This window comes from Triticum aestivum, chromosome 5D, assembly GCF_018294505.1.
Source record: "Triticum aestivum cultivar Chinese Spring chromosome 5D, IWGSC CS RefSeq v2.1, whole genome shotgun sequence".
NCBI classification, from domain to species: Eukaryota; Viridiplantae; Streptophyta; class Magnoliopsida; order Poales; family Poaceae; genus Triticum; species Triticum aestivum.
The window spans coordinates 282,964,889-283,109,067 of NC_057808.1; the positions used below are offsets into that span (position 1 = coordinate 282,964,889).

A 144,179-nucleotide genomic window follows, 5' to 3' on the forward strand; every position below is an offset into this window, starting at 1 on the left:
GTGTGGTCGCCTCCACATGTCGCGCCGATCTTCTTCTTTTTGCCGGGGAAACCGATGTTCTAGAGGGTGCAGGCTTGGACGAACCCATGGCCAAATTGTGGACTGTGTTGCCGTGGCCGTATGTCGGCGGAGGGGAAGCAGATCCGAGGCGGCGAAGGACGGCGTAGCAGGAACAGCTCCGGTGAGGTGGAGGGTGGTGAAGTTGGAGCGGCAGCGGTGAGGCGCAAGACGGCGTGGTTGAACTGGCTCGGGTACGGACGGCTCGGCCTCGGCTTCAACTACTAGCCGTGGAGGGCGTTGCGGTTGAGGTTGCGGTGGACGACGACGTCAGGTATCGGCTCCGGCGTGATGGAGGAGGGCGGCGGTTGATGGGTGGAATGGGGTGGCGGACGGAGGACGCCGGGGTTTCGCGACTGGTGGAGAGGTAGTTTTTGCGCCCACGGAGTACGAATGGGGAATCGGACGGGTGGGCGGGGGGGAGGGGGAGAACCATGTTTCGGTCTGGGACGTGCTTGTTTTTGGCTTTTTTGAACAGAAGATGGGACGCGCTTGTTTGAAATTTGGGGAAAGTACAAACATTGCCCCCGTCTTAAATTTCGGACCTACTGCGGGTCGGGGGTAGGACGGTAATCCCATGTGTCCCAAATAGTGGGCGGGAGCGATTTCGGCCGCGCGCATGTGTGCTTAGGCGGCCATTGTGTATGAATGTTTTTCGGAGGCGGTTGCGTGGCGTCTAGATGAAGCTACAAAGCTACCCCGATTTAGACCTTTGGACGTCGGGCCGGTCGGTTTCACGGGTCAGAGTTATTAGAAAAGTAATTTCCTTGTACTACCAAACATTGGTCTCACGCAGTTTCGGGCAACTAGAGGCTCTTTTGGTGCTTCGTTCGAAATTTTGAAACACAAGCATTCACGTTTAGAGTACTCTTGAACTTTGAGGATTGACCTAAATAGACAACGTTAAATTTGACCTTGTATGTTTGAAAACCTCATTAAATTATCCGCTTCTATTTGAAATTTTGACACTTGAAAATCCTATAACTACGATTATTTTGGAATGGAGGAGCTAAATTAGAATCTATTTTGTACACGACTACATATGCTATTATGTACAAAATCAGAGCAAAGATTGGTGTCCCCGTAATTTAGGTATGATTTACAAATGCCATGATATCAAATTCAAATAATTGAATGGACTTCATGTTGAATTTGATTTTTTAAAACCACCTTAAGTTGAATTCAAATGTATGCTAGTTCATAGGTAGCTATTTATAATGTTCATTGTGTAACTTTCGTATGTATAATGTGCTTTACACACACAACATGAACTTACTCATGTTTATATTCGATTGCTAAAGCGATGCATTGTCTGGAGTTCAAAATACTAACTATGTGGATCAATTGTGTCGAATAATAACATAGACATGCTCAAATTCGATAGAATCTAGATGTCTGATGGATCAATGACCGTTCCTTACGCGAATTGCAAATATCATGATCCCATCCTAATATTTGGATACAATTTATATCTTTAATCAATGTGTACTGCAGTCTTGTACGTGTAGTTTCACTCTCCATCGGTGATCTCTCACACATGCTCACACACTCTCTCCCGAGGTGTCTTTCTCGCACACATGCTCTCGATATAACCCTCCCTCCCTCTCGTAACCATTTACGACTGTTTTCACTAACCTTTATCACAAGCACTCTTCCTCTCACAAGCATACACACGCACAATCCCCATCGACCCTTTCTATATACATAGACCTGCTTACGTGTCTCCTGTACGCACATTATCTTTAGGCTTGTATCTCACGCATTGTCTCACACCTCTCTTCCTAATCGACGAGTATGATTCTAGCAGAGCATTCTATAGGATGCCCCTTAAAGTTAGGTTGGATGAATAGTAATATCAGAGATAAAGGGGTTACCTTAGTCCGAGAACCTAGGGTTACAAATCCTAGCCGGCTTTGTCTGTGGACATGGAGTCCTTCACAATTATGCTATCTTTGTCTTGTACGACTAGTCATCCATGGGTCTCCCTAAATGCGTCACGGGCCGACCAATGTGGCGCAGGACGAAACTGAACGAAGGGCCTCACCTCGACCCACCGGACCTCACGCGGTATCACACCCTCTGCCCCCACGTCTCGTTATCTTCTCAAACCCACACATACCAACACAGACACCACACACAAAAAATATATTCTCCTGGTGCCTCTGTCCACTCCCCCCTTGCATATACACACTTAAGGGAATCTCTCGCCGTGACGTCATATTCGCCTCTCTCTCTCTAGACCACTCTCATTTCTCGTGCTATCTCTCCCACGCCCCCCCTGTCGGCCCCTCTATCCATGCCTCTCTTGAATACGTAATACACACACATACCTCTCTAGGCCCTGCCAAATGCATCAACTACACATTCACACATGTTACATCATGTACCCCATTGATCTAAAAAGCCCTCTCTTCACGTTTATTTCGCATACAACATTCCTTTTGAATAAAGTGTGGCCAAAAAATATTTTAGAATTTCTACATATATACAACATTACAAAGTTATATGGAGGAGTATGAACGCTTGCATTGCATGCTGCCCACAATGATATTTATTCTGCACTGTGAATTTGTATATTTTTATACTATATATAAAGTTAGTCATAATAAAGGGAAACGAAGAGCATCTCTCTCTCCATCGCATACCCCCCCCCCTCTACACCCCTTTCACGTACGCACACAAACTATCTCCGGGTCCTCTAAAAGTAAGCCCCCAGCACATTCACGCATGTTTCATCTTTCTCTCGTGATATATACAGTGACGATCATTGTATTTGAAGCAAAAGCACGATAAACACATTGGACTTCAGAATCCACTCATTACGGTCACCATTTACGTTTTGTGGTTATTATATAGTCACGGCCGGCTCACCGTACAACTCTATATTCGCTCAAGACACGACTAGTTGACCAGTTAAACGATCCACGTGGCACCTCTAGTGTTGCATCACATTATCTCACTACCATCGGGCCCACCTGTCGGCTTGTATCTACTCTACATCTACACTCTTATAAAATACTAGCAAGATGCCCATGCGTTGCACGGAACATCAAGATGCATTTGTATGAGTAGTTTATCATGTGGGAGAAAAGGATGAACAAGGGAAGGCCTTATTTGCAAGTGTGGAGAGGGGTGTGGGTATCTTTTTGCAAAATTGCCATAGTTTCCTTCCTATCCGTCAGATATAGATCGGACGGCCTATATTGCAGGATGGCAGGCACACAATCATCACTGACTATGCTTTTTATCAGAGTAGGGATAAAATACACTCTTACTAGCAAGCTGCCTGTGCATTGCACGGAACACCAAGATGCATTTATTTTTTACAAAACACCTGTTGTGATTGACCCATAAGGGAGTAATCTCATGTGTAAAAACTAATAATATCTTGCGAAAGAGGAGAGATAAGGTGAGGATGAGTGGGGCGTGGTGGTGATTGGTGGTCGGACTGAGCGGAAGCATGGGATGGACGACACTGGCAGCAGCCATCATGCCAGATTGCTCGAGAGGCTTTCTTTTTTAATTGCTCAATAATGAGGTTGTGGGTGATAAGGATGAACGAGGGAAGACCTTATCTGCAAATGTGAAGAGAGGTGCGAGTATCTTTTTGCAAAATTATCATAGTTTGCTTTCTATCCGTCAAATATAGATCGGACGGTCTATATTGCAAGACGGCAGGCACACCATCATCACCAACTCCGGTTTTTATAAGAGTTATAGAGATAAAAAAACAAAGTTGGTGATGATGGTGTGCCTGCCATCCTAGAATATAGGCCGTACGATTTATATCTGACGGATAGGAAAGAAACTATGACAATTTTGCAAAAAGGTGCCCACACACCTCTCCACATTTGCAAATAAGGCCTTCCCTCATTCATCCTTTTCTCTCACAAGATAAACTAGTCATACAAATGCATCTTGATGTTACGTGCAACGCACGGGCATCTTGCTAGTAAGAATGAAAACAAACGACAAAAAAATATTGGACGGTGGTTCCAAGTCATGACCACGGGCACAGCGGACAAGGTGGCCTTGTATTGGTATGCTGAGCCGTCTGTTTTAACACACAGTAGCTGGTGTGGTGATTATACACACACACGCACGCATGCACACGAACTGCATGCACGCAACACTCACACAAACACATGCACCCACGCACGCACGCAACAATCACACGTACACATGCAGCCACGCACGCACGCAACACTCACACGCACACATGCACGCATGCATGCACACACCAGTACACCACACGACCAACACACACTCTCACGCTCAAGTGCTCAACCTACACGTGCATGCGCACACATCAGGCCCTGACAGACACATACACAACCAGGTGATTCCCGCGCACGGGGTGGAGTCTTGTCGCGCTTGCGTAAATTTGTGTTTATCTGACCTTTTCCCTATGCGAACTGACAGGTGGGACCCACAAGGAACGTGGTCAATTTAACTAGTCAACATGGTGCCACGCAGACTATTTGGCCGGTCAACAGAGTGCAATCCGACGCTGAACCGTGAGCAAGTGACCGTATAATCACCGCAAAACGTATATAGTGACCGTAATCAGCTTATTATGAAGTTCGGTGAATGTATTACGCTTTTCTCTCTATAGGCCCTCCAAAACTACATTCTCTACACGTTCTCGCATGTTACATCTAACAACTATGTAATAGAGCACTACTACTACACTCTAACACAATAAATCATATGTGTTTTTAGTTTTACTAGATATCATATTGTTACTTAATTATTCAGTTTGCATACATTAAAATTGCTTTTGAAATGTATGGCCAGTATCATATACCGCGCGGGAAAAATCCCGCCCTTTCCTATTTAATCGGGTTTGAATCGATGGATCGTGCGAAATAGCAAAACTATAGTACTATATACAGTACAAGTGACAGTTCACTGGGCCGTCGTGTCGTGTACTCCTCCGTCATAAGAGTGGAGCGCTCGCTTTCATAAATCTTCTAGTCCTTTCCGCCGACATGTGGGGCATCAAGCTACCGGGTCCACGTGCCATACCGGAATACAGTGCAGAGCAGCCGGGGTGAAGCACCCAGTCATGGCGCCGGCATAGTAATGAGCAATGAGGCGTCAAATCACAAAGCTGCACCTTTCCCGTAGTTAAGTTGGAGGGACGAAGTAATAATGCTAAAAAAAGAAGTTGGAGCGAAGAAGTAACCATCATTTCACTCATTGCTGAATCCGCTTCTCCCTCATCTTCTTCAAGTTAACCACGTGTTGCTTCTGTCGTTGTTCTGCCTCATGTGGGAAGTGGATCGGCTTGGTAAAGCACTGACACGTGGGACTGCATGTTAGCAAACCGCCAGGACAACGTCCTCTAAAAATAAGAAACCTCCCCCGCCATCCGCGCGGCAAAATCACCTCCTTTTTACTAATCTTGATTCTATATTTTTTTAGATCAATATAATTGACATTTGTATAGATAGCACAAAGGAGCAAAACCAAGTGGTACGGTTAAGGGCATCCACAATGTGTAGCCAAATGTGAAAATAGCTTTTGGCATCGTGGGAACCATTGTGGACGGTGTTGCCAAAGCCAATAGGATGGCACCGAAGCTCCCTGATTGATTGCTTGATTGAATGAATAGAAAAAATGCAACGTCTCTCCTCTTTCTCCCGTCCTTGGACACATGTACAGTATAGAGAACAGAGTCTACTCCCCTGTACCTTCTATCACAAATCACAAAGCAGTGAGGCGTCAAATCACAAAGCACGGACGAAGCAACCATCATTTCACTCTTCGCTGACTCCACTTCTCCATCGTCTTCTTCGAGAAACCATCTCACCGCACTAAGCTGGACGGACGACGCTATTGTGTACGAGTAGTACTAGTACATTTACGCGTCCTTTGGTTCAACGGACTTCCTGGATGCAAATAAGGCGGTTATCTCGGCTTGTAGGCGGCACTTGCGAACGACTTACCGTGGTCTCCCTCAATGGTGTTCTCCGTCGAACGCACTTCGCCAAACCACAACATTCGAGATATCGTCGACGTCACCGCAATGGGGAAGGAAGTCAAATATAGTTACTACCTCCATTTTTTTGTACACAAGGCCAGTATATCAAAATTACAATTTGCAAAAGGCCACTAACACTAATCGAGGCAAAGTTGATGGGGTTTGCCTGGTACTAGCAACCAAGGACATTAATATCCCCTGCATGCATGCGGAAGTGAGAAGGTTGGTTTGCATGGCGCTGCATTAATCAAGCGATGAGGAGTGAGATGGTTAGCTCTTTGGGCTTTGGAAAAAAATACACATTAATTGACACGTGAAACGAGGATTTGTATCGACTAATCCCGTGAAGGAAAACCCCGCCTTTCTTTTTTAACACTACTCCTCCTAGTACGTAGTACTATGTACTTATCCTGTTTGGGTCTAGGCCTTGCATTGCCATACTTCACCACATATTTTTGCCAAGCTTGCCTAAAGTTTTCAAAATGAAAAGGAGGTACACTTGCGCACGGCTGTCGCGGTCGCACCGCACCCTCACACGGTCGCTCCTGCACGCCGCGGTCGCACCGCACCCTCACATGCACAGTCGCTCCTGCACGCCGCAAACCCAACCAAGGGAACGCACCCTCACTGACACGTGCTGTCGCATGTGAACAAACCAAACTCATCCATCCTACCGCTAACACATAATTTTCGTTCATAGAGTATGTTTATCCAACCGCATGTTGGGGAGTATCCATACGGCCCGTGCGGTGGTCTGTTGGGGAAGAAGAAGAGGTGAGGAAGAAGGGTTAGGAGATGTAGGATATTCATCCAACCGCCTGAAATGGTATACTGACCCAAGTCAGGCGATTTGCATAACAATATATGTTTTTATACCGCAAAAGATCCATAAAAACAACAACATAAAGAAAAACGAAAAACTATCACTGCTCATGGAACGAGACGGCATCGTCGTCTTTGGCTACCGGCGCGAACCAGCCATACCTGCCGACGTGTGTCTCCGCACCGTGGTTGTCCTCGGCCTCCAGCTACTCGTTCACGCGGAGCGTGTGGGTCCTCTACACGGACGAGAGCACCGCCCGGTTCAAGTCGAGGACGTCTGGTTCCGCCTGCAGGAGGGCCTCGATGGCAGCGGCATCCATGCGCTCCGCGTCGAGTCGAGCCTCCGCCGCCCGGTTCAAGTCCAGGACGTCCGGTTCTGCGTGCAGGAGGGCCTCGATGAGAGCAGCATCCGCGCGCTCCGCGTTGAGTTGAGCCTCTGCCGCCCGGTTCAAGTCCAGGACATCCGGTTCCGCCTGCAGGAGGGTCTTGATGGCAGCGGCATCCCCGCGCTCCGCCTCAAGTTGAGCCTCCACCACCTGGTTCACATCCACGACATCTAGTTCCGCCTGCAGGAGAGCCTCGATGGCAGCGGCATGCGCGTGCTCCGCGTTGAGTTGAGCCTTTGTCTCCCGGTCCTCCTTTAGTATCGCCAGGTTGAACCGCTGGTCTGCCTGCACCATGGGGGACTCGGATGCCGGCACAAAGTCGACGTCCATCATCTCATACCCATCAGGGGCCTTCTGTGTCGCGACCTCCGCCATGAACATTGGATCGGCTTCCTCCTCCTCGTAGCTTGGCTCCAGAGAACTCAGGGATTGGCCCGCCGCAAAGCGAGCTTGGGAACAGAGGTCTCTGGCGCCGACCGCCGCCGTGATTTCTGCGCGGCACTCCGGCATCAGCATCTTGTAGTACGTGATCTTGCGGCGCACCATGGCTTTCCGGCAAACTAGGGGACGCTTGATGCGGGCTAGGTGATCGAAAGGTGGGGGAAGGGGCTAGAGATTAGGTGTGGTTTTAGGGCAGTGGCTGGCGTAGGCCGAGCTGCGAAGGTTCTGGTGTGAATAGTGGTTCCGGTGATGACCAGTCAATCCGTTTTGACTGTACATTGCTCTTGTCGCGTTCGCGTTGCAGCCCGGCACGCTGGACTCTCCACGTCGCTCACTGAATGGAACACGCTTCGTCTTGCGTTTTCGCTCGCTTGTGGGACCGCAGTTGAGAGCAAACCGACGTCCCTCCCCCTCCCCCGCCCGCGTCATTTTATGCGGAGTAAATAAAAATAGAGGGAGTATACTACGGATGAGGATCCCCTGACGTGGCCGAACCCATTGAGTAACGGACATGCGGGGCCTTAGGTATCACACATGCCCCCACTCGTTCTCTCTTGATTTCATCTCGGGGTCCGGAGATCGATTGAAAGAGGACTAGGGTGGGTACAATACGTTCGTTTCACTTATGAACGTACAATATACTCCCTCTGATCCCCACAGACCCCTCCCCCCCCCCCCGCGGGTCATTTCTATCATAGAAATAGACCAAACCTTTATCTCCTTGCACAACACGCAATTGATCTCTGAACATCAATCGATCTCGTCAACATGTGTCGGGGCATGAACCGAATGGGATGTCAAAACTAAGACGCGAAGCGACACGTAGTGGAGGCAAAGTGAAACTTCAAACGAACCGTTTGTTTGTATGCATGTCGGAGAAATTACAAATAAACATTGGAAATACAAGCATGGTCTAGGCCCACATGCGAATGATACTCGGCGGAATGTTCAAATGAGGCACGCAGAAGGATGGACTCGGCCGGAGGGCGACATGATCGATGGAGAAGAGGGTTGGAGAGGAATGAGAAATAAGCAAACGCCACATGATTATACTTGAACGGCTCAAATAAACAATAAGTTGTCTCGCTTGGCCTACATAGTGAAAGGCCTAATGGGCAACGCGGAGCACTGACGCTCGAATATGGCTGGGAAAACAGGGAAACTGACATGTGGGGCACACCTGCCGGGTCGACATAGCGCAAACTAGTCCAATGGAGGAGCTGGCCCACGACCACCTCGCCACCGGCAACCATTCATGTGGGTCGTGGGGGCCAACAACGTGGCGCAGATCCAACACCGCCTCTGGACATGGCGACCGCGGTGAGCGACACGCTCATCGTCGCTAGACACGGTTGGTTTCAGTGTGCCGAGGGTGGCGTTAGTGCTGTGGCACGACCAACCGTATGTTTGGTTTGTGCCCAAGGTTGCCCCATCAAAGCATTGGGTAGCCAAAATTTTGATTGAGATTTTGGTTGCCCATGATTTGGCCGACATCGGCAAGAAAAATGAACTAGAGTTGGCTAGAGTTCATTGGCATTGCAAAAAAATGGCAACCATCCATTTTTGGGTCATGACCAAAACCTCAAAAAAAATGGCAACCATCCAAACAAAGACCAATCTTTGGGTCATGACCAAAATTTTGGTAAGGTGCACTTTGGACACAATCCAAACACACCCCAACACCCGGCTCGTCGAGGATGCACGGGGCGCCGGGACGCGTCTGCAGAGTGGTGTAGCGCGGCCAACTGCATCCTTAGGACCTGAGACCATGCCGGGTCGTCTTGCTTTTTCAATGACATGCGTCGATTGCATGTGAGCAAAGGGCATCTCCAACGTTGCCACGACCGCAGCTGACTACCCTGGCACACCAAAAACTCTCGTCCCTCGCGCCATCGTGTGGTGCGTTCCCAGCCGGCGCCAGCTGCCTGCATTCATGCCGTCCGTCCGTATGTCATCCTTAAGAGGCTTGGTGCCCGTGGAACCAACTCTAGCGACTTAATGACGCACCAGGACACTTCGCCTCACCGGAATGCGCTACTTAAAGCGGCAACGCCCAGCTAACCTCCACACCATAGCGCATCGTCCTCCTACCTGGCACCACATCCGCCATGACGGCAAGCGCGAACGCTCTGTGGGAGAGCTTGTCTTTGGGGATGGAGCTCGAGGTCGCCGCCCTCGCTCAAGTCGCCGCACACGCGGTGGCCACGCTGGCGGCCGACGACGGGAGCACTGTCAGCCACGCGTCCTACTTGCCGCCGTCCAACGTCCGACACCGCCGAGGTCGGGGACTCCTCCGAGGATGAGTAGGGCATGGGAGGCGGCAGGGCATGGTGTGCCAACTGGCCGGTCCATCTCCCGTGTTCTACTTTTCCTCGCCGGAGACTGCACCTTCACTTCACGGGTCTTGAACCCCGCCCCCGTACATGGAGATCACAGATGGAGGACGTCGGTCGCCGCCGTAGAATAGGTTTAGGGTCGGGTTTCTTTTAGTTTTTATCCTATAAAAGTTCGAAATGTAATGAAAATCTGTCGTGTTTGCATTAATCTCGGCCGGTGTATATGAACTTTCACAATAATATAGTATATTGTAGGAGTACTAGCAAGATACCCGTGCGTTGCACGGAAGATCAAGATCTTGTGGGAGAAAAGGATGAACGAGGGAAGGCCTTATTTGCAAATGCACATTCACACATTTCACATTTTTCTACATCTACGGGAACCTACGAAAGGGTTAACATAAATAGCCTCTCTCTCTCTCTCCTCCCCTGATTTTCATGGTGGTGGGCCCCTCCCTCCCCCCAATCTACAATCAATAGCTCACACGTTTCACATTATGTTAATTACGTAACTGGGACTACGTAGGTGTAGCATTACTCGTCCTAAAAAACCCAACTAAGCCAACCTCCCAGCATATCGCGCGGGAAAAGACCCGGCCGCGCCGTTTTAGTCGGGATTACCGGATTACTAGTAGTAGTATCGATGGATCGCGCGAAGCAACAAGTTTTTTTTTTTTGAGGGGAAGAAGCACCTAGTTTAATAGGAAAAAGGCGGTACACTCACAGCACCCCTGTCAAGGTCGCATTGCACCCCACACACGTTCGGTCCTGCACACGACTCACACAAACGGAACGCGCTTCGGCTTGCCTCTTCACTGACACGTGGGACTGCACTTGGAGAAACCGACCATGCGCCAAACTCCCCCCGTCCACCGCGCAAAAATCCTCCCCCCCACCCAAAAATCCCCCCCCCAAATCCTAGATTCAACCGCCCTTCGGCTAACTAGCCAATAATATTCCCCAAACCCCCCTCCCCCCCGTCCCCCTCCACTCCATTCGCTCCGCCAAAGCCGCCCTCCCCGCCACACCGATACGTCGGCGCCGCGGTTCATCGAGGGGACGCACGGCGATCCTCTCGCTCCCACAGTACGCACTCGTACTGCCGTCCTCTAGCCGCGCCGCCACCGCTGGCGACGTTCTTGTGGAGGCGCACGGAGGTTAGCGCCGCCACAGCTGGTGACGCTCGTGTGGAGACGCACGGCGGTGAGCTTCTCCCAAGGTACGCGCATTCTAGACTGAGGCCCCGTGCATGTCGGTGTAGCGCTGAATTTTAGCTGATAGACGTTGTTAGTCTCACTGTTTGGCGAAGTAGTTTACAGTCAATATGCTCTGCTTAAGAAGCTTCCTTGCCCTGTCCTGCACTCAATCTGCTTAGCTGAGATGGCATGCCAAGGCCGATTAGTTGCTAAAATATCCTGCCATATATTTACTGTGACGTAGATTGCCATGGTGTAGTAGCCAATCTGTTAGGTGAAATTGCTCTACACCATTTTATACTCGATCTTTGTTGCTGCGATGGCCTTCGATGGTTGTGTGCTCGGCCTCATTGACTGCTGAAACAGCCTGCCATAATTTAGCACTCAAATCTGTTTGCTGAATTAGCTTTACATATATTTCGTTACTTAGATCTGCTCGTCCAAATATTTTGCCATAGCTTTAGACATCGACCTAGGTATTTTTTCTGGACTTCATAAAAAAGCATATATGTTTTCCTGTAATATCTATTAGAAGAACTAATTTGTATGTCTAACAGATGGACAGGACTTGGATAACTTCTGCTCGAAGATTCTCCGCTGCATATGTCGAGGGGGTTGAAAATTTCATGAACTTTATCAGAGCTGAGTACGGTGGTCCGAAATCAGATGTGCTCTGCCCATGTAGCAGTTGTATGAATTCAGTTACAAGACCCCAGTCAACTATGCAAAATCATCTACACTTGTATGGGATGTCGGTCACATATACTAGGTGGGTTCATCATGGTGAAGCTGTGAACGTCAATGTTATTGACTACATGGAAGCAGCAGATCACCATCTTGAGCTGCCTGATGCTCAGGTGGAAGAGGAGGAGGAGCAGGAGGAGGTGGTGGCGGAGCCAGTGAGTTTGACCAACATTGAAACAATGCTACAAAATGCTCATGCATTCCGTGAACTTTCACCTGCAGAAGAAAAACGGTGGGCCCGCATGTTGGAACAATGCAATGTGGCTGTCACCCCAGGAAATACGTTGTCAGTATTCTCAGCTATGGTCACCTTTCTTCAGGTGAAGACATCTGAGCAAATGACCAACAAATCATTCGATGCGATGTTGGTTGCTTTCCGCAAAGCTTTTCCAGGTGCGTCTGAGCTGCCACACACCTATAGTAAAATGAAGAATTTCCTTCGTGCAGTTGGAATTGGATATGATATGATCCATGTTTGTAAGAATAATTGTGTTCTGTTCCGGAAGGATTATGCCAACTTAAGAGAATGCCCGAGATGCAAATCATAAAGATGGAAATATGGCGATGTGATGACCCACAAGTATAGGGGATCTATCGTATTCCTTTCGATAAGTAAGAGTGTCGAACCCAACGAGGAGCAGAAGGAAATGATAAGTGGTTTTCAACAAGGTATTCTCTGCAAGCACTGAAATAATAGGTAACAAATAGTTTTGTGATAAGATAATTTGTAACGAGCAACAAGTAACAAAAGAAAATAAAGTGCAACAAGGTGGCCCAGTCCTTTTTGTATCAAAGGACAAGCCTGGACAAACTCTTATATAAAGGAAAGCGCTCCCGAGGACACATGGGAATTATCGTCAAGCTAGTTTTCATCACGTTCATATGATTCGCGTTCGGTACTTTGATAATTTGATATGTGGGTGGACCGGTGCTTGGTTGTTGTCCTTACTTGGACAAGCATCCCACTTATGATTAACCCCTATTGCAAGCATCCGCAACTACAAAAGAAGTATTAAGGTAAACCTAACCATAGCATGAAACATATGGATCCAAATCAGCCCCTTACGAAGCAACGCATAAACTAGGGTTTAAGCTTCTGTCACTCTAGCAACCCATCATCTACTTATTACTTCCCAATGCCTTCATCTAGGCCCAAATAATGGTGAAGTGTCATGTAGTTGACGTTCACATAACACCACTAGAGGAGAGACAACATACATCTCATCAAAATATCGAACGGATACCAAATTCACATGACTACTAATAGCAAGACTTCTCCCATGTCCTCAGGAACAAACGTAACTACTCACAGAGCATATTCATGTTCATAATCAGAGGAGTATTAATATGCATATAGGATCTGAACATATGATCTTCCACCAAATAAACCAACTAGCATCAACTACAAGGAGTAATCAACACTACTAGCAACCTACAGGTACCAATCCCAGACTTGGAGACAAGAATTGGATACAAGAGATGAACTAGGGTTTGAGAGGAGATGGTGCTGGTGAAGATGTTGATGGAGATTGGCCCCCTCCCGATGAGAGGAGCGTTGGTGATGACGATGGTGATGATTTCCCCCTCCCGGAGGGAAGTGTCCCCGGCAGAACAGCTCTGCCTGAGCCCTAGATTGGTTTCGCCAAGGTTCCGCCTCGTGGCGGCGGAGTCTCGTCCCGAAAGCTTTGTTATGATTTTTCTTCAGACGAAAGACTTCATATAGCAGAAGATGGGCACCAGAGGGCCAACAGGGGGCCCACGAGGCAGGGGCGCGCCCCCACCCTCGTGTCCAGGGTGTGGGCCCCCTCTGGTATTTCTTCCGCTCAGTAATTTTCGTTATTTCCAAAAATAACTTCCGTGGAGTTTCAGGACTTTTGGAGTTGTGCAGAATAGGTCTCTAATATTTGCTCCTTTTCCAGCCTAGAATTCCATCTGCCGGCATTCTCCCTCCTTATGTAAACCTTGTAAAATAAGAGAGAATAGGCATAAGTATTGTGACATAATGTGTAATAACAGCCCATAATGCAATAAATATCGATATAAAAGCATGATGCAAAATGGACATATCAACTCCCCCAAGCTTAGACCTCGCTTGTCCTCAAGCGGAAGCCGATAACGATAAATATGTCCACATGTTTAGAGGTAGAGGTGTCGATAAAATAAAATTCGGACATGAGAGCATCATGATCATTCTTATAACAGCAACATATATGGATATTGTCATATGATTTCTTATGCTCAAGTAATAATCTATTCACAATGCAAAGTATGAATCAGAAACTTTATTGAGAACCAACAAACTATAATCTCAGTCATTAAAGCAATTGAAATTTATCATAACATCACAAAGAGTCTATGTCAGAGTTTTTTAGCAAGCCCACATACTCAACTATCATTTAGTCTTTCACAATTGCTAACACTCACGCAGTACTTGTGGTTACGGAGTTTTAATCGGACACAGAGAAAGATAGGGGCTTATAGTTTCGCCTCCCAACCTTTTACCTCTAGGGTAATGTCAACAATAATAGCTCATGCTAACTTACATCCAATTAGATATATATATATATATATATATATATATATATATATATATATATATATATATATATATATATCAGGATCTTTCCAACACACTGAGCTTGCCAAAGGATAAAAATGTAAAAAGGAAAGGTGAAGATCACCATGACTCTTGCTTTCAGGGTTGGATGCACAAAATCTCAATGCGAAAGAACGGCACTTTATATTTCCACTTGTGATATGGACCTTTATTATGTAGTCCATCGCTTTTATTTCTTCCACATCACAAGATCGTATAAAGCTTATTTCCTCCACACCAATCAATCATACATATTTAGAGAGCAATTTTTATTGCTTGCACCGATGACAACTTACTTGAAGGATCTTACTCAATCCATCGGTAGATATGGTGGACTCTCATGGCAAAACTGGGTTTAAGGGTATTTGGAAGCACAAGTAGTATATCTACTTGGTGCAAAGAATTTGGCTAGCATGAGGGGGAAAAGCAAGATCAACATGTTGGATGATCCATGACAATATACTTTATTTTAGATATAAGAAAACATAACCCATTACGTTGTCTTCCTTGTCCAACATCAACTCTTTAGCATGTCATATTTTAATGAGTGCTCACAATCATAAAAGATGTCCAAGATAGTATATTTATATGTGAAACCTCTCTTTCTTTATTACTTCCTGTTAATTGCAACGATGACCGAAGCTATGTTTGTCAACTCTCAACAATTTTTAATCATCATACTCTTTCTATGTGAAGTCATTACTCTCCATAAGATCAATATGATCTCTTTGTTTCTTTTTATTCTTTTCTCTTTTCTTTTATTCCCTCAAGATCATAGCAAAACAATCAAGCCCTTGACTCAACACTAATCTTTATTATATAACTCACGGACTCGATTACATAGAGGGACCATAAAGCAAAACTCAAAACTAGATCATACTAAAGCTTTATTCTACTAGATCAAAATACTACTAAAAGGATTGAACTAAGAAAAATGGTAAAGATAGGAGTGTGATGGTGATACGATACTGGGGCACCTCCCCCAAGCTTGGCAGTTGCCAATGGGAGTGCCCATACCCATATGATTATGTCTCCTTTTTCGGGGATGGTGATGTGATATTCTTGGCGATGATGCCCCTCAGGATACGATTCTCCTCCTCGAGCTTATTGACTTGCTGCTTGAGGTCCATTATTTCCTTACGAAGCTTTCCTGTAACGGCTAAAGCTCCTTGCACCCAAGGGTGTTGCATAGCTGCGGGAGAACAAGTGACACTCTTCTTCATATTTTCATAAGAAAGAAATCTAACATTGGAAGGGATAACCGAGTTTGGAATAGTCGAGCTCTGTAGTTCCCCCATCGTGAATCCAGCTCGGAAGCGAGACGTGACTTCTTGATCCTCCTCCATGGCATCTATCCTCTTCAAATCAGCCTCCATCTCTTCCTTCGTTGCTGGCCCAAAGTGGTTAGCATCGCTGTTTGTCCTTGATCTCGATGCCGGATGAGACACCCGGCTCTCCCCGACAGACTCTTGAGAAGACATCTTGCTCTAATCTGCAGCAGCAACAGCTCGAAACACAAACAGAGGATATTTGCATGATACAGAAGTCAAAACCTTCGGGAGATTATATAATGAATTTTTATCGACCAAAATACGTAACGTGCAAGAAAACGGAGTCCGGAGAGCGCACGAGGTACCCACGAGGTAGGGGGGCGCGCCCTCCACCCTCGTGGAGGCCTTGTGTACTTCCCGGACTGCTTCTTATTTTCTTATTTTTCTAAATATTCCAAAACGGAGAAAAATTGCCATTAGAACTGTTTTGGAGTCTGAAACGTTCCGGAAAGTGTCCCTTATGTATTCCTCCGGGGTTACGGTTTCAATAACATTGGTTTCAACATTTATAGGATTACCTGAGATATAATGTTTGATTCTTTGACCGTTCACCACCTTCGGATTTGTGCCTTCGAAGTTGTTGATTTTTATGGCACCGGAACGATAGGCCTCCTCGATAACGTAAGGACCTTCCCATTTAGAGAGGAGTTTTCCTGCAAAAAATCTTAAACGAGAGTTGTATAGCAATACATAATCACCTATATTAAACTCACGCTTTTGTATCCTTTTGCCATGCCATCTTTTAACTTTTTCTTTAAACAATTTGGCATTCTCATAGGCTTGGGTTCTCCATTCATCAAGTGAGCTAATGTCAAATAACCTCTTCTCAGCGGCAAGTTTGAAATCATAATTGAGCTCTTTAATAGCCCAATAAGCCTTATGTTCTAGTTCGAGAGGTAAGTGACATGCTTTTGCATAAACCATTTTGTACGGAGACATGCCCATAGGATTTTTGTATGCAGTTCTATAGGCCCATAATGCATCATCAAGTTTCTTGGACCAATTCTTTCTAGATCTATTAACAGTCTTTTGCAAAATTAATTTGAGTTCTCTATTACTCAATTCTACTTGACCACTAGACTGTGGGTGATATGGAGATGCAATTCTATGATTAACATCATACTTGGCAAGCATTTTACGGAAAGCACCATGAATAAAATGTGAACCACCATCAGTCATTAAATATCTAGGGACTCCAAACCTCGGAAAAATAACTTCTTTAAGCATCTTAATAGAGGTGTTATGATCAGCACTACTAGTTGGAATAGCTTCTACCCGCTTAGTAACGTAATCAACAGCAACTAAAATATGTGTATATCCATTAGAGGCAGGAAACGGTCCCATATAATCAAAGACCCAAACATCAAATGGTTCGGTAACAAGTGAATAATTCATAGGCATTTCTTGACGTCTACTAATATTACCAATTCTTTGACATTCATCACAAGATAAGACAAACTTATGGGCATCCTTGAAGAGAGTAGGCCAATAAAAACCGGATTGCAATACCTTATGTGCAGTTCTATCTCCAGCGTGGTGTCCTCCATAAGCTTCGGAGTGACACTTGCGTAGGATCTGTTCCTGTTCATGCTCAGGTACACAACGTCTAATAACACCATCTACTCCTTCTTTATAAAGATGTGGGTCATCCCAAAAGTAATGCCTTAAATCATAGAAAAACCTTTTCTTTTGCTGGTATGTGAAACTAGGTGGTATAAATTTAGCAACAATGTAATTAGCATAATCAGCATACCATGGAGCAGTATGAGAAGCATTTATGACATTTAATTGTTCATCAGGAAAGCTATCATCAATAGGTAGTGGGTCATCAAGAACATTTTCTAACCTAGACAAGTTATCTGCAACGGGGTTCTCGGCCCCCTTTCTACCAATAATATGCAAATCAAATTCTTGTAGCAAGAGAACCCATCTAATAAGTCTAGGTTTAGCATCTTTCTATTCCATAAGATATTTAATAGCAGCATGATCAGTGTGAATAGTTACTTTAGAATCAACAATATAAGGTCTGAACTTATCACAAGCAAATACAACTGCTAAGAATTCTTTTTCAGTGGTAGCATAATTTCTCTGGGCATTGTCTAGAGTTTTATTAGAATATTGAATAACATTTAATTTCTTATCAACTCTTTGCCCTAGAACAGCACCTACAACATAATCACTAGCATCACACATAATTTCAAAGGGTAAATTCCAATCAGGTGGCTGAACAATAGGTGCAGAAATCAATGCTTTCTTAAGTATTTCAAATGCTTCTACACAGTCATCATCGAAAACGAAAGGTATATCTTTTTGTAATAAATTAGTCCGAGGCCGAGAAATTTTTGAGAAGTCCTTAATGAACCTCCTATAAAAGCCGGCATGACCAAGGAAATTTCTTATACCTTTGATGTCCTTGGGACACGGCATCTTTTCAATAGCATCAACTTTAGCTTTATCAACTTCAATGCCCCTTTCAGAAATTTTATGCCCCAAGACAATACCTTCATTAACCATAAAGTGGCACTTCTCCCAATTCAAGACAAGGTTAGTTTCTTCACATCTCTACAAAACTCGATCAAGGTTGCTCAAGCAATCATCAAAAGAGGATCCATAAACGGAGAAATCGTCCATGAAAACCTCACAAATCTTTTCACAAAAGTCAGAGAATATAGCCATCATGCATCTTTGAAAGGTAGCAGGTGCATTACATAAACCAAAAGGCATACGTCTATAAGCAAAAGTACCGAAAGGGCAAGTAAAAGTGGTCTTAGCTTGATCATCAGCTGACATAGGTATTTGAGAAAAACCAGAATAACCATCTAGAAAGCAAAAATGTGTATGTTTGGATAATCTTTCTAGCATTTGATCAATAAAAGGTAAGGGGTGATGATCTTTTTTAGTAGCCTTATTTAATTTGCGGAAATCAATTACCATCCTATAACCTGTAATAATTCTTTGCGGAATCAATTCATCTTTATCATTAGGAACGACAGTAATAGCTCCCTTCTTAGGGACACAATGGACAGGACTTACCCACTGACTATCAACAATGGGATAGATTATACCTGCCTCAAGGAGCTTTAGTATTTCTTTTCTTACCACTTCTTCATCTTAGGATTCAGCCGTCGTTGATGATCAATAACTGGTTTGGCATCTTTCTCCAAATTTATTTTGTGTTGGCATAGAGTGGGACTAATGCCCTTAAGATCATCAAGAGTATATCCAATAGCAGCACGATGCTTCTTCAGAGTCTTCAATAATTTTTCTTCCTCCTTCTCTGAAAGGTTAGCACTAATAATAACAGGATATATCTTCTTTTCATCAAGATAAGCATATTTAAGAGTATCAGGTAATGGTTTAAGTTCAAACACGGGATCACCCTTGGGTGGAGGAGGATCCCCTAAGATTTCAACAGGCAAGTTGTGTTTCAAAATAGGTCCCTGTTTAAACAACACTTCATCTATTTCCCTTCTTTCATTCATAAACGTATCATTTTTGTGGTCTAGCAAATATTGTTCTAAAGGATCACTAGGAGGTACGGCAATAGAAGCAAGACCAATAATTTCATCTTTACTAGGTAATTCCTCTTCACGGTGTTGTCTACGAAATTTAGAGAAGTTGAACTCATGAGACATATCACCTAGACCAATAGTAACAACATCCTTTTCACAGTCTATCCTAGCATTAACAGTGTTTAAGAAGGGTCTACCAAATATAATGGGACAAAAGCTATCTTGTGGGGAACCAAGAACGAGAAAATCAGCAGGGTATTTAGTTTTCCCACATAAGACTTCAACATCTCTAACAATCCCAATTGGTGAAATAGTATCTCTATTGGCAAGCTTAATTGTGACATCAATATCTTCTAACTCAGCAGGTGCAATATCATGCATAATTTCTTTGTATAAATCAGTAGGTATTGCACTAGCACTAGCACCCATGTCACATAAGCCATGATAACAATGATCTCCTATTTTAACAGAAATAACAGGCATGCCTACCACAGGTCTATGTTTATCTTTAGCACAAGGTTTAGCAATTCTAGCAGTTTCATCACAGAAATAAATAACATGCCCATAAATATTATCAGCCAAGAGATCTTTAACAATAGCAATACTAGGTTTAACTTTGACTTGCTCAGAAGGTGTATAAGTTCTAATATTGCTTTTATGAACAACAGTTTAAGCTTTAGCATGATCCTTTATTCTAACAGGGAAAGGTGGTTTTTCAACATACGCAGTAGGAACAATAGGATCATTATAAGTGATAGTCTTTTCTTCAACTTTAATAGGTGCAGCTACTTTTACTTCTATGGGAGGATGATATTTAAACCACTTCTCCTTAGGGAGATCAACATGAGTAGTAAAAGATTCACAGAAAGAAGCTACTATCTCAGAGTCAAGTCCATATTTAGTGCTAAATTTACGGAAAACATCGGTATCCATAAAAGATTTAACACAATCAAACTTAGGTGTCATACCTGACTCCTTACCTTCGTCGAGATCCCAATCTTTAGAGTTGCGTTTAATTCTTTCCAATAAATCCCATTTGAATTCAATAGTCTTCATCATAAAAGAGCCAGCACAAGAAGTATCGAGCATGGTGCGATTGTTGTCAGAAAGCCGAGCATAAAAATTTTGAATAATCATTTCTCTTGAGAGCTCATGATTGGGCATGAATATAACATTGATTTAAGCCTCCCCCAAGCTTGAGCGATGCTTTCTCCTTCGGGAGGCCAAAAATTATATATATAATTACGATCACGATGAACAAGATGCATATGATAAAACTTCTCATGAAATTCCAATTTCAATCGTTTGTAGTTCCATGATCCCATATCATCACATAGCCTATACCATGTCAATGCATCTTCCTTCAAAGATAAAGGGAAGACCTTCTTCTTGATAACATCATCGGGCATACCTGCAAGCTTAAATAATCCACAAACTTCATCCACATATATTAGGTGCTCATCAGGATGTAATGTTCCATCTCCTGCAAAAGGATTAGCTAGCAGTTTTTCTACCATACCCGATGGAATTTCAAAGTAGACATTTTCCTTTTCAGTAGGTTCAGTAGGTTGAGGAGCAACTCTTTGCTCTACTGGTCGGGGTGAAGATACCCCAAACAAGCCCCTCAGAGGATTACTTTCCATAGTAACAAGTGACAGTAAATTTCAGCACACTATATAAATCTTTCCTTACCAAATTCCACCTACCAAAGGCGCTTCACTCCCCGGCAACGGTGCCAGAAAAGAGTGTTGATGACCCACAAGTATAGGGGATCTATCATAGTCCTTTCGATACGTAAGAGTGTCGAACCCAACGAGGAGCAGAAGGAAATGATAAGCGGTTTTCCAACGTATTCTCTGCAAGCACTGAAATAATAGGTAACAGATAGTTTTGTGATAAGATAATTTGTAACAAGCAACAAGTAACAAAAGTAAATAAAGTGCAGCAAGGTGGCCCAATCCTTTTTGTAGCAAAGGACAAGCCGGGACAAACTCTTATATAAAGGAAAGCGCTCCCGAGGACACATGGGAATTATCGTCAAGCTAGTTTTCATCACGTTCATATGATTCGCGTTCGGTACTTTGATAATTTGATATGTGGGTGGACCGGTGCTTGGGTGCTGTCCTTACTTGGACAAGCATCCCACTTATGATTAACCTCTATTGCAAGCATCTGCAACTACAAAAGAAGTATTAAGGTAAACCTAACCATAGCATGAAACATATGGATCCAAATCAACCCCTTACGAAGCAACGCATAAACTAGGGTTTAAGCTTCTGTCTCTCTAGCAACCCATCATCTACTTATTACTTCCCAATGCCTTCCTCTAGGCCCAAATAATGGTGAAGTATCATGTAGTCGATGTTCACATAACACCACTAGAGGAGAGACAACATACATCTCATCAAAATATCGAACGAATACCAAATTCACATGACTACTAATAGCAAGACTTCTCCCATGTCCTCAGGAACAAACGTAACTACTCACAAAGCATATTCATGTTCATAATTAGAGGAGTATTAATATGCATATAGGATCTGAACATATGATCTTCCACCAAATAAACCAACTAGCATCAACTACAAGGAGTAACCAACACTACTAGCAACCTACAGGTACCAATCCCAGACATGGAGACAAGAATTGGATACAAGAGATGAACTAGGGTTTGAGAGGAGATGGCGCTGGTGAAGATGTTGATGGAGATTGGCCCCCTCCCGATGAGAGGAGTATTGGTGATGACGATGGCGATGATTTTCCCCTCCCGGAGGGAAGTGTCCCCGGCAGAACAGCTCCGCCGGAGCCCTAGATTGGTCCGCCAAGGTTCTGCCTCGTGGCGGCGGAGTCTCGTACCGAAAGCTTTCTTATGATTTTTCTTCGAATGAAAGACTTCATATAGCAGAAAATGGGCACCGGAGGGCCAACAGGGGGCCCACGAGGCAGGTGGCGCGCCCAAGGGGTAGGGCGCGCCCCCACCCTCGTGGCCAGGGTGTGGGCCCCCTCTGGTATTTCTTCCGCTCAGTAATTTTCATTATTTCCAAAAAATAACTTCCGTGGAGTTTCAGGACTTTTGGAGTTGTGCCGAATAGGTCTCTAATATTTGCTCCTTTTCCAGCCCAGAATTCCAGCTGCCGGCATTCTCCCTCCTTATGTAAACCTGGTAAAATAAGAGAGAATAGGCATAAGTATTGTGACATAATATGTAATAACAGCCCATAATGCAATAAATATCAATATAAAAGGATGAAGCAAAATGGACGTATCACGATGCTATGAAGAGGATTCCTCATAATGTTCTGAGACATTTTCCAATTACACCAAGATTGCATAGGTTGTTTCATGATGCTGAAACAAGAGAGGATGTACTGTGGTATTCTAGGAACCAGGAATACAGAGATCAGAATGTAATGAGCCATCCATCACATGGTAGTGAGTGGAAAAGCTTCAATCAGAAGCACAAACAGTTTGCTGCTGACCCGAGAAACATTAGACTTGGCTTAGCTTCAGATGGATTTAACCCATTTGGCCACCAGAGCGCCACATATAGCATGTGGCCAGTGCTTGTTATCCCTTACAACATGCCTCCAAATGTCTGCACTAAAGAATCAAACTACATGATGGCCTTGCTCATCTCAGGTCCAAAAGTCCTGGAAAGGATTTTGATTTGTTCATGGAGCCTCTTGTGGAGGAACTTCAACAGCTATGGAGGGGTGTTCTCACTCGAGACCTATATAGCAGCCCACCAGCTGATTTCTTTCTGCGTGCTGTTATAATTTGGTGCATCCATGATTATCCGGCTTTGGGCACTATGTCAGGGTGAACGACACATGATTACAATGCATGTGTTCGCTGTGACAGGAATCCGCTGTCATACGCAATACTTAGCAAGATCTGTTACATTGGACACCACCGTTTCCTTGCCAAGGACAAGCCGCATCCTAGAAAATACCGAAGACATGTGTTCAATGCAAAGCATGAAAACCGTGATGCGCCAAAGAGGCTCACCGCCGATGAGTTGCAAGTGGAATTAGAGAAGGTCAGGCATATTACACCAGGAACCATCCTAATAATGGTAGCGGGAAAAGGAAGCGTGGCAGGGCAGAAGAGAGATTATTGTTTACCTGCAGGTCCACATTGTGGGACTTGGAGTATTGGAAAGATTTGGATCTGCGGCATAATCTTGATGTGATGCACATCGAGAAAAATATATGTGACAGCATTATCGGCACACTTCTTAATATTGAAGGCAAGACAAAAGATACCTTAAAATCTAGGATTGATTTGACACACCTAGGTATCAGACATGATTTGCAGGTGCAAGATGAAGGTAAACCACGAGATATGGCACCAGCTGTGTACGTCTTGGACAAGGTAAAAAGAAAAGAATTCTGCAAGGTCCTGTCACGTGTGAGATTCCCACATGGATTTGCTTCCAACCCTGAAAGGAGAGTCGGTGCAGATGGAAACAAGGTACAAGGGTTGAAAACTCATGACTGCCATGTCCTACTTCAAAGGGTTTTACCTGTTATCCTTAGAGGGTTGGGCCGCCCTGACTTATACAGAGCAGTTGCAGAGTTGGGACAATTCTTCAGGGAACTCTGCAGTAGAAATATCAGGATAGATGCTTTGGAGCGACTTAGAGACAAGATACCAACTATCCTATGCGACCTTGAGAAGATATATCCTCCAGCCTTCTTTGATGTGATGGTGCATTTGGCTATTCATCTACCTGATGAGGCACTACTTAGAGGTCCAGTATAGTATGGCTGGATGTACCCTATTGAAAGGCAGCTAGGTACTTTCAAGGGCTATGTTAGGAACAGAGCTAGACCCGAGGGTTCCATTGCAGAGGCCTACATTGCTACGGAAGCGTTGACATTCTGCTCAAAATACATTGAAACAGCTGATCAGCTTAGCAAAGACGTGGATGAAGACAATCCCAGGCTCAATGTTTTCGATTATTTTGTTCGAGTTACAGGGAAGAGTCGACAAGAGGACAAACCTAAAGATTTGGACAAAATGGTTTGGTATGTGTTGAATAACTGTCCTGAGATACTACCTTATATCAAGTAAGTGCTAAGTACTGCAGCTTATACATCGTAATCTACTAAACTTGCAACACATTCTTATATATTTAGATGTTTGATGCAATCACTATGTTGTGCAGCATCTACAAAAAGGAGTTACTGCCGCAAAATCCAAGAAACATTGACAAACTGGTTATGGCAGGATTTGCGAAATGGTTCAAGAGCCATGTAAGCTTTTGAATTGCACTGTCGGTTTTTTAATATATTGAGTACATAAGATGGTCAACTTGTCTATTTTCTAACATAGGTTAAGAAGATGCGGGAAGATGGGCAGGCAGTTGATGATGCCCTTTACTCACTAGCAATGGGTCCTGATACTCGGGTAAGACATTATGAATCTTGCGTTGTTGGAGATGTGCGCTACAACACCCTTGCACGAGACGAAGGCAGGAAGACACAAAACAGTGCCATCATGAGCACGGATACGTATGACAAAGAGACAACTGAAATGTATGCTAACATAACAGACATTGTTCAGTTGTAGTATATCTCCAGTTTCGAGGATCATCGGTGTGTGGTTCTGTTGTGCTATCGTTGGTATAACCTGTTTTCCAGGATCGCAAAACCCAGAGCTGATGATTATTTCAAATCCATCAATGTCAAGGCGGCGTACCAGACCAACGAGCCTTTTATTTTGGCAAATCAAGCAACACAGATATTTTTCTTGGAAGACACATTTGCACGTAGCGATGACTGGAGAGTAGTGCAAAGGTTTGAGCAGAGGAATTCGTTAAATGAAGTTGCACAACAAGATGATGCTTACACTGCTCCTGATGTACAAGATAACACAGATGTTCCTAATATCTTTGAGAACCATCACCTCAATGACGCCAGTGAAAAGATTGCCCGTCGTGTTGTGGACATACAAGAGTTGGTCAAGAAGAAGCCAACGTTCGAGGACGTTGAGGACGAAGAAGAAGATGACACCGTGGGGAATTACGATTCAGACTGATACACATGGCGAAGATGTTGACGCTGCTGCTGCGGATGATGATTACATTGCTTTTGTCGTATTTGCCTGTCAGAAGACGTTTTTTATCTACTATGTGAAATTGTGTTTGCTATGACAACTGAAACCTGATGAACATGTTGTTTAGTATTTTCCTGTGAGAACATCACTTGTTATGTATGCTGATTTGTGTTTGGTGATTGTATGACGACTAAAACATGATGACATTGTTGTTTAGTTGTACTCATATTTGGCTGTGAAACTTGAATTTGATGACATAGTTTGTTGTTGGACTGCAATTTGCTCGACGTCTTCGAATGAGAACAAAGCTGACCCGATAGGTCCTCTGCTAATTTATTTATTTATTACCAAAAGAGCCTCTGCTATTTATTTATTTATGAGCAAAAGGGGGTACTCCCTGATTTCCGTTAATAGAAATCATTAGATGTTCACAACACTACGCCCAGCCTGCTACACAGGTTTCATTCATTACTAGTTTCAGCAAAGTGCTCATGTCATAGCCACTGAATACATCACGAGTGCTACATACACTGCAAATAAAGAGACAATCATCCTACAGAGCACATCGATTTTGCCCATTATCTTCACAAGCTCTTTCATCTCCTCATTGCTGTCAAGGCCGTTTAGCAGCTGTTGCTTGGCCATGATCATAGGAACTGCATCTTTAACCTTCTGCTCTGCATCTTCCTCTTCTGACGTTCCTTCAGTTACTTGTCCAACACCCCAACCTGCTGGTATTGGGATTCCTCGGCTAACCAAATAATCAGCGTAGTTGCACTCCCCCACATCAGCAACTTCCCAGAAATACAAATCGCACGAATCTTCCCTTTTCTGCACGAATCAAATTGGAAGATCATCAACCAAACTATTAAAAAATCAGCAACTGAAAGCAGCAGAACAACACTTAAACATATTATTACCCCATGATTCGGGCATTTGTAGAAGACTCGGCCAGGGTTGAGGATTGTGGTTGAGACGCGATGGATGACTCTGCGTGATTTGCAGCAGTGGCACCACACCAACGGCAGCGGGTTGCGATGAGCAACCGGCTGTGGTGCGCGTGCCGGCAGGGGTGTGATGAGACCCACAGGCGATGGTACGGGTGGCGACTTGGCGCATATTTGGTTGTTGCCTGCTGAAGAGCAGGTGGACGAGCAGCCAGCGGACATGGTTGCTGCGGCCAGAGCTTCTGATGCTAGGCAGAGTAAGTAGAGAAGAGGAGAAGCGAACGTTGGATATGTCAGTTTCATTACTTGCAGAGTAGCATAGCACCATATATAGTCATAGTCTAGGTTTGTATTCGAACCAGCTACAGGAGCACGTCTCTCTTTTTTCTAAAACTCAGCAACGCCTCTTTACTGGTACACTAGCTTGTTCTGTACGCCTTCTCAAGTCTTTGATTCCTCCACCTGACATATGGGACCCACCGGAAGGGCCTCTGTATTTCGCGAAAAAACGTGCCCCCCCGCTGACAGGTCGGACCCACCAGTTATCTTCGCACGCAAGGAAGTGCCTCCTTATTACGCACAAAAAAATGAATACTCCCCCTGCCAGCTGGAACCCGGCATCGTGGGAGGCTGACTTGTGGGCTAACCAAGTTGACGGGGACGGAGGGCTTTGTCAACTTAGTCAACTTAGTCAATATGAACGATTCTAGCCCAGTTACCGTACGATGTTCATCCAACGTCAGTAGTGCTTCTTCAAACTCTGGTCTTCTTGCTCCAGCCGCCCAAACCAGCGCTGGTCGTGCCGCGTGCTCCTGCCTCCCGTGGTCAGCTGTGATGTCGCAGAGGCCTCACCGCCCCTACTACTCCCGCCGCTGGCCAGGCCATCCCTCTACTCACCCACACCCCCTGTTATTCTCCGGCGACGGCAGCCTCACACCGCAGCCGAACCAGTGAACCCTCATACTCCTCTCCGCGTGGGCATCCACTTCCGCGTCTTCCCCGGCTCCGCATCGTCCCCTTCCTAGGCCTCACCGTCGTCCACCGCCTTGGTGCTCTCGGCGCGGCGTGGTCAATGTGTTCAACGACCGACTTCCATCAGAAGAGTACTGTACGTGCAGAGGCTGACAGCTGGGTCCACGGCCGCAGCTGCGTCCACGGCCACAACCCAGTCTTTTTGTGATTTGCCTAGTAAGTCGCTTTGTCAGGCTTGTTGGGCTGCAAATCTTTCAAGACGAGGAGAGCTTCATTCGGCTGGCCGAGAAAATGGCCTATCAGTAATGAGAAATGGGCTGTACATTTTTAAAACACATCAAACCGGTAATTAGTTTCAGATTTCTTTTCTTCATTTCGAGATTTTAAATTGCATTGATTTTTATGCGTGGACAATTTCTTGGATTTTACATTGATATACATTTATTTTTAAAATCAGTTTGAATGTGACTCGTAATTTCGGGATTAAAAACAGTTCGGACCGCACCGAAATATGCAAAATTTCGTATAATTTTTTAACCGTGGCCACAATATGGGCTGTAATGCTAACAAAAAGAATATGGGCTCCAAAAAAACCTTAAGAATTAGCAAATGGGCTGTAAATTATTAGAAATAATGGCAGATGGGGTGTATGATGTTTTCCACAGATTTGAGGCTTTCCTAAAAAAAAGGTTGACGCACAAGCAGTGACTGTTGGATGTCCATCCAACGGCCGTCGTGCTTCTTCAATCTCTGCTCTTCCTGCTCCAGCCGCTCAAACAAGCGCCGGCGGGACTGCCTGCTCTCTCCTCCCCGCGGCCGGCTGTGCTGCCGCGCAGGCCTCACCGCCCCACCGTACTCCCATCGCTGGCCTAGCCATCCCTCTACTCACCCACACCTGCTGTTATTCTCCGGCGACGGCAGACGAACCAGTAAACCCTCGTACAGTCGTACTCCCCTCCGCGTGGGAAACAACTGCCGAGTCTTCCCTGCCTCCGTGTCGTTCCCTTCCTAGGCCTCGCCGTCGTCCACCGCCCTGGTGCTCTCGGCGCGGCCTGGTCAACGTGGTCAATGACCGACATGCATCTGAAGTGGACTGTACGTGGAGAGGCTGACAGCTGGGTCCACGGCCGCACGCAAGGAAATGCCTCCTTATTACGCGCAAAATAATGATTCCTCCACCTGACATCTGGGACCCACCGAAAGGGCCTCTGTATTTCGCGAAAAAAACGTTACCGCCGCTGACAGCTTGGACCCACCAGCTATATCTTCGCACGCAAGGAAGTGCCTCCTTATTACGCACAAAAAATGAATACTCCCCCTGCTAGCTGGGACCCAGTATAGTGGCAGGCTGACTTGTGGGCCTACTAAGTTGACGGGGACGGAGGGCTTTGTCAACTTAGTCAATATGCACGATTCTAGCTCCAGTGACCGTACGATGTCCATCCAACGGCCGTAGTGCTTCTTCAACCTCTGGTCTTCTTGCTCCAGCCGCCCAAACCAGCGCCGGTCGTGCCTCGTGCTCCTGCCTCCCGTGGCCGGCTGCGATGCGGCGGAGGCCTCACCGCCCCCTACTACTCCCACCACTGGCCAGGCCATCCCTCTACTCACCCACACCCCCTGTTATTCTGCGGCGACGGCACCTCACACCGCAGCGAACCAGTGAACCCTTGTACTCCTCTCCGCGTGGGCATCCACTGCCGCGTCTTCCCCGGCTCCGCGTCGTCCCCTTCCTAGGCCTCACCGTCGTCCACTACCCTGGTGATCTCGGCGCGGCGTGGTCAACGTGGTCAAGGAACGACTTCCATCGGAAGAGTACTGTACGTGGAGAGGCTGACAGCTGGGTCCACGGCAGCCGCAAGGAAGTGCCTCCTTATTACGCGGAAAATAATTATTCCTCCACCTGACAGCAGGGACCCACCGGACGGGCCACCGTATTTGGTGAAAAAAATGTTTCCCCCCTGACTGCTGGGACCCACCGGACGGGCCAACGTATTTCGCAAAAAAAACGTTCCCCACGCTGTCAGCTCGGACCCACCGGAGGTGCCTCCTTATTACGCACAAAAAAATGAATACTCCCCCTGCTAGTTGGGACCCACCTTGGTGGGAGGCTGACTTGTGGGCCTACTAAGTTGACGGGGACGGAGTGCTTTGTCAACTTAGTCAATATGAACGATTCTAGCTCCAGTGACCGTACGATGTCCATCCAACGGCCGTAGTGCTTCTTCAACCTCTGGTCTTCTTGCTCCAGCCGCCCAAAGCAGCACCGGTCGTGCTGCATGCTCCTGCCTCCCGTGGCCGGTTGTGCTGCCGCGGAGGCCTCACCGCCCCTACTATTCCCACCGCTGGCCAGGCCCTGCGGCGACGGCAGTCTCACACCGCAGTCGAACCAGTGAACCCTCGTACTGCTCTCCGCGCGGGCTTCCTCTGCCGCGTCTTCCCCGGCTCTGCGTCGTCCCCTTCCTAGGCCTCGCTGTCGTCCACCGCCCTGGTGCTTTCGGCGCGGCGTGGTCAACGTGGTTAAGGAACGACTTCCATCGGAAGAGTACTGTACATGGAGAGGCTGACAGCTGGGTACACGACCGCAGCAAGGAAGTGCCTCCTTATTACGCGCAAAATAATTATTCCTCCACCTGACAGTGGGGACCCACCGGATGGGCCACCGTATTTCACGAAAAAAAACGTTTCCCCCTGACTGCTGGGACCCACCAGCTACATCTTCGCACGCAAGGAAGTGCGTCCGCGTAAAAAACGATTCGCCCCCCTGAGTGCTCGGACCCACCAGCTACATCTTTGCACGCTAGGAAGTGCCTGACAGTCGGGACCCACCTGGTCGAAGCGTACGTAGCGTTGTCATTCTGGTCGCGAATGTGTACGTACATACTGGTCGATGTAGAGGCACGCACCTGTCGTAGTAGAGGCGCGCACGTAGCATGTACACGTACGTCCAGCGGCCAGTGTGCAAGAAAGAAAATACGGCCACGTACGTACATACACGCAGGGTCTCGAACGCCTACTCGTGCATACGTACGTCCAAGGCTCGTGTACATGGCTGGGTCGGAACAGAGAAAATGCGTCGTCGTCGTGTTCATGGGGAGGCAACAGAATGCGTCGTGTTCATCGGGAGGCAACGAAACGCGTGGGAGCCAACCGGCTTGGACGGAACAGCCGATCGAAACGAGGCATGGCGTACCGCAGAACGGAGGAAACGGCATTGTGTTCGACCGGCCACGGTCGAAACGGGATCCTGTTCATCGGGATTGGTCTGGCGTACCGCAAAACAGAGGAAACAGACCTCCTATGGTCGAAACGGGGGTCCTGTTGATCGGGAGGGGTGTGGCGTACCGCAAAACGGAGGAAACGGACTTGTGTTGGAGCGCTACGGTCGAAACGGGGGTCCTGTTCATCGGGAGGGGTGTGGCGTACCGCAAAACGGGACTCCACGGGATACTGTTCATCTCCACCGTCGACCCCCTCCAGCCTCCACGGGCTACTGTTCATCCACTTTTGACCTCCTCCAGCAGCCTCCACCCGCGACTGTTCATCCACGGGCTCCTGTTCATCCAGCCTCCACCGCGCGCTACTCCACCGGCTACTGTTCAACCAGCCCTCTCCACGGGCTCCTGTTCAACCACCCCTCCACGGGCTACTGTTCATCCAGCCCTCTACCGTCTACTGTTCATCCTGCCCTCCACGGGGTGGTCCTGTTCATCCAGCCCTCCACGGGGTCCTGTTCATCCAGCCCCAACCGGCTCGATCGATCGGGGTCCTGTTCATCCAGAGGCAACACCACGGGGTCCTATTCATCCACCCCCACCGGGAACTGTTAATCCAAACCCCCCCAGCAACGCTCATTGTTCATCCAGAGGCAGCATCGATCGGCTTCAGTTAGCAGCAGTACCAAAAGAATCGCTCGATCGGGTTCAGTTAACAGCCATCGATCGATCGGGTTCAGTAATGCGTAGCCTACAGTGCAATCGCTCGGGTTCAGTTAGAGCCCAACGCCTCGCACCCACGTGCGTGCGGGTACGAGAGAAACGCGCATCGCTCGGCCCCGACCACCCACCCTAACTGGGAACACCCCGATATTTTCCTCGCCCTCGCTTCTACCACGGTTTTTTTCGTCATGGACGGCCCAAAGAATGTCATGCAGCTGCGTCTCCAGCCCGCCCAGGACTAAAAACCCATTTTTTGTCATGATTTTTTGTCATGGAAGTAGGACCCCACCACATCTATGATGATACCGGGTTTTGTCACAATTATCGTCATAGAAGTGTCATAAGTATGACAGAAAAAAAAATTGTTCGGCCCAAAATTTCACGGATGTGTCTTTTTTTGTAGTGGCTGGAGCAGTACTCATCTCCCCCGCTCAAGACAAACTCTACTATGCCGTGCAGCTCTGCTTTTAGCAAGGCGAGAAGGTCTCCAACAACATCGCAGAATACGAAGGCCTCATAGCTGGCCTGAAGGCCGCGGCAGCTCTGGGGGTGAAGCGCCTCACCGTTAGGGGCGACTCGCAGCTCCTCGTCAACTTCTCCAACAAGGTATACGAGCTGAAGGACGAGCACATGGAGGCATACCTCGCGGAGGTGCGTAAGATGGAGAAGCAGTTCCTGGGCCTGGAGTTGCAGCATGTGCCCCGGGGCACCAACAAGGAAGCTGACGACATCGCCAAGAGGGCATCCAAGCGGCAGCCCCAAGAGCCCGGCGTCTTTTGAGGAACGGCTCTTCAAGCCATCAGCGACACCACCACTTTCAAGAACAGCTCAGCCTCGGGAGGAGCTCCCGCAGCCGCCTGCCACGGGAGCCCCAGCCTGTGGCCCGACCTCAGGAGTGCGCCTACTCTTGGCGCTCAAACCCCAAGAGGGATGCTGGACCAAGGAATTCAAGGAATACCGATGCAAGGGGCGCTGCTGGAGAAGGAGGAGGACGCAGAGCGTGTGGCCCAGCAAGCCACGGCATACTGCATCCGGGACGGTGAGTTGTACAGGAAGCAACCAAATGACGTTTCACTACGTTGCATCTCCAGGGACCAGGGGAAAGAGTTACTATCTGACATACACGGAGGGGACTGCGGGCACCACTCGTCATCACGGACCCTCGTCGACAAGGCATTCCACAGCGGATTCTACTGGCCCACGGTGCTCAACGACGCAGCCGAGCTGGTGAAGTCCTGTGAAGCCTACCAGTTTCATGCCAAGCAGATCCATCAACCGGCTCAGGGCCTCCAGACCATCCCACTCACATGGACGTTCGCGGTCTGGGGGTTGGATATCTTGGGCCCGTTCCCTCGAGCGCCTGGGGGCTACCACTACCTCTACGTTGCCATTGACAAGTTCACCAAGTGGGCGGAGGTGGAAGCCGTCCGCACCATCCCACCTGGTTCCACGGTCAAATTCATCAAGGGTCTCGTGAGCCGCTTCGGGGTCCCCAACCGCATCATCACTGATAACGGCTCGCAGTTCACCCGTAATTTCTTCAAAACATACTGTGCTAACCTTGGAACGCAGATCTGCTACGCTTTGGTGGCGCACCCCAGGAGCAATGGTCAGGCCGAACGTGCCAACGCGGAGGTCTTGAGGGGCCTCAAGACCAGCACTTTCAAGAAGAAGCTGGAGGCCTGCGGCAGGGGCTGGTACGACGAGCTCCAGTCCATGCTCTGGTCCATCCGCACCACCGCCACCAAGCCGACGGGCGAGACCCCGTTCTTCCTCGTCTACGGATCAGAAGCGGTCCTCCCTCACGAGGTCAAGCATTGCTCCGCAAGGGTCCTGGCGTTTGATGAAATGCAACAGGACGCCACGCGGGGGATGGACCTCGTGCTGGGGGAGGAACGCCGCCGCGAAGCCGCACTACAGGCGGCAAGGTATCAGCAGGCGCTGCGGTGATACCACTGCCGCAACATCCGCTCCAGGATGCTCAAGGCGGGCAACCTCGTCCTGAGGCGGGTCCTCTCCAGGGAGGGGCTGCACAAGCTCTCACCCATGTGGGAGGGCTCGTTCAGGGTCATCCATGTCTCCAGGCCTGGCGCCGCACGCCTGGAGACGCAGGACGGGGTGCCCATCCAGAACGCCTGGAACATCCAGCACCTCCGGAAGTTCTACCCATGAAGCAAGGCCCAGCGCCCGTGAAGAAAGGCCCAGTGCCTGCGAAGAAGGCCCAGTGCCTGTGAAGATCACCGCCCGTGACACTCTCACGTAATAATGAGTGGGGCTGTACACGCCCTGGAGTCTCAGGAGTGCTGCCCTCGGGCCTCGGGGGCTCCCTCCCACGTCTTAGTGGAAGCACTTAGCTCCGTGCTGGTGAGAAGACTTGAAGACTAGACTAGGTGCCGGACGCGGCTTTTCATTTGCTTTCCGTAGTTGGCTCACCTCTTTTAATTTAAGTTTGCTTCTGGTGTTCCTTGCTGATTTGGTTCCGTCGCCTTTCATCGCTATTTCTGACTCTAGTTAACTTGTTTTCTCTCTCTCGCTTACCTCGCGAGGGGCTAGGCAGGTGCCCTCGCGAGCATTTTTCCTTCTCCCTGCCTTCCGTCTGCTTTTTCCCTGCCTTCCGTCTGCTTTTTCGCGAGGAACCCTCGTTCGAGCCCACAGGCTGGTGCATCTCTCCTAATCCGTGCCCCTCGGGTACTACGACATGAAGCACTAGGTCAAGGCTTGGGTGAACGATAGGTCTCCTAGCGAGCTTCCTAACAAATTTTTTGCAGTTCCTGAGCGACCACTGAGTCAAGATGGGCACCAGGAAGCAAGTGCCTCGTAAAGAGGAGGCTACCCCGAACGCACAAAGCTAAGTTATTTCCACACAAAACAATGGCACAACACAGCATAATATAGTGATTAAGGAATCACGGTTCGATACACGCCCCTCCGGGGCCCATACCGGTTCCTCTTTGATATAGGAAGAAAAGGAAGAACAAAATAAAAGCGGCGCTCGCCCCCACAGTGGTTCCAGGGGGCGGGCTCTTGGCGACGTTCCGAGCTCAGCCGGACCCCTCCTCGCGCTTCACATAGGCGCGACGACGAGATGACCCGCCGCCACTTCCGAAGCGAGCACGGCGGCGTGGCGGCTGGTCGTAGCCACCACTACTGGAGCTGTCGCCAGAAGAAGAGCCACCGTAGCTGGACGAGACGTGGGACTTGTCAAGTCGGGCAGTTGCCGAGGCAGCATGGGGAAGTGGAGACGCCCACGTCCAATCAACCGCCACACGTCGACCAAGGCCGCATGCTTTTGGGGCCCGCGGCGCTCCACACTTGACCTTTGGCTTCGCCTCAAAGCCAAGCCCGAGCGCACCTTGGGCCCGGGGGCTACTGTCGGTGTTCTGGGAACGGGGGTCCCTAGACTTGCCTTCCTGCGGCCTACGGCGTGGCTCTGCGCGTGGGCCCGTACGGCCCATCTTCATCAACAAGGCGTTCAAGACCCTCGCGAGGGGCCAAGCCTCGCGAGGCGGATGACACAAGACCTCCTCAGGAGCGGCCTCACCAGGTTGGCTCGCGAGGAGCGGAGAGATCAAGGCAGGGCAAACCTCGCGAGGTTCTCGTGACGTGAGCCATGACGATCAAGATCAGGTGGGCGCCAGTGCGCGCAATGTCCTTGTTTCCCCTTTGGTGCTAAGGAAGCAAGCGCAGGCACGGAGTACCGAGGCGTCAAGCAAAGGTTTCCATATCGGTGCAATGAGACCACGACCAGCCGGACGGCAAGACGGAGGTCACCATGGAGCCCAAGGCGGCGTCACCACCAGAGCCTTTTGCAGGCAAATACCGCTTTTGTCAGGATAAGCTATACTAGTTGTCTCCTTTCAAATTGGCCGTTGTTGGCCCCCTTCCCGCTCAATATTTGGGGAGAGGACCAGGGCCTATATAAGTAGAACTAGCCACCACTGTAGGAGATAACTCATTGAGAGGCAGCTCGACCTGATCCAGAGCAAACCTCACCCACAGAGCACAAGAACACCTCAATCTCAGGAGGCTGTTCTTCCCCTTGTATTGTTCATCATCAGCCCGAGAGGCAATCCACCACCACCACCCTGGAGTAGGGTATTACACCACAACGGTGGCCCGAACCAGTATAAATCTTGCGTCTCTTGTGTTGTGAGTTCGTTAAGTTCGTCCACGAGATCTTAGCAAGCTAGGGCGGGGATCGGTAGGGAAAGAACATCGTGTGCACCCCAGAGTTTGGACCTCAAGGGTTTTGCCAGAACCCGTGATCCGACAAGATTGCTACAGACTGTCCTGTTTAAGACAGATTATGTTTTTGATGCATTGTTTTGCTAGTTTTGATGAAACTATCGATTTTATCGGTGGTATAAGCCATAGAGAAGTTATAATACAGTAGCTACAATGCAAAAACAAAATATGAATGAGTTTGCAACAATACTTAAAGTGCTGATTTGCTTTATTATACTAACGGATCTCACGAGGGTTTTGTTAAGTTTTGTGTGATTGAAGTTTTCAAGTTTTGGGTGAGATCACGATGGATGAAGGAATAAGGAGTGGAAAGAGCCTAAGCTTGGGGATGCCCGAGGCACCCCAAGGTAATATTCAAGGACTACCAAGCAACTAAGCTTGGGGATGCCCCGGAAGGCATCCCCTCTTTCTTCTAATGATCATCGGTAATTTTACTTGGAGCTATATTTTTATTCGTCACATGATATGCGTAAACCTTGGAGCGTCGTGTGCTTTTTATTTTTATTTTAGTAATGCACCATGCTAGTATGAGATAGTCCTTGGTTGATTTATAGAATGCTCTTTGCACTTCACTTATATATTTTGAGTATGGCTTTATATAATGCTTCATGTGCTTCGCTTATATCATTTGAAGTTTGGATTGCATGTTTCTCTACACATAGAAGACCACCATTTATAGAACGCTCTTTTGCTTCACTTATATTTGTTAGAGCGTGGGCATATCTTTTGTAGAAATAATTAAACTCTCTTGCTTCACTTATATCTATTTAGATAGTTGACAGGAATTGGTCATTCACATGATTAGTCATAAAATCCTACATAAAACTTGTATATCACTGAATATGATATGTTTGATTCCTTGCAATAGTTTTACGATATAAAGTTGGTGATATTAGAGTCATGCTAGTGAGTAATGGTGGATGGGTAGATATACTTGTGTTAAGGTTTGTGATTCCTGTAGCATGCACGTATGGTGAACCGTTATGTAACGAAGTCAGAGCATGATTTATTTTTTATTGTCTTCCTTACGAGTGGCGGTCGGGGACGAGCAATGGTCTTTTCCTACCAATGTATCCCCCTAGGAGCATGCGTGTAGTACTTTGTTTTGATAGCTAATAGATTTTTGCAATAAGTATGTGAGTTCTATATGACTAATGTTGAGTCCACGGATTATACACACTCTCACCCTTCCATCATTGCTAGCCTCTTCGGTACCATGCATTGCCCTTTATCGACACGTCTCCATCGTATCTACTTTTCCAAACTCTTTTACCCTTGTGTCAGACTCTAATTTTCATGATTTGAACGGAACTAGCCTGGACTAATGATGTTTTCAGCAGAATTGCCAGGGTGTTATTTTTGTGCAGAAATAAAAGTTCTCGGAATGACATGAAACTTCACAGAGATTATTTTTGGAATAAATAAAAAATATTGGCGAAAGAATCAACCAGAGGGGACCCACCACCTGTCCACAAAGGTGGAGGGCGCGCCCTTCTGTCTTGTGGGTCCCACGAGGCTCCACCAACCTCAACCCCAACTCCATATATTCACGTTCGGGGAGAAAAAATCAGAGAGAAGGATTCATTGTGTTTTACAATACGGAGCCACCGCCACCTCCTGTTCTTCATCGGGAGGGCGGACCTGGAGTCCGTTTTGGGCTCCGGAGTGGGGAAATCGTCGCCATCGTCATCATCAACCATCCTCCATCATCAATTTCATGATGCTCACCGCTGTGCGTGAGTAATCCCATCGTAGGCTTGCTGGACGGTGAAGGGTTGGTTGAGATTTACCATGTAATCGAGTTAGTTTTGTTAGGGTTTGATCCCTAGTACCATTATGTTCTAAGATTGATGTTCTATGACTTTGCTATGCTTAATGCTTGTCACTAGGGCCCGAGTGCCATGATTTCAGATCTGGACCTATTATGTTTTCATGAATATATGTATTCTTGATCCTATCTTGCAAGTTATAGTCACCTACTACGTGTTATGATCCGGCAACCCCGGAGTGACAATAGTCGGGACACTTCCCGGTGATGACAGTAGTTGGAGGAGTTCATGTATTCACTAAGTGCTAATGCTTTGGTTCAGTACTCTATTAAAAGGAGGCCTTAATATCCCTTAGTTTCCAATAGGACCCTGCTGCCATGGGAGGGTAGGACAAAAGATGTCATGCAAGTTATTTTCCATAAGCACGTATGACTATATTCGGAATACATGCCTACATTATATTGTTGAGTTGGAGCTAGTTCTGTGTCACCCTATGTTATAACTATTGCGTGATGAATGCCATCCGACATAATTATCCATCATTCATCCATTGCCTACGAGTTTGTTTCATATTGATCTTTGCTAAGTTACTTTTCCATTGTCACTGTTACGATTGCTACAAAAATGCTACTATTACTTTTGCCACTTTTACCGTTACTTCCATACTACTTTGCTACTAAATATTTTGCTGCAGATATTAAGTCTTTCAGGTGTGGTTGAATTGACAACTTAGCTGCTAATACTTGAGAATATTCTGTGGCTCTCCTTATATCGAATCAATAAATTTGGGTTGAATACTCTACGCTCGAAAATTATTGCGATCCCCTATACTTGTGGGTTATCAAGACCTTTCTCTGGCGTCGTTGCCTGGGAGCATAGCTCTATTCTCTGAGTCACTTGGGATTTATATCTGTTGATCACTATGAGGAATTTGAAATATACTAGAACCAAGATCTATCCCTCAACTACGAGGGGAGGTAAGGAACTGCCATCTAGCTCTGCACTTGATTCACCTTCTGTTTTGAGTAAACTTGCGACACCTACACCTGCTATTGATTCTGATATGTCGCATGTTATTGATGATGCCAGTTCTGCTATGCATGATGCTTATGATGAAACTACTTCTCTGCTTGATAATATTGTGCTACTTGGTGAATTTCTTGATGAACAACTTGCTAGGGTTAGAGAGAATGAAATTACTGAAACTGATGATATTATTGAAACTGAAGATTATGATTCTCGCCTAGATATGAATTGACTGTTGTACCTGAGGGTTATATTATGGATGAGGAAACTACTAGAGACATTATTGCTTGTAATGATAGAGATGATCTTAAGAAATTGTTAGCTAAGCTGAAAGAAAAGTCTTTGAATGCTAGAATGCAATATGATCCTAAGTTAGCTACTTCACCTATCTTTGTTACTGATAAGGATTATGAATTCTCTGTCGATCCTGAGTTAATTACTTTGGTTGAATCTGATCCTTTCTATGGTTATGAATCTGAAACTGTTGTGGCCCATCTTACTAAATTGAATGATATAGCCACCCTATTTGCTCATGAGGAAAAAATTCGCAACTACTATATTTAAAATATTTCCTATCTCATTAAAGGGTGATGCTAAGCTATGGTTTAATTCTCTTGCTCTTGGTTGTGTGTGTAGTCCCTAGGATATGATTTACCTCTTCTCTGAAAAATATTTCCCTGCTCATAAGAAATAAGTTGCCTTAAAGGAAATATTTTACTTTATGCAAATTGAAGAAGAGAGTCTCCCACAAGCTTGGGGGAGGTTTCCCCAATTACCTAATACTTTGCTTGATCATCCTCTGAAGAAAAATGAAATACTTGATATCTTTTATAATGGACTAACCGATGCTTCCAAAGACCACCTGGATAGTTGTGATGGTTGTGTTTTCAGGGAAAGAACTGTTGAGCAAGCTGAATTGCTATTGAATAATATATTGAGTAATGATAATGATTGGACACTTCCTGAACCAACTCCTAAGACAACAATGAAGAAAAGAGGTATTCTATTTCTCAGTCCTGAAGATATGCAAGAGGCAAAGAAATCTATGAAAGAAAAAGGTAATAAAGCTGAAGATATTAAGAATCTACCACCTATTGAAGAAATATATGGTCTTGATAACCCGACACAGGTAGAAGAGGTAAACTCTCTCCATAGATTTGGTGAAGGTGATATTCATCATACTAAGTCTGCTAGTCAATGCTTGGATGAGTTTGGTAATTTTATTGTTCAACAAGAAAATTTCAATGCTTATGTTAGTAGACAATTGAAACGTAATGCTTACATGCTTGCCCACGTGGGTGATTATATGAGTAGAACTGTTAATGATCTTAAGTTTATTAGTAAACATGCTTCAATGGTTACAACTCAAGTAGAACAAGTACTTAAGGCACAGGATGATTTGCTTAATGAGTTGAATAGTAAGAATAATGATAATGTTGTTGGGCTTATGACTAGAGGTGGTAAAATGACTCAGGAACCTTTGTATCCTGAGGGCCATCCTAAGAGAGTTGAGCAAGATTCTCAGAGAACTAATACCGATGCACCTATTCCTAGTAATAAAAAGAAAAAGAAAATTGATAGGACTTTGCATGCTTCTAGTGAACCTACTATAGGCACACCTGAGAATCCCAATGATATTTCTATTTCTGATGCTGAGACACAATCTGGTGATGAACATGAACCTAGTGATAATGTTAATAATGATGCTCACGTTGATGCTCAACCTACTAATGATAATGATGTAGAGATTAAACCTACTGTTGATCTTGATAACCCACAATCAAGGAATCAACGTTATGATAAGAGAGATTTGGTTGCTAGGAAACATGGTAGAGAAAGAGAACCACGGGTTCAGAAACCCATGCCCTTTCCTCCTAAGCCATCCAAGAAAAAGGATGATGAGGATTTTGAGCGCTTTGCTGAATTGATTAGACCTATCTTTTGCGTATGCGTTTGATTGATACTCTTAAAATGCCTCCTTATGCTAAGTATATGAAAGATATTGTTACAAATAAAAGAAAGATACCTGAAGCTGGAATTTCCACCATGCTTTCTAATTATACTTTTAAGGGTGGAATACCAAAGAAGTAAGGAGATCCAGGAGTACCAACTATACCATGCTCCATTAAAAGAAACTATGTTAAAACTGTTTTATGTGATCTTGGAGCCGGTGTTAGTGTTATGCCTTTCTCTTTATATCATAGACTTGAATTGAATAAGTTGGCACCTACTGAATTTTTTTGCAAATGGCTAATAAATCAACTGCTGTACCCATCGGTATTTGCAAGGATGTGCCTGTTGTGGTTGCAAACATTACTATTTTAACGGACTTTGTTATTCTTAATATTCCCGAGGACGACAGTATGTCAATTATCCTTGGTAGACCTTTTTTGAATACTGCAGGGGCTGTTATTGTTTGCAACAAAGGCAATGTCACTTTTCATGTTAATGGGAATGAGCATACGGTACACTTCCCAAAGAAACAACCTCAAGTACATAGTATCAATTCTATTGGAAAATTTTCAAATATTACTATTGGAGGTTTTGAATTTCCTCTTAACCCTAAACCCTAAAATTTCAACAATTACTATTGCTCATTTTGCTACCATTTTCGATCTCCTTACTCAAAGCTCCATTCGCAAAACTGCTTTGGGGGATTGTTCTTCGGTATGTGACTCCTCCAATGGTCCAATTAGTTTTTGTTCTAGTGCTTTATTTATTGCAAATTTTTGCTACTGTGGTGACCTTTTTCTCGAGCTTGCATGTCAAAATTATATGGTCCAAAGTAGTTTTGATGCATGATATAGCCTCTAAACACTTGTAGGAGTAGTTTCTATCAATCTTGTTGAGTTTGATTCACTTTTATTTTGAGTCACTAAAAATTTCAGAAATTTTCAGAGGAAGAAAATGATGAGGAGATTGTTGAGATGCTCTTCGAGCCGGGGTTCGAAGGAAAAAGAAAATGAGGAGAAGGAGAAGCCCAAGTACAATCTTCCTCGCACCGCGGAGGTTCGGCCGTGTGAATGGCCATGTGATGCATTCTTGGAAGCGGTCGGAATTTATGAGGATTTATATTATTTGGCTGAGAATGCAGGCATCACCGACTTCCTCCACGACCAGTGTGATCAGTACCTCCTACTCACTAATACTTTCGTGCAAAATTTTCATTTTCATGCTAGGAGATCACCACCCATGGTAGATTTTTACTTATATGATGAGTATAAGGAATGGCGCTTTATGATTTTTGTGAGGTCTGCAAGTTACCTTTTGAGGGCAGCGTCGAGGAACCATGTCCTAGAGATGTGGAAGATTTTATTGATGCAGTTACCGTAGGGGAAAGGAGAAAGGTGTCGGAAGCGAGAGTGTCTAGTTTACATTTTCCTATTTTGCGCTATTACTCATTATCTGTGGGGAGATGTTTGATTGGTCGCGGGGATAGTGGAGGCCTTAGTGCTCTTGACCTTTCCATTTTGCGCCATGATTTACTTCATGATAGAACTTTCAGTTTAGGCGCTATGGTTGCTAGACGGTTGAGTTTAAACCGTACTAAGGGTCCTATCTTTGGAGGTACCTATGCTTCCCACCTTGCTAGACTCTTTGGTATACCTACTAGGCATGATGAGAAAGAGGAGATGGTGCTACCCACTATTTACCTAGACTATAACAGTATGGTAGCACATGATTTCATTCGCTATAATAAGGAAAAGGCACTCATTTATAACCTGGTATTTAGCGAAAAGACTTGTCAGATTATTACCTTGCCCGCACCTTCTTTGTTTAATATTCATTCACGCACATACCTCATCATGCCCGAGGACATTTATGCATACTAAGAGCGAACGCGATCCCGAGTTCACCAGCCAGAGCCATCACCTAATCCATAGCAGGAGCCTGTTTATCAGTGGGAGCCGGAGGAGCTCGCTAACCAGTGGAACCCCCAGGATCCTCCTCAGTACACCGGAGAGGGCTACTTTGATCCATGGGCTTAGACCAACTTAGGAAAAAAGCCTAATCTTGGGGGAGTACGTATTTCTCACCAACATTACGTTCATGTTCACACACTCACTTTGGTTGTCGGTGTTCATACTTTTTCATTGTATTATCCATGTTAGTTTATTTACTTTTCTTGCTTTCTTCTTGTGTGTTTGAAAAACCTTAAGAAAAACCAAAAAAAAGTTGTAGTTTATTTCCTTTCTATGCATGCTTAGTAGTAGTATTAAAAGAAAACCCAAAAAGATTTCTCATTCTTCTTTTGCTTGTCGGGAGCTTTCCCGTGTAAATAGTTTTTCTCGTTCCTGTTTTACCTTCTTCAGAAAAACAAAAACTCCAAAAACATTTCAGTGTGTTTCTTTGAAGTTATTTTCTTTTCTTTGGGGGTCGAGAGGAGAAGACCACAATGAAAATGTTGAGTGGCTCTCATATGCATTATTGTTGATCTAACAAAGAGCCATACTACCTTGTCTTCTCCTCTAAATAAATGTTTGAAGATTCCAGCTTAGTCCAATGCACGTGCACTATTATTATTATCCACACCGTTCGGTCGTGCAAGTGAAAGGCAATAATGATGATATATGATGAAATGATTGAGATGAGGAAAAGCTGGTATGAACTCGACCTATCTTGTTTTTGTAAATAGGATTAGGTCAGCGTTCTTGATCCAGCTCATTATGAATGAAACATGTTTGCAATGACAATTAGAGATTATAGTTACTCATGCCATGCTTAATTAGCTAAGAGCTTATAATAGTTTAACTTGTGTGCCAACATGCTTTTAAAATGGTTGTGATGTGGTATGATAGGATGGTATCCTCCTTTGAATGATTCAAGTGGCTTGACTTGGCACATGTTCACGCATGTAGTTGAAACAAAATCAACATAGCCTCCACGATATTTAAGTTCATGGTGATTTATATCCTACTCATGCTTGCACTCAATGTTGGTTAATCTTAATGCATGTTTATGAATGTCGTCGCTCTCTAGTTGGTCGCTTCCCAGTCTTTTTCTAGCATTCACTTGTACTAAGCGGGAATACTGCTTGTGCATCCACTTCCATAAACCCAAAGTTGTTCCATATGAGTCCACCATACCTTCCTATATGTGGTATTTTCCTGCCATTCCAAGTAAATTTGCATGTGCCAAACTCTAAACCTTCAAATGATAATCTATTTTGTATGCCCGAATCGCTCATGTGGCGATTGGGGGCTGTCAGTATCTTCCATGATAGGTGGGTTATTCTCACGATGAGTGGAATCCGCTCATCATTCACGAGAAAATGGCTGGTAACCAGGATGCCCAGTCCCATGCTCAAATCAAATCAAAATATAGTTGCAAACAAAACTCCCTCGGGATTGTTGTTAGTTGGACGGTACCCGTTGTTTCGGACCAGCCGTGGAGTGTGCTTGTTGGTGGTGGGGGAGCATAAACTTTACCATTCTATTTGGGAACCGACTATAATGTATCTAGTATGGAAGATACCGAGATCTCTTGGTTGTTATGTTGACAATGAAAGCATGCCGCCCAAAATATTATTCATCTCTATTTTAAAACTCGAGCTCTGGCACCTCTGCAAATCCCTGCTTCCCTTTGCGAAGGGCCTATCTATTTACTTTTATTGCTGAGTCATCATCCCCTTATAAAAAGCACCAGTTAGAGAGCACCACTGTCATTTGTATGCATTGTTATTAATTGATATTGAGTATGACTATGACTGGATCTCTTTTACCATGAATTACAATGTCTAGTCAGTCCTTGATCTTCAGGGTGCTCTGCATTTATGTTTTGCAGTCTCAGAAAGTGCTAGCGAGATTCCGTTTTGTTATATCATATCATGATTGCTTTGAAAAAGTGTTGTCATCCGAGATTTTTTATTATTGCTCGCTAGTTGATTATGCCATTGATATGAGTACATGTGAGACCTAAATGTTATTGTGAATATGATTAGTTCATAATCTTTGCTGAAAACTTGAATGCTGACTTTACATATTTGCAACAACAAGATCAAATAGAGTTTGTAAAAGTTTTTCGTTATCACTTTCAGTTTTTCAAATGAACTGCTTGAGGACAAGCAATGGGTTAAGCTTGGGGGAGTTGACTCGTCTCCATCGTATCTACTTTTCCAAACTCATTTGCCCTTGTTCTAGACTCTAATTTTCATGATTTGAATGGAACTAACCCGGACTGATGCTGTTTTCAGAAGAATTGCCATGGTGTTATTTTTGTGCTGAAATAAAAGTTCTCGGAATGACCTGAAACTGCACGGAGATTATTTTTGGAATAAATAAAAAGTATTGGCGAAAGAATCAACCAGAGGGGACCCACCACATGTCCAAAAGGGTGGAGGGTGCGCCCACCCCCTGGGGCGCGCCCTCCTGTATTGTGGGTCCCACGAGGCTCCACCGACCTCAACTCCAACTCCATATATTCACGTTCAGGGAGAAAAAATCAGAGAGAAGGATTCATCATGTTTTACTATACGGAGCTACCGCCACCTCCTATTCTTCCTCGGGAGGGCAGATCTGGATTCCGTTTTGGGCTCCGGAGAGGGGAAATCACCGCCATCATCATCATCAACCATCCTCCATCACCAATTTCATGATGCTCACTGTCGTGCGTGAGTAATCTCATCGTAGGCTTGCTGGATGGTGATGGGTTGGATGAGATTTACCATGTAATCGAGTTAGTTTTGTTAGGGTTTGATCCCTAGTATCCATTATGTTCTAAGATTGATGTTGCTATGAATTTGCTATGCTTAATGCTTGTCACTAGGGCCCGAGTGCCATAATTTCAGATCTGAACCTATTATGTTTTCAATAATATATTTGTATTCTTGATCCTATCTTGCAAGTTATAGTCACCTACTACGTGTTATGATCCGGCAACCCCGGAGTGACAATAGTCGGGACACTTCCCGGTGATGACCGTAGTTTGAGGAGTTCATGTATTCACTAATGCTAATGCTTTGGTCCAGTACTCTATTAAAAGGAGGCCTTAATATCCCTTAGTTTCCAATAGGACCCCGTTGCCACGGAAGGGTAGGACAAAAGATGGCATGCAAGTTCTTTTCCATAAGCATGTATGACTATATTCGGAATACATGCCTACATTATATTGATGAATTGGAGCTAGTTCTCTGTCACCCTATGTTATAACTGTTGCATGATGAATGCCATCCGACATAATTATCCATCATTGATCCATTGCCTAGGAATTCGTTTCATATTGATCTTTGCTAAGTTACTTTTCCGTTGTCACTGTTACGATTGCTACAAAACTACTACTGTTACTTTTGCCACTTTTTCCGTTACTTCCATACTACTTTGCTACTAAATATTTTGCTACAGATATTAAGTCTTTCAGGTGTGGTTGAATTGAAAACTCAGCTGCTAATACTTGAGAATATTTTGTGGCTCCCCTTTTATCGAATCAATAAATTTGGGTTGAATACTCTACCCTCGAAAACTGTTGTGATCCCCTATACTTGTGGGTTATCATTTCTCACCTCGAGAGTTGGTGCAAACTTCACCGGTGCATCCAAACCCTGTGATACGATACGCTCTATCACACATAAGCCTCCTTATATCTTTCTCAAAATAGCCACCATACCTACATATCATGGCATTTCCATAGCCATTCCAAGATATATTGCCACGCAACTTCCATCATCATCATATACATGACTTGAGCATTCATTGTCATATTGCTTTGCATGATCATAAGATAGCTAGCATGATCGTCAGATAGCTTGTCCATTTTTTGATGTCATTGCTACGCTAGATCATTGCACATCCCGGTACACCGCTGGAGGTATTCATATAGAGTCATATATTTGTTCTAGTGTCGAGTTGTAATATTGAGTTGTAAGTAAATAAAAGTGTGATGATCATCATTATTAGAGCATTGTCCCATTAAGGGAACACTACTGCGGGATGCTGCTAACGCGATACTACGATCAGAGACCCTTTGCCGAAATTATGTGCGATGCAATAATCGCAAACGATGGTGTAAAAAACCATCAAAAAAGGTGCAAACATTTGCGATGGCGGAGCCATCAAACACGGTTCAGATTTTAGTTGCATGTGTGATGCAGAGCAAACGGTTAATCCATTCAAACTATTTGCGATGAGGCAGAGCAACAGAAACAGGCAGCCATATCAATGTGTGTGCGATGCAGGACACATGGTTAATCCATTCGAACTGTTTGCGATGAGGTAGAACAACAGAAATGGGCAGCCATATCAATGTGTGTGCGATATACGCCATACGGTTAACTTGAATGAACTGTTTTTGATTAGGGAACACAATAGAAACAGTTCAACTTAACAATATGTGTGTGATATGCGGCATACAGTTCACATGGATGAACTGTTTGCGATCAGCCAAAAGAACACAAATGAGTCGTGTAAACAAGATGTGTGTGATACGTGGCAAACAGCCGACTCGGATGAACTGTTTGCGATGAGAAATTACAACACAGACGGTCAATATAGTTAGTTCGTGTGCGATTCTGTGTGTACAAAAAACTTTGAAAAATGCAAGCTAGTTGCTTGCGGTGGCTACGAGTATCGCACACGATGCATGTGCGAGTACTCGTGTGTGATGATTAGTATGTTACACATACGTTTCCTTATGTAAACATGTGTGTGAATTTGCAATATGGACAGTTAATATGCAAATGCCTTTTGGACATCGGGCACATGCTTAAACTCAATGAACTATGTACAATACTAATACTTTCCATGAAAATTTATGAACTTGGGTAACAGCATTTGAGTAACATATATATAGTGGTTACACTATTCGACAAAAGGAGGATCTTCGTAACACGGTTTTGACAACCATGTGGTCCATATCTACATACTTAACATAGTAACAACTATCACATTTTAAGAACCTAAGGGCCAACAACCATATGGTCCATATCTACATACTTAACATATATAGTAACAGCTAGCACATTTTAAGAGGCTGAGGGCCAACAACCACAACTATGCACTGGAAGTAGCTTGATCACGGCGACTCAGCATCTTGTCAATGAAAAGGAAGAGCCCTCTTGTGCCTTGGTAGAGCATGAGTAGAACAGTGTCTCCAATTTTCCAATATGGATGCATTGCCACGAGAAGCGAGAACTTTTTTAATTTGAATGGTTCCATTTCTGCGGGAAATGTAGTACCTTGCAATCACGTTGGCGTTATTAGCAGGCACAAGTGTAATTCGACCACGCCGGGAAATCGATCCAGGAACTGCTACAGGGGGCAATTTCTGTTGACATGTAGAACGAAAACCAATTGTAACATATCGTTGAAGATATATATAGTTTATGAGCATCAACATTAAAATAAGACTTTTTACCAGCGTTTTGTGCACACAATTGATCTTGTTCAGTGTGTACACCATAGGTCTAATTAATCCCATCCAAAATCCAGCGTTCATACGCTGCGCTATCTCTGCCAGATTATCAACAAAGTTGATGACATGCTTCATGTCCTTCCAGTGAAATTTGGTACGCTTAGTAACATACAAATCGTTCGCTATGCAACCAACATATCCTGCTTAAAAGGTGGAAAGATATTATTTGTTCAAAACATGGCAGAAGAATATATAGTGCACATAAATTGGTAAATAGAATTTCTTACTGCCTAGGAACGGAGTCAGAATATGAAATCACAATTGGTTGCTTAAATAGTGATCAATTAGTCAGAACAAATACCCCAATTTTGCTAAGTAATATGACAGCATGGAGAAAGTTGAAAGGACACTAACCTCGATCAGACTTTCACTACTGCAGGATGCTGCTAACGCGACACTAGGATCAGAGACCCTTTGACGAAACTGTGTGTGATGCCATAATCGCAAACGGTGGTGTAAAAAACCGTCAAAAAAGGTGCAAAATGTTTGCGATGGAGGATGCATCAAACATGGTTTAGATTTTAGTTGCGTGTGTGATGCAGGGCATACGGTTTAGCTCGATTAGCTGTTTGCGATGAGGAGGAACAAAAGAAACGGGCAGCCAGATGAAGGTGTGTGCGATATACAACATACGGTTCACTCGGATGAACTTTTTGTGATTAGGAAACACAAAAGAAACGGCCTGCCAGATCAAGGTGTGTGCGATATACAGCATGCGGTTCACTTGGATGAACTGTTTGCGTATAGACATGAGAACAGAAATGGTTCAACTTAACAAGATGTGTGTGATACGCGGCAAACAGGTCTGTAATCATAAACGTGTGTGAAGACCGATAACAAGACACACGATTACTGCTAACAAGTCGTGCGTGTTGTGAGCAAACGATTGCTGGTATACAATTGTGAGTGATTGATGAAAACATCACCGACGGGTTCCATTGTTTAGTCCGTGTGCGATGTGATTTTCTTTGTCCGCACAACATCTACGCTCTGTCTACAGAGCATCAACATATATACTTAAAAAGACATCATTGCATAACCAAATTAAGCATACAATTACACAAGTGACTACACACGTAACATTTGCACACACCAAATAGGCAATTACATGCATACTAAAGTAGGAGAAACGAGGATCTAATCATCTACTTATTGTTGCGACGACGCTTGCCATTGCTCTGCTTCCGGCTGGATCCCTGGCCGTTCTGGGAAGGAGGCACTTCCTCATGTCAACGATCCTCCTGTACATGCCGTAGCTCGTGTATGCCTCCTTGGTCGCGTACACGACATGAGCTTTGTCCAGTTTCTCCATCCAGGCCGAGTGCTAGGCACACTTGTCCTTGTTGCACGAATCCTTCATGTCTCTGTAGTAGGGGTCGATGATGGCCTCGGCGAGGTGAACCAATGAGTCCTTCTCATGCTCCTTGTTGCCCCAGATCTTGTATTGGCGCTGGATGTCGACAAGATTCTGGTAGGCGATGCCCGAATTCTCGAGCGGCTTTACATCGTTGGTGATGTCCACCGTAGCGAACATGTAGTGGGGGCTGTTGTCAAACCTGGCGAAACGCTCGCAAGGCCTTGTGGCCAGGCAGTAGTGGTAGACGAGGACGTGGTGGCGCATGCACATCTGGGCGACGGCGACCCTGGGACGAAACCCGGCACGAGCGCAGGTGTACTCGAGGTCGAACCCGACCACCTTGTACTTCTCCTCGGCAAGCAATAGCTCCATGATGTGGATGGAATGCTCCACCTAGACCGGGTCATTGGTGTACACCACCGAGAGGTCCATGAACCTTCTGTGGGTCTCCACCACGGCACGCATGGTGAACTGCTGCTCGTCGTCGGCAGCCGCTCGGAGCGCCATTGGAGCCGCGCAGGTACCCTCTAAGAATTTCTCGTGGTGGGTGTGCTTCTTGCAATGGTGGGGCGCGATCGAAAGGTTGAAGAGACACAAGAGTTAAATGGCCGCTGTAATAAATGGGGGCCGGCCGGCCTGTAATCGTCATGTCTTGTCACGGCGTTCATAGCGGTGGATTCCAATGCACGCTTGACAACACCGCACCACACGCGTGGGCTCGAAGAGGCGCCAAATGTATCATCGGTGAGCCTGTTCCCGCGCTTCCGCGCTGTTTACTGCGCAAGCTTCCCGCCCGGTTAGTTTGGCCACGCGTCGGCTAGAAGAGGGACAAATCGTGGGCGATTATTGGCAAAAAGCTTTGTAAAAACAAAGTGTGTGGAATGACTTCGGTCATAAGTTTAACCATGGGTGATGAGTTCAAAGTTGCACAGAAGGGTGATGATGGACACTCGAGTGCGATAATTAATTTTGCGCCCTATAGTGCACACGGTGGAAGAAACCAACTGTGTGCAATAATGTCGAAGATCACAGTCGAGTTAGCTATACAGATTGTGTGCTGTGAGATCGACAAGGTAAACAGATTTGAGAATGGTTAATAAAATCTAAGACCATTGCATATTAAGCTCAAAATAGTGCTAGCAATATACGAGTCTCATACGATGCCATTTCAACGATTGTACCACAAAAGCTCGAAATATTACAAGGTTCAAATTCCAGAGTTCTATGGCTCAAATTCAAAGATTACAAGGTTCAAACTGAGATTAGAAATGAAACTCAGCTCATCAGCTACAAACGCTCGTGCTGATCAGCTGAACATAGATATCAGAGAGGTTCAAACTAATATTACCACTTCTAAGTCTGGTTTCGAAACCTCACAATTTTTGCAAAGGGGTCAGCCACTGAGAAGTCATGTATGGGGTTGACACGATGACATCCGAGTACTCTGTCATCTGAAGTTCCAAAATGAAATTTGGCATTTCTGGAGCCTATTCCATTCTGCCGCAGGCGCCAGCACTGATCAACAAACCATTCATTTTTGTGAAATAAATTTAGGGAAAACCTCATTTCCTTCAGCACCCTTGCTCTGAGAACAAAGAACCTGGCGAATATAATATCTGGTAAGGTCCCTCGGTAGGAGTTCAAAGTAATTTCTGAGAGATGCGGATCTAGGCATTCGACATGCTTGATATTGTATCACGTTATCCACCACTGGGCCTAATCTTATCTACAAAAGAAGAAAACGTGTTAGTGCCTACATGCAGTTTTGAACATTACTATAGGCCTATTTGCTTTGCAGGATTTGTAAAATGCACTAGCATGCCATCTTCGATCTGACATGATTAACATGGGCATTTGATTACATTCTAGAAAAATGTAGCCTTCTTCACAAGAGGTTGGAGTGGATGAAAAGTTCCCTAAGAAAACTAGTACAGATGAATCCAAAGGAGAAATGCTTATTGATTGTCACCATATGGATCAAGTAACCAATATGGGGGGACATGTATGTACTGAAATCCTCCAAAAGAATCCTTCGGAAATCGTAGTACATTGTCATTGTAAACTTGGAAAAAGGTGTCACAAATTGAACTCCCTTATGGTTAACATTTAACAGGAAAGGAACATCACCTCGATATATAGCTTCTCCAGGCATGGAAAGCATCTCAGGAAACTGACAACTTGCTCCAGGCTGGGGCCGATAGATTCTAGTGCCAAGACCTTCAATGTACGCAGTTTCGGGGTCAAGCTTGTCGGAATCATTTTCTGAATGACAGACAAACAAACATCTTCAAAAATAGAAATAATGTTAATTTGTAGAAGGAGAGGTAGAAGGCGGCTGTTGTACCTGAACGGGTGTGGATCCAATAACAAGTTCGGAGTATTTGCCAGACGAGTAGCCCACCACTGTCAATTTCGGGGCAGAAATGACATTGATTCTTGTTGGACCTTCTTGATCAACTATAAGTAATCTCTCAAGTGCAGGTGTGTCCTTAATGACCATACCGTGGTACACATCTTGTGATGTCTTCCTGCCCCACCAGCAACACACATAAATAGTCCGGAGAGTCATGTACGTGATGTGGAAGGTACTCAACCCATTGATCGCCTGAAGATGAAGGTACTCGAGTATAGTACAGCCATGGAGCAGGCGCTCTATGTCACCGTTTGGGAGGCAGATGGTGACGAGCTCGAGGTGCTTCAGTCGTAGATACGCGTCATGAAGCTTGTGGTTGCAAAATGGGCATCAGCAGCCGTCGTTCCAGGTCGTAATACGCCTGTTATGCATTCCCGCATAAGGCTCCCTCAGGAGTTGCCTCTTGTACCTCCTTTGGCCATCTTCATCCTCGCTGTCCACATTGTGAGACAGCACCTATACAAATAGTAAAACAAATTTGGCATCAAATCAATGATTACATGCCGTGAAGTAGGATTAGGAATTTATGGCTATTTATTTATACATATCCAGATATTATGGTTCTATTTTTAAGCACAGTCGTCTATGTACAGACCAATCTTGAAGAAAATAATGGCACAAACATATGTAGGTCATTCAAAATCAATTGTCAAGTCCTGGTTAGGAATTATAAGCACGAACACTAACCCCAGTCGGATTGCTAGCAGAAATCATTTGCACAGATGAAACAACTAATCACTTATCACTTGTACCGTACAAACAATCCATACACTACACGGATCTAATGAAACTTACTCAGATTTCATGGATTGAGAGAACATAACCATAGGATTTCTATTCCAAAAGGGGGGAGGCAGGAGTAACTAGAGAAACCCTATGATCTATTTGACACATAAATGGGTATAGATGACCGTCGTCGTCCGAGTCGTCGTCGGGGTCGTCACCAGAGTCGGTGTGGAACTCCGCCTCCGGCTGTGGAAGCTCGACGCCGTTGACGATGTCAGGGTGCAGCGATAGCTCGCCAGCGGTGATGGCAACCTCTGTCTCCATCTCCACACCGTCCGGTGCTTTAGAAGCCCCGGCGTCGCCACTCCCTCCGATGGGGCGCTTCGGCGGCATCCTCATACACTGACGGCTTTGAGGACTGAGAGCGGCGTCGAGGATGCAAGTAGAGAGAGGATTGTGTGTGTGTGGCGAGGATGGGGTGCAGCCGCTCGGGCACAACATTAATATGGAGTAGTGGGAGTTGTGGGAGAGAGGCGGGCGGCGGTCAAACCGATGGCTCGCCTCCCGGTGAGCCTGCGCACCGGACTACTGGCATGCCTACCAAAATTTCACACAGGTACTCGCACGCCTCCTGATGACACTACGCAGCGAGCACGCCTCCGTCAATTCACACACCAGCACGCACGCCTCCCCATCTGCCTGTGCGGCGGACTGCTCGCATGTGTCCCGTCAACTCACGCCTGCTCGCGGCGGACTGCACGCACGCCTCCCCGCCTGCCTGCGCGGCGGACGGGTCGCGCGGCGGCACGTATATTGTTTTTCTATTTGGATGATTAATGCTGCCGCTTTATTGCTTAACAGAAGCATGGCACGTATCCATTGTTGGTCTAACGCTCACGGTTTGAATAAATAATCCGTTTGGGATATTGGTTCCCAATTATTAATAATATCCCGTTTGTAATTAGATAAAGATTACATCAAAACTGGTCTCAAATTTGACAAAAAAAAGTACAATGCCACTTTGTATTGGTGTCCATATGACAACATGATAACTTTCATGAACTTCAAATAAGTTTTGGATGTACTAGAATTTAAAAATCAAGATTCTCAATGTTTGAAATTTGTTGCACGGGGAGTAAACATGCACCCAGTGAGACACATGTGTTTTTGCAATCCATTTAGGTGCACCGTCACGTGTGCATGTAGCTCAATTTTGATTTTTGCACATTATACCTGTAGAAAATCAATCAATTAATGTACTAAAACGTCTTAATGATATATGTGGTTTTTTCGAAATTAAAACGTCCCTCCTTTGGTAACATATGTTCACCGCGGGATAATTAATTTAACATGCATCGTAGTTGCAGTGGATTCGCGGTGTGTGTGTGTGGGTGTGTGCGTCATGGGGTGGCGGGTGGCTTGCAGTACACTACGAGTTGTGAGCCACTGTGTGGGTTGGCCGTTTTGTTAGGCAGGCCGGTGCCACATCACAGTCGTGAAATCAATATTTAAAACATTACACAACCCTTTCATACATACATGTTTTGGCCACATGCAGTCGATGGTTGTCCTACACGACACTCGATACTCGCGTGTGATGCTTTCTGTGGGCCCGCGAGGTCATCGTCCATCACTTTAACGAACAGCCGGCGGTGAGGTCAATTTGACCAGCAAGGTAGAACCTTTTTTGTTTATGTTATGGTGGTATATAGTACGCGTCGAAGAGGTGGGAGGGGACTAGCATATATACTATACGTACATGTCCGCGAACAAGTAAACCTCACTCAGTGTTGGACGTTTTGGTTTCCGAGGCACGTGCCACATCAAAATTGTGAAATTGGCTATTCAAACATCACACAACACCTTTTTGGGCCACATGCATGCATGCGGTGGTTATCCTAGGTAGGACACTAACGTGTGACGCTTCCAGCTGTGGGCCCACGAGGCCATCGTCGATGCATGCATGCATCACTTTGACCTACATCGGGAGAGGTTAATTAATTTCACCATCGATGAGGATTCTTTTGGGTTGTACATATTACTGCAGGAGCATATAGTATGCGGTGAAGAGGGGGGAAGGGGACCATCATATGTAGTACGCTTCAGGAACCTCGCTCTATGTGGGTGCATGCTTTACAGTTTTTGAAGCATGTGGCACATCAAAGTTGTGCATTTTGGGTATTCAACATATATATGTTTGGCCCACATGCAAAGCGGTGGTGGTTGTCCTCTCGCACCCACTTAAGCGGTTATCAGCGATATCGATGCTTTCCATCTGTGGGCCTGCTTGGTCCATCACTACTTTTTGCCTGACAACAAGAGAGGTTAATTTGACTTAGGAGGGGATTATTATTTTTGCTTGTAATACGGTATACATATATAGGTCATGCTCTGGAATGACATGCATGATACAGTTTGAGCACACACACATGCATGTGTACGCATGAATCCCTCCCATCGAGTTGAAGTGGCTAGTACAACGACACGTCATGAACCGATGTCGCTCTGTGTGGGGAGCTAGTGTACAATTTTTGACGCACGTGCCACATCAATGTTGTGAAATGGTATTCAAACATGCATGCACGCATCACCTCCATATATATGCATGTAGTGGTTGCCTTCGAACGGTACACTCCCTCGCGTGGTTATCAGTGACAAGCCTATATATTCGTGGGCCCGCGCGGACATCCATGATCACCTTGACCAACAATAAGATAGGTTACCATGGCGGATTCTTCATTTGGTTCGTGTTATCGTAGTATAGGTCCTGGTGAGATTCGGACCTTAAGTTTGAGCGCATATAGTATGCACGCATGCATGCATGAATCCCCGTCGTTGGCTTGAAGTATGGTGTAACATACATATGCATCGTCAACCTAACCCTCACTCAGTGTGGCGATTTCTAGTTCGAAATCACGGTGCCACATCAAAGTTGTTCCATTGTTACTCAAAAACACACCTCTCCATACATATGTTTGGGCCACACGCATGCAGTGGTTGTCTTCGAGGACTAGCTACTTGCGTGATTATTGGCGAGCTAGCCATCTCCGGGGTCGCATGGACGGCCATCACTTTGACCAACAACAAGAGAGAGGTTGTACGACCAAGGTGGATTATTCTTGGTCCGTTTTACGATCCATCTTGGTGAGATATGCCTCTCTGGCCCACCGAGTGAAAGTGTGTATGTGTGTGGGGGGATTGCTACTTCGCACTTTGCTAGGTGAACCTCGGTTGGGGGGCATGCATTCATAGCTTAGGATTTCCTTCGTGGCGACACGGGGGAGGCTGCTAGCTACTTCGCACTTTGCTAGGTGAACCTCGGTTGGGGGGCATGCATTCATAGCTTAGGATTCCCTTCGTGCCGACACGAGGGAGGAGGCTGCTAGCTACCTCGCACTTTGCTAGGCGAACCTCGGTTGGGGGGAATGCATTCATAGCTTAGGATTCCCTTCGTGCCGACATGAGGGAGGGGGGCTGCTAGCTACTTCGCACTTTGCTAGGTGAACCTCGGTTGGGGGGCATGCATTCATATATTAGGATTCCCTTCGTGCCGACACGAGGGAGGGGGGCTGCTAGCTACTTCGCACTTTGCTAGGGTGAACCTCGGTTGGGGGGCATGCATTCATAGCTTAGGATTCCCTTCGTGCCGACACGAGGGAGGGAAGGGCTTCTAGCTACCTCGCACTTTGCTAGGTGAACCTCAGTTGGGGGGCATGCATTCATAGCTTAGGATTCCCTTCGCGCCGACACGAGAGAGGAGGGGGCTGCTAGCTACTTTGCACTTTGCTAGGTGAACCTCGGTTGGGGGGAGGGGGCATGCATTCATAGCTTAGGATTCCCTTCATGCCGACACGAGGGGGGTGGGGGCAAGCAATACCGTGCGCTTTGCGAGATAGGTGCCACATCGAAGTTGCATTTGGTATTTGAAAATCAAACCACCATTTTCATACATAAATTTGGTCCACATGCAAGTGTGTTCGTGTTCTGACCCTCTCCCGCGTCATATTTCGCCAAATTTATGAACATTAGACAAGTCGGATGACGCAACAGACACGGTTCACTCAAACTAACCGTGTGCCACGCCAGTGCCCCGGTCACGCACACATCCGCACAGTACATTGGGCTCCATGAGGATCCCCCTCTCAAAAATATTCGCCCGCCTTCTGTTTCATAATACACGGTTGTTATCTCCGGACCGTGTGCGATGTTTCTTGTTCCTAGTGCCGCCTGCATCCCTATAAAATATCTACCCGCCTCGAGGGTTTTTCTGTTTCATAACACACGGTTGTTATCTCCGGACTGTGTGCGATGTTTCTTGTTCCCAATCCCGCCTGCATCCCTAGAAAATATATGCCCACCTCGAGGGTTTTTCTGATTCATAACACACGGTTGTTATCTCCAGACCGTGTGCGATGCACTATCATCAAAATTTTCAATAGCCCCGGCATTTCACTCCTGCGTAGTAAAATTTTCAGTACCCGCGTCATTTCCTCAAACACCCCTCGCCCCCCCCCCTCCACACACACACACACACACACACCAAAACCTCCTCGGGCATGCGCACACACACACACACCCTCCCTCGCTCGAAACCCTAGCAAGGTCCCCGCCGCCGCTGCCGCCGCCGCAAGGCCTCCATTGTCAACATCTGCCGGTTTGCCCATGCAGCTTACCCACCGATCTCCATACCCAGGCCGCCCTGAGTTTCTTAGATGACGCCTGCCCAACACCCCCTTTCCCACAGACCCCCATCCCCATCCCCCACTCCAGAGCGTCGCAGCCTAAGCCCGGCTACGCTTCCCGTGGAGCTCGAGGAGCGACTAGCCCAAAAGAGGTGTATCGCGGTCTCTTCGCCCGACGTCGCCGAGGAAGCCGGCGACCATTACTGCCGGCAGGCACTCAAGCATCGGTCTAGAGTACGCGGGAATGTCTCGGCCGCCAGCTACGACATCAGGGTCATCGACAGCGACGGCCTGAGGCCCCCTGGGCGCGCCCCCTGCTTCATGGGCCCCACGTGGCTCCCCTCCACTTATTCCAGCACCCACACACTTCGTCTTCCTCCCGAAAAAATCACCACACAGCTCAAACTCGTGTTCTAGCTTGTTTTCCTGTGATTTTCGATCTCCTTGCTCAAAGCTCCACTCACAAAACTGCTTTGGGGGATTGTTCTTTGGTATGTGACTCCTCCAGTGGTCCAATTAGTTTTTGTTATAGTGCTTTATATATTGCAAATTTTTGCTGCTGTGGTGACCGTGTTCTTGAGCTTGCATGTCAAATTTATATGGTCAAAAGTAGTTCTAATGCATGATATAGTCTCTAGGCACTTGTGGGAGTAGTTGCTATCAATTTTGTTGAGTTTGGTTCACTTATATTTTGAGTTACTAAAAATTTCAGAAATTTTTCAGAGGAAGAAATATGTTTAGGAAAATGTACCAAGGTGGTTCTTCAAGGAAGCAAGGACCCAGGCCCGCAATACATGAGCCGGACCATGAACTACCAAGAGAAGCTCAAGTGTGGCATTGTGAATGGCCGTCAGAGGAGTTTATGGTCGGAGCAGGTATTAAGGAGGAATTTGACGCGTATGTGCATAATGTTGAACTCGAGGGCTTCGTGTCAGATAAGTGCCCCAAAATTACTACCTAACTGACTCCTTTGTGAGAAGGTTTAAATTTACATCATCACGCAATTCTCACATGGTCCTGTTTGATCTTTATGATAAATCTTATATCATGGATTTAGAGGATTTTAATACTGCTTGTAAACTCCCGCAGTGGGGTAATGCTAGTGAACCTCGCAAATCTGAATTTAAAGACTTTCTTGCTAGTATCACTGTGGGGGAATCTAGAGAAATAACACAAGCTACCATAGGGATCATTCACTTTCCTACTCTCTTTATAGGTAGATGCATTAACGGCAAGGACGAGGCATGTCACATGTGTGTTCTCGATCTTAGTGTTCTCAAGACTGTTGTATTAGGAGATAAACAATACAACTTGGGGGCTATTGTTGCATGAAGGTTGCATCATAACAGTGTTAGTGGAGATTTGTTTGGTGGAATTTATGCAACCCGTGTAGCTAATTATCTTGAGATACCCATACATGAAATTGATATGGAATTGCCTCCTGCTTATTTAGATTATAATGCTATCGTTCGTCATCAGTTTGTTGAGAGGAATGAATCGCATTGTCCATGTTGCTCTCCCTACTCCTGCTTTCTTTGACTTTCAGGCAAAAGGGAGATATGTTATAACCCTAGAGGAGGCGAACGAGTATGAGAGGAGGACGGAGGCAGCTCGCCTCCAAGCTGCAGCTCTTGAGGCAGTAGCTGTTGCATCTCAGTACGACCCCAGTTACAACTTCGGATATCCGCCAGGCCATCCATGGGCATAGACCAACTTAGGCCAAAAGCCTAAGTTTGGGGGAGTACGTATTTCTCACTGACATTACATTCATGTTCACACACTCATTCTAGTTGTCGGTGCTCATACTTTTTCATTGTACTATCCATGCTAGTTTAATTTCTGTTTTTAGTCTTCTTCTTGTGTGCTTGAAAACCTTAAGAAAAACAAAAAAATTAGTTGTAGCTTTTAGTTAGTTTACTTTCCATGCCTGCAGTAGTAATAATTAAAAGAAAACACAAAAATATTTTTCGTTCTTCTTTTGCTTGTTGGGAGCTTTCCCATGTAAATAGTTTTATTTCTTTTCTTTTCTTTGGTGGTTGAGATGAGAAGACCATAATTAAAATGTTGAAGTGGTTCTTATATGCGTTATTGTTGATTTAACAAAGAGCCATATTACCTTGTCTTCTCCTGTGTATTAAAATACGTGCAGATTCCAGCTTAGTCCAATTGCACGTGCACTATTATTACTGCCAACACCATTCGGTCGTGCGAGTGAAAGGCAATAATTACGAGATATGATGGACTGATTGAGATGAGAGAAGCTGGTATGAACTCGACCTCTCTTGTTTTTGTAAATATGATTAGTTCATCGTTCCTGATTCAGCCTATTATGAATGAAACATGCTTGCAATGACAATTAGAGACTATAGTTGCTTATGCCATGCTTAATTAGCTAGGAGTTTATAATGGTTTACCTTGCGTGCCAACATGCTATTAAAATGGTTGTGATGTGGTATGATAGGGTGGTATCCTCCTTTGAATGATTCAAGTGGCTTGACTTGGCACATGTTCACACATGTAGTTGAAACAAAATCAACATAGCCTCCACGATATTTATGTTCATGGTGAATTATATCCTACTCATGCTTGCACTCAGTGTTGATGAATTTTAATGCATGTTCATGATTGTTGTCGCTCTCTAGTTGGTCGCTTCCCAGTCTCTTTCTAGCCTTCACTTGTACTAAGTGGGAATACTGCTTGTGCATCCACTTCCATAAACCCCAAAGTTATTCCATAAGAGTCCACTATACCTTCCTATATGCGGTATCTACCTGCCGTTCCAAGTAAATTTGTATGTGCCAAACTATAAACCTTCAAATGAAATTCTTTTTTGTATGCTCAAATATCTCATGTATCAACTAGGGTTGTCTGTATCTTCCATGCTAGGCGGGATATTCTCAAGAGGAGTGGACTCCGCTCCCCACTCACGAGAAAATGGCTGGTCACCGGGATGCCCAGTCCCATGCTTTAATCAAATCAAAATAATTGCAAACAAAACTCCCCCAGGACTGTTGTTAGTTGGAGGCACCCGTTGTTTCGGGCAAGCCATGGATTGATGCTTGTTGGTGGTGGGGGAGTATAAACTTTACCGTTCTGCTTCGGAAACGCCTATAATGTGTGTAGCATGGAAGATATCGAGATCTCTCGGTTGTTATGTTGACAATGAAAGTATGCCGCTCAAAATATTATTTATTCTATTTCAAAATCGAGCTCTGGCACCTCTACAAATCCCTGCTTCCCTCTGCGAAGGGCCTATCTATTTACTTTTATGCTGAGTCATCATCCTCTTATTAAAAAGCACCAGTTGGAGAGCACCGCTGTCATTTGCATCCATTACTATTAATTTACATTGAGTATGACTGGATCTCTTTTACCATGAATTACAATGTTTAGTCAGTCCTTGATCTTCAAAGGTGCTCTGCATTTATGTTTTGCGGTCTCAGAAAGGGCTAGCGAGATACCATCTTGTTATATCATATTATGATAGTTTTGAGAAAGTGCTATAATCCGAGATTTATTATTATTACTCGCTAGTTGATTATGTCGTTGATATGAGTAAACATGAGACCTAAGTGTTATTGTGAATACGGTTAGTTCATAATCTTTGCTGAAAACTTGAATGCTGGCTTTACATATTTACAACAACAAGAGCAAACAGATTTTGTTAAAGTTTTTCTTTATCACTTTCAGTTTGTCAACTGAATTGCTTGGGGACAAGCAAATGTTTAAGCTTGGGGGAGTTGATACGTCTCCATCGTATCTACTTTTCCAAACACTTTTGCCCTTGTTTTGGACTCTAACTTGCATGATTTGAATGGAACTAACCCGGACTGACGCTGTTTTCAGCAGAATTGCCATGGTGTTATTTTTGTGCAGAAATAAAAGTTCTCGGAATGACCTGAAACTTCACGGAGAATATTTTGAAATTTATAAAAAAATACTGGCGAAAGAATCAAGACCAGGGGGCCCACACCCTGTCCACGAGGGTGGGGGCGCGCCCCCTGCCTCGTGGGCCCCTGGTGCTCCACCGACCTCAACTCCAACTCTATATATTCACGTTCAGGGAGAAAAAAATCAGAGAGAAGAATTCATCGCGTTTTACGATACGGAGCCGCCGCCAAGCCCTAATCTCTCTCGGGAGGGCTGATCTGGAGTCCGTTCGGGGCTCCGGAGAGGGGAATCCGTAGCCGTCATCATCATCAACCTTCCTCCATCACCAATTTCATGATGCTCATCGCCGTGCATGAGTAATTCCATCGTAGGCTTGCTGGACGGTGATGGGTTGGATGAGATTTATCATGTAATCCAGTTAGTTTTGTTAGGGTTTGATCCCTAGTATCCATTATGTTCTAAGATTGATGTTGTTATGACTTTGCTATGCTTAATGCTTGTCACTAGGGCCCGAGTGCCATGATTTCAGATCTGAACCTATTATGTTTTCATGAATATATGTGAGTTCTCGATCCTATCTTGCAAGTCATTAGTCACCTACTATGTGTTATGATCCAGTAACCCCGAAGTGACAATAATTGGGACCACTCCCGGTGATGACCGTAGTTTGAGGAGTTCGTGTATTCACTAAGCGTTAATGCTTTGGTCCGCTACTCTATTAAAAGGAGCCCTTAATATCCCTTAGTTTCCAATAGGACCTCGCTGCCACGGGAGGGTAGGACAAAAGATGTCATGCAAGTTCTTTTCCATAAGCACGTATGACTATATTCGGAATACATGCCTACATTACATTGATGAACTGGAGCTAGTTCTGTGTCACCCTATGTTATAACTGTTGCATGAGGAATCGCATCCGACATAATTATCCATCACTGATCCAATGCCTACGAGCTTTTCACACATTGATCTTTGCTTAGTTACTTTTCCGCTGCCACTGTTCCAATTACAACAAAACTGCTACTGTTACTTTTGCCACTGTTACCGTTACTTCCATACTACTTTGCTACTAAATACTTTGCTGCAGATATTAAGTTATCCAGGTGTGGTTGAATTGACAACTCAACTACTAATACTTGAGAATATTCTTTGGCTCCCCTTGTGTCGAATCAATAAATTTGGGTTGAATACTCTATCCTCAAAAACTATTGCGATCCCCTATACTTGTGGGTTATCATGCATTTTCTAGGCATTAATTATGCACATAATTCAAATTCGAACAATCGGTGCATGAAAAGGTGCACAAGAACGGTTTGGAAAACCATGCTCGTGCTATTTAGTACATTCTCATGCCTTTTACAAGGAATGTGCAGATATTTCAAGGAAATGTGTGGCAATAGTCAACCATAAACGCGTCGTTTACTGGGTTAACAACTATACAAAAATGAAATACATGCTTGGAAAACATGACGTCTGGTGTGGTGCCATGGTATGGCCTCACCGTGCCCTGGTAAAAATGTCGGCATGCACGCCTTTCATAAATCGAACCATCACCGAGGAAGTTTCATGGTTTCGAGGGTGAAATCACCAAGATTGAAGGGGGGTCCAAATTTCCTTTGTCCTTTGTCCACGAGTTTTTTCTATGATGAACATACTACCTGCAAATCACCGTGTTCAAATTTGGCACTTTTTCGGGTTCATTTGCCATATTTAGGGGATTATGTGCATTTCCTAGGCATTAATGCACATAATTCAAGTTCAAACAATCGGTGCATGAAAGGGTGCACAAGAACGGCCTGGTAAATCATGCTCGTGCCATTTAGTAAATTCTCATGCCATTTACAAGGAATGGACAGATATTTCGATGAAATGTGTGGCAATAGTTAACCACAAATGTTTGTTTGTTGGGTTTTCAACTATAGAAAAAATGAAATAAATGCTCAAAAACATGACGCCTGGCATGGTGCCATGGTATGACCTCACCATGCCCTGGTAAAAATTTGAGAAGGTTTGTCTTATGTCGTCATGCACGCCCTTCATAAATCGAACCATCACCGAGGAAGTTCCATGCTTTCGAGAGGGAAATCCCGAAGATTGAAGGGGGGTCCAAATTTCCGTCCTAGTTTGTCATTCAATTTTTTTCCAACGATCAACATACCGCCTTAAAAGGAAAGTGTTCAAATTTGACTTTTTTCTGGGCTCGTTTACCATATTTATGGGATTATGTGCATTTTCTAGGCATTAATGTGCATAATTCAAATTCGAACAATCGGTGCATGAAAAGGTGCACAAGAATGGTCTGGAAAACCATGCTCGTGTTATTTAGTACATTATCATGCCTTTTACAAGGAATGGACAGATATTTCAAGGAAATGTGTGGCAATAGTCAACCATAAACGCGTCGTTTAGTGGGTTAACAACTATACAAAAAATGAAACACATGGTTGGAAAACATGACGCTTGGCGTGGTGCCATGGTATGGCCTCACCATGCCCTAGTAAAAATTGGAGAATGTTTTCCTTATGTCGTGATGCACGCCTTTCATAAATCAAACCATCACCGAGCAAGTTTCATGGTTTCGAGGGGGAAATCACCAAGATTGAAGGGGGATCCAAATTTTCTTTGTCCTTTGTCCACGAGTTTTTTCTACGATAAGCATACAACCTGCAAATCACCGTGTTCAAATTTGGCACTTTTCCGGGCTTATTTGCCATATTTAGGGGATTGTGTGCATTTCCTAGGCATTAATGCACATAATTCAAGTTCAAACAATCGGTGCATGAAAGGGTGCACAAGAACGGCCTGGAAAATCATGCTCGTGCCAGTTAGTAAATTCTCATGCCTTTTACAAGGAATGGACAGATATTTCAATGAAATGTGTGGCAATAGTTAACCACAAATGTTTGTTTGTTGGGTTTTCAACTATAGAAAAAATGAAATAAATGCTTAAAAACATGACGCCTGGCATGGTGCCATGGTATGACCTCACCATGCCCTGGTAAAAATTTGAGAAGGTTTGTCTTATGTCGTCATGCACGCCCTTCATAAATCGAACCATCACCGAGGAAGTTCCATGCTTTCGAGAGGGAAATACCGAAGATTGAAGGGGGGTCCAGATTTCCATCCTAGTTTGTCATTCAATTTTTTTCCAACGATCAACATACCGCCTTAAAAGGAAAGTGTTCAAATTTGACCTTTTTCTAGGCTCGTTTACCATATTTATGGGATTATGTGAATTTTCTAGGCATTAATGTACATAATTCAAATTCGAACAATCGGTGCATGAAAAGGTGCACAAGAATGGTCTGGAAAACCGTGCTCGTGTTATTTAGTACATTATCATGCCATTTACAAGGAATGGACAGATATTTCAAGGAAATGTGTGGCAATAGTCAACCATAAACGCGTCGTTTAGTGGGTTAACAACTATACAAAAAATGAAACACATGGTTGGAAAACATGACGCTTGGCGTGGTGCCATGGTATGGCCTCACCATGCCCTGGTAAAAATTGGAGAATGTTTTCCTTATGTCGTGATGCACGCCTTTCATAAATCAAACCAGCACCGAGGAAGTTTCATGGTTTCGAGGGGGAAATCACCAAGATTGAAGGGGGATCCAAATTTTCTTTGTCCTTTGTCCACGAGTTTTTTCTACGATAAGCATACAACCTGCAAATCACCGTGTTCAAATTTGGCACTTTTCCGGGCTCATTTGCCATATTTAGGGGATTATGTGCATTTCCTAGGCATTAATGCACATAATTCAAGTTCAAACAATCGGTGCATGAAAGGGTGCACAAGAACGGCCTGGAAAATCATGCTCGTGCCATTTAGTAAATTCTCATGCCTTTTACAAGGAATGGACAGATATTTCGATGAAATGTGTGGCAATAGTTAACCACAAATGTTTGTTTGTTGGGTTTTCAACTATAGAAAAAATGAAATAAATGCTTAAAAAATGACGCCTGGCATGGTGCCATGGTATGACCTCACCATGCCCTGGTAAAAATTTGAGAAGGTTTGTCTTATGTCGTCATGCACGCCCTTCATAAATCGAACCATCACCGAGGAAGTTCCATGCTTTCGAGAGGGAAATCCCGAAGATTGAAGGGGGGTCCAGATTTCCGTCCTAGTTTGTCATTCAATTTTTTTCCAACGATCAACATACCGCCTTAAAAGGAAAGTGTTCAAATTTGACCTTTTTCTGGGCTCGTTTACCATATTTATGGGATTATGTGCATTTTCTAGGCATTAATGTACATAATTCAAATTCGAACAATCGGTGCATGAAAAGGTGCACAAGAACGGTCTAGAAAACCATGCTCGTGTTATTAAGTACATTATCATGCCCTTTATAAGGAATGGGCAGATATTTCATGGAAATGTGTGGCAATAGTCAACCATAAACGCGTCATTTAGTGGGTTAACAACTATACAAAAAATGAAACACATGGTTGGAAAACATGACGCTTGGCGTGGTGCCATGGTATGGCCTCACCATGCCCTGGTAAAAATTGGAGAATGTTTTCCTTATGTCGTGATGCACGCCTTTCATAAATCAAACCAGCACCGAGGAAGTTTCATGGTTTCGAGGGGGAAATCACCAAGATTGAAGGGGGATCCAAATTTTCTTTGTCCTTTGTCCACGAGTTTTTTTCTACGATAAGCATACAACCTGCAAATCACCGTGTTCAAATTTGGCACTTTTCCTGGCTCATTTGCCATATTTAGGGGATTATGTGCATTTCCTAGGCATTAATGCACATAATTCAAGTTCAAACAATCGGTGCATGAAAGGGTGCACAAGAACGGCCTGGAAAATCATGCTCGTGCCATTTAGTAAATTCTCATGCCTTTTACAAGGAATGGACAGATATATCAATGAAATGTGTGGCAATAGTTAACCACAAATGTTTGTTTGTTGGGTTTTCAACTATAGAGAAAATGAAATAAATGCTTAAAAACATGACGCCTGGCATGGTGCCATGGTATGACCTCACCATGCTCTGGTAAAAATTTGAGAAGGTTTGGCTTATGTCGTCATGCACGCCCTTCATAAATCGAACCATCACCGAGGAAGTTCCATGCTTTCGAGAGGGAAATCCCGAAGATTGAAGGGGGGTCCAAATTTCCGTCCTAGTTTGTCATTCAATTTTTTTCCAACGATCAACATACCGCCAAATTTGACATTTTTCTGGGCTCGTTTACCATATTTATGGGATTATGTGCATTTTCTCGGCATTAATGTACATAATTCAAATTCGAACAATCGGTGCATGAAAAGGTGCACAAGAACGGTCTGGAAAACCATTCTCGTGTTATTTAGTACATTCTCATGCCTTTTACAAGGAATGGACAGATATTTCAAGGAAATGTGTGGCAATAGTCAACCATAAACGCGTCGTTTAGTGGGTTAACAACTATACAAAAAATGAAACACATGGTTGGAAAACATGACGCTTGGCGTGGTGCCATGGTATGGCCTCACCATGCCCTGGTAAAAATTGGAGAATGTTTTCCTTATGTCGTGATGCACGCCTTTCATAAATCAAACCAGCACCGAGGAAATTTCATGGTTTCGAGGGAGAAATCACCAGGATTGAAGGGGGATCCAAATTTTCTTTGTCCTTTGTCCACGAGTTTTTTTTCTACGATAAGCATACAACCTGCAAATATTCGTGTTCAAATTTGGCACTTTTCCGGGCTCATTTGCCATATTTAGGGGATTATGTGCATTTCCTAGGCATTAATGCACATAATTAAAGTTCAAACAATCGGTGCATAAAAGGGTGCACAAGAACGGCCTGGAAAACCATGCTCGTGCCATTTAGTAAATTCTCATGCCTTTTACAAGGAAGGGACAGATATTTCAATGAAATGTGTAGCAATAGTCAACCACAAAACGTTTGTTTATTGGGTTTTCAACTATAGAAAAATGAAATAAATGCTTGAAAAACATGACGCCTGGCATAGTGTGCCATGGTATGACCTCACCATGCCCTGGTAAAAATTTGAGAAGGTTTGGCTTATGTCGTCATGCACACCCTTCATAAATCGAACCATCACCAAAGAAGTTCCATGCTTTCGAGAGGGAAATCACCAAGATTGAAGGGGAATCCAAATTTTCTTTGGTCTTTGCCCTGGAGTTTTTTTCTATGACTAACATACACCCTGCAAATCACCATATTCAAATTTGGCATTTTTCCGGGCTCATTTACCTTATTTAGGGGATTATGTGCATTTTCTAGGCATTTAGCGCATATAAATCCAATCCAGCTACAAGTGACGGGTGTGATGTGAGGGACGTGGATTGCCGTTCGATCGCGGTGCATCCTACGGTGCACATGCGCGATCTGCGTGGCTAGGGTTCCGGGCAATCATAACGCAACACACAATAGGCTCAGCGCACACTGTTTCCGGAAGCGACGGAGATGAACCGTGTGCGATAATGAACGAGCAAAATTGTAAGGGAAGCCGAATTTCTGTTGTCATTTGTCGTGAGCTCTTGAATACCACCGCACTGTACGGCTGCCCAGCCTCTCCGTCCTAGAGCTCTCTCCAGGCATCGTCCATGGCACCGCGGCGCATAGTAACTCGTAAGGAAGCGATGGCATCCCGCCGCGCCGCGTTCCTCGCCGCCCGCGACCGCACACATGATAAGGAAGCGATGGCATCTTGCCGCGCCGAGTTCATCGCCGCCGGTGGCCAGACAGTTACATGGGCGGACTTTGAGGCTGCCATGGCTGAATGGGTGGTGGATCTAGAGGCGGCCAAAGCCGCACAGAAGGAGCGGAAAAGGCATAAAGCAGTCAAGAAAAGAGAGTCCCACCGCCGCAAGAAAAAAGAGGCCGCAGGCCGTGGTGAGGAGAGCTTGCGGAGACCAAAGCATGGTGGGCTGCCACCTACAAGGCCGGGAAGGAGAACGCCGGCGTCTGGCCAGCATGCTTCGATGACAGCATGTGAGAAGTAGTTTAAGTTTGTAGTATTAGAGCAAATTACCAGTAGTACTTTAAGTTTGTACTATTAACGTACAATGTCGGTAAGAGCATACTTTGAGGGCTTTGAGCGTTGATTAGCATGTGTGCCCGTGTGCTTTTTTTGCATTAATCATTAGAAGATCACAAAACACACGGTTTCTATGCCGTACCCGTCTGCGTTTTTTGCGTTAATGATCCATAAGTCAGTTACCTGTGCGATGTTTCCTAATAAACCAGGCGTACCATTGACCAAAAAAATCAACTACACGTGTACATTTTTTTGGAGACGGGATCTGCCAACTTTCTTTTTTCTTGCACACGAGTATTTTACGCGCTTCGTCTGTGTTATGTGTTTCCCCCGCCCAAGTTTCAACTTTCGCAACGAAATTTTCATTAGGCGCACGATTTCAGAACTTATTCCTCCAACCACATCCCCACCCTTAGTACCCCCCCCCTCGCGCCTCCCCCTACTGGCATCTCAAACTGCCGCCGCCGCAACCACAGCTTCAACCAAATCTAGGTTCTTCTCGGATCCAGTAAGGTAGCCCACCGATATCTATCAGGGCCCCGGCTTGATTGCTTAAATGGCGCCTGCGAAACATCCTCATGCCTCCAAATCCCCACCGCCAGGAGCTGATGGCGGTCCATGGCGCGATGGTTGTTGTGCTTGTTGACCCGGAGGAACACCTCGCCTCCGCCTCCGCCGCTGACATGGTGCAGGCTCTGGCCTAGATGAAATGCCCCAGCGATTACCCCCCAGGACTTAACAGGTAAGATCTGACCAGCTAAATCCTACCAATACCACGTGCAACGGCTGTGATTTGTACGGTTGATGTATTAAGCATGTTCGTGCCTTGTTTATTTCAGTATTGCACACTGTGTGATGTTCAAATATTACCGTGTCCAGCTCAATTTCACCAATACCAGCAACAAACTTACAATACATGACTCAGGACATCACTAGAGATGATGCCCATTTGCTATTTTTAGTGGATGCTAACCATGTTGTACTTAACATGCATGTCCATGTACTTACGCAGGGTCATAACGGCCGATGATGTTGTTTGTCGTCGAGGTTAGTTGCATCCCATGTCTTACAGTATTTCACATCATTTGTGCAATTGCAGTTTAACTTCTACCATTTACTGGTTGCATGTAGGTACACATGTCAGTGGCATGATGTCTACTATGCAACTTTATTCTTGTAGACATGTGTTGGGCCTCCAAGCGCAGATTTTTATAGGACAGTAGCAATTTTCCCTCAACTGGATGACCTAAGGTTTATCAATCTGTGGGAGGCGTAGGATGAAGATAGTCTCTCTCAAATGACCCTGCAACCAAATACAAGAAATCTCTTGTGTCCCCAACACACCCAATACAATGGCAAATTGTATAGGTGCACTAGTTCGGCGAAGAGATGGTGGTAAAAGTATAATATGGATGGTAGAAATATATTTTTATAATCTTAATAAATAAAATCAGCAAGGTAACAAATAGTAAACGGGCATAAAAATGGTATTGCAATGCTTGAAAATGAGGCCTAGGGTCCGTACTTTCGCTAGTGCAATCTCTCAATAATGCTAATATAATTGGATCATACAACCACCCCTCAAAGTGCGATGAAGAATCACTCCAAAGTTGCTATCTAGCGGAGAACATAAGAATGAATTGTTTGTAGGGTACGAAACCACCTCAAAGCTATTCTTTCCGTTCGATCTATTCAAGATTTCATACTAAAATAACACAAAGCTATTCTTTCCGTTCGATCTATCCTAGAGTTCGTACTAAATTAACACCAAAGCAAATTCATATTCATAATACTCAATCCAACACAAAGAACTTCAAGGAGTGCCCCAAGATTTCTACCGGAGAAACAAAGACAAGAACGTCCATCGACCCCTATGCATAGATTACCCTAATGTCACCTCGGGAATCCGCGAGTTGAGTGCCAAAACATATATCAAGTGAATCAATACGATACCCCATTGTCACCACGAGTATACAATTGCAAGACATATATCAAGTGTTCTCAAATCCATAAAAGTATTCAATCCGATAACAATGAAATCTCAAAGGGAAAAACTCAATTCATCACAACAAGATAGAGAGGGGAAAACACCATATGATCCGACTATATTAACAAAGCCCGCGATACATCAAGATCGTGACATCTCAAGAACACGAGAGAGAGAGAGAGAGAGAGAGAGTGAGAGAGAGAGAGAGAGAGATTAAACACATAGCTACTGGTTCAAACCCTCAGCTCCGAGGGTGGACTACTCCCTCCTCATCGTGGCGGCCATCGGCATGATGAAGATGGCCACCCGTGATGATTCCCCCCTCCAGCAGGGTGCCGGAACGGGGTCTAGATTGGCTTTCGATGGCTAAAGAGCCCTGTGGCGGTGGAACTTCTGATCTAGGTTAACCCCGAAGGGTTTTGGAATATTTGTGAATTTATAGGGCAAAGAGGGGGTGCGGTAGGCCACCGAGGTGGGCACAACCCACCTGGGCGCGCATGGGCCCCCAGGCGCGCCCTGGTGGGTTGTTCCCCCCTCGGGGCACCCCCCTGGTGCTGCTCTCACCCATCCTGAGTGTTCTGGTCCATAAAAAATCTTCAAAAAGTTTCGCGGTGTTTGGACTCCGTTTGATATTGATTTCCTGCGATGTAAAAAACAAGAAAAAAACAACAACTGGCACTGGGCACTGGGTCAATAGGTTAGTCCCAAAAAATGATATAAAGTTGCTATAAAATGATTGTAAAACATCCAAGAATGATAATAAAACAGCATGAATACTTCATAAATTATAGATACGTAGGAGACGTATCAGCATCCACAAGCTTAATTCCTACTCGTCCTCGAGTAGGTAAATGATAAAAGAAATAATTTATGAAGTGTGAATGCTAGCAAAGTGCATAAGTTTGATCAATGATAATTTCAATCACTTTTCCTAACATCATAACAGCAACTCTTTCTTATATGTTAAAGTAGCAACCAATTCACATGATAAGGTTCAAACAATGAATTCTCTTGAAACTCAACAACCTATGTTCTCAGTCACCAAGCAATTGTAATTCAACTTATTCAATAGAGTTTAAGTAAGAGCTCCACATACTCAACCATCATATAGTCTTCTATGATTGCTAACGCTCGCCGCATACACATGAGCAAAACGTTTCAACCGGAAACATAGAAAGATAGGGGCTTATTGTTTTGCCTCCCAACATATTCACCTCAAGGGTGATGTCAACAATAATAACTCATGCTACCCATATCCAACTGGATATATGTGCCTAGATCTTTCCTCACCACATGATGCTAGCCAAAAGAGAAAAATAGAAAGGAACAGAGAGAAAAACTTTGACTCTTTGCATAAAAGTAAATACATAAAAGTAAAAGATAGGCCCTTCACAGAGGGAAGCAGAGGTTGCCATGCGCTTATTTGTTTGTATGCTCAACCCGTTAGTGCAAGAGAACGTCATGTTATATTGCCCCTTATGATAGCAACCTTTATTATGTAGTCTGTCGCTTTTATTCTTTGCCATCACAAGTTCGTACAACGCCCAATTTTCTCTTACACTAAATGATCTAACACTTTTAGATGCAATTTTTATTCGCTTTTTGCACCGATGACAACTTACTTGAAGGATCTTGCTCAACCCTTAGGTAGGTATGGTGGACTCTTGAAAATAAGATTTGGGTTTAAGGGTTTTTGGATGCACAAGTAGTATCTCTACTTGGTGCGGAATTTTTGGCTAGCAAAGATGGGGGGCAAGCACCACATGTTGAAGGATCTATGACAATATAACTTCTATGTGAATATGAACAAACATAAACCATTACGTTGTCTTCCTTGTCCAACGTCAACAATTTTGGCATATAATATTTTGATGGGGGCTCATAATCACAAAAGATTTCCAAGATAGTGTATTTGTATGTGAAGGTTCTCTTCCTTATACTAATTATTCGTGAATTGCTTGTATGACCAATATTGTGATTGTCAAGCCTCGAAAGATTTCAGTTTCTAAACCCAATATGAAGCTACCACTAGGCATGATATGATTTCAACTTCATGACATTCAGTTTATTCAACAATTTACTCATAGGACATAAGTGAAGCACAAGAGCAAATGACAAGCTACTCCAAAAAGATATAAGTGAAGATCGTGAGCATAATATTTCTTTCTCTCAAATTAATTTAAGTGAAGCAAGAGAGAATTTCTTCAAAAATAATAAATCACACCGTGCCCAAAAAGATATAAGTGAAGCACTAAAGCAATTCCACAGAAAAGAGCTTCGTTGACGGGATGTGCGTGCTGCTTACTTAGCCTCCCTGGTAACTATTTGAGGACTCTATTTTATTTAAAAACTTTGAGTTCTAAGTATTTTATTAAAACAACAAGCAAAAAAAATTACATTCCAAGAATAGCACAACTCATGTGAAGAAGCAAAAACTTAGGTTCAACCGATACTAACCAATAATTGTTGAAGAAGAAAGGTGGGATGCCTACCGGGGCATCCCCAAGCTTAGATGCTTGAGACTTCTTCAAATATTATCTTGGGGTGACTTGGGCATCCCCAAGCTTGAGCTTTTGTGTCTCCTTAATTCCTCTTATATCACAGTTTTCCTAAATCTCAAAAGCTTCATCCACACAAAACTCAACAAGAACTAGTGAGATAAGTTAGTATAAACCAATGCAAAAACCTTATCATTCTATACTGTAGCAAATCACTAAAATTATTATTCAAGATTGCATACTAAATTCCTCTGCATATTTAATACTCCTATCCTCAAATAGAATCATTAAACAAGCAACATATGCAAACAATGCAACCATAACAGCAATCTGCCAAAACAGTACAGTCTGTAAAGAATGCAAGATTCATCATACTTCCCTAACTCCAAAAATTATGAAAATTTTACCACACTGTAGAGACTTTATCAGAGCTTATTATGCAAAAAAAATTCAACATTTTATCACATTCTGACTTTTCTAGGGAAGTTTTGCAACAGCGGTAAACTTTCTGTTTTGAAACAGCAACAAGTATACTTGCAAAATAAGTAGGGTGAGAGCTATCCTTGACATTTTTATTGAAAAGAAAGATTCAAAAAATTATTATAAATAGCAGCAAGAAAATCCTAACACAATAAAATGACGCTCCAAGAAAAACTCATATCATGTGACGAATAAAAATGTAGCTCCAAGTGAGGTTACCGATAATGTTGGAGACGAAAGAGGGGATGCCTTCCGGGGCATCGCCAAGCTTAGTTGCTTGGATCTTCCTTGGATATTAAATTGGGGTGCCTTGGGCATCCCCAATCTTAGGGTCTTGTCACTCCTTATTCTCCTCATATCGACATTTCACCCAAAACTTGAAAACTTCAATCACACAAAACTTAATGGAACTTCGTGAGATAGGTTAGTATGATAAAGAGCAAACCATTTCACTTTGGTACTGTCAAAGACAAGATTAATAATTGTTTCCAAAAAATTACTACTGTAGCATATCATTTCCATAATTTATATTGAGAAATATAAGCCATAGAAACTAGGAAACAAGCAAACTATGCATTGATAACAGAATCTGTCAAAAACAGAACAGTCTGTAGTGATCTGCGGAATAACCATACTTCTGCTACTACAAAAATTAAGAAAAAATTAGGAACACATGAGAAATTTGTATATTAGTCTTATTAAAAAAGAATCAACTCAAAAGCACTCTTCTGTTAAAAGTGAGAATTATTTTCGTGAGTGCATAAGTTTCTATTTTTCAGCAAGATCAAATCAACTATCACCCAACATGATCCCAAAGGCTTTACTTGGCACTTTATTGAAACAAAAGCAATAAAAAATGATTACTACAGTAGCATGATCATGTGAACACACAAAAACAGTAGTTAAAAGTGTTGGGTTGTCTCCCAACAAGCGCTTTTCTTTAATGCCTTTTATCTAGGCATGATGAGTTCAATGATGCTCGCATAAAAGGTAAGGATTGAAACACAAAGAGAGCATCATGAAGCATGTGACTAGCACATTTAAGTCTAACCCACTTCCTATGCATAGGGATTTTGTGAGCAAACAACTTATGGGAACAAGAATCAACTAGCATAGGAAGGCAAAACAAGCATAACTTCAAAACTTTCAACACATAGAGAGGAAATTTTATATTATTGCAATTCCTACAAGCATAAGTTCCTTCATCATAATAATTGTCAGTAGCATCATGAATGAATTCAACAATATAGCCATCACATAAAAGCATTCTTTTCATGATGCATAAGCATAGAAATTTTGTTACTCTGCACATAAGAAAATGTATTCTCATCAATAGTAGTGGGAGCAAACTCAACAAAATAACTATCAAGAGAGTGAAAATTAAGAGTTAATTGCATGATAATACCACACTTCGGCATGTTGTAACGAATTAGTACCATTATTCATTTTTTTTCAAGTCAATACCACCTCTGAGGCTTATACAATATTGAAAAATGTTCATATAAAAGTGTATCATATATGAAACAAATGTTCATCGCATCATATATATATTGAACATTTTTCAATATACAATTATCTTATTTAAATATAAGATGAACATTTTGAAAAAATACGATGAACTTTTTCATATTATAAAAACGTTCATCTTATATATATTGAACATTTTTTAATATAAGATGTATCTATATGTATAATTTTTTCAGTATAAGATACACACACTGTGTACGGCCCAAAGAATATGCATTATATCTGAAAACAGATAAAAGAAGTCCGAAAGAAAAATATACACTGAAAAACGGAAGGCTGAAAGTATAAAGGTCTATGCATGCTAAGTGTATTAAATTATGCTTTGGTGCAGTGGCAGCGAGCGCCTCGGGCCTACGGATCAGCCACGGATCGAATCCCCACACGCGCGACATCAATTTTTTTTGTATTTTATAAAAAAACAGAAGAACACAAATACAAAAGAGCGTACGCGTCAGATTCGGCCAGTATGATGGGATAGCGCAAAGGTAGCCGGCACTTGCTGTGTCGGCCTGATCGCGAGTTCGCCTGTCGGCCGCGCTACACACCTTTTTTCGGCCAAACACTTTTCTGGCAAACAAGGGATGCATACGTGATTCAATAAAAACTAAGGGTCTTTTTTGTAAAAAAAACATGCCACATCAGCGCCTGGCAGAGGGCCTCGCCTGTCAGATACAACGTCAATACAGCGTCATACGGCGCTTAGACTGTTTTGCAACGGTTAGCCTCAGAGGTGGTACTGACTTGCAAAAAAACGAATAGTGGTACTGATTCGTTACGATGTGCCGAAGTGTGGTAGTTCCATGCAATTAAATTGAAAATTAAAATCATGACGACAAATTTCATGGTTATCATTATTCTTTATAGCATACATGTCATCACCATAATCATCATATATAGGAACTTTGTTGTCATAATCAATTGCAACCTCATCCAAAATAGTGGATTCATCACTAAATAAAGTCATCGCCTCTCCAAATCCACTTTCATAAATATAATCATCATAAATAGGAGGCATGCAATCATCATAACAAATTTCCACATCAAATCTTGGGGGACTAAAAATATCATCTTCATCAAACATAGCATCCCCAAGCTTATGGCTTTGCATATCATTAGCATCATGGATATTCAAAGAATTCATACTAACAACAATGCAATCATGCTCATAATTCAAATATTTTGTGCCAAACATTTTATTGACTTCTTCTTCTAACAATTGAGCACAATTTTCCGATCCATCATTTTCAAGAAAGATATTATAAAGATGATCAATAATATGATGCTACCTCAATTCCATTTTTTATTTAGTTTTCTTTTATAAACCAAACTAGTGATAAACAAGAAACTAAAAGATTCGATTGCAAGACCTAAAGGTATGCCTTCAAGCACTCACCTCCCCGGCAACGGCGCAGAAAAGAGCTTGATGTATACTACACAACCTTATTCTTGTAGACACGTGTTGGGCCTCCAAGCGCACAGTTTTGTAGGACAGTAGCAATTTTTCCTCAAGTGGATGACCTAAGGTTTATCAATCCTCGGGAGGCATAGGATGAAGATAGTCTTTGTCAAACGACCCTGCAACCAAATACAAGAAATCTCTTGTGTCCCCAACACACCCAATACAATGGCAAATTGTATAGGTGCACTAGTTTAGCGAAGAGATGGTGGTAAAAGTGTAATATGGATGGTAGAAATATATTTTTATAATCTGAATAAATAAAAACAGCAAGGTAGCAAATAGTAAATGGGCACAAAAACGGTATTGCAATGCTTGAAAATGAGGCCTAGGGTCCGTACTTTCGCTAGTGCAATATCTCAACAATGCTAATATAATTGGATCATATAACCACCCCTCAAAGTGCGATGAAGAATCACTCCAAAGTTCCTATCTAGCGGAGAACATAAGTATGAATTGTTTATATGGTATGAAACCACCTCAAAGCTATTCTTTCCGTTCGATCTATTCAAGAGTTCGTACTAAAATAACACAAAGCTATTCTTTCCGTTCGATCTATCCTAGAGTTCGTACTAAAATAACACCAAAGCAAATTCATATTCATAATACTCAATCCAACACAAAGAACTTCAAGGAGTTCCCCAAGATTTCTACCAGAGAAACAATGACAAGAACGTGCATCAACCCTTATGCATAGACTACCCCAATGTCACCTCGGGAATCCGCGAGTTGAGTGCCAAAACATATATCAAGTGAATCAATACGATACCCCATTTTCGCCACGAGTATTCAATTGCAAGACATATATCAAGTGTTCTCAAATCCATAAAAGTATTCAATCTGATAACAACAAAATCTCAAAGGGAAAAACTCAATTCATCACAACAAGATACGGAGGGGAAAACACCATATGATCTGAGTATATTAACAAAGCCTGCGATACATCAAGATCATGACATCTCAAGAACACGAGAGAGAGAGAGAGAGATTAAACACATAGCTACTAGTACAAACCCTCAGCACCGAGGGTGGACTACTCCCTCCTCATCGTGGTGGCAGCCGGGATGATGAAGATGGCCACCGGTGATGATTCCCCCCTCCGGCAGGGTGCCAGAACAGGGTCTAGATTGGTTTTCGGTGGCTACAGAGCCCTGCGGGGCGGAACTTCAAATCTAGGTTAACCCCGAAGGGTTTTGGAATATTTGTGAATTTATAGGGCAAAGAGGGGTGCGGGAGGCCACCGAGGTGGGCACAACCCACATGGGCGCGCCTGGGCCCCTAGGCGTGCCCTGGTGGGTTGTGCCCCCCTCGGGTAACCCCCCATGCTGCTCTGGCCCATCCTGAGTGTTCTAGTCCATAAAAAATCTCCAAAAAGTTTCGCGGTGTTTGGACTCCGTTTGATATTGATTTTCTGCGATGTAAAAAACAAGCAAAAACAGCAACTGGCACTGGGCACTGGGTTAATAGGTTAGTCCCAAAAAATTATATGAACTTGCTATAAAATGATTGTAAAACATCCAAGAATGATAAAATAACAGCATGAATGCTTCATAAATTATAGATAAATTGGAGACGTATCATGGCACTGATCCACGCTTCGACCCGGAGGAACAGCTCGCCTCCGCCGTCGCTCACTTTGGGCGGGCTCTGGCCAAGATGAAGTGCCCCAACAACTACCTCTCAGGACTTACCAAGTATGTACTCACCAGTTCAATCTTATCAATACCAGTTACAATTAATGGCTATGTTCTATACGGTCGATGTATTAAGCATGTTCTAGTAAACATGCCTAACACGTTTTAGCTACTTTCCCTACCTTTTTATAGACATCTGGGCCATTCTCTGCTCTAGCAGCACCTGCCTTGTGATGTTTAACTATGCCAATTGCATTTTTATCAGTACCGGTTTCCATGTCAATTAAGCATGTTGCAATTAACAATTGAATCCATTTTTAAACAGTTGTATTTCAATGGCTACAAACTTACAAAACATGACTTAGGATGTTGTTAAGCCTGTTGCAATTAATAGTTGTATTCATTTTTTAATCTATCCATTTGCTACCATGCTACTCTTCACAATAAAGAGATACTAGAGATGCTGCCCAGCATGCCCCGATGGCAGCATGTGAGAAGTAGTTTAAGTTTGTAGTATTAGAGCAAATTACTAGTAGTACTTTAAGTTTGTAGTATTAACGTACAATGTCGGTAAGAGCATACTTTGAGGGCTTTGAGCGTTGATTAGCATGTGTGCCAGTGTGCGTTTTTTGCGTTAATCATTAGAAGATCACAAAACACACGGTTTCTATGTTGTACCCGTCGGCGTATTTTTGCGTTAATGATCCATAAGTCAGTTACATGTGCGATGTTTACTACTAAACCAGGCGTACCACTGACCGAAAAAATTAACTACACGTGTACATTTTTTTGGAGACGGGAACTACCAACTTTCTTTTCTCTCGCACACGAGTATTTTACGCGCTTCGTCTGTGTTGTGTGTTTCCTCGCCCAAGTTTCAACTTTCGCAGCGAAATTTTCATTAGGCACATGATTTCAGAATTTATTCCTCGAACCACATCCCCACCCTCAATATCATCCCCCTCGTGCCTCCCCCTACCGACATCTCAAACTGTCGCCGCTGCAACCGCAGCTTCAACGACATCTACGCTCTGCTTGGATCCAGTAAGGTAACCCACCGATCTCTATCACGGCCCCGGCCTGATTGCTTAAATGGCGCCTGCAAAATATCCTCATGCCTCCAAATCCCCACTGCCAGGAGCTGATGGCGGTCCATGGCGTGATGGCCGTTGTGCATGTTGACCCGGAGGAACACCTCGCCTCCGCCGTTGCTGTTGGAGAACGCGGTAATTTCAAAAAAATCCCTACGCACACGCAAGATCTATCATGGTGATGCATAGCAACGAGAGGGGAGAGTGTTGTCCACGTACCCTCGTAGACCAAAAGCGGAAGCGTTATGACAACGCGATTGATGTAGTCGTACGTCTTCACGATCCAACCGATCCTAGTACCGAAAGTACGGCACCTCCGCGATCTGCACACGTTCAGCTCGCTGACGTCCCATGAAATCTTGATCCAGCTGAGTGTCGAGGGAGAGCTTCGTCAACACGACGGCGTGATGACGGTGATGATGAAGCTACCGGTGCAGGGCTTCGCCGAAGCACTGCAACGATATGACCGAGGTGGATTATGGTGGAGGGGGGCACCGCACATGGCTAAGACAATGTCTGTTGTTGTGTTCTAGGGTGCCCCCCTGCCTCCGTATATAAGGGAGTAAGGGGGGAGGCCGGCCGGCCCTAGGGCGGGGCAAGGAGGGGAGGAGTCCTCTTCCTAGTAGTAGGACTCCCCCTTTCCTAGTCCAACTAGGAGGGGGAAGGGGGAAGGAAGGAGAGTGGGGGGAGAGGGAAAGAGGAGCCGCGCCCCCCTCCCCTAGTCCAATTCGGACTCCCTTGGGGGGAGCCACCTCCTGGCTGCTGCCCTCTCTCCCCCCTAAAGCCCACTAAGGGCCCAATAACTTCTCGGGGGGGTTCTGATAACCCTCCGGCACTCTGGTTTTATCCGAAACCTCCCGGAACACTTCTGGTGTCCGAATATAGCCGTCCAATATATCAATCTTTATGTCTCGACCATTTCGAGACTCCTCGTCATGTCCGTGATCATATCCGGGACTCCGAACTTCCTTCAGTACATCAAAACACATAAACTCATAATACCGATCGTCACCAAACGTTAAGCGTGCGGACCCTACGGGTTCGAGAACTATGTAGACATGACCGAGACACGTCTCCGGTCAATAACCAATAGCGGAACCTGGATGCTCATATTGACTCCCACATATTCTACGAAGATCTTTATCAGTCAAACCGCATAACAACATACGTTGTTCCCTTTGTCATCAGTATGTTACTTGCCCGAGATTCGATCGTCGGTATCTCAATACCTAGTTCAATCTTGTTACCAGCAAGTCTCTTTACTCGTTCCGTAATGCATCATCCCGTAACTAACTCATTAGTCACATTGCTTGCAAGGCTTGTAATGATGTGCATTACCGAGAGGGCCCAGAGATACCTCTCCGACAATCGGAGTGACAAATCCTAATATCGATCTATGCCAACTCAACAAACACCATCGGGGACACCTGTAGAGCACCTTTATAATCACCCAGTTACGTTGTGACGTTTGGTAGCACACAAAGTGTTCCTCCGGTATTCGGGAGTTGCATAATCTCATAGTCATAGGGACATGTATAACTCGTGAAGAAAGCAATAGTAACATACTAAACGATCAAGTGCTAAGCTAACGGAATGGGTCAAGTCAATCACATCATTCTCTAATGATGTGATCTCGTTAATCAAATGACAACTCATGTCTATGGCTAGGAAACTTAACCATCTTTGATTCAACGAGCTAGTCAAGTAGAGGCATACTAGTGACACTCTATTTGTCTATGTATTCACACATGTACTAAGTTTCCGGTTAATACAATTCTAGCATGAATAATAAACATTTATCATGATATAAGGAAATATAAATAACATCTTTATTATTGCCTCTAGGGCATATTTCCTTCAGTCTCCCACTTGCACTAGAGTCAATAATCTAGATTACACTGTAATGATTCTAACACCCATGGAGTCTTGGTGCTGATCATGTTTTGCTCGTGAGAGAGGCTTAGTCAATGGGTCTGCAGGTCAGATCCGTATGTTTCTTGCAAATCTCTATGTCTCCCTCCTTGACTTGATCGCGGACGGAATTGAAGCTTCTATTGATGTGCTTGGTTCTCTTGTGAAATCTGGATTCCTTTGCCAAGGCAATTGCACCAGTATTGTCACAAAAGATTTTCATTGGACCCGATGCACTAGGTATGACACCTAGATCGGATATGAACTCCTTCATCCAGACTCATTCATTTGCTGCTTCCGAAGCAGCTATGTACTCCGCTTCACACGTAGATCCTGCCACGACGCTTTGCTTAGAACTGCACCAACTGACAGCCCCACCGTTCAATATAAATACGTATCCAGTTTGTAACTTAGAGTCATCCGGATCAGTGTCAAAGCTTGCATCGACGTAACCATTTACGACGAGCTCTTTGTCACCTCCATAAATGAGAAACATATCCTTAGTCCTTTTCAGGTATTTCAGGATGTTCTTGATCGCTGTCCAGTGATCCACTCCTGGATTACTTTGGTACCTCCCTACTAAACTAATAGCAAGGCACACATCAGGTCTGGTACACAGCACTGCATACATGATAGAGCCTATGGCTGAAGCATAGGGAACAAATTTCATTTTCTCTCTATCTTCTGCAGTGGTCGGGCATTGAGTCTGACTCAACTTCACACCTTGTAATACAGGCAAGAACCCTTTCTTGCTTGATCCATTTTGAACTTCTTAAAAACTTTATCAAGGTATGTGTTGCGTGAAAGTGCAATTAAGCGTCTTGATCAACTCTATAGATCTCGATGCCCAATATATAAGCAGCCTCACCGAGATCTTTCATTGAAAAACTCTTGTTCAAGTATCCTTTTATGCTATCCAGAAATTCTATATCATTTCCAATCAACAATATGTTATCCACATATAATATTAGAAATGCTACAGAGCTCCCACTCACTTTCTTGTAAATACAGGCTTCTCCAAAAGTCTGTATAAAACCATATGCTTTGATCACACTATCAAAGCGTTTATTCCAACTCCGAGATGCTTGCACCAGTCCACAAATGGATCGCTGGAGCTTGCACACTTTGTTAGCATCCTTTGGATCGATAAACCTTCGGGTTGGATCATATACAACTCCTCTTCCAGAAATCCATTCAGGTGCAGTCTTTACATCCATTTGCCAGATTTCATAATCATAAAATGCAGCAATTGCTAACATGATTCGGACAGACTTAAGCATCGCTACGGGTGAGAAGGTCTCATCGTAGTCAACTCCTTGAACTTGTCAAAAACCTTTCGCGACAAGTCGAGCTTTGTAGACAGTAACATTACCGTCAGTGTCAGTCTTCTTCTTGAAGATCCATTTATTCTCGATGGCTTGCCGATCATCGGGCAAGTCAACCAAAGTCCACACTTTGTTCTCACACATGGATCCCATCTCAGATTTCATGGCCTCAAGCCATTTTGCGGAATCTGGGCTCATCATCACTTCCTCATAGTTCGTAGGTTCGTCATGGTCAAGTAACATGACCTCCAGAATAGGATTACCGTACCACTCTGGTGCGGATCTTACTCTGGTTGACCTACGAGGTTCGGTAGTAACTTGATCTAAAGTTACATGATCATCATCATTAGCTTCCTCACTAATTGGTGTAGGAGTCACAGGAACAGATTTCTGTGACGAACTACTTTCCAATAAGGGAGCAGGTACAGTTATCTCATCAAGTTCTACTTTCCTCCCACTCACTTCTTTCGAGAGAAACTCCTTCTCTAGAAAGGATCCACTCTTAGCAACGAATGTCTTGCCTTCGGATCTGTGATAGAAGGTGTACCCAACAGTCTCCTTTGGGTATCCTATGAAGACACATTTCTCCGATTTGGGTTCGAGCTTATCAGGTTGAAGTTCTTCACATAAGCATCGCAGCCCCAAACTTTAAGAAACGACAACTTGGGTTTCTTGCCAAACCACAGTTCATAAGGTGTCGTCTCAACGGATTTAGATGGTGCCCTATTTAACGTGAATGCAGCCGTCTCTAAAGCATAACCCCAAAACGATAGCGGTAAATCAGTAAGTGACATCATAGATCGCACCATATCTAATAAAGTGCGGTTACGACATTCGGGCACACCATTACGCTCTGGTGTTCCGGGTGGCGTGAGTTGCGAAACGATTCCGCATTGTTTCAAATGAAGACCAAACTCGTAACTCAAATATTCTCCTCCACGATCAGATCGTAGAAACTTTATTTTCTTGTTACGATGATTTTCCACTTCACTCTGAAATTCTTTGAACTTTTCAAATGTTTCATACTTATGTTTCTTTAAGTAGATATAGCCATATCTGCTCAAATCATCTGTGAAGGTGAGAAAATAACGATACCCGCCGCGAGCCTCAATATTCATCAGACCACATACATCAGTATGTATGATTTCCAACAAATCTGTTGCTCACTCCATTGTTCCGGAGAACGGCGTTTTAGTTATCTTGCCCATGAGGCATGGTTCGCAAGTACCAAGTGATTCATAATCAAGTGATTCCAAAAGTCCATCAGAATGGAGTTTCTTCATGCGCTTTACACCAATATGACCCAAACGGCAGTGCCACAAATAAGTTGCACTATCATTATCAACTCTGCATCTTTTGGCTTCAATATTATGAATATGTGTGTCACTACTATCGAGATTCAACAAAAATAGACCACTCTTCAAGGGTGCATGACCATAAAAGATATTACTCATATAAATAGAACAACCATTATTCTCTGATTTAAATGAATAACCGTCTCGCATCAAACAAGATCCAGATATAATGTTCATGCTTAACGCTGGCACCAAATAACAATTATTCAGGTCTAAAACTAATCCCGAAGGTAGATGTAGAGGTAGCGTGCCGACTACGATCACATCGACTTTGGAACCATTTCCCACGAGCATCGTCACCTCGTCCTTAGCCAACCTTCGCTTAATCCGTAGTCCCTGTTTCGAGTTGCAAATATTAGCAACAGAACCAGTATCAAATACACAGGCACTACTGCGAGCATTAGTAAGGTACACATCAATAACATGTATATCAAATATACCTTTGTTCACCTTGCCATCCTTCTTATCCGCCAAATACTTGGGGCAGTTCCGCTTCCAGTGACCAGTCCCTTTGCAGTAGAAGCACTCAGTCTCAGGCTTAGGTCCAGACTTGGGCTTCCTCACTTGAGCAGCAACTTGCTTGCCGTTCTTTTTGAAGTTCCCCTTCTTCCCTTTACCCTTTTTCTTGAAACTGGTGGTCTTGTTGACCATCAACACTTGATGCTCTTTCTTGATTTCTACCTTCGCAACCTTTAGCATTGCGAAGAGCTCGGGAATTGTCTTATCCATCCCTTGCATATTATAGTTCATCACGAAGCTCTTGTAGCTTGGTGGCAGTGATTAAATAATTATGTCAATGACACTATCATCAGGAAGATTAACTCCCAGTTATATCAAGTGATTGTTATACCCAGACATTTTGAGTATATGCTCACTGACAGAACTATTCTCCTCCATTTTGCAGCTATAGAACTTATTGGAGACTTCATACCTCTCAATCCGGGCATTTGCTTGAAATATTAACTTCAACTCCTGGAACATCTCATATGCTCCATGACGTTCAAAACGTCGCTGAAGTCCCGGTTCTAAGCCGTAAACCATGGCACACTGAACTATCGAGTAGTCATCAGCTTTGCTCTGCCAGACGTTCATAACATCTGGTGTTGCTCCGGCAGCGGGTTTGGCACCTAGCGGTGCTTCCAGGACGTAATTCTTCTGTGCAGCAATGAGGATAATCCTGAAGTTACGGACCCAGTCCGTGTAGTTGCTACCATCATCTTTCAACTTAGCTTTCTCTAGGAACGCATTAAAATTCAACGGAACAACAGCACGGGCCATCTATCTACAACAACATAGACATGCAAAATACTATCAGGTACTAAGTTCATGATAAATTGAAGGTCAATTAATCAAATTACTTAAGAACTCCCACTTAGATAGACATCCCTCTAATCATCTAAGTGATCACGTGATCCAAATCAACTAAACCATGTCCGATCATCACGTGAGATGGAGTAGTTTTCAATGAAGAACATCACTATGTTGATCATATCTACCATATGATTCACGCTCGACCTTTCGGTCTCGGTGTTCCGAGGCCATATCTTCATATGCTAGGCTCGTCAAGTTTAACCCAAGTATTCTGCGTGTGCAAAACTGGCTTGCACCTGTTGTATGTGAACGTAGAGCTTATCACACCCGATCATCACGTGGTGTCTGGGCACGACAAACTTTCGCAACGGTGCATACTCAGGGAGAACAGTTGTACCTTGAAATTTAGTGAGAGATCATCTTATAATGCTACCACCGAACTAAGCAAAATAAGATGCATAAAGGATAAACATCACATGTAATCAATATAAGTGATATGATATGGCCATCATCATCTTGTGCCTTTGATCTCCATCTCCAAAGCACCGTCATGATCACCATCGTCATCGGCTTGACACCTTGATCTGCATCGAAGCATCGTTGTCCTCTCGCCAACTATTGCTTCTACGACTATCACTACCGCTTAGTGATAAAGTAAAGTAACTACATGGCGATTGCATTTCACATAATAAAGCGACAACCATATGGCTCCTGCCAGCTGCTGATAACTGTGTTACAAAACATGATCATCTCACACAATAAAATTTAGCATCATGTCTTGACCATATCACATCACAACATGCCCTGCAAAAACAAGCTAGACGTCCTCTACTTTGTTGTTGCAAGTTTTACGTGGCTGCTATGGGCTGAGCAAGAACCGTTCTCACCTACGCATCAAAACCACAACGATTTTTTGTCAAGTGTGTTGTTTTAACCTTCAACAAGGACCGGGCGTAGCCACACTCGACTCAACTAAAGTTGGAGAAACTGACACCTGCCAGCCACCTGTGTGCGGAGCACGTCGGTAGAACCAGTCTCGCGTAAGCGTACACGTAATGTCGGTCCGGGCCGCTTCATCCAACAATACCGCCGAATCAAAGTATGACATGCTGGAAGCAGTATGACTATTATCGCCCACAACTCATTTGTGTTCTACTCGTGCATATAACATCTACGCATAGACCTGGCTCGGATGCCACTGTTGGGGAACGCAGTAATTTCAAAAAAAAATCCTACGCACACGCAAGATCTATCATGGTGATGCATAGCAACGAGAGGGGAGAGTGTTGTCCATGTACCCTCGTAGACCGAAAGCGGAAGTGTTATGACAATGCGGTTGATGTAGTCATACATCTTCACGATCCAACCGAACCTAGTACCGAAAGTACAGCACCTCCGCGATCTGCACACGTTCAGCTCGGTGACGTCCCATGAACTCTTGATCAAGCTGAGTGTCAAGGGAGAGCTTCGTCAGCAGGACGGCATGATGACTGTGATGATGAAGCTACCGGCGCAGGGCTTCGCCTAAGCACGGCAACAATATGACCGAGGTGGATTATGGTGGAGGGGGGCACTGCACACGGCTAAGACAATGTCTGTTGTTGTGTTCTAGGGTGCCCCCTGCCCCTGTATATAAAGGAGCAAGGGAGGAGGCCGGCCGGCCCTAGGGCGCTGCAAGGAGGGGAGGAGTCCTCCTCCTAGTAGGAGTAGGACTCCCCCTTTCCTAGTCCAACTAAGAGGGGGAAGGGGGAAGGAAGGAGAGGGGGAGGGAGAGGCAAAGAGGGGTCGCGCCCCCCTCCCCTAATACAATTCGGACTCCCTTGGGGGCGCCACCTCCTGGCTGCTGCCCTCTCTCTCCCCTACAGCCCACTAAGGGCCCAATAACTTTCCGGGGGGGTTTCGATAACCCTCCGGCACTCCGGTTTTATCCGAAACCTCCCGAAACACTTCCGGTGTCCGAATATAGCCGTCCAATATATCAATCTTTATGTCTTGACCATTTCGAGACTCCTCATCATGTCCGTGGTCATATCCGGGACCCCGAACTTCCTTCGGTACATCAAAACACATAAACTCATAATACCGATCGTCACCAAACGTTAAGCGTGCGGACCCTACGGGTTCGAGAACTGTGTAGACATGACTGAGACACGTCTCCGGTCAATAACCAATAGCGGAACCTGGATGCTCATATTGGCTCCCACATATTCTACGCAGATCTTTATCGGTCAAACCGCATAACAACATACGTTGTTCCATTTGTCATCGGTATGTTACTTGCCCGAGATTCGATCGTCGGTATCTCAATACCTAGTTCAATCTCGTTACCGGCAAGTCTATTTACTCGTTTCGTAATGCATCATCCCGTAACTAACTCATTAGTCACATTGCTTGCAAGGCTTATAGTGATGTGCATTACCGAGAGGGCCCAGAGATACCTCTCCGACAATCGGAGTGACAAATCCTAATCTCGATCTATGCCAACCCAACAAACACCATCGGAGACACCTGTAGAGCACCTTTATAATCACCCAGTTATGTTGTGACGTTTGGTAGCATACAAAGTGTACCTTCGGTATTCGGGAGTTGCATAGTCTCATAGCCATAGGAACATGTATAAGTCATGAAGAAAGCAATAACAACATACTAAACGATCAAGTGCTAAGCTAACGGAATGGGTCAAGTCAATCACATCATTCTCTAATGATGTGATCCCGTTAATCAAATGACAACTCATGTCTATGATTAGGAAACTAAACCATCTTTGATTCAACGAGCTAGTCAAGTAGAGGCACACTGATAACCCCCAAGTGCAGGGAGTCATCGTAGCAATTCCCAATGGTGGAAGTGATAAGTATGGAGTGTCGAACCCACAAGGAGCTAAAGGTAAGATCAATATTCTCTCAAGTCCTATCTGCCACTGATACGACTCTACGTACACCAAATGTTTGCTTCCAACTAGAAACGAGAAATAAAACTACGTTGTGGGTATGAAGAGGATAACTTTGCATGATATCAGAGAGCTAAAATATAAAAGTAGGTGCTGTTATCATAAAGTTAGAATATATTACTAAATATTATAAATAGCGAGTGTGGAATAATGATGGGTCGGTGTGCGGAATTATCCTAGGCAATCGTTAACAAGACCGGTAGTCGTCATTGCAATTTCATATGAGGGAGAGGCATAAGCTAACATACTTTCTCTTCTTGGATCATATGCACTTATGATTGGAACTCTAGCAAGCATCCGCAACTACTAAAGATCATTAAGGTAAAACCCAACCATAGCATTAACATATCAAGTCCCCTTTATCCCATACGCCACAACCCCCTTACTCAGGTTTATGCTTCTGTCACTCAAGCAACCCACTATAAGCGAATCATGAATGTATTGCAACACCCTACAGCGGGAATCCCTCACGCTTGCATGACACGGAGGGCACAATAGGACAGCACCAAAATAAAACATACAACACATACCAATCTAGATCATCAATCAACCCAAAGACAAAGGATATCTACTCAAAACATCATAGGATGGCAACACATCATTGGATCATAATATGTGGCATAAAGCACCATGTTCAAGTAGGGATTACAGCGGGGTGCGGGAGAGTGGACCGCGTAAAAGAGATGAGGATGGTGATGATGATGGTGATGTTGATGAAGACGATCACCGCGGCGATGATTCCCCTCCCGATGGCACTCCGGCGCCACCGAGAGAGAGGAGGAGAGGTTATCGCCCTTGTGCTTCCTCCTCCATGGCCTCCCCCCTAAATGGGGAGAGGTTCTCCCTCTGGTCCTTGTCCTTCATGGCGATGATGGCCCCTCCGAGATCCTCCTCCATGGCCTCCGGTGATGATGGCCCCCTCCGGCAGGGTGCCAGAAAGGGCCTAGATTGATTTCTCGTGGCTACAGAGGCTTGCGGCGGCGGAACTTCCGATCTAGGTTTCTTTCTGGGGGTTTCTGTATTTATAGGAATTTTTGGCGTCGGTTTCACGTCAGGGGGGTCTCCGAGTTGTCCACGAGATAGCGACCCACGCCCAGGGGGTAGGGCGCGCCCTCCACCCTCGTGGACAGCTCGGGACTCTTCTGGCCCATCCCCGATGCTCCGTGGGCTTCTTCTGGTCCATAAAAATGATAAAAATTGGCACGTCAATTGGACTCCGTTTGGTATTCCTTTTCTGTAAAACTCAAAAACAAGGGAAAAAGCAGAAATTGGCACTGGGCTCTAGGTTAATAGGTTAGTCCCAAAAATCATATAAAATAGCATATAAATGCATATAAAACATCTAAGATGGATAATATAATAGCATGAATACTTCATAAATTATAGATATGTTGGAGATGTATCAGCATCCCCAAGCTTAATTCCTGCTCGTTCTCGAGTAGGTAAATGACAAAAGAAATAATTTATGAAGTGTGAATGCTAGTAGGTGCACAAGTTTGATCAATGATAATTTCAATCACCTTTTCTAGCATCATTATATATCATAACAGTAGCTTAACTCATAAAACTTCTTATGATCAAGTAACAAGCTATTCACATGTTAAAGTATAGATCATAAACTTTCTTGAAAACTAACAAACCATGCTCTTAGTCATCAAACAATTGCAATTCATCTTATTTTCAGGAAGGGTCCATGTAAGATCTTTGATTCAGCAAACTCCACATACTCAACTATCATTTAATCTTTGACAATTGCTAATACTCCTGTGATATTTATGGGTTCAAAGTTTCAATCGGACACAGAGAAAGATAGGGGCTTATAGTTTCGCCTCCCAACCTTTTACCTCAAGGGTAATGTCAACAATAATAATTTATGAAAACCTACATCCAAGTGGATATATATATATATATATATATATATATATATATCCGGATCGCTCCAACACAAAGTGCTTGCCAAAGGAAAAAGTGTAAAAAGGAAAGGTGATGATCACCATGACTCTTGTATAAGGGTAGAAGATAAAAGTAAAAGATAGGCCCTTCGCAGAGGGAAGTAGAGGTTGTCATGCGCTTTTATGGTTGGATGCACCAAATCTTAATGCAAAAGAACGTCACTTTATATTGCCGCTTGTGATAAAGACCTTTATTATGCAGTCCGTTGCTTTTATTTCTTCCCTATCACAAGTTCGTATAAAGCTTATTTTCTTCGCACTAATAGATCATACATATTTAGAGAGCAATTTTTATTGGATGCACCGATGACAACTTACTTGAAGGATCTTACTCAATCCATAGGTAGGTATGGTGGACTCTCATGGCAAAACTGGTTTAAGGGATGTTGGGAAGCACAATTAGTATTTCTACTTGGTGCAAAGAATTTGTCTAGCATGAGAGGGAAAGGCAAGCTCAACATGTTGGATGATCCAAGACAATATAACGTTTCGGATATAGGAAAACATAACCCATTAAGTTGTCTTCCTTGTCCAACATCAACCTTTTAGCATGTCATATTTTAATGAGTGCTCACAATTACAAAATATGTCCAAGATAGTATATTTATATGTGAAATCTCTCTTCCTTCAATATTCTTTCATGAATTGTTCAAGTGACCAATTCTGCGTTTGCTAACTTTCAATAAGTTTACTACCTATACTTATCATGTGTGAAGTCTTTACTCCCCATGTTATAAGCATATGAAACATATATAAATTCAGATTTATGATATTCAATTCATTCAACCATTTACTCATAGGATATACGTGAAGCACGTGGGTAAATGACAAACTACTCCAAAAGATATAAGTGAAGAACACTGAGTAGTCAAATAATTAACTAGCCATGGGAGGATTCTTTTTCATTCAATATTTCAGATCCAATGATTTTATTCAAACAGAAATTAAAATTGAAAATACGCTCCAAGCAAAACACATATCATGTGATGAATAAAAATATAGCTCCGAGTAAGGTATACCGATAGTTTTGAAGACGAAAGAGGGGATGCCTTCCGGGGCATCCCCAAGCTTAGGCGCTTGAGTCTTCCTTGAATATTACCTTGGGGTGCCTTGGGCATCCCCAATCTTAGGGTCTTTCCACTCATTCTCCTCATATCGATATCTCACCCAAAGCTTGAAAACTTCAATCACACAAAACTTAACGGAACTTCGTGAGATGGGTTAGTATGATAAAGAGTAAATCATTCACTTTGGTACTGTAAAAGAAAAAGTTCATAATTTTTCTCACACAATGCCTACTGTACCATATTATTTCTACAATTTATATTGAGAAATATAAGCCATAGAAACTAGAAAACAAGCAAACTATGCGATGAAAACAGAATCTGTCAGAAACAGAACAGTCTGTAATGATTTGAACAGCAACCATACTTATGCTACTCCAAAAATTATGAAATAAATTGGTGGACGTGAGGAATTTGTCTATTAATCTTATTAAAAAAGAATCAAATCAAAATCACTCTTCTGTAAAAAATGACAGCTAATCTCGTGAGCGCAAAGTTTCTGTTTTTTACAGCAAGATTACATTAACTTTCACCCAAGTCTTCCCAAAGGTCTTACTTAGCACTTTATTGAAACAAAAGCTATAAAACATGATTACTACAGTAGCTTAATCATGTAAACACACAAAAACATTAAGGGTAAATATTGGGTTGTCTCCCAACAAGCGCTTTTCTTTAATGCCTTTTAGCTAGGCATGATGATTTCAATGATGCTCACATAAAAGATAAGAACTGAAACATAAAGAGAGCATCATGAAGAATATGACTAGCACATTTAAATCTAACCCACTTCCTATGCCTAGGGATTTTGTGAACACATAATTTATAGGAACAAGAATCAACTAGCGTAGGAAGGAAAAACAAGTATAACTTTAAAACTTTAAGAACATAGAGAGGAAACTTGATATTATTGCAACTCCTACAAGCAGGTATTCCTCCCTCATAATAATTTTCAGCAGCCTCATGAATGAGTTCAACAATATAACCATCACATACAGCATTCTTTTCATGATCTACAAGCATAGAAATTTTACTACTCTCCACATAAGCAAAACTTCTTCTCATTCGGAATAGGGGGAGCAAACTCAACAAAATAACTGTCATGTGAGTCATAATCCAATTAAAAATTAAAATCATGATGACAATGTTCATGGTTAACATTATTCTTTATAGCATACATGTCATCACAATAATCATCATATATAGAAACTCTATTCTCATAATCAATTGGAACCTCTTCCGAAATAGTGGAATCATTGCTAACTAAAGTTGACACTCTTTCAAATCCACTTCATAAATATCACACTAAGATTCAACACCCTCCAAAATAGTGGGATCACTAATTCCTAAACTTGACACTCTTCCAAACCCACTTTAGATGATAGTATTATTCATACTCCAAAATATATAAGTGAAGTTCATGGAGCATTCTACAATTGATATAGACTAACCAATATCCAAGCTAAAAATATATAAGTGAAGCACACGAAGCATTCTATAAAACCATACTCAAAAGATTTAAGTGAAGCACAAAGAGCAATTCTATAAGATCATACTTAAAAGATATAAGTGAAGCACATGAAGTATTATATAAATCAATGAAGGGCTATCTCATACTAGCATGGTTCTTAAAGAAAAATAGAAACACAAAGGACACAAATCATGTGAACAAAACAAAAACCGAGGTATACCAATAATTGTTGAAGAAGAAAGATGGGATGCCAACCGGGGCATCCCCAAGCTTAGATGCTTGAGTATCCTTGAAATATTTATTTGGGGTGCCTTGGGCATCCCCAAGCTTGAACTCTTGCCTCTCTTTATTCTTCTCATATTGATAGCTCCTCGATCTTCGAGCACTTCATCTACACAAAACTTTAACAAAAACTTTGTGAGATCCGTTAGTATAATAAAGCAAATCACTACCTTTAGGTACTGTTGCAAACTTATTACAAATTCATAATAGAACTATATCTACTGTATTACAACTTCACCATGGTTCATACCCCCCGATACTACCCATAGATTCATCAAAATAAGCAAACAACACACGAAAAACAGAATCTGTCCAAAACAGGACAGTCTGTAGTAATCTGGAAGTTTAGTAAACTTCTGTAACTCCAAAAAATTCTAAAAAATATGAAAATTTAAAAAAAATTACAGAAGTAATGTGAAAAACGTTTCAGACCCATTTGACTTTCCAGTAAAAAAATGTAAATTCACGCGCTACAGCCAAAGTTTCTGTTTTGTACTGCACAATGTAAACAAGCAATCTAATCATCCTAAAACCAAAGCTTGGCACATTATTTTTATAATACAATGGATATATACAAGGGGATAATTATTTTCAGAGAAGCTTCCATGAAAAATTTTACATTGTTTCCATGAGCATGAACACAAGTGCTCAAGGTCGACCCTCACTTCTTCAATGCATAATCTTCCAATCACTTCTCTTATTGGAAAACTTTTTAGGCATGAGAGGCAAGTAATTTTTTTTGTATTTTCATTCTTTTAAAAAAATTGTATGTTTCACCCACAACTAAACAGAAACAAAAAGGTAAAACAAAATCTACTTAGTGAAGAAAGCAAACAAGCACACACGAGAATATCAACCCCACGCTATTGCTCCCCGGCAACGGCGCCAGAAAAGAGCTTGATAACCCCCAAGTGCAGGGAGTCATCGTAGCAATTCCCAATGGTGGAAGTGATAAGTATGGAGTGTCGAACCCACAAGGAGCTAAAGGTAAGATCAATATTCTCTCAAGTCCTATCTGCCACTGATACGACTCTACGTACACCAAATGTTTGCTTCCAACTAGAAACGAGAAATAAAACTACGTTGTGGGTATGAAGAGGATAACTTTGCATGATATCAGAGAGCTAAAATATAAAAGTAGGTGCTGTTATCATAAAGTTAGAATATATTACTAAATATTATAAATAGCGAGTGTGGAATAATGATGGGTCGGTGTGCGGAATTATCCTAGGCAATCGTTAACAAGACCGGTAGTCGTCATTGCAATTTCATATGAGGGAGAGGCATAAGCTAACATACTTTCTCTTCTTGGATCATATGCACTTATGATTGGAACTCTAGCAAGCATCCGCAACTACTAAAGATCATTAAGGTAAAACCCAACCATAGCATTAACATATCAAGTCCCCTTTATCCCATACGCCACAACCCCCTTACTCGGGTTTATGCTTCTGTCACTCAAGCAACCCACTATAAGCGAATCATGAACGTATTGCAACACCCTACAGCGGGAATCCCTCATGCTTGCGCGACACGGAGGGCACAATAGGACAGCACCAAAATAAAACATACAACTCATACCAATCTAGATCATCAATCAACCCAAAGACAAAAGATATCTACTCAAAACATCATAAGATGGCAACACATCATTGGATCATAATATGTGGCATAAAGCACCATGTTCAAGTAGGGATTACAGCGGGGTGCGGGAGAGTGGACCGCGTAAAAGAGATGAGGATGGTGATGATGATGGTGATGTTGATGAAGACGATCACCGCGGCGATGATTCCCCTCCCGATGGCACTCCGGCGCCACCGAGAGAGAGGAGGAGAGGTTATCGCCCTTGTGCTTCCTCCTCCATGGCCTCCCCCCTAAATGGGGAGAGGTTCTCCCTCTGGTCCTTGTCCTTCATGGCGATGATGGCCCCTCCGAGATCCTCCTCCATGGCCTCCGGTGATGATGGCCCCCTCCGGCAGGGTGCCAGAAAGGGCCTAGATTGATTTCTCGTGGCTACAGAGGCTTGCGGCGGCGGAACTTCCGATCTAGGTTTCTTTCTGGGGGTTTCTGTATTTATAGGAATTTTTGGCGTCGGTTTCACGTCAGGGGGGTCTCCGAGTTGTTCATGAGATAGGGGCCCACGCCCAGGGGGTAGGGCGTGCCCTCCACCCTCGTGGACAGCTCGGGACTCTTCTGGCCCATCTCCGATGCTCCGTGGTCTTCTTTTGGTCCATAAAAAATCATCAAAAATTGGCATGTCAATTGGACTCCGTTTGGTATTCCTTTTCTGCAAAACTCAAAAACAAGGAGAAAACAGAAACTGGCACTGGGCTCTAGGTTAATAGGTTAGTCCCAAAACTCATATAAAATAGCATATAAATTCATATAAAACATCTAAGATGGATAATATAATAGCATGAATACTTCATAAATTATAGATACGTTGGAGATGTATCAGCATCCCCAAGCTTAATTCCTGCTCGTCCTCGAGTAGGTAAATGATAAAAGAAATAAGTTATGAAGTGTGAATTCTAGCAGGTGCACAAGTTTGATCAATGATAATTTCAATCACCTTTTCTAGCATCATTATATATCATAACAGTAGCTTAACTCATAGAACTTCTTATGATCAAGTAACAAGCTATTCACATGTTAAAGTATAGATCATAAACTTTCTTGAAAACTAACAAACCATGCTCTTAGTCATCAAACAATTGCAATTCATCTTATTTTCAGGAAGGGTCCATGTAAGATCTTTGATTCAGCAAACTCCACATACTCACCAGTTCAATCTTACCAATACCAGTTGCAATTAATGGCTATGTTTTGTATGGTCGATGCATTAAGCATATTGTAGTAAACATGCCTAACACGTTTTAGTATTTTCCCTACCTTTTTATAGACAACTGGGCCATTATCTGCTCTGGCAGCACCTGTCCTGTGATGTTTAACTCTGCCAATTGCATTTTTATCAGTATCGGTTTCAATGGCCATTAAGCCTGTTGCAATTAATAGTTGTATCCATTTTTAAAGAGTTGTGTTTCAATGGCTACAAACTTACAAAACATGAATTAGGATGTTTGTTAAGCCTGTTGCAATTAAAAGTTGTATCCACTTTTTAATCCGTCCCTTTGCTACCATGCTACTCTTTCGCAATGAAGATATAACTACAGATGCTGTCGTTTTATTACCATTTGCTATTTTTGGTGGACGATGTTAACCCTGTTGTAGTTAACATTGGCTTTCCATGTACTTACACAGGGCTACAATGGGCGATGTTGTTGTTTTCCGTCGAGGTTAGCTGCATCCCATGTCTTATACACCATCTATTCCTAAATATAAGTATTTTTAGAGATTCCAATATAGACTACATAAGGAGCAAAATGAGTGAATCTAGATTCTAATCTAAACTATATCTATAATTCTATATACATTCGTATGTAGTTCATATTGAAATCTCAAAAAAAAATACTTGTACTTAGGAACATTGGTAGTTGTATTTTACATCATTTGTGCGATCTCAGTTTAGCTTCTAACATTTATTGGTTGCTTGTAGGTACATATATGAGCGGTACTGATCCACGCTTCGATCCCTTTTGCTTATGGGGCAATGAGATATTCATGAACAAGCGTCAAGTGAGGAAACTAAGAAAGATTGTTAGGCAAAAGAAACGGGTGATTGGAATTAAGCTCTTTATTTACACTTTGTCCAAGACAACAGTGAACTTTAGGATGGTAAGTAATGTGTTGCCTTTTCCCCTGCCCACAACAAGTTACTCTAATAGACCTCAGTATCTGATATTTTTCTCTTTTCAGTGGTTTCCGAAGCTATTTACTGATGATTACCTTGCAAACTACATGACCGGAGTGGAGGCAACTAAGGTTAAAGTATATAATTCATGCTACCATGATAATGCTCTAGAAGTCTTCCTGAAGGCGGTGAAGGATGGGCGGGCGATCGTCACAAGGGGTTGGACAAAAGTGGTTCGTGCCTATGGCATGCAGGAAGGCACATTATGGGCATTCCGCTTCTTCAACACCATCGGCGGTCAAAATGATTTACACTTATCTCTTCACCTTTATCGCCTTTAAATATTGTGGTTCATCATAGTTAATTGCTGCCTAATCCTGTAATTACTAAACATATTATACTGGCAATTTTATTTATGGATTCGTTGTTGAACCATTGTGCTGAGAATTTGAATTGCACGTTTCATATTTCAAAATTTCCAATTCGAATAATAAATTACAGACAAAAATAAAAATATACAGGGGCTAATAAAATAATGTGCACACGGTTAGAAAGAAAATAGCGTGTGCGATGTAAAAAGAGAACGATGGTCATGGAACTTTGCAAACGGTTCTGGCAGTAAAAGAGCTTGTGATGGATAGCCCAATGCCACACAGTTTTCTACATCAAATCGTGTGTGATGTAGTTCATAAAAGCAAACAGTTAACCAAGGCAGAGCGTGTGTGATAGTTACACCTTTCACACATGAGCGTATACATAAAATTGTGTGGGATATACATACGAACGGAAACATTTTCCCTGGATTGACTGTGTGGGATGTACATAAGAACGGAAATGTATTCCTTGGATTGACTGTGTGTGATATACATATGAACGGAAATGTTTTTCTGGGATTCACCATGTGGGATGTACATACGAACGGAAATGACTTGGCGCCGGTTCCAAATGCCGTCGCAGAAAGGGGTTAAAAACCGTTTGTATAACACCGACGCGTACCAGTGAAAGGATGATGGATACTATGATTCCCCCAGAAGTCGGGATGAGACTCTGGATGAAAGATAAAAAAAGAGAGAGCCAAAAAAAGAGAAAACTAAAAAATATGAGAGAGAAAGAGAGAAGGGGCAATGCTACTATCCTTTTACCACACTTGTGCCTCAAACTAGCACCATGTTCTTCATAGAGAGAGCCTCCTATGTTGTCACTTTCATATACTAGTGGGAATTTCTCATTATAGAACTTGGCATGTATATTCTGATGATGGGCTTCCTCAAATGACCGATGTCTTCATGATCAGGCAAGTTGGATGCACACCCACTTAGTTTCATTTATGAGCTTTCATACACTTATAGCTCTAGTGCATCTGTTGCATGGCAATCCCTACTCGCATTGACATCAATTGATGGGCATCTCCGTAGCCCATTGATTAGCCGCGTCGATGCGAGCCTTTCTTCCTTTTTGTCTTCTCCACACAACCTCCACCATCATATTTTATTCCACCTATAGTGCTATATCCATGGCTCACGCTCATGTATTGTGTGAAAGTTGAAAAGGCTTGAGAACATTAAAAGTATGAAACAATTGCTTAGCTTGTCATCGGGGTTGTGCATGATGAAATACTTTGTGTGATGAAGATGGAGCATAGCCAGACTATATGATTTCGTAGGGATAACTTTCTTTGGCCATGTTATTTTGAGAAAGACATGATTGCTTTATTAGTATGCTTGAAGTATTATTGTCTTAATATCAAATTATAGACTATTGCTTTGAATCACTCGTGTCTTAATATTCATGCCATGATTAGATTATATGATCAAGATTATGCTAGGTAGCATTCCACATCAAAAATTATCTTTTTTATCATTTACCTACTCGAGGACGAGCAGGAATTAAGATTGGGGATGCTGATATGTCTCAGTCGTATCTATAATTTTTTATTATTCCATGCTAATATTATACAACTTTCATATACTTTTGGCAACCTTTTATACTATTTCTTGGACTGACATATTAATCCAGTGCCAGTTCCTGTTTGTTGCATGTTTTTTGTTACGGAGAAAATCCATATCAAACAAAGTCCAAACGCGATAAAAACTTACGGAGATTTTTTTGGAATATATGTGATTTTTGGGAAAAATAATCAACGCGACACAATGCCCGAGGAGTCCACAAGGCAGGGAGGCATGCCCAGGGGTAGGGCGTGCCCTGTGCCCTTGTGGCCACTCTGTAAGGCAATTGGTGCCCTTATTTCGCCGCAAGAAAGCTAATATCCGGATAAAAATCGTGTTAAAATTTCAGCCCAATCGGAGTTACGGATCTCCGGGAATTTGAGAAACGGTGAAAGGACAGAATCTGGGAGCACAGAAACAGAAGGAAACAGAGAGAGAGAGAGAGAGAGAGAGAGAGAGAGAGAGAGAGAGAGAGAGAGAGAGAGAGAGAGATCCAATCTCAGAGGGGCTCCCGCCCCTCCGCCGCCATGGAGGCCAAGGACCAGAGGGGAAACCCTTCTCCCATCTAGGGGGAGGTCAAGGAAGAAGAAGAAGGAGGGGGGCTCTCTCCCCCTCTCTCCCGGTGGCACCGGAACGCCGCCAGGGCCATCATCGTGACGACGATCTACACCAACAACTTCGCCGCCATCATCACCAACTCTCTCCCCCTCTATGCAGCGGTGTAAGACCTCTTCTCCCCGCTGTAATCTCTACTTAAACATGGTTCTCAATGTTATATATTTATTTCTCAATGATGTATGGCTATCCTATAATGTTTGAGTAGATCCGTTTTGTCCTATGGGTTGATTGATGATCATGATTGGTGTGAGTTGCATGTTTTATTATTGGTGTTGTCCTATGGTGCTCTCCGTGTCGCGCAAGCGTGAGGGATCCCCGTTGTATGGTTTGCAATATGTTCATGGTTTTCTTATTGTCTGCGTTGCATGAGTGATAGAAACACAAACATGGATAAGTGGGTTATGGCGTATGGGAATAAAGAGGACTTGATACTTTAATGCTATGGTTGGGTTTTACCTTAATGATCTTTAGTAGTTACGGATGTTTGCTAGAGTTCCAATTATAAGTGCATATGATCCAAGAAGAGAAAGTATGTTAGCTTATGCCTCTCCCTCATATAAAATTGCAATAATAATTACCGGTCTAGTTATCGATTGCCTAGGGACAAATAACTTTCTTGTGACAAAAAGCTCTTTACTAAAACTAATTTAGTTTTTTCTTTATTTAAATATCCCCTAGCTTTTATTTACGTGCACTTTATTATCTTGCAAACCTATCCTATCACACCTACAAAGTACTTCTAGTTTCATACTTGTTCTAGGTAAAGCAAACGTTAAGTGCGCGCAGAGTTGTATCGGTGGTCGATAGAATTTGAAGGGAATACAAATCCTACCTTTAGCTCCTCATTGGGTTCGACACTCTTATTTATCGAGAAAGGCTACAACTGATCCCCTATACTTGTGGGTTATCAACCAACGCTAGTCGCCTCCTCCCGCCAGTTGACTCACTCCTCGAGACCGAAGGCCAGAACATTCCGGCCTTGCTTGAAACTAGGGCCAATGGCTAGGAGTACGCCAACAACGGCGCAAGATACCGCCGTCGCCATTGCCGTCGACGTCGCCATCGGTAAGTGGCCCGACGACACAGAGCACAGCAGAGGAGCCGCTTCCCACTGCAAGACGGCCCCGCCGCCGCCGCGTAATCTAAATTTGCCATGAAAAACGTTTGGATTGCCATGTTTAAAATCTGAACATTTGGGATTTATCATTTCCGTTTATTTTAGTCCGATCGTCGTATGAATGTAAAGTCGAGTCAGACTGAATGAAATATATGGTTTGATCAATTGAATGTTCTCTGGAGCCGTATCAAATTAAATATAAAACGTCATAAAGCCACATGTATTCCTTCTCATCGCAAACATTTCATATTAAATACCACGTCAATTCCAAATATTTTTTTAGGGAAGTCAATTCCAAATACTTGTAGGGTGTGATCAGTCCCCTTGTTCGAGCACTAGGCGATACATCTATTTATCCATGCATTAATTATTACGGAGTAGTAGATAAATAGTACTACAACTAGCCTAACTTGTCCATCACGGTCACTTTTGTTCCTAAACTTGTTACATGTATAATACTACTAGTACGTGAAACTGGTGCCATAACTTATGAACACGTCCAGATATGCTCAACGGCAACACGCCCGCGCGTTCTTCATGCTTGTCTGTGCGTCTAAAAGTAGAAGGGGAGGAGAGAGAGAGAGAGAGAGCAGACATGGAACCCACTAGTAAATCAAGGCGAATAGTACATGCTAACGAGCCGGTCCCACTAATGTACTAAAATTAATATTAAAACATGTTATCCATTAAATAGACTGTGTAATATAAAAACATTATATCAATAAAGGGGGGTACAACAAATGTTGCTACTATGTTGCCTATTGACGTGTGGCTTGAAGGCCCTGGTCGCATGTTCGATCCTCGTCCTTTTTCATATTTAATTTATATATGGGTCCAAAATTGTTCCATGATAGATGGGCCCCTCAGTGTGTTGTTTGTAGCACTTTAATTTCTGGGTCAAATTTTGTTCCATTACAGGTGGACTATCAGTGTGTAGTTTGTAGCTTATTTGTAATAATTAAAGAGAACAATAGAGTTTTTTGCAAAAATACCATGGTGCGATGTGGAAGGTGAGAAAGGACGTGCGAGAGAGCGGTGACCAAGCCAAAGGGAAATCAATTGGGGGAGGTGCGGGGGTTGCAACGGTGTTTGGAGTAGTTGTGGGTCGAATGCTATGAAAATATAATCTAAACCTACCGGAATAAATGCTTTCACTAATTGATCCAAGGTTGGAGTCCCCCTCGCGATGTAAATAGCTCTGGCTCTGCGAGGGATGGAGAGGTAGCTTCAATGTGTGGAAGATACGGCGTGAGAAAGAGGTCAATCAAGACATAGATAGATAGAGAGACAAAGTGAGTGTGGTTCGGCATTCGCTAAAAAGATATATGCTTTGGAGAGATATTGTCCGATTGAGCTTTTGGGAAGGATGAGGGTTGTACGATAGAGCTTGAGAGATGATCCTGTCACAGACATGTAGATATATTTTGTGCGTGGGAGGAAGCAAGGTTAATCGATACATAGATAAAGGTGAGAGATTGAGCGAGTGTGGGTCATCATGCGATCGAAAGAGTGAGGCGGGTTGGACAAAGTGACCTAGATAGACAATGTGCGTGAGAGAGTACAGAATATGAATATGTCGAATTGGGCCCAAACATGGAGATATATCGTTCATGTCTGAGAAAGAGCGAGGTCAATGGAGACATACATAGAGAGAGAGAGAGAGAGATTGAGCGAGCGTGGGCCGCATGAGGTCGAAAGAGTGGGGGCGGCTTGGATGGACTGACCTAGATAGACAATCTGTGTGAGAGAGTATAGAGTGTGTCGATCGAGGCCCGAACAGGAAGATATATCATTTGTGTGTGACAGAAAGCGAGGTTAATCAAGACTTAGATAGATAGAGAGAGAGAGAGAGAGAGAGAGAGAGATTGAGCGAGTGTGGGCCGCCGTGCGGAAGAAAGAGTGAGACAGTCTCGAGAGAGTGACCTAGATAGACAATGTGTGTGCGTGCGCATGAGAGGGGGGGTCTAGATAGGCAATGCATGTATCTAGTGAGAGAGGGTGGGAGGGAGAGGGAGAGATAGAGAGCTCGGCATGGAGTATAATTGCGGGTGTGTGAGAGAGATACATTTGTTAACAGAGTGGAAAAAGGGGGTTGTGTAGTTGAGAGGGTTAGAGATCGAAACATGGAGAGAAAGAATGAACATGTGTCAGAAACCAATAACTTTGTAAGGTGGTTAGGGGAGGAAGATTGATCGATACAAGAAGTATGTAGCATGTGTGACGAGGGGGTGGGGCTAAAAACAACAATGTAGATAGTACTAGACTTAATATTGATGTTTCAATTTAGTGTACATTGTAAGATTTGAATTGAGGACCATGCATATATGGCTTCCGTAATTATTTCAAATTCGTGCCATACTAGGTTTGGAAAAATTGAGATTCACTCGATTGTTGTGGTATTTTGTATGTGTGTGGTCGTATGTTCGAATCCATCCAAAGTTTTCTCACTGCTATGGTGTTCATCTTATACATATGAATTTGTATTAAAAAAGTAGTGTGGATACCGTGAAATGTGAAATCCACGTTAGAATTGGAGATCGCTATGTGACACACACTCTAATTCAAAACTCATCATTAATTAATTTGTAGTATCTCATTTCAAATGACTAATTATTTGCAAGGAAAACACGGGCATGGTAATACATACAGATTCGTTTGCAAATAAAAGAAGATTTGTTTACATTCTTAAATGTAGGCGCACCAGGCAGACTAGGGTCGTGTCGTGGTGGTTGCGTGTGTCGTACGGACGCTAGCACCCAGCCACCCACCCCCTCCCTCCCGCCCCCCCCCCCTCCAAAATAAGAACGACGACAAAAAAAGTTCGTGCTTCCACATTTCGGATTGAAATATCTGGCTACCCCAGTTCCAGCCCTGCAAAATCTCCCTTCTCCACCATCCCCTTCCACGCCGGAGCGCTCAAATCCTAATTCGCCGCCAACCCAAGCAAAGTTGGAATCGCCTCTCGTCTTGTCTCTTTCCCCACCTCTGTGCCGAACGACGTCGCGCTTCACCACCGCACCGGAGCTACCTCATCTACGCCCTCCTCCACCGCACCAAGTGGTCCACCGACAATGTCGGCCGCTGCAACCGACGTGCCTCACAAACACCGACTTCCACCGCATCAGGTGCGCTTCACCGACGTCGTCTCCCACCTCACTGGGGCTACTTCATCGAGCATATCGTCGCACCTCCACCCCCCGAGGCCGTTGGGGCTTCACCAACGGCCTCGTCCACTGCATCATAGCGCTCCGCTGCCGCTCAAGATCTGCATCCGTGCGCGGCCAGCCAACGCCCGTGCATCACCCGCACTCTAGCTAGGCGAGCATGCCCAAACACCGGCCCGAACTAGGTATCCACATATCACTCCCATGTGCACTGTTTCGACGATGTTTGGATATCCTTTTACTGCTCTCTTAGCTTACACGCCTATGCAACTCTCACTTTAACTCTTATTTCTTCTGGAGATATCATCTGAAACAAGAAAAAACATTTTTTAGCGAAGCATGACGGCGCTACGGGATCTGGTACACATCCTGCACACCGGTATAAACTTGTAAGTACCTGTCTTCCGGTACAACAGCAAAGTAGAATGCTCTCATTTGATCGACCATTCATCATGTCAAAAATGCAGAGGGGTATGCAAGGAGCACAAGGCTTGCACATCCAAGCAAGTGGTAACATGGACTTGTACATGGAACATCTCAAGCGCAAGCAAAGCTGCAGTGAGCCTGTACAACGAGCAGCGTAAGTCCCTGCATTTCATTTAATTTGTACTGGCCTGCGTGTATGATTTGTGTGCAGTGGCGGATCCACGAATTCAAGTTACCAGGGGCAAAAATTTAACTTAAAAAATACGAAGGCACTTGCACTCCGGAAATCAACATAACTTGAGAAATGTAAAGCTACATGCACTTTGAAAACCAGCTAATGATCCAAAGTAGTTCCAGATTATAAAACACTAAATGATGTAAGCATCAAAAATAACAAAACGCAACATGGTGTACAAGGACTACTAACATGGACTGTACCTGCTTGAATTATTCATTCTCTGGCTGAAAATATCCAAGTGTAATTGCACTATAACCAGTGCGCAAACTGCATATCAATATATCTATCCTGCACAAATATGCCAATAGTTTCAAACTACAGATTAGAAAAGTATTTATACTAGGTTGTCATGATACGGGGACTTTCTGGTAGATGGCCTCGGCGTTTCCTCAAGCCATGAAAATGTACTATAATTTGCTTGTCATCAATTCCTGCAAATCTCTATCTCTCTCTCAACATAGCAGATCATCATTAGACACTAAATCCTCCAATGGGAGCTTGCAGAATGCTTGCATTATATCCCTCATTAGACATTATATGTTCATTACCAGGAGCATGTAAAATGTTTGCATCAAATCCTTCATTAGCAGTCTGTCCATTAGAAACTTTAGGCTCAAGAATAACATGAGCTTATATGTTTGCACCGGAAACTTGATTAGACACATCAGGTTCAGTCAATTCAGTATTGATTGGGGAGTTATAAAATAAGCAGAAGTTGGTTTCATTTTTTATAGGTTCCCTACATACAAGCAGTTTTACAACACCATCAGGTTTAACTATTGGCTAGAAATTGAACAGTTCAATTAGATATAATCAGGGATGTGATGTGCCTGCTCGTTACGCATGCTGATCTTGCAAGCTGCGACTGTCCGTTTGCACAAGCTCGATGCCATGCCCATGCTGCCGCCGCTGCCTCCCACGCAGGCTACACCCAGGATTGGATCTTCGTCTTCTTGTCCTTCCATTCACTTGAAGCCCGGTGACTGGCGTCCAACGAGGGCCCGAGGAAGTGTTGTGTTGGTCTGTCCAGCGGCCGCTAGGTTAGGAGCGAACTAGACTGGAGGCTGGAGCGAACGAATTGGGGATTTTTCCTGCTGTCGATCGATATGGGAGGCGCTCGTTTGGGCCGCGAGCCTGCTATAGGGCCTGACTTGCACTTACGTTATTGGCCCATCCAAATTGAAACATTTTTCTTCATTTTGTATATTGCCTGCTCGTGCGCTGGGACGAACAAAACTAGCCTAGGCCAACCTGGACGACTCAAACTAGGTGCGCACTTTCCAGCCACCCGAGGCGGCCGCGCATACCAGCCCCTATGGTGGCGTCGCCCCTTTTTACGTGTATGATTGGGGTAGTGAAAAATATTCCAGTGGCGCTTTTGATTTACCCACTAAATGGTTGACTTGCTTGTTTCTATGAATTGAGTTCGCCAATAATGTGAAGGATGCTCAGGAAGAGCGCTCGAGAACCACTTCTCTTCTCAGGCCCCAATAGCGTGTAGAAGAGAATTCCTTATAAAGAGGGTCCAACTCTTTCTCCACACGCGGAGTGGTACTAAACTTCCCACCACATGCCATGTCCTTTTTGAACACTATACAATCGAAGTCGTTCACATATGCGAGCATACACTCACCTCTATGAACGCACACATGCACACCCTATCCCATGAGCATCTCCGAGAGATTGGGCCGGCACATCATCTTGAGATTGACAAAGTTGCCATAGACACCTTCGTAGTCGACGGAAACGTCTCCTCACACGGAAGACGGAACGCACATCGCTGGAAGGCCTGAAATAAATCCAAAAAATGCAAGCATCAATGTCAAGTTTAGGACTTGAACTCTGGTGGGCTGGGATACCACTGTACTCTAGCCATACAACCACATGTTGGTTCGCCATCACATCTCTTGTCATGACACCGACATGGGCTCCCAGAGATTTTCCGAAATTGTTAGATGGGCCTAAAGCCCACCCTATATTTCAACATTGTGGACATACAAATTTATTTGCAGAGAAGATGAAGTTGTTTGAGCAAAGAAGTGAACAAACTCTAATGGGGGTACACATCAAAACTTCCGTTTCTCTAACATTTCTTAATGATCTATAACTTACTTGAATCCCAAAGTTCGCTTATACATTAATTTCTTATTCTCATTCAAGGGTTTTAAATGTGTGCAAGTATGGTTCTCTCTGAAATATGTACTGCACTTGTTCTGTTGGGAGACGGTTTTCTTCCGCAGAGCCTTAACCTCTAGCTCATGAGACCCTTATACGGATATTCAATTCAGTGGAATATGTTCCAATGTGCGATGTTCATACCAAATTTCATCTTGTTCGAACATCTGAGGAGCTCATGATAAAAAAAGACAAGATCGATCAAATCAATAGATGAGCAGTAAACTTTCTTACATCCCCGAAATTTTGCTGAGAGCTACTGAAATGTTCAAATTCCACGAAATTTGGCACGGACTTCACGCACATGAGCATCTAGCATCATAAAAAAATCAATTGTTTTTTTGATTCTTTTACTATTTTAAATGAATTTACTGTCCACTTCGGGTGCAGATGCACCCTTTATATTCTTAAAATCCGATTGTGCAATCTATCATGTTGGTCCCTTTATAGAACACCTATGCAGCCACAGCAAAAAATTGTAGATTGAATTCACCACATCCTCATTTTAACTAAACGTTGGGGGGAGAATGCCCCGAGGATCCTTCCTCGTTTTTATACGACTAAACTCTGACTCTAGTGAAACTGCATGTTCTTATTTCAAATAGCTGAAAATGCCATCAATTTTTTGAGGTGATCGTTTTTATACGACTAAACTCTTACTCTAGTGAAACTGCATGTTCTTATTTCAAATAGCTGAAAATGCCATCAATTTTTTGAGGTGATCTTTCGGCGCAGCAAAGCACCCTACTGCTTAGTACTCGTAGCATAAGCTACCATGCGCTACCTGAAATTCCAAATCGAGGCTCAAAATAATCACCTCGGGATTCTAGTAGATCTTTGTGCCTTGCAGCTGGGCTTCCTTCGAGTCCAATCCTGATGAACATTTTCTTGAATAATCTCTCAAATCCATGTTTTATTTTCGTCGTCTTCTTTTAGATGGTGTTTCTTTTCTATTGCTTTCTCTCATGTGCATTACATTTTGTCATGTGGTTTATAATTACACCTGACCTGTACACACCAGCATAGTTCTTGGCCATTTTGATCTTGGTCAATGTGACAAGCTAGAGAGCAGTGAAGGTTCCATAGACAACAAAAACAAGGCCAAAGAGAAGGAAACCGTAGTCCAGCAGGCGTCGCCACAAGCTCATCGAAGACCCCACAATGCTGAGATGGAAGGCGGTAGGCAGCACGAAAGCGAGCAGAGCACACACCGTGCTCCCGACGAAGGCGATGAAGGCCCCAAATGCAGGCACGTACGAGGCCACCACAGCAAGGATGATCACCACCATGATGCGGCTTGCGTGCAAGGCTAACCAATTGGGGCCACCGACATTTTGTGAAAACTTCTGAAAGCACCGACTCGATCTGATTCTCGCCTCAACAATCTCATGGATCGGGTGCATCATGACCGGAAATGTGAATGCTAGTGCAATGCATAGGCCAATCTGTAAAATTTAAATCTTCCAACTGTTAGCTTGGTACAACCGTCATTACTTCAGCAAATTCAAATCTGATCACACCAAATAAGTTACAAAAAGTGAACTAACCTTAACTGCAGAAGAAGACCAGCTGTTGGGAAGATTAAGTGTTACGATGTCCTTGGTGGCTTCACCATAAGCCAAGTATCCGCACACTCCAAAACACGCATACACAAACATGATACATACAAGTGCTTGAGAAAGCACCCATTTGAATTTTTTCCGTTCCGCCATCGATGCTTCCAGTGCCAGAGTCATGCTGAACCCTTCAAAGCAGAAAAGTGCAACCCCAAAAGAGAAAGGTATCGCCCAAAGCCCATTAAAAGCACTTCTATCTGCAAATGGATGGTCGAAAAGCCGTATGTCCTCTTTGATAACTATGGCCATCGCTAGGACATTGCATGCATCTGCAAATATGCTGAAAGGTGAAAGGGAGGACAGCGAGCGAACGAAGGAGAGTGCAATTTGCATAGGCAGGAGGATGGCAAAGATGAAGGTGTCTGGTGACATGAACTGGGTAAGCATGGAGTGGAGATTCTGAGCAATGAATATCAGGTAAGCAACAGAACCGCCGGCTTGAGAAAGGAAGATGAGGATTTCTGTCGAGCATCGACCGATTGTCCCAAAACACTTCTGACCCAAATCCCCATACGTGTAGAGAACATCACATGGCTCTTCTGTTTCTTCCTCTTCCAGTTTATCTCTACACTCCACCTTCAGATAGAAAATACACCAATTAAATTACACAGCTGAAAAATGGTAATGCATTCGTCAAAAGTAAAGTTGGTCAGTTTATAAGAGTAAAAGATTCGTCATAATGCACACACAAAAATTCACCATAAAAGTAGTGCCAATTATTGTGAACTAAGCCAAATAAAGTTCTTAGGCTTAGTCCAACTGAAAGCATTGAGCATGCTCAACAAGCAACAGAAAAAGTAGAATACACATGTTTAACCATTTAGGACCTGTTCAGAAAAATAAATAAATAACATTTGGCTCTCGGGGTCACATGACCGCTTAAAAAAAACAAAAAAAATGCACCCATCCCAAAAAATTCAAAACGAATCTCAAATGTAAATGACTCAATTTGAAGTTCTGAGAGAAAAAAACAACAGATGGGTGAACTGTGGATAAATAACAAAGCAAAGTTTTCTTTCACAATGTGAAAACGCTATTCTAGCCTCTTTAGTTTTTTCTTAAACCCGGTTTGAATTCATCTTTACAAAAACTTGTTACATGACTCACTCTAATATAAAACTTTTTAAATCAGTTTTTGAAAATTTTGGAATAAAGAGATCATGCGATCCCAAGAGCCAAAAATCCACTTGTAGGAAAATACCTCATTTATTTTTATTTTTGCACGCATGGCAAATAATCATACTCATTAACAAAAATTTGCACATTGATATTTCATCTCGTAGATACATGTACGAGTTTTTTTTGTATATATGCACATTATTGGTCTTTCAGAAACCAACTAAGGGTAAAATCGTCCAAGACATGATACTTCCGGGGGAACAAAATAGCGTGCTATGACAAAATAGCGCAATCCTTAAAATCCGCTATAGTGACGGTATATCACGTTATAGCGAACGATTGTCCACCGATTTCATTTAACGAGACATTGCTTAGAACCCTATAGCGCTCTATTGTTTTCATTTGGATACTTAAGGGGTTAAGCGAGCTCAAAAAAAATGAGAGAGGAACAAAGCCACACAAATAATTTGTGGGTAAACTGTATTTTTGGTGGCAGGAAATTTTAAGTATTTCATAGGTCCAACTATTCACCCTAGCCCCCGCGTCGTCCTCCCCCTAGGGCGACTCGGGCGGAGCCAGAAACCTAGCCGCCGCCGCCGCCGCAAACTCCCTCCTCCTCTCCCTCCGCCGCCGCCGGAGGACGCCGCCGGGCTAAGCCCGGGGGCCGACGGCGGTGGCGAGGGATCTCCTCTCGCGCGCGTCTCCGGGGTGGGGCGGACCCCAAGGCGTGTGGTGGCGCGACCGATCTGGGATCTGCGGCGCGGCGGATGGCTGCAGCAGGCGGCGGGAGGCCGGCCCGTCCTGGCGGCGGGCGGCCCAGTCGCGGGCGGCGGCCAGGGCTGCGGGCGCTGCGGATGGCCCTTCGGGCGGCGGCTGCGGTCGGCGGCGGCGGCGGCCAGCTTGGCTGCGGTGGCGTGCGTGCTGCCTTCAGATCGGCGATGGCGGCGTGGAGGGCCTGGTGGTCTCGTCGGCGGCACCTTCGTTCAGATCTGTTCTGACCGGTGCAGCCGGCGGTGGTGGTCATCTCTTCCGTCAGAGGTGGTCGACCTGAGGCTGGGTGTTCGGATCTCGGGATCCGTCATCTAGCACCAGCTGCGAGTCGGGGAGACATGGTTGCCGGTGAAAACCGAGCCGACGGCAGGCGATGGCGGCATTCCACGTCGTTACCTTGATGAAGGCATCGTCATGTGACTACCGTCGACCCACTCGTACTGCTCCGGGGGAAACCCTAGGATCTGGTGTTCCAGACCGGATGATGGCGGCACTACGGTGTCGTTTCACTCTTGGGAGCATCGTTTGTGGAGCAGTGCTGGAAGTCAGAGGCAGGAGGTGGAATGGCTTCGTCTTGCACGGAGCTTCGGTGGAGATGTCAAGTCATGCCTGATCGACAGGTGCTACGCTTGGTCATGCCTGGTCGGCAGGTGCTACGCACGACAGATCCTCCAAGGACTTCAAGCTGTGTCGGCTGGTGGTACTTGGCAGCATGGCGCTGAGGTGTATCAGTGGCGACCGCGACGTGTTCAGCTGTTTGCACGCAGGGAGGAGGTGCCGTTGGGCGCCGTGGTGGCGTCGACGATAGCTGGACCGAGCAAGGTTGATGCATCAGTACAGTTCTGAAGATGGAGCGGTGGCAGTTGGCGGCGGCGGCCTCTGAGAGCACGCCGGACCAGTGTGTGTCCCAGACCCGGCAAGTGGCTAGGTTGGGGTCTCATGTCTTAGATGTTAGGCTTGGCTGCGATGTCTGTTTGGTATTAGGCCCAGGCTATCTGCGCCCCTTCATCAACTGGATAGGTGTAGCGACAGTTTGTTGCTTAGACGGCGGCTTTAGTCTTACTGTTGTATGACTTTGTACGATCTTGTGAGAATAATTAATAAAGTGGCCGTATGCATCGCCCAGATGCAGAGGCCGGGGTCATCCTCCTTTTCTAAAAAAAAAAAAAAAACTGTATTTTCTGCACTACTAATGGCGATTGAGATCTTCAAATCATCACAATACTTGGAAGTTTAAGCACGAACGTCATCCAGTTTATCATGAACAGTTCACCCAATCTGCATATAGACAGAACGCATTGCAGCTCCAAATATATTCTTTGGCTTAAACCCAGATAATCAGCGGGAGAGAAACAAAAGAGGAAGATGCAAAGCAAATTTGGGTACATACTGACGAGGAGGAGCATGCAGTAGAGCGTGGCGCAGCCGGCGGCGGCGACTCCGAGGGTTCCCGCGAGCCAGCCGGCGGCGCGGAAGGCGTAGGGCAGGCCCAGCACCCCGTGCCGACGATGGACACCACCATGTTTCCTCGCGTCTGCGCCCACGTCGCTCCGCCGCCGCGCCCGGATCCCTCGGCGGCGGCGCCCCCGTCCTCCCGCGCCAGCAGCGGCGCCGCCTTTGCCTCCGTCATCCCCCCCCCCCCCCCCCCCCCCCCCCCCCAAATTTGGGTTTTGGAGTTGTCTGGTGCGCGAGGCAGCGACACGTACGACTCACGAGGTAGTATATATGTGGCGTGGTTTGTCCCGGGGTGAGTGAGTGAGCGGGACGTGTAAAGCGCAAATGATTTTCTGTTTTGTTTTTAAAGGATTTTCTGTTGTTTTTTGAACACACATGATTTTCTGTTGTGATTATACTGAAGTTGGGATGGATGTATCTTGTGCCTTTATTTTGAAAAGAAAAAAAGCGCACGAGGAGGGCAGGCATGGATTTTTCTGAATTGGTCTTTGGTTGAAAGGGATCTTTCTGATTTTTAAAGCATGCAAGGGATGTACACATGGTTTTTTGGATCTTTTTTTTTAATAAAAAAGCTCCCTCTCTGATTTCCATTCAGAAACCACACTATCATTTTATATGAACTAGAACAAGAAGGCATAAAGAATGACGATGCATGATCTAAAGGGAGCAAAAAGGTCTACATCCATCAATCCCAAAAGACCACAAAGAGTTATATTGGATATAACTACCGATAACCTTTAAAAGCTAATAATACCGACACAATTATCGTGGGAGTCTAGAGGGCTGATTTATAGGAGATGTTTATAAAAAGAATACCAGGAATCTCTAACAACACACCAATACATCATTGTTTTATAGCATGATAACAAAATGAAAATCTTCATCGGCAACCAAAGGCAAGAAAGATAGAGAACATCTCCCTTAAGACATCCAACCATAATCATGTTGGCCCCTATCCTTCAATTGTGTCTCGGCTTGAAGACTTCACTTGCAATCAACTCCACCATTCTTATGCCCCACTTCATTGTTCTTTGCCTTTAGGGGTTTTTCTGGAGAATATTTCAAACATGAAGCCGTTTGATAATCATGTTAACGTGAGTACAAGGATGACTCACCTTGTTTTTATAAAAAAATGATTGTATTTCTCAATTTCCAAATAGTCCATAAAATAGCAGATATTCCAAACACAACTAAGTTGTTTCAATTTTACTAAATCTCAACAACCAAATGTTGAACAAGTCATGTACAATGTCGGATATATCATGCAAACTGAAAGCACATTTCATTATGTTCCAAAGCAATTTTGCAACAGAACACTGTGAGAACAAATGGTTGATAAATTCATTTTTTCTGCAATATGGTATGTATTATCACCAATACATTTTCTTGTAAAGGATTTCTTTTAGTAAGGATACTATTTCTAAAAACCAGTCAAATAAACACTTCCACTCTGGGGGGCATCTTAACTTTCCACGGCCAAAAGCCTACAGTATGATTTGACTGCATACACATCATTCTTAGTAAGTGTCCATCTGATGAACTCTTTTTTATCTGTCAAAACTACTCAACACATACTTCTTTAAATATGGTCCCATAGAATTTAAGAGCATTTCATTTTCATCAGCACTTCTGAAGCCATCTCGGACTACTTCTTTTTTGTCACAGTGTAAGTTTGGTATTTCTGAGCTAGCACTTAGCTCTTTGCTGCAGGTTTCTTAAACCTTTAAACCTTTCAATGGCTCTATTTTGTGCGGTACTTTCGAGCAATCGGTTTTTTGAACACTTATAAGGCATTCCTTTCACTAGAAAAGTATTATATTTTTATGTTCAGAACCATTGTTCATTTTCCATCTGTACTTTCGAGTATTGTATTTTACATAGTTTATGTACACCACTCTCGCCGTTCAAATTTATTTTACTGTCTCGGTAGTTCCGCTGGTTTTGTACTGGTGCTTCCGAAACTATGTTACTTTGTTGTCTAATGGTCAGATTTTGAATCTGTCTCCCTAGATACCCCTCCACACCCCTTCATGGTTGCATCCATCCCATACCCTCACAATTCATTCGGCTCCACTGCAGATCCTGCTTCACTCTACTCAATCCATTAACCAAATAGATAAAGATATATCTAAGGCAAGAGAAGAACAAATAGTTGTTGGGTGATTTTATGGTCCACCTCTTGATTCTTTGACAAACAAAAACTCATCTTTTTTGAATCACTACTCCTGGAGATCATCTATTTGCATTTATATCTTTGTGAGAGAGTGATTCCTCTGGATACTTCAGAGAAGCTTTGATTGGAAATCTTTGAAGGAGTTGTTTTCAAATGATTTTATTTTGATTGTTACCCTTGGATGGTGAGTGCATCCTAAACGGTTAGAAGTAACTTATGACTCTAAAGTTATATGCATGAAGGACACAAGAGTTTGTATGGGCATAGAGACCGCCTACTTTGTGAAGATCTACCTTTTAGCGGGTTTTCTAAGCGCAAGCAATGATGCAATAGGTTGGTTGTGCTTCCTGGGCCACTTGGTGGGCGACACAACCGGGATCCTTGGATACTAGCTAGAACCCTTTGGTACGAAGTTTCAATTGACTTGAACGTAAGATAGCGCCAACGATCCGAACCACGGGGGAAAATGCTCACGCCATGAGTGTTTGCATGCTCTAAACCCTGCCACAACCTTACTTGCAAGATTAGTACTCCCTCCTTCCCATTATATAAGGCGTTTTAGCTTTTTGCACGGAAATTAACGCATAGTGTAGATCATTGGTGCCACGGAATAATACGAGGTGATGTAAGCTCAACAATATCTGCTAACAGCCATAGTGTACTGTTAATTGCTAGCTGCAGCAACAAAGTCATTACCATAAAGAGAATGTCGGAGTGCTACAGCTAACATGACTTGTATTTTGGGATTTTCTATAAAAGCTTACACCCCTAATATAATGGGAAGGAGGGAGTACCTTTCGTTTTGATAATTCAATTCGGTGTCAAGGCTCATCTACACCATGTGAATGGTAAAATCAAAACAAATAGAAGAAAAACTAATAAATCAATTTTTTTGTGGTGTAAGATGTTCATATTTGTGATGTTCATGCAAAATTTTGGGGTGTTTGCACATTCGAGGAGTTCGTGGCAAAAAAAGCAAAAACAGACGTGAACAATGTTATTTTCAAAAGTTTCTCAGACACCTGAAATTTGATTTTTTCCACGAGTTCCTTGAATGTCCAAACTTCATCAAATTTTACACTAACATCACTTATATCAGCATCCTTCATGAAAAAAATCATTTTTTAATTCTTTTTCTATTTAAAACTATTTTATTGTTCCCGCCCAGGTGCATCTGCACCAGCATCGAATCGCTGCGTCCCTTTGTGTTGCTTACTACTCTTTGTATATCGCATGCCAAGTTCTTATCATAGCTTAGTCCTTGTTGCCTGAAGTTAAAATATGTCAACCCCTAAAATTGATGTACATTTTTATAGGAATATTCACCCCTCTAGTCCATGTCCTCAACCATGATAATCAGCTTCATTTTGTAAGGAGACAAAGTATATGCATGAACGGACTGAAAACTACCTTGAAGCATATCTCCCAAACATCTAATGGCCTCAACAACTTCACAAAAGAAAGTATTTTGCCTTATAACGATCCAAAATGTAACAAGGTGTCTACTAAATTTTATAGTGTGCATGTAGTATTTCTCACCTATCTTGGGTAGTGTGTTATCATCGGACCACATTTCATACTGCAAATATTTAAGCATTCAACTCAGATAACTCTTCACATACTCATAGCGTTCTAATGGTATGAAGTACTAAGACCCGTCATCTGTATATCGCTCAAAGCTTTTAAGAACATGATGAGGACATAGACCTAGGGTAGGGCGATAGGCCTGACCTATACGTACTACCTAAGGTCCTTGTCCTAGAAGCGAAGAAGTTCAAGAGCAAATAGAGAGGGCTCAACAAAGGTGTCGAGTGCAATCCACTCGACCCACCATTCACTCGGAGATCTCTCCTTATTTAGGTCACTCGACCACTCAACCACTCGACATGCAGAAGACCTAAAGCCACTCTGCGCAGCAACGGTCGGACGTTTACTCATGGACTTAATGATCATTTATATCACTTTATTATTGACGTTACCTGTAACGCTCTCACTTTATGTACATTGAATCCTGTGTAACGGAGGGGAGCTGGGTTCCTCGCACACTCTATATAAGTCACCCCCCCTCCTCTGAGACAAGGGTTCGCACCCCCTGTAACACACACACACACGCATATAATCCAGTCGACCGCCTCCGGGCTCCGAGACGTAGGGTTGTTACTTTCTCCGAGAAGGGCCTGAACTCGTAAAACTCTTGCATACAACTTCTCCATAGCTAAGATCTTGCCTCTGCATCCCTACCCCCCATTCTACTGTCAGACTTAGAACCACGACAGTTGGCGCCCACCGTGGGGCTGGTGTCTTAGCGACTCGTTGGAGAAGTTGCGATTTTTCCAATCCCCATCAGCATGGTTTCAGGCGGAGGATTGGCCGAGGGCCGCGAGATCCGTTTCGGCGCGCTCGTGTTCGTCGTCGACGACTCCGCTTGGCTCCAAGAAGCTCCACTCGACGTTGAGGCGCTCCCCGTCCGCTGGGCAACGCACTTTCGCGCGTGCGTCCGCGGCATCCTCCTGCGGCAGCCGTCGACTCAGTATCGGTCGGCTCCGGTGGTGTCTTCACTCCCTGCTGCCCGCCGGCACAAGCGTTCCGGTCGGTCGAGGCTCCAGCGGTGGGTGAGGCACGCGGTGGCTCGCCAATCGGCCACTCCCCCAAGTCGCGGCAATCGAGCCCGGCGAAACTCTCTACAGCCTGTTCGACTGGCTCCGTTGAGACTGCGTCCGAGTGCGACAGCAGTGACCCCGCGGCGGAAGTCCTAATGGTCAACGGACCGCGCAGTCCTCCTGGCTTCCCCCGCGAGGATGGTGGCGACGGCGGAGGCGATCGGTCGCGTGCCCACGAGGAGTACCGCCCCGAGCCCCTCTCTTCGCAGCAGAGGGAAGAGCTTCGCCGCCGCAACATGGATGCACTTCACACTCCTATCGTTGGAGAAACCCCCGAGGCCCGGGCCTTGGAGGAGGTGCGCCTGGCCAACCTGGCTGAGCGCACTCGACTGGAGAATCTCCAGCACGCACTCGACGAGCGTGCTCGGCAGCGGATTCCTGAGTCCAGTCGACGACAACTTTTTCCGCCTCCTACTCAGGTATACCGAACTCCGATTCAGAATCTCACAGCTGCAGCCCGAATAGCAGAGTCGATCCAGCCCTCCCAGTCAGAAGCTGGCAGAGGTTTGATGCAGATCAGGGCTTTACTCCGGGCAGCAGGAGAACAAAACACACCAGTATCTCAGTCGCGGAATAGGATCCATAGCAGATCCGTGGTAGTAGACACAGTCCAGTCGGCTCACGGTCCAAGATCGCCCCGGAGGCGTGAGGGACGTGGAGACCGACGAGATCTGTACAGAAACCGTGAGCAGTTTGATCACCGACTCGACCACGATTATCGTCGCCGAGTGCCCACGCCTCCCCCAAGGAGTGGGTCATATGCACCTCGGCAACACGATGACAGGCGCCCTCACAGTGGTGGGCGAAGGATTCCAGTCGACCCCCGGGAGCCAGGCTTTGACGCGAGATCCATTCTCGTTCAAGGTTTGGTTGACAGGAACAGAGCACACAGAGATGGCCACGATAGAGATTACCCGACCGGCAGCAGGGTGCATGTTTCGGGTCCCGAGTGTTTCAGCAGAGCCATCAGAGCAGCAGTGATTCCTCCCAATTTCAGGTTGGCGACTGGAGTCAGCAAATTCACTGGTGAGTCCAAGCCTGACACTTGGCTGGAGGACTATCGAGTGGCTGTGCAGATTGGTGGTGGCAATGACGAAGTGGCCATGAAGCACCTGCCTCTGATGTTAGAGGGTTCGGCCAGAGCGTGGTTGAATCAGTTAGCACCTGGCAGTATTTACATTTGGGAAGAGCTTGCCCGAGTGTTTGTCAGAACATTTGAGGGTACATGCAAACGACCAGCGGGGCTAACTGAGCTACAGTCTTGTGTGCAGAAGTCGAATGAAACTTTGAGAGATTATATCCAGAGGTGGATCACGTTGCACCACACGGTGGAGAATGTGTCTGATCACCAAGCAGTTTGTGCCTTCAAGGAAGGCGTCAAGTATCGAGAATTGAATTTGAAGTTCGGTCGGACCGGAGATATGTCTCTGAGTCGAATGATGTAAATTGCCACCAAGTATGCTAATGGTGAAGAGGAGGATCGGCTCCGGAGTGGCAAGCACAAAACAGTCGCCCACGAAACCGGGGGAGGGAACTCCAGTCGGAAGCAGAAGCGCAAAGCCGAGCCAGCTGCTCCTGGAGAAACCTTAGCCGTAACTCAAGGAAAGTTCAAGGGGAAGCCCAAAGGGCCATGGAACCCCAAGAAAGTAAAAGATCAAGATGGAAATGATGTGTTGGATTTACCATGCCACATTCACATCAAAAAAGATGAGGAGGGTAATCTCATTTACCCGAAACACACCACTCGACAATGTCGGCTCCTAATCCAGCAGTTCCGAGAGAAACAGCCCAAAGAATCGGACAAAGTTGAGGATAAAGAAGAGGACGATGATGGTTACCCCCACGTCAATTCCACTCTGATGATTTTTGCTGATGTTGAGAGCAAGAGTCGACTGAAAGTCATCAACAGAGAAGTGAACATGGTCGCTCCGGCGACGCCCAGTTATTTGAAGTGGTCCCAGACTGCCATTACATTCGACCAGTCTGATCACCCGACACACATAGCCACCCCTGGGAGGCAAGCGTTGGTGGTCGACCCAGTCGTCGAAGGCACTCGGTTGACTAAGGTTCTGATGGATGGTGGCAGTGGCCTGAATATACTGTATGCGGAGACCTTGAAAGGGATGGGCATTCCGATGTCCAGACTCAGTGAAAGCAATATGAGTTTCCATGGGGTTATTCCTGGCAAGAAGGCTGAGTCACTCGGCCAGATCGCCCTCGATGTGGTTTTCGGTGATTCCAAGAATTACCGCAAAGAAAGGTTGACGTTTGAAGTCGTCGATTTCCAGAGTGCTTATCATGCTATTCTGGGCAGGCCGGCTTATGCACGTTTCATGGCTCGACCATGTTACGTTTACCTTAAATTGAAGATGCCTGGTCCTAAAGGAGTGATTACCATCACTGGCAATCGGAAGAAGGCAGAAGAGTGCTTCCAGAAGGGCTCAAAGATCGCCGATGCACAAATGGCAGTTGTGGAATTACAGGAGTATCAAAAAAACGCAGATCCGAGTGATTTGTTGCGAGCTAAGAAGCCTGCCACGGATTCAGCATTTCAGTCGTCTGGTGAAACGAAGCCGATTCATATTCACCCGACCGATCCCAATGCTGCTCCGACTCACATCTCGACAACACTCGACTCCAAATAGGAAGAAGCGCTCATCCAGTTCCTCCGTGAGAACTGGGACATCTTTGCATGGAAACCTTCTGACATGCCAGGTGTTCCCAGGGGGCTGGCTGAGCACCGTTTGCGAGTCGACCCAAAAGTGAAACCGGTCAAAGAACACCTTCGACGGTCCGCCGTGCAGAAGAGAAAAGCAATCGGTGAAGAAGTGGCTCGACTCTTAGCAGCTGAGTTTATCCGAGAGATTTACCACTCCGAGTGGTTAGCCAATGTTGTCATGGTCCCCAAGAAGGACGACTCACTTCGCATGTGCATTGACTTCAAACATATCAATCGGGCCTGCCCGAAAGATCACTTTCCTCTCCCCCGCATCGATCAAATTGTCGACTCGACTGCAGGGTGTGAGCGCTTGTCCTTTTTGGACGCTTATTCCGGGTATCATCAGATCCGACTGTATGGACCCGATGAGATAAAAACAGCTTTCATCACTCCATTCGGGTGCTTCTGTTATGTCACCATGCCATTCGGTCTGAAGAATGCTGGAGCCACATTCATGAGGATGATTCAGAAGTGTTTACTCACTCAAATCAGTCGGAATGTGGAAGCATACATGGATGACATTGTGGTCAAGTCACGTAAAGGTTCCGACCTGTTGGCTGACCTTGCTGAAACTTTTGCCAACCTCAGAAGGTATGATATCAAGCTTAATCCATCAAAGTGCACATTCGGAGTTCCGGGCGGAAAATTACTCGGTTTCCTCGTTTCCGAACGAGGGATCGATGCTAACCCAGAGAAAGTTGGTGCCATTCTCCGAATGAAGCGCCCTGTGCGTGTGCACGATGTCCAGAAGCTTACAGGTTGTTTGGCCGCCTTAAGTCGATTCATTTCTCGCCTCGGTGAAAAGGCATTGCCTCTTTACCGACTAATGAAGAAGTCTGATAAGTTCGAGTGGACTCCTGAAGCTGATGCAGCATTTGCAGAGCTCAAAGCCCTGCTTTCCACCCAGCCGGTGCTTGCTGCCCCAATCAGCAAAGAGCCTTTACTGCTTTACATTGCAGCCACTGGACAAGTTGTCAGTACAGTACTTACGGTCGAACGGGAAGAGGAAGGAAAAGCCTATAAAGTTCAGCGCCCAGTATATTATGTTTCTGAAGTTTTGACCCCATCAAAGCAAAGATATCCACATTATCAGAAGCTTGTTTATGGGATTTATATGACCACGAAGAAGGTTGCACATTATTTCTCTGACCACTCCATTACAGTCGTCAGCGACGCTCCATTATCAGAGATTCTGAACAACAGAGATGCAACTGGTCGAGTGGCAAAGTGGGCGATTGAACTCCTTCCCTTGGATATTAAGTTTGAGGCAAAGAAAGCTATCAAGTCCCAAGCAATAGCAGATTTCCTCGCCGAGTGGATCGAACAGCAACTGCCGACTCAAATCCACTCGGAGCACTGGACCATGTTCTTTGATGGTTCCAAGATGCTGAATGGTTCCGGTGCTGGGGTGGTACTGGTATCCCCCCGAGGAGACAAGCTCAGATATGTTCTCCAGATTCACTTTGATTCCTCCAATAACGAAGCGGAATATGAAGCACTTTTGTATGGGTTACGTATGGCCATCTCACTCGGCGTCCGTCGCCTCATGGTCTACGGCGACTCAGATTTGGTAGTCAATCAAGTGATGAAGGAGTGGGACGTCAGAAGCCCAGCTATGACTGGTTATTGCAATGCGGTGAGGAAGTTGGAAAAGAAGTTTGAGGGGTTAGAGCTCCATCATATACCCCGACTGAAAAATCAAGCAGCCGATGATTTGGCGAAGATAGGTTCCAAGAGAGAAGCCATTCCCAGCAACGTGTTCTTAGAACACATTCATACACCTTCAGTTCAAGAAGATCCTTTCACTGAAGAGCCCCCGCAGCCTAAGAGTGCCACAGATCCGACTGAAGTCGAAGTCCCAGCCGTGGTCGACCAGATCATGGAGGTTTTTGTCATCACTCCCGACTGGACAGTGCCATACATTGCGTATATCCTTAGGAAGGAACTCCCAGAGGATGAAGAAGAGGCTCGACAGATCGTCCGTCGATCCAAAGCCTTCACTGTGACAAAAGGACATCTGTTCAGGGAAAGCGTAACTGGAGTCAGCCAGAAATGCATAACATCAGAAGAAGGTCGAATGATCCTCAACGACATCCACTCGGGGACCTGTGGTCACCATGTGTCCTCTCGGACCATTGTGGCCAAAGCATACCGAGCTGGATTTTATTGGCCACGAGCAAATGAAATGGCGAAAGATATAGTCGACAAATGTGAAGGCTGCCAATTTTACTCCAATATGTCCCACAAGCCTGCGTCAGCCCTGAAGACTATTCCACTCGTCTGGCCCTTTGCTATTTGGGGATTGGATATGGTTGGACCCCTGAGGACTGGTAGGAGCGGCTTCACTCATGTGCTTGTAGCAGTCGACAAGTTTACCAAATGGATTGAAGCCAAGCCTATCAAGAATCTTGAGGCCAGTACTGCCGTCAGTTTCATTAGAGAATTGACATTCAGATATGGAGTTCCGCACAGCATCATCACTGACAATGGGTCGAACTTTGATTCTGATGAATTCAGAGCCTTCTGTGCTTCCCAAGGCACACTAGTCGACTATGCTTCAGTCGCCCACCCGCAGTCGAATGGACAAGCAGAAAGAGCAAATGGCTTGGTTCTCAAAGGACTGAAACCCCGTCTAATGCGTGATCTCAAGCATGCAGCAGGCGCCTGGGTCGATGAACTTCCATCAGTTCTTTGGGGATTGAGGACAACTCCCAATCGGTCGACTGGCCGAACTCCGTTCTTTTTGGTTTATGGAGCTGAAGCTGTTCTACCGAGTGACTTGCTTCACAATGCACCCCGAGTCGAGCTCTTCTCTGAAGATGAAGCAGAACAGGCCCGGCAAGACGCAGTCGATCTCCTAGAGGAGGAAAGAGAGATGGCCTTAATCTGGTCGACCATTTATCAGCAAGACTTGCGTCGATTCCACGCCAGAAACGTGAGGGGCCGAGCCTTTCAAGAGGGAGACTTGGTTCTTCGAGTGGATCAGCAGAAACCACACAAGCTCGCCCCTGCTTGGGAAGGTCCCTTCATTGTCACCAGAGTTCTCCACAATGGAGCATACCATCTTTACAATGTCGAGCATCAGAAAGACGAGCCACGGGCTTGGAACGCGGAGCTGCTCCGCCCCTTTTATACTTGAGTACTCATTCGGATGAGATGTAATAAGAAATACCTTTGTAGTTTGTTTATCAAAGACAAGAGCTTTACAGTCTTCCTAAATGGTTGCTGTTACTTTTGTTTGCGTCTGAAATCCCCTAGTGGGTGACTTTGCCGTGAATCCGTTTCGCCTAAGTTTGAAAAATCCTACCGAGTGATGAGCAAGCCTCCCACTCGGGGGCTTATCTGCAGTCCAGTGCTCGCCTAAGTGTAAAAAATCCTACCGAGTGGTGAGCAACCCTCCCACTCGGGGGCTTAGCTGCAGTCCAGTACTCGCCTAAGTGTAAAAAATCCTACCGTGTGGTGAGCAACCCTCCCACTCGGGGGCTTAGCTGCAGTCCAGTACTCGCCTAAGTTTGACACACATCTTTATCCGCAAGGACGACGAGGTGCAAGTTGACTACAACCTTCTCCTCGGAGCTACGCCACAAATACAACGTACGCTCCATCCTCATCCGCAAGGACGACGAGGTGCAGGTCGACTACAACCTTCTCCTCGGAGCTACGCCACAAATACAGCGTACGCTCCATCCTCATCCGCAAGGATGAAGAGGGGCAGATCGACTACAATCTTCTCCTCAGAGCTACGCCACAAGTACAACGTACGCTCCATCCTCATCCGCAAGGACGACGAGGTGCAGGTCGACTGCAACCTTCTCCTCGGAACTACACCACAAGTACAACGTACGCTCCATCCTCATCCACAAGGACGATGAGGTGCAGGTCGACTGGAATCTCCTCCTCAGAGCTGCATCTCAAGATTCAAAGATTATTCCGAGTGAAGAACAAAACCCACTCAAAGACAAACGCAAGCATATTTCAAGAAAGCTGAGCCCCAAGATCACAAGATTTCTGCAGTATAAGCCATATCAGTTGACTGAGATAAAAAGACATCACAGTGATAGCTACTCTAAGACTACCACCGAATCAAACATTCAACGGCAGTCTCGGGGACTACACCCAGTGGGTGCACTTCGCGTGCCCCCACTGGTTTGAATAAACACTCGACATGGCCTGCCCAGCGCGAGAGTAAAAAAAAGTTCTCAGACCATAGTCGACTGCCCGCAGTCAACCACGGTCTCGGGGACTACATCCAGTGGGTGCACTTAGCATGCCCCCACTAGTTCTGGTTTCATTCGACCTGGTCCGTCCAAACCGAGTGACAAAATTGAGATTCTCAGACCACAGTCGACTGCCCGCACTCAACTATGGTCTCGGGGACTACACCCAGTGGGTGCACTAAGAGTGCCCCCACTAGTTCAAAGATTCAATTCAAGACGACTCAAATTGCCTCATACGACTTCATAACAGTCACACCCAGTGGGTGATCGGATGAGAAGTATGATCAATCAAGAATCAACTAACCTAGACATTGGTCTGCAGAGCTGCTCCGGCGTTGAAGGCCACCTGACTGGCCTCATGCACCACTTTCATTTGCCCCATCACAAGGTTCAACTGAAGAAGAGCTTCTTTGGCGGTAGCCGATGGGTCGTCCGGAGTCTGATAAGTAGTGAAAAGCTGATGATGGCAGAGCAGTCAGTATTGGCGCAGCAGAAGTCTGAGCAGCTAATCCTGATGGGCAATCAGTCGACGGCGGGATAGCGAAAGTGACGTTGGTACGTGCCGGATCTGTCGATCGCTCGACTGCCGTCTCAGGCATCTCAGTCGACTGAGGAACCTGGACCTCGGGCGTCTTCCCGCTCAGATCCGCGTCCCTCCTCCTCCTTCCCCTCAACGGTACTTCTTCTTCATCGTCCGGGAGCACAACGTCTCGTGGTGCTGCAACAGACAGAGAAAGTCAAAGAGATAGCTGACAAACAATCTAGTCGTCCAAATAAATTCGAGTCGGTCAGACTTACTGGTTTTGGAGGTAGCGGCATCGGCGGTTTCCTCGTCGACTGGAGTCTTGTCGATATCCATATCAGTCATAGCCGAGGCCGGGCTGTAAAGGTTCAGCATCCACTCGGTCAGTACAAGAGAATCGGTCAGAACAAGAAAATACAGGGAGAACATTTACCCAGAAGCAACAGGAACGTCCATCTTGATTTTAGGCAGGGTCTTTCGAGCCTTCGAAGGATTGATCTTAGGCTACTTGGTGACCTTCTCAGCCAATTCTGGAGTCGAAGACCGAGCGCGCTTTTGAGATGGAGCGCTCGAGGCCACAGCCTTGCCGCGCCTGCCCGCGGGATCATGGTGCTGCTTGGATCGACGTTCGGAACGAGGTGGTGAGTCGGCTACCTCCTCGTCGTTCGACTCATCGCTCTCATCTTCATCACCGTCGGCTGGTGACTCCCACTTGCCGCTCTCCTCCGCGCTGTCCTCACCTTCATGGTCCTGCTCCAGAACTTGCTCGCCATTGGGCATTGAGTACATCTCTGTATAAATCTACAAAACAAGGAGCCGAGTGGAAATCAGTCGGATCAACAAACAGTCAGAAAACACATCCAAATTCAATCAAGTGTAGTGGCCAAACCTTGTCTGGCTGGTTGCTTTCGCTGAAAGGTTTGACCCTCCTGGCACCCCTGGGGTTGTCCTTGTTCCCGGTGATGCCCCTCAACCACTCGGCCACAGTTTTGGCCTCCACCTCCTCCGGATGAACCCGAGCGGTATCACCAGCCCGGAGTACATCCACATGGAGTGGTTGAATGCGTCGACTGAGGAACACCTCCAGCAGATCCATGCCGGTGACACCTTTGGTTGATCAGTTGAACTACTCTCTCGACCAACATGCCCGTCTCCGGCTTCTCCGCGGCGGTCACTTTCAACGAAGATGGAGTTTGAACACGATCAAGAGAGAAAGGGGGAAGTCCAGTCGACTGGCCTGGAGTCGCAATATCCTGGCAATAGAACCAGGTCGACTGCCAGCCCCTGACCGACTCAGGAAGAGTCATCAAAGGGAAGGAACTCCTCTTCCTCTTCTAAATACCCAGACCCCCACACATCTGGATAACATGGGTTTTCTCGTCGTTCAAGTTCGCTTTCTTCACTGTTTGGGAGCGGATGGTGAAAATGTGCTTGAAAAGACCCCAGTGCGGTCGACACCCCAGAAAATCCTCGCACATGGACACGAATGCAGCTAGGTATGTGATGGTGTTGGGAGTGAAATGATGGAGTTGAGCCCCGAAGAAATTCAAGAAACCTCGAAAGAAGGGGTGTGGAGGAAGCGAGAAACCGCGGTCGACATGGGTGGCAAGCAGAACACACTCACCCGGTTGCGGTTGTGGCTCCGTTTCCCCCTCCGGCAGCCGCGCGGACCCATGGACGATTAGCCCTGACTCGGCCATATCGTCCAAGTGCTCCTGCTGAAGCGAGGAACGGATCCAATCTCCCTGGATCCAACCCCGCGGCAGCCCCGAGCGCGATGAAGATCCCCGATTCGTCTTCTTACCTTTCGCCGCCCCCGTCGCCTTCTTCGCGCGCTCCAGCGCCGCCGTTTTCTCCTTCCCCATGGCGGCAGAGCGGAGGTGTCGAGAGTGGAGAAGTCGGATGGGGCGAAAGAGCGAGAGGAAGAAGAAAGAGAATGGACACTAACAGTGCGGACGCCTCGGCCTCGCCGCTTTTAAAGGCCCACTTCCGAGTGGCTGACGCGTGGGTCCGGGCGATCCTGTCAAATCCCGCAACAGTCGTACACGGGATACGTGGCGAAAAAGGTGGCGCAGAAATCGAAACGTCCTGTTTATCCACTCCGCTTACCACGGCAAGCTCCGCCTGGCGCGCTTTCACCGAAATTTCGAATCCCGCGAAATCCGGGATCCTCTGCAACCGATCACGCCAAAGATTTTGCGTCAAAGACAACACTCAGCGGGTGACATATAAAAACCAATCGGCAATTCCTGAATCGATCAAGGTGACTGAAACAAAGCCGAAGTACCAACACTAGCCTCCGTTCAGAGATGAGTTCTTGAGAAAGGCAAGAGTCAAAGCAAGATCAACTTCAACCTTCTTTTCACTCGGACCTCAATCCATTCGGGGGCTAATGATGAGGACATAGACCTAGGGTAGGGCGATAGATCTGACCTATATGTACTAACTAAGGTCCTTGTCCTAGAAGTGAAGAAGTTCAAGAGGAAATAGAGAGGGCTCAACAAAGGTGTCGAGTGCAATCCACTCGACCTACCATTCACTCGGAGATCTCTCCTTATTTAGGTCACTCGACCACTCAACCACTCGACATGCAGAAGACCTAAAGCCACTCTGCGCAGCAACGGTCGGACGTTTACTCATAGACTTAATGATCATTTATATCACTTTATTATTGACGTTACCTGTAACGCTCTCACTTTATGTACATTGAATCCTGTGTAACGGAGGGGAGCTGGGGTCCTGGCACACTCTATATAAGCCACCCCCTCCTCTGAGACAAGGGTTCGCACCCCCTGTAACACACACACGCATATAATCCAGTCGACCGCCTCCGGGCTCCGAGACGTAGGGTTGTTACTTCCTCCAAGAAGGGCCTGAACTCGTAAAACTCTTGCGTACAACTTCTCCATAGCTAAGATCTTGCCTCTACGTCCCTACCCCCCATTCTACTGTCAGACTTAGAACCACGACAGAACATCCCATCATGCACAAATGATGATATCATAGGAATTCAAATAACAACCCTCCTAGCAAAGCCATTCAAATACCCAGAACACATGATTCGACATGGTGTATTGACATCATACATCACGGCGAGCCGCTTCTATCAAGACCATATTTAACAACCATCATATGCAACTCATGCCCCCACATCAGCAAACCCCCATCCTCCTGCCTTGAGTATTATACGTTACAAATCGAGATCTACCACCACGATGACGGACGGAAGGTCTGACCACTCCATCGATCATGCATGCAAGACATGCCCACACCAAACTAAATTTATGCTGACATGGTCGCCTCATGACTCCCTTGCGCGGCCACGTCGCCTCCTCAACCATGAAGATGTATGTGTTAGTAAGATGTATTGTTGATCGTGTGAGGGAATTTGGCGTGTAGTGGATCTATGAAAGGGGAGGGTGGCTTTGTCCATGGCCGAATGGTAGATGTCGACTTAGGTATCACTTGGAGCCAAACGTTCACATCATTATCGTGCTTAAGATGTGCATGTCGTAGGACACCTTTGGGTCTGTCAAGCCACACGCACAAGAATAAATATTGGCAGCGATGTAGGGTCACCTCTTGGAGCAAACTCTAAGAGGGACAGAAGAAACACACCGCACAATATGCAAGACGTGGTTTGTAACTGATGTTCTAGGTGGGAACAAGTGGGATTCTGATGGGTCGGTGTGCGGAATTATCCTAGACAATTGTTAACAAGATCGGTAATCATTATTGCAATTTCATATGAGGGAGAGGCATAAGCTAACATACTTTCTCTTCTTGGATCATATGCACTTATGATTGGAACTCTAGCAAGCATCTGCAACTGCTAAAGATCATTAAGGTAAAACCCAACCATAGCATTAAAGTATCAAGTCCCCTTTATCCCATACGCAACAACCCCCTTACTCGGGTTTAAGCTTCTCTCACTCTAGCAACCCACTATAAGCGAATCATGAACGTATTGCAACACCCTACAGCGGGAATCCTTCACGTGTGCACGGCACAGAAGGCACCATAGGACAGCACCAAAATAAAACATACAACTCAAACCAATCTAGATCATCAATCAACCCAAAGGACAAAAGAAATTTACTCAAAACATCATAGGATGGCAACACACCATTGGATCATAATATGTGGCATAAATCACCATGTTCAAGTAGGGGATTACAGCGGGGTGCAGGAGAGTGGACTGCGTAAAAGAGATGAGGATGGTGATGTTGATGAAGACGATCACCGCGGCGATGATTCCCCCGATGGCACTCCGGCACCACCAAGAGAGAGGGGGAGAGGTTCTCCCCTTTGTGCTTCCTCCTCCATGGCCTCCCCCTTAGATGGGGAAAGGTTCTTCCTCTGGTCCTTGGCCTCCATGGCGATGGTGACCCCTCCGGCTTCCTCCTCCATGGCCTCCGGTGATGTTGGCCCCCTCCGGCAGGATGCCAGAGAGGGCCTAGATTGGTTTTTCGTGGCTACAAAGGCTTACGGCGGTGAAACTCCTGATCTAGGTTTCTTTTCAGGGGTTTCTGTATTTATAGGAATTTTTGGCGTTGGTTTCACGTCAAGGGGGTCCACGAGGCGCCCACAAGGTCGGAGCACCCTCCCAGGGGCGTAGGGTGCGCCCCCGACCTTATGGAGGCCTCGTGGCTCTTCTGGCCCAACTCTTTTGCTTCGGGTGCTTCTTCTGGTCCATAAAAAATCACCGTAAATTTTCACATCATTTGGACTCCATTTGATATTCCTTTTCTGTAAAACTCAAAAACAAGGAAAAAATAGAAACTGGCACTGGGCTCTAGGTTAATAGGTTAGTCCCAAAAATTATATAAAATAGCATATAAATGCATATAAAACATCCAAGATAGATAATATAATAGCATGAATACTTCATAAATTATAGATACTTTGGAGACGTATCAACATCCCCAAGCTTAATTCCTGCTCGTCCTTGAGTAGGTAAATGATAAAAGAAATAATTTATTAAGTGTGAATGCTAGCAAGTGCACAAGTTTGATCAATGATAGTTCCAAACACTTTTTCTAGCATCATTATATATCATAAACAGTAGCTCATCTCATAAAACTTCTCATGATCAAGTAGCAAGCTATTCACAAGTTAAAGTATAGACCATAAAGTTTCTCGAAAACTAACAAACCATGTTCTTAGTCATCAAACAATTGCAATTCATCTTATTTTCAGGAAGGGTCTATGTAAGAGCTTTGATTTAGCAAATCCCACATACTCAACTATCATATAGTCTTTCACAATTGCTAACACTCACGCGATACTGATGGGTACAAAGTTTCAATCGGACACAGAGAAACATAGGAGCTTATAGTTTCTCCTCCCAACCTTTTACCTCAAGGGTAATGTCAACAATAATACTTTATGAAAACCTACATCCGAGTGGATATATATATCCGGATCTCTCCAACACATAGTGGTTGCCGAAAGAAAAAAGTGTACAAAGGAAAGGTGGTGATCACCATGACTCTTGTACAAAGGTAGAAGATAAAAGTAAAAGATAGGCCTGATGACCCACAAGTATAGGGGATTGCAACAGTTTTCGAGGGTAGAGTATTCAACCCAAATTTATTGATTCGACACAGGGGAGCTAAAGAATATTCTCAAGTATTAAAAGTTGAGTTATCAATTCAACCACACCTGGATAACTGAATATCTGCAACAAAGTATTTAGTAGCAAAGTAGTATGGAAGTAACGGTAACAGTGGCAAAAGTAACAGTAGCAGTTTTGTAGTAATTGAGACAGTGGCAACGGTAAAGTAACTAAGCAAAGATCATTATGTGAAAAGCTCGTAGCCATTGGATCAGTGATGGATAATTATGTCGGATGCGATTCCTCATGCAATAGTTATAACATAGTGTCGGTGTTCTGGGAATAGGGGTCCCCAGACTTGCCTGCCTGCGGCCCACGGCGTGGCTCTGCGCGTGGGCCCGTATGACCCATCTTCATCAACAAGGCGTTCGAGACCCTCGCGAGGTGGACGACACAAGACCTCCTCAGGAGCGGCCTCACCAGGTTGGCTCGCGAGGAGCAGAGAGATCAAGGCAGGACAAACCTCGCGAGGTTCTCGTGACATGAGCCATGACGATCAAGATCAGGCAGGCGCCAGCGCGTGCAGTGTCCTTGTTTCCCCTTTGGTGCTAAGGAAGCAAGCGGAGGCGCGGAGTAACGAGGCGTCAAGCAAAGGTTTACATATCGGTGCAACAAGACCAAGACCAGCCGGACGGCAAGACGGAGGTCACCATGGAGCCCAAGGCGGTGTCACCACCAGAGCCTTTTGCAGGCGAAGACCGCTTTTGTCAGGATAAGCTGTACTAGTTGTCCCCTTTAAAATTGGCCGTTGTTGGCTCCCTTCCTGCTCAATATTTGGGGAGAGGACCAGGGCCTATATAAGTAGAACTAGCCACCACCGTAGGAGATAATTCATTCAGAGGCAACTCGACTTGATCCAGAGCAAACCTCACCCATAGAGCACAAGAACACCTCAACCTCAGGAGGTTGTTCTTCCCCTTGTACTGTTCATCATCAGCCCGAGAGGTAATCCACCACCACCACACTGGAGTAGGGTATTACACCACAACGATGGCCCGAACCAGTATAAACCCTGTGTCCCTTGTGTTGCGAGTTTTTCGAGCTCGTCCATGAGATCTTAGCAAGCTAGGACATGGATCGGTAGGGAAAGAACTTCGCGCGCACCCCAGAGTTCTAACCTCAAGGGTTTTGCCGGAACCCGTGATCCGACATTTGGCATGCCAGGTAGGGGTGCGCCAGAGCCCCTTTCCCACCAGTCGATCCGCCGACGCTCCGCGGTTCCGATGTCCGGCAACCCGAGGGCCGACGCCGACCGCTGGGCAGCCTGGCCTGCCCGGGCGACGCCGCCTGCCCAGGAAGATCTCAACCCCGCGCTCCAGGTGGCACAGGCGCCACCTAACGCCGTTGGGCACGGGCGGCGCGGCCAGGCGCCGTCCACCCTTACTCCACGACAAGCGTGAGTCGCTGCAAGGGCCGCAAGCCAAGCCGCGGCAACGGCGCCACACACCCGGCGGGAGCAGGCGAACATGCGGGCCGCACTCACAGTGGCACGGGAGCTGCTGCGGTGCCGATTGATGGAGAGCGACCAGGATGCGCTGCTGGAACGCATTGCCGAGCTGCTGGACGCAGCGGCCATGGGAGCGCCGCCTTTCTGCTATCATCTCACGCCTCAGGCGGCGGCTGGGTCCCATGGCAGGCCTCGCCGCGCCGGCGTGCTCCCCGGCACACCCGGGGGCCTCATCGACATCAACACGATCCACGGTGGAGGGCGCCCTGCCGCGCCCACACCACCCCAGGTGGACGCGGGCACGAGCGTTGCCGCATACGACCCTATTGGAGCACTACCCTGCCATCCTCAGACGGCATGGCTGGCCGGGCAACATGGAGCGTGGGGCACTTCAGCGAGGTCTTCGGGGCAGCGGCCTCGGAGGCCTATGTGCCCCGCATGATGGACTAGGAGTACACGCCGGAGGACGACCCTGGCTCGTTCCTCGAGCCAGATTGGGAGGAGGAGGTGTTAGGAGTTGAAGCCTTCCAGGAGCCGCCAGAGAGCCCCACCAACCGCGCCGTCGACAACAGATACAGGGTACCACTAGTCCCTCAAGAGCAAGCTTACGCTAACCATGAGTCACAGGGGGATCGGGTCACCACAGCGGCTAGCGGCCCCAGCTCGGCGACCTCCCTTCCGCCAGGGGGATCGGCTGGGGGCTGCAGGAGAGGGGTCGGGAGCCAGATCCCTCCCCGCATCGCACGGAGCAAGGCGCCCCCCGGAGGTAGGCCCTCTGCTGGGGAGGTGCTAAAAAGCCTACGCCCGTCAAAGGACCCGTGGTCGCCGAGGGCGCCGCTAGCGTCCCCTTTGCCCCTATGGTGGCGTCCTGGTTTCTGGTCGCCCCCAATGGTGGCCGAGGGAGGCGCAAGGCAGGGCCCTCGTCTGGTGATATGAAGTAAGGCTCACGCCTGTGAAGATCGCCGCCCGTGACACTCTCACGTAATAATGAGTGGGGCTGTACATTACCCGGAGTCTCAGGAGTGCCGCCCTCGGGCCTCGGGGGCTCCCTCCCACATCCTAGTGGCAGCACTTAGCTCCGCGCTGGTGAGAAGACTCGAAGACCAGAAGACTAGACTAGGCGCCGGACGCGGCCATTTGCTTTGGATCTCTTTTCTGTAGTCTTTCCTTCTGGATTTGGATTTAAGTTGAAGTTTAACTTTCATTGATGCGCGCGGGGGGTGCCTTTTCTCGTTCGAGCGATTTTTTGCGATCTGGTTCTTGCCTTACCCTGGACCTTACGACCGCTGCCTCCCCCCCTCGTGGGCTCCTCGCGAGCGGGGTAGGGCGCAGCATACGCGCCGCGCGCGTCGGCACCACGATCGGCGCCGGATTCTCGCGAGGCCCTCTCGGGCGAGCCAGCAAACTCTTCAGGAGTTCCTCGGGAGCTCACGATCTCACGATCCAGCATGGGGGCTTGCCCGGCTAAGGTAAGCCGCAACGGCAAACTTGCCGCCGGACCCACGGATTCTCGAAGGTGCATACTCGGCTTGACATAAAGGAATAAAGACAATGGTTTGTTTACACGAGGGGCTCCCCCTCTCAAAATGCTCTTACAATCTTTAGGGGCCGCACCCGAGTTTTTGCATACAGGATAAAACAGTAGGGGAACATGGGATCAGCCGGATATGTCGCTCGCTGCATCGCCTTCGAATGCGTCGCTCGCATCGTCGTCACCTTCGCCGGCATCGTCGTCGCCTTCAGTGGCACCTCCATCCCCGTTGTTGACCACGTCGCCTTCGTCTACTGCGACCACCATTGCGTCGTCTTCGGAAGCGAAGGCCCTGACCAGCGCATCCACGTTGTCCTCCACCCACCGCGCCAGGTCGCCTCGGATGGCCTGCGATACGGGGGAAATGGTGGCGTCGAAGTCGAAGTCGGGGAAGGTGTTCCGAAGATGGCTGAAGACACGGGAGAACGCGCGCCCGAGCAGGCCCCGGCTCCTCTCTTCCACGATCTGGCGAGTTCTATCAGACCGGGCTTCCAGGCACGTCACCACGTCGGCAAAGAAGTGCAGGTGACTGGCGTAGTCATCCGAGTGGGGATGCGGTGCATTCTCGTCACAGACGTGGCCCAGCGCCGCGTTGGCCCTGACCCTGAGGTCCTTGAGCATGGGGGCGTGCTCGCACTCCAATGTCCACCGCTGAAGCACTTCCTCCCTATTTTTCCACGCGACGGCCTCGGCGTCATCAACCCATTTCTGAAGAGAGAGCAGCTCGGCGCGGGCAGAAGCCAACTCGGCCTGCGCCGTAACCAGGGCAGCCGCTGTGGCCTCCTCGCGCCTCTCTACCTTAGCCACCCTGGGCCGAAGGGCAGCGGCCCTACCTGCAGCCTCCGTCTCCGCAGGCTGCAACTTCAGACCATGCCAACCCTCAAGACCCGCGCAAACCTCGGCTACCCGGCGATCGACCTCCTCCTGAGCTTTGGCCTTGCGTGCGCCAACGGCATCTTCCGCTTGGGCAACTTGACGCTCCCTCGTCTCCAGCCGCTCAAGCTCGAGGCTACGCTCCACGACTTCCAGAGCCAATGCCTCCTCGCGCCTCCGGACCTCTTCTTCCTCGGCGGGCGTCCCCCTCAGCGACGCAAGGGCGGCTTTGCGTGCCTCCACCTGTTGCTCCAGGGATGCACTCCAGGCCTGGAGCTCCCACGCGCGCTTCTCCGCAGCCTCGCGACGACGGTCAGCCTCGCGAGCCTCCTCCAGAGCTCGAGAGAAAGCCTCACGAGAGACCTCGAGGGACACCTCGGCCTTCGCGTTGTCGAGATCGCGCTGATGGCGGCCAAGGTTGATGGCGACCTTCAGCTTACGCCGTTCCTCTGCCAGCCGAAGACCCTCAGCCCTGAGGCGCGTGTCGACGTCCACAAGTTCGCCGCCGAGTCGGTTCATCGCGCTCATCGCCTCCTGGAAGAGCTCGTGGCGAACGATGCTTCGTTCGCGCTCAAACTCAAGCGCACGGCCCACCTAGTCCTCCACCTCGGGGGCTACGTTGGGGGCTGGTGCTGCCCCAGGCGCCAGCCAGGCCTCACGAGGGGCCCTAGCTAGTCGGGGCCCGCTACTTGAAGAGGAACCAAAGACCGAAGCCAACCAGCTACTGTCCATGACCAGAGGAGGAGTCCTGGGCACGCCCGCCAAGCTCCACGCCAGGCCATGGGGAAGGGACCACGAGGCCGCAGGTTCGATGCGCCATGGAGGCAGGCGCGCCTCTCCAACAAACTCTGCTCCAGGGACAGCATGCAGACTCAGAGTGCTCAAGGCCGGCGGGGGAGTCGAGGAAAGAGGGGGCTGCTTCTCGGGGGACACGGCGGCCTTGACGGAAGGGACCCTGAAGAACTAACGTCGGGAAGGGAAGCAACACTCAAGAAGTCACAAACATACATTACTTACTCGTCAACGGCGATGTACTTCCTCCGCTTCAACGGCCCGAAGATACCGCTACTGCTCGGGGATCCTTTCCTCTTGCGGAGCTCCTCGAAGTCCACGCAAAGCCGACCGAAGCGCTGGACGTGGCGGTCGGCGCGGGGCGAGACCGGGGAAGCGCTCAGAGGGACAACTTCAGGGGCGCCGAGCTGAGAAGAGCAGTTGGGCGTTGTCTGACCGCAACCCTCCGAGGCCTCCGGAGCTTCGGCCTTGGGAGCTGCGAGCTGTGTCGCCTCCGCAACCGACGCCCCAGGGGAGGAGTCATGAGCTCCCATGGACGACGCCCCAAGATCCCCAGGCGGCATATGCACCTCAGCACTCAGGCCACCAGCCTCCATCGGAGCTCGCCTCCCTGCACCCACACTCGGGACGAGCTCGGCGCCGGCGGCGAAGAAGGGAACCACGTCGACGGGGTTCTCGCGGGGCCCCACCAGGACGTTCGGGTGCAACCCCCACTCATCAAAGGAAGGCATGCTCTCAACAAATTCAGCTTTGTTCGTGCAGCGGTACAGCAGACAGCTCTTCTCAGGCATGTCTTCCGGCGAAGGGGCACCCGTCAGGACCTGCTACCTCTTGAGCACTGCGTTGGTTTTCCCTTGAGGAAAGGGTGATGCAGCAAAGTAGCGTAAGTATTTCCCTCAATTTTTGAGAACCAAGGTATCAATCCAGTAGGAGGCAACGCACGAGTCCCTCGCACCTACACAAACAAATAAATCCTCGCAACCAACGCGATAAGGGGTTGTCAATCCCTACACGGTCACTTATGAGAGTGAGATCTGATAGATATGATAAGATAATATTTTTGGTATTTTTATGATAAAGATGCAAAGTAAAGAAAACAAAATAAAAACGGCGCCAGAAATAGCTAAGTGTTGGAAGATTAATATGATGGAAAATAGACCCGGGGGCCATAGGTTTCACTAGTGGCTTCTCTCAAGAGCATAAGTATTTACGGTGGGTGAACAAATTACTGTTGAGCAATTGACAGAATTGAGCATAGTTATGAGAATATCTAGGTATGATCATGTATATAGGCATCACGTCCGAGACAAGTAGACCGACTCCTGCCTACATCTACTACTATTACTCCACACATCGACCACTATCCAGCATGCATCTAGAGTATTATGTTCATAAGAACAGAGTAATGCTTTAAGCAAGATGACATGATGTAGAGGGATAAACTCATGCAATATGATATAAAATCCATCTTGTTATCCTCGATGGCAACAATACTATAAGTGCCTTGCTGCCCCTACTGTCACTGGGAAAGGACACCGCAAGATTGAACCCAAAGCTAAGCACTTCTCCCATTGCAAGAAAGATCAATCTAGTAGGCCAAACCAAACTGATAATTCGAAGAGACTTGCAAAGATAACCAATCATACATAAAAGAATTCAGAAGATTCAAATATTGTTCATAGATAAACTTGATCATAAACCCACAATTCATCGGTCTCAACAAACACACCGCAAAAGAAGATTACATCGAATAGATCTCCACAAGACAGGGGGAGAACATTGTATTGAGATCCAAAAAGAGAGAACAAGCCATCTAGCTAATAACTATGGACCCGAAGGTCTGAGGTAAACTACTCACACATCATCGGAGAGGCTATGGTGTTGATGTAGAAGCCCTCCGTGATTGATGCCCCCTCCGGCGGAGCTTTGGAACAGGCCCCAAGATGGGATCTCACGAGTACAGAAGGTTGCAGCGGTGGAATTAGGTTTTTGGCTCCGTATCTGGTAGTTTGGGGGTACGTAGGTATATATAGGAGGAAGGAGTACGTCGGTGGAGCAACAGGGGGCCCACGAGGGTGGAGGGCGCGCCTGGGGGGGTAGGCACGCCCCCTACCTCGTGGCCTCCTGTTTGATGTCTTGATGTAGGGTCCAAGTCCTCTGGATCACGTTCGTTCCAAAAATCACGTTCCTGAAGGTTTCATTCCGTTTGGACTCCGTTTGATATTCTTTTTCTGCGAAACTCTGAAATAGGCAAAAAACAGCAATTCTGGGCTGGGCCTCCGGTTAATAGATTAGTCCCAAAAATAATATAAAAGTGTATAATAAAGCCCAATAATGTCCAAAACAGAAGATAATATAGCATGGAGCAATCAAAAATTATAGATACGTTGGAGACGTATCAAGCATCCCCAAGCTTAATTCCTGCTCGTCCTCGAGTAGGTAAATGATAAAAACAGAATTTTTGATGTGGAATGCTACTTGGCATAATTTCAATGTAATTCTTCTTAATTGTGGTATGAATATTCAGATCCAAAAGATTCAAGATAAAAGTTCAATATTGACATAAAAATAATAATACTTCAAGCATACTAACTAAGCAATTATGTCTTCTCAAAATAACATGGCCAAAGAAAGTTCATCCCTACAAAATCATATAGTTTAGTCATGCTCCATTTTCGTCACACAAAAATGCTCTCATCATGCACAACCCTGATGACAAGCCAAGCAATTGTTTCATACTTTAGTAATCTCAAACTTTTTCAACCTTCACGCAATACATGAGCGTGAGCCATGGATATAGCACTATGGGTGGAATAGAATATGATGATGGGGGTTATGTGGAGAAGACAAAAAAGGAGAAAGTCTCACACCAACGAGGATAATCAATGAGCTATGGAGATGCCCATCGATTGATGTTAATGCAAGGAGTAGGGATTGCCATGCAACGGATGCACTAGAGCTATAAATATATGAAAGCTCAACAAAAGAAACTAAGTGGGTGTGCATCCAACTTGCTTGCTCACGAAGACCTAGGGCACTTGAGGAGGCCCATTGTTGGAATATACAAGCCAAGTTCTATAATGAAAAATTCCCACTAGTATATGAAAGTGACAAAACAAGAGACTCTCTATCATGAAGATTATGGTGCTACTTTGAAGCACAAGTGTGGTAAAAGGATAGTAACATTGTCCCTTCTCTCTTTTTCTCTCATTTTTTTTGGGCCTTATCTTTTTTATGGCCTTTCTCTTTTTTTATTCCTCACTTGGGACAATGCTCTAGAAAATGATGATCATCACACTTCTATTTATTTACAACTCAATGATTACAACTCGATACTAGAACAAAGTATGACTCTATATGAATGCCTCCGGCGGTGTACCGGGATATGCAATGAACCAAGAGTGACATGTATGAAAGAATTATGAACGGTGGCTTTGCCACAAATACTATGTCAACTACATGATCATGCAAAGCAATATGACAATGATGAACGTGTCATAATAAACGGAACGGTGGAAAGTTGCATGGCAATATATCTCGGAATGGCTATGGAAATGCCATAATAGGTAGGTATGGTGCTGTTTTGAGGAAGATATAAGGAGGTTTATGTGTGAAAGAGTGTATCATATCACGGGGTTTGGATGCACCGGCGAAGTTTTCACCAACTCTCAATGTGAGAAAGGGCAATGCATGGTACCGAAGAGGCTAGCAATGATGGAAAGGTGAGAGTGCGTATAATCCATGGACTCAACATTAGTCATAAAGAACTCACATACTTATTGCAAAAATCTACAAGTCATCAAAAACCAAGCATTATGTGCATGCTCCTAGGGGGATAGATTGGTAGGAAAAGACCATCGCTCGTCCCCGACCGCCACTCATAAGGAGGACAATCAAAGAACACCTCATGTTTCAAATTTGTTACATAACGTTTACCATACGTGCATGCTACGGGACTTGCAAACTTCAACACAAGTATTTCTCAAATTCACAACTACTCAACTAGCACAACTTTGATATCACTACCTCCATGTCTCAAAACAATCATCAAGCATCAAACTTCTCTTAGTATTCAACACACTCATAAGAAAGTTTTTACTAATCTTGAATACCTAGCATATTAGGGTTATTTAAGCAAATTACCATGCTATTTAAGACTCTCAAAATAATCTAGGTGAAGCATGAGAGCTCAATAGTTTCTATAAAACAAATCCACCACCGTCCTCTAAAAGATATAAGTGAAGTACTAGAGCAAAAACTATATAACTCAAAAGATATAAGTGAAGCACATAGAGTATTCTAATAATTTCCGAATCATGTGTGTCTCTCTCAAAAGGTGTGTACAGAAAAGATGATTGTGGTAAACTAAAAAGCAAAGACTCAAATCATACAAGACGCTCCAAGCAAAACACATATCATGTGGTGAATAAAAATATAGCTCCAAGTAAAGTTACCGATGGAAGTAGATGAAAGAGGGGATACCTTCCGGGGCATCCCCAAGCTTTGGCTTTTAGGTGTCCTTAGATTATCTTGGGGGTGCCATTGGCATCCCCAAGATTAGGCTCTTGCCACTCCTTGTTCCATAATCCATCAAATCTTTCACCCAAAACTTGAAAACTTCACAACACAAAACTCAGCAGAAAATCTCGTGAGCTCCGTTAGCGAAAGAAAAAAAAGACCACTTGAAGGTACTGTAATGAACTCATTCTTTATTTATATTGGTGTTAAACCTACTGTATTCCAACTTCTCTATGGTTCATAAACTATTTTACTAGCCATAGATTCATCAAAATAAGCAAACAACACACGAAAAACAGAATCTGCCAAAAACAGAACAGTCTGTAGTAATCTGTAACTAACGCAAACTTATGGAACTCCAAAAAATCAGCCAAAATAGGACGACCTAGAAAATTTGTGTATTGATCAGCAGCAATTGGAATCAATATTTATCACATTCTGGTGATTTTTAACAATTGTTTTCGTGAACAGAAAGTTTCTGTAATTTTCTGCACGATCAAATAACTATCATCCAAGAAGATCCTATAGGTTAAACTTGGCACAAACACTAATTAAAACATAAAAACACATCTAACCAGAGGCTAGAACAAAGATTTATTCCTAAACAGAAGCAAAAAGCAAAAAACTAAAAATAAAATTGGGTTGCCTCCCAACAAGCGCTATCGTTTAACACCCCTAACTAGGCATAAAAGCAAGGATAGATCTAGGTATTGCCATTTTTGGTAGGCAATCCATAAGTGGCTCTCATGATAGATTCATACGGTAATTTTATTTTCTTCCTAGGGAAGTGTTCCATGCCTTTCTTTAATGGAAATTGGAATCTAATATTCCCTTCCTTCATATCAATAATTGCACCAATCGTTCTAAGGAAAGGTCTACCAAGAATAATGGGATAATTAGATTTATGCCCCTAGTTGTGTCCCACTCGTCTGTTTTACCCCTAATTCCCAAAAGTCACTGGTTCTGTCCAAGTCACTTTGCTCCTATTATGCTTTTGCCCTTTGACCGTTCGACCATCAGTTTGAAAACTTAATAACTAATTCATACTAAATCAAAAAAATGCAAATAAGATACCAAAATGTTTAGAAAAATATCACCTATATGTCAGTGTCATTTGCATTCATGAAAAAAGTGTTGGAAAGTGCCCATCCGAGTTTAGCTCTTATGCTACCACCATGAATAGTAAAATCTAAGAAAGTTCAAAAAAATTTTAAAAAAATTGGTGGCAAAGAATGACAAATGTTTAAGTGCCTGCCAAGTTTCATCGGGGAATAACATTTGTGGGTGCCGTGACAAAAAAAACAATCAGCACTCCAAAATAGATTATTTTTTTGCCACGACTTCCATGAATGTCGTTCCCTAATGAAACTTGGCAAGCACTTAGAACATTTGTTGTTCTTCGCCACCATATTTTTTTGAATTTTTTTAGAGTTCACTATTCATGGTGGTATCAAAAGAGCTAAAACTCGGATGTGCACTTTCCAACACTTTTTTCATGAATGCAAATGACATTGACATATAGGTGATGTTTTTCTGAACATTTTGGTATCTTATTTGCATTTTTCTGATTCAGTATGAATTAGTTATGAAGTTTTCAAACTCACGGTCAAACGGTCAAAGGTCAAAAGCATAAGAGGAGCAAAGTGACTTGGACAGAACCGGTGACTTTTGTGAATTAGGGGTAAAACAGACGACTGGGACACAACTAGGGGCATAAATCTAATTATCCCAAGAATAATAGGACATGAAGGATTGCAATCTATATCAAGAACAATTAAATCTATGGGCACATAGTTCCTATTTGCAACAATAAGAACATCATTAATTCTTCCCATAGGTTTCTTAATGGTGGAATCTGCAAGGTGCAAGTTCAAAGAGCAATCATCAAAATCACGGAAACCTAGCAAATCGCACAAAGTCTTTGGAATCGTGGAAACACTAGCGCCCAAATCACACAAAGCATAGCATTCATGATCTTTAATTTTAATTTTAATAGTAGGTTCCCACTCATCATAAAGTTTTCTAGGGATAGAAACTTCCAATTCAAGTTTTTCTTCATAAGATTGCATCAAAGCATCAACAATATGTTTGGTAAAGGCTTTATTTTGACTATAAGCATGAGGAGAATTTAGCACGGATTGCAACAAGGAAATACAATCTATCAGAGAGCAATTATCATAATTAAATTCCTTGAAATCCAAAATAGTGGGTTCATTAATATCTAATGTTTTGATCTCTTCAATCCCACTTTTATCAATTTTAGCATCAAGATCTAAAAACTCCGAATTTCTGGAACGCCTTCTAGGTAAAGGTGGATCATATTCAGTCCCATAATTATCAAGATTCATATTGCAAAACAAAGATTTGATAGGGTACACATCAATAACCTTTAGATCTTCATCTTTATTTTCATAGGAACTAGAAGAACACGCTTTCATAAAGCAATCTTTCTTAGCACGCATCCTAGCGGTTCTTTCTTTGCACTCATCAATGGAAATTCTCATGGCTTTGAGAGACTCATTCATATCATGCTTAGGAGTAATAGATCTAAGTTTTAAAGAATCAACATCAAGATAAATTCTATCAATGTTCCTAGCCAATTCATCAACTTTAAGCAATTTCTCTTCAAGCAAAGCATTGAAATTCTTTTGCGAATTCATAAATTCCTTAACACTAGTCTCAAATTCAGAGGGCATCTTATTAAAATTTCCATAAGAATTGTTGTAGGAATTACCATAATTATTAGAGGAATTACTAGGATAAGGCCTAGGATTAAAATTTCCTCTGTACGCGTTGTTACCAAAATTATTCCTACCAACAAAATTCACATCCATAGGTTCATTATTATTCCCAATCAAAGTAGATTTCTAGAAGCAAAATTCAATCCGGCATAAAAAATTTGTATAATCATCCACAAATTCAAACCATGCGTAGGGTAATTACGTATCACTAATTTCATCCTCTCCCAAGCTTGTGCAACATGTTCATGATCAAGTTGCTTAAAATTCATAATATTGTTTCTAAGAGAGATAATCTTAGCGGGAGGAAAATACTTAGAGATAAAAGCATCTTTGCACTTATTCCAAGAAGCAATACTATTTTTAGGCAAAGATGAAAACCAAGCTTTAGCATGATCTCTAAGCAAAAAAGGAAATAGCTTCAATTTAACAATATCATTATCCACATCTTTCTTCTTTTGCATATCACACAAATCAACGAAGCTATTTAGATGGGTAGCGGCATCTTCACTAGGAAGGCCGGCGAATTGATCTTTCATAACAAGATTCAACAAAGCAGCATTGATTTCACAAGATTCAGTATCGGTAAGAGGAGCAATCGGAGTGCTAAGGAAATTATTATTGTTGGTATTGGTAAAGTCACATAATTTGGTATTATCTTGAGCCATCGTGACAAGCAAGCAATTCAACACACGAGCAAACAAGAAGCAAGCGAAAAAGAGGCGAACGAAAAAGAGAGGGCGAATAAAACGGCAAGGGTGAAGTGGGGGAGAGGAAAACGAGAGGCAAATGGAAAATAATGTAATGCGGGAGATAAGGGTTTGCGATGGGTACTTGGTATGTTGACTTTTGCGTAGCCTCCCCCGCAACGGCGCCAGAAATCCTTCTTGCTACCTCTTGAGCACTGCGTTGGTTTTCCCTTGAAGAGGAAAGGGTGATGCAGCAAAGTAGCATAAGTATTTCCCTCAGTTTTTGAGAACCAAGGTATCAATCTAGTAGGAGGCCACGCACATGTCCCTCGCACCTACGCAAACAAATAAATCCTCGCAACCAACGCGATAAGGGGTTGTCAATCCCTACATGGTCACTTACGAGAGTGAGATCTGATAGATATGATAAGATAATATTTTTGGTATTTTTATGATAAAGATGCAAAGTAAAGAAAACAAAATAAAAACGGCGCCAGAAATAGCTAAGTGTTGGAAGATTAATATGATGGAAAATAGACCCGGGGGACATAGGTTTCACTAGTGGCTTCTCTCAAGAGCATAAGTATTTACGGTGGATGAACAAATTACTGTTGAGCAATTGACAGAATTGAGCATAGTTATGAGAATATCTAGGTATGATCATGTATATAGGCATCACGTCCGAGACAAGTAGACCGACTCCTGCCTACATCTACTACTATTACTCCACACATCGACCACTATCCAGCATGCATCTAGAGTATTATGTTCATAAGAACAGAGTAATGCTTTAAGCAAGATGACATGATGTAGAGGGATAAACTCATGCAATATGATATAAAATCCATCTTGTTATCCTCGATGGCAACAATACTATAAGCGCCTTGCTGCCCCTACTGTCACTGGGAAAGGACACCGCAAGATTGAACCCAAAGCTAAGCACTTCTCCCATTGCAAGAAAGATCAATCTAGTAGGCCAAACCAAACTGATAATTCGAAGAGACTTGCAAAGATAACCAATCATACATAAAAGAATTCAGAAGATTCAAATATTGTTCATAGATAAACTTGATCATAAACCCACAATTCATCGGTCTCAACAAACACACCGCAAAAGAAGATTACATCGAATAGATCTCCACAAGACAGGGGGAGAACATTGTATTGAGATCCAAAAAGAGAGAACAAGCCATCTAGCTAATAACTATGGACCCGAAGGTCTGAGGTAAACTACTCACACATCATCGGAGAGGCTATGGTGTTGATGTAGAAGCCCTCCGTGATTGATGCCCCCTCCGGCGGAGCTTCGGAACAGGCCCCAAGATGGGATCTCACGGGTACAGAAGGTTGCAGCGGTGGAATTAGGTTTTTGGCTCCGTATCTGGTAGTTTGGGGGTACGTAGGTATATATAGGAGGAAGGAGTACGTCGGTGGAGCAACAGGGGGCCCACGAGGGTGGAGGGCGCGCCTGGGGGGGTAGGCGCCCCCCCCTACCTCGTGGCCTCCTGTTTGATGTCTTGATGTAGGGTCCAAGTCCTCTGGATCACGTTTGTTCCAAAAATCACGTTCCCGAAGGTTTCATTCCGTTTGTACTCCGTTTGATATTCTTTTTCTGCGAAACTCTGAAATAGGCAAAAAAACAGCAATTCTGGGCTGGGCCTCCGGTTAATAGATTAGTCCCAAAAATAATATAGAAGTGTATAATAAAGCCCAATAATGTCCAAAACAGAAGATAATATAGCATGGAGCAATCAAAAATTATAGATACGTTGGAGACGTATCAGGACCTCGAGCACTGTTTGCCGTGTCTCAAGAGGGAGCCCGGACTCCTGAAGCATCATATGGTCCTGACTGCTGAGCAATGCCCACATCGGACGGGAATGGCGCTGAAGCGGAGCGACTCGGCGCCTGACGAACTCCTTCACCACCATAGGCGCAGTCACGCCGCGGTCCTTCAACCTCCTCAGCCTGAGCCAGACGGGACAAGACAGGAGCTCGCGAGCCTCTCGTGGCCCCAACCGGAGTTGGGAACGGCAGGTGCTGACGGAGAATGGAGCAGAGGGTTGAGCACCCCGGCGTCGACAAATACCCACCGTGTCCGAAACTCGCTCGTGGATGGAGGAAGCTCGAAGTCGATCCCCGCTCCTGCCGTCGCAGCCACAGCCTGGAAGCTCACGCACCCCGAGCTTTGTCGAGGATCCATCAGATGCAATGAGAAGAAATGATGGAGAAGGGCTACGGAAGGGGCAATGCCCACCATGGCCTCACACACAAAGGCGAAGACGGCTAGGAGAGTCAAGGATTGGGGGTCGAGATGCAGCATGTGGATCTGGTAATGTTCAAGCACCGCGTTGAAGAAGGCGGAGAAAGGGGGAATCAGGCCGGCCCAAAGGGCATCGATAAAGATTGGGACCTCGGTGGCTGCCCGGTCAATGCGAGCGTGAGACGCAGGCCAAGCCACCGTCTTTCCCCACTCATTGAAGCTGGTGGCGAGCATGGGACGCACCTTGCCCAAGGCCTCGTCGTTGAGCACCGGCGATCGGCCAACTGCGGGGTCAACGGATGGAGGCGCACTTGGCAAAGACAGAGGCTTCTTCCCCTTGTCTGCTTATTTCGGCGCCATGGCGATGAAGCGGGCACAGCACAGGCCAGATTGGAGAGGAGGAGCAGAGTCTCGGGGAAGCAGAGGAATTGGGGAAGTAAGGCGTGGGCGATGGAAGAATAACTGTGTAGGTAGCGGGGGCCGCATAGCCAGGCGGACTTCAAGGCAGCGTGGGGAAGCGGAGATGCCCACGTCCAATCAACCGCCACGCGTCGACCAAGGCCGCAGGCTTTTGGGGCCCGCGGTGCTCCGCACTTGACCTTTGGCTTCGCCTCGAAGCCAAGCCCGAGCGCGCCTTGGGCCCGGGGGTTACTGTCGGCGTTCTGGGAACGGGGGTCCCTAGACTTGCCTGCCTGCGGCCCACGGCATGGCTCTGCGCGTGGGCCCGTACGGTCCATCTTCATCAACAAGGCATTCAAGACCCTTGCGAGGGGCCAAGCCTCGCGAGGCTGACGACACAAGACCTCCTCAGGAGCGGCCTCACCAGGTTGGCTCGCGAGGAGCGGAGAGATCAAGGCAGGGCAAACCTCGCGAGGTTCTCGTGACGTGAGCCAT

At 45.0% G+C, this 144,179-nt stretch overlaps 1 pseudogene; it reads right to left on the reverse strand.

The window, feature by feature from the left end:
• Nucleotides 1–106,457: 106,457 nt before the first annotated feature.
• LOC123121036 (amino acid transporter ANT1-like) lies at nucleotides 106,458–110,700 on the reverse strand (annotated as a pseudogene).
• Between the last annotated feature and the right edge of the window lie 33,479 nt (nucleotides 110,701–144,179).